General features: G+C 41.3%; 4 long non-coding RNA genes across 5 annotated transcripts; all 4 read right to left on the reverse strand.

Annotated features, from left to right (window-relative positions):
• Window positions 1-822: 822 nt before the first annotated feature.
• LOC143209397 (uncharacterized) lies at window positions 823-2,692 on the reverse strand. Its single transcript, XR_013009076.1, has 5 exons — window positions 2,171-2,692; window positions 1,720-1,819; window positions 1,436-1,591; window positions 1,210-1,317; window positions 823-1,068 (listed from the first exon to the last, which is right to left on the reverse strand). It is a non-coding gene; the product is annotated as an uncharacterized LOC143209397 (long non-coding RNA).
• Window positions 2,693-24,609: 21,917 nt separating this feature from the next.
• LOC143209707 (uncharacterized) lies at window positions 24,610-98,413 on the reverse strand. The gene is made up of 3 exons (XR_013009136.1): window positions 98,088-98,413; window positions 25,851-26,133; window positions 24,610-25,768 (listed from the first exon to the last, which is right to left on the reverse strand). It is a non-coding gene; the product is annotated as an uncharacterized LOC143209707 (long non-coding RNA).
• On the reverse strand, window positions 88,112-89,091 carry LOC143209503 (uncharacterized). The gene is made up of 2 exons (XR_013009098.1): window positions 88,473-89,091; window positions 88,112-88,398 (listed from the first exon to the last, which is right to left on the reverse strand). It is a non-coding gene; the product is annotated as an uncharacterized LOC143209503 (long non-coding RNA).
• Window positions 98,414-112,621: 14,208 nt separating the features above from the next.
• On the reverse strand, window positions 112,622-115,470 carry LOC143209706 (uncharacterized). Of its 2 annotated transcripts, none has more exons than XR_013009134.1 (3): window positions 114,581-115,470; window positions 113,010-113,068; window positions 112,622-112,811 (listed from the first exon to the last, which is right to left on the reverse strand). It is a non-coding gene; the product is annotated as an uncharacterized LOC143209706 (long non-coding RNA). The 2 variants fall into 2 exon arrangements; XR_013009135.1 differs by lacking the exons at window positions 112,622-112,811; window positions 113,010-113,068 and adding exons at window positions 113,449-114,125; window positions 114,324-114,382 and having other exon boundaries at window positions 114,581-114,807.
• Window positions 115,471-144,179: the final 28,709 nt, after the last annotated feature.

A 144,179-nucleotide genomic window follows, 5' to 3' on the forward strand; every position in this document is an offset into this window, starting at 1 on the left:
TTTTCTTCTATAAAAACATACGCTATTATTATTTAAAAAATTTCAAGAAACAAATTGCAAAAAAGGGCTCTTTACGGCGATCCGGAATAACACGGAGAACATTTCAACGCAAAGAGCATGCAAAAATATTGCTTCTTCGCTTCAGGAAATGGGAAAGAGTTCATCGTTATAATACTGAACAATTAGTATGCCATCATGGCTGCTTCGCTGTCGCGCTTCCCGACTTTCCGCCGCAGCGCTGTCGTCGTGTCTCCTGCTATTCTGGCACCGACGGTAGAAACCCATGGTATAAACCGTGCTCCTGCAGGGCTGCGACGGAGAAGGAGATATGTCGCTCGGAGGAGAGACAAAGACAGAGATATAACAATGCAGCTTGATTTTTCGATGAACTCTTTCCCATTTCCTGAAGCGAAAAAGCAATATCTTTGGATGCTCTTTGCGTTGACATGTTCTCCGTGTTATTCCGCATCGCCGTAAAAAGCCTTTTTTGGAAAAAATGTTCTGAAAAAATGTTCTTCCATCAAAACATACGCTGTTATTGTTTAAAAAATTTCAAGAAACAAATTGCAAAAAAGGGCTCTTTACGGCGTTCCGGAATAACGCGGAGAACATTTCAACGCAAAGGGCATGCAAAAATATTGCTTCTTCGCTTCAGAAAATGGGAAAGAGTTCATCGTTATAATACTGAACAATTTGTATTCCAAGATGGCTGGTTCGTTACGCGCTTTCCGACGTCCCGCCTGCGCGTCTCGCTCCCCGTAGCGGCCATAGTGCTGCGAGCACTGGTTAGGCAGCCACGGGGAGCGAGACGCGCGGGCGGGCATGTGGGGGGATCTCTCGAGAGTGTGCGCTGCTTGTGCGCTTGTGCCAGCTTGTGCCAGCCACAATCTATTTTTAGCACTTACCATGTTGCCATGTTGCGTTGCTTTACTTTACGGCAACGAGACTGAAATTCGGCTGTCGAGCCGTCGAGCGTATGAATCGCAATCTGGAGCTGGCCTTCGAGTCCCCGTGCAGCGATTTTTATTTCTTTTTTCATTACAAAAGTTTATTTGATCTTCTGTCTTCCTATAATAAAAAATACATTCAGAATTATAATTATAATACAATTTCATAAAATATTGAAAAAATTTCTTCCATAAAAACGTATGCTATTATTGTTTATAAAGTTTCAATAGACAAATTGCAAAAAAGGGCTCTGTACGTTACCCTGCAGAAAGATAGAGAATATTTCAATATCAAAATTATCCAAAAATATTGCTTTTTCGCAATATGTCTTGAGCTGGTTGGCACACGTCGCACAGTGGGGTATTTGGCCTGAAAAAGTGGAAAAAACTATTGTAGCGTTATTTATAGGCTCAAGGTTATAATATTATATAAGCTACAACATTATGAAATCCAAAATACATTTTAGTATTTAAAAAATCAAACTTACCTCAATTTTTTGAAAAAAAAAATTTTTTTTAACTTTTACATATTGAAATTTGTAGACGACTGAATACTGTTCCTCTTTTGTTCGAAACATTTTTTCCTCAGATTATCGAGAACCCATGAAAAACCGTGGCGATAGTAGAATATTTGCACCGAAAAGCTGAAAAGAAGTATTTTTGCACATAAATTATATTGAAATGATGTAAATTATTATTTTATGCAAAATATGTGAATCCCGAAACTTTTTAGTAAATAAATATACATTATAAGAAAATTTTAAATTATTACCATTCCTCAGATAATGTTTTTTCTTCGGTTGAATCTGCTGATGTAGTTTCATCAGTAAATAGAAAAAATAATATTGCAGCCTTATTCTTCAGACGTTTAACTACAGCAAACAACAAAAATTTTATGCCATACGCAAAAATTTAGAAATAGAATTTTTTCCACTTTTTCGGGCCAAATACCCCACTGTGCGTCGCACAGCCGGAAAAGCCGGACAGAGTTAATTTAAAATTGGCTCAATCTTCAAATTCGCATAACTTTGCCGAGAATAATCCAAAAGTGATGAAACATCCACGATTATAAAGCGTAAATCTTCTCTACTTTTTGATGCTGTAGGTAATTTTTATAAAAATCACTGCTAAAGCGGCAATACACATATAAAATCTGATTTATGAAATATGTTGATATGACAGGTTAACAATATTTTGTATGTATATACAATTACGATACTCACAATTAATTTTCGTTAAAAACGTTCTGCAAAAATGTTCTTCAAGTAATATTTCCCTATCACGATGATTGAATATGCTTGAATGCTTGACGCTCTTCTTCTGTGTAATTTTGTTGATTGAAAAATTGTTCCAGACATTTCCATTTCTGACTAATATTTTTCTCTTTGTGCTCCTGCATTATGTCGAATAATCTTTGTCGGGTGATTAGTTTGATTCCAGATGAGTCCAACCAATTTAATTAGTCTTACGAATAATAAACTTAACACAGCATAATTAACACGCACTAAACATAAACTACACAAAACAATACTTAAACTAAAAAAAAATACACTACACACAATATAATTTACACTAAAAAATTTAACTAAACGTTATACGCATATAAAATCGCCTTTGAATATTTCGCTCTGTAGTCTTCGATCGCACTGTTACAATGAATGCAGTCAAAAGCCAGCGAACGAGGACCAGAGGACTTACAATTAGTCGAAGGCTTATCTGCAGCATAGCAATAACATTTCAAATGGCTATAATCTAAACAGTTCTTTCGACGAGGTTCCGAGAATTCAAGAGGAGGCCCGTCGAACGCGAACGTACAGGCGTGCATGGAGCGCTACAATTCTCAATCACCTTCTAACTAAATTAGCTGTAAAACTTCGAGTCAGATCAAGTTAGATTCAATTCTTTTTGCACTTTGTTCGCCAATATATACTGAATAAAATGACATCAAATAGAACACGCGGACTCACACGGAAGTATAACAAAATCCTTGATGAAGTTCTAAAATCATAAGAAAAATTGCTGAATTATTGATTACTTTTAAATATTAATTAAGTGCACAAATATACGCAACATAGAAATAAATACTGTTTCAAATATACATATAAATATTAATGCTAAAAATAAATATTTATATTAATATTTACTTATTACAAAGTTTCGCGATCTACATATTTATATCAAATTAACAAATTACATTATTTCAACATAATTTACATTGAAAAATAATTTTCACCAGCTTTTCGGTGAAAGAACTGCAGTATCACGATTTTTCAAGGGTTTCCGATAATCTGACGATAAAATCTTTCCAACAAAAGTTGAACAGTATTTAAAATTTAAACATCTACAAACACCTATACAATATAAAATTTCAGAAACTATTTTTTTACAAGAATAGCAATACCGCTATGACGGAGAGCGCGGTAGCATACAAATCAACAGCAACAACAACAACAACAACAACCACCACCACCATCACAGAAGAAGCGGCCGCGACCGTAGTACCGAAAGAGACGACCGCGATTCCAAAAGAAAAGCAAAATTTATAATAATTATTATTAGGAATTAATTTTTTTACTTCAATATTATACTTATCTCAAAATATTTTATTTATTTATACAAATATATGAATATATTAGGTTGGGGAAGAAGAAATACATTATTTTTACGTTATCTCAAGCGGAGAAATGATGGATTTCTTTTTCCCAAACCTAATATGTATATATTACTATTATGTACAACTTTATTATTGGTTTCCCTTAGCGTTACAATCCTTATACAAGTTCTCCTTCTCCCTCTTTTCGCCGCTCTTAGTCTCTGTATTATTCTGGTGTCCCGTACACAGGCATTTTGTGCAATTTGTCTCTTGAAACTTTATAAACAATAACAGCGTTCGTTTTTATAGAAGAAAATTTTTTCAGTACACTTTTTCCAATAAAGGGCACTGTACGGAACACCTCAATAATACTCTCCGTATTAAAAAAAAAAAAATATTGCTTCTGCGCTTCAGAAAGTAGTGTAAGTTCATCGAAAAATCAAGCTGCTTGATTATATCACTCCGTCTTCGTCTCTCCTGCGAGCGACATATCTCCTTCTCCATCGCAGCCCTGCAGGAGAGACGAGGATCTCTCTATCCTTGTCCTACTTCATTCGTCGTAGGTCAGTTACGCTCGGAGAAAAAGCCCAGGCATGATCACTTCGTAGCTCGATCGGAGGCATTCTCAAGAGATCCCCCCACTTGCCCGCCCGCGCGTCTCGCTCCCCGTGGCTGCCTTACCAGTGCTCGCAGCACTTTGGCCGCTACGGGGAGCGAGACACGCGGGCGGGACGTCGGAAAGCGCGTAACGAACCAGCCATCTTGGAATACGAATTGTTCAGTATTATAACGATGAACTCTTTCACATTTCCTGAAGCGAAGAAACAATATTTTTGCATGCTCTTTGCGTTGAAATGTTCTCCGTGTTATTCCGGATCGCCGTAAAGAGCCCTTTTCTGCAATTTGTTTCTTGAAATTTTTTAAACAATAATAGCGTACGTTTTGATGGAAGAACATTTTTTCCAAAAAAGGCTTTTTACGGCGATGCGGAATAACACGGAGAACATGTCAATGCAAAGAGCATTCAAAGATATTGCTTTTTCGCTTCAGGAAATGGGAAAGAGTTCATCGAAAAATCAAGCTGCTTGGTTATATCTCTGTCTTTGTCTCTCCTCCGAGCGACATATCTCCCTCTCCGTCGCAGCCCTGCAGGAGCACGGTTTATACCATGGGTTTCTACCGTCGGTGCCAGAATAGCAGGAGACACGACGACAGCGCTGCGGCGGAAAGTCGGGAAGCGCGACAGCGAAGCAGCCATGATGGCATACTAATTGTTCAGTATTATAACGATGAACTCTTTCCCATTTCCTGAAGCGAAGAAGCAATATTTTTGCATGCTCTTTGCGTTGAAATGTTCTCCGTGTTATTCCGGATCGCCGTAAAGAGCCCTTTTTTGCAATTTGTTTCTTGAAATTTTTTAAACAATAATAGCGTACGTTTTTATAGAAGAACATTTTTTTAGAACATTTTTTCCAAAAAAGGGCTTTTTACTGCGATGCGGAATAACACGGAGAACATGTCAACGCAAAGAGCATCCAAAGATATTGCTTCTTCGATTCAGGAAATGGGAAAGAGTTCATCGAAAAATCAAGCTGCTTGGTTATATCTCTGTCTTTGTCTCTCCTGCGAGCGACGTGTCTCCTATCCTTGTCCTATTTCATCCGTAGTTCACCTCTACGCCGATAAACTGATAGAGGCGCCACTTTCCAGCACGTGTAGTTACAGCCTCTACACACGTAGTAAATGGTGGCGCTAGGTTGGGTCTCGCGCACCCATAAGCACCGTCCTGAACATTTCGTACCTCCGGACGGCAGATTCGATCACGTCCATTTGGACATAGTTGGTCCCCTGCCAACTTCGGAAGGTTTTTCCTACCTCTTAACGATGGTAGATCGTTTTACCCGTTGGGTGGAAGCTGTACCTATGAGAGACTGTGAAGCTATGTCTGTAGCTCGGGCGTTCTTAGAAACGTGGATATCTCGTTTCGGGGCCCCCAAAGTCGTGACCACCGATCAGGGTGCTCAATTCGAGTCCCGGCTGTTCTCAGCACTCCTGTCGCTGACTGGTTGTCACCGTGTGAGGACAACCGCCTACCATCCGCAGTCGAATGGTATGATTGAGCGTTGGCACCGCGTGCTCAAAGCGGCCATTATGTGCCACGCCCGCGAGGAGTGGACTCGTGTCCTTCCCATCGTGTTGATGGGATTGCGTTCTCACGTGCGGTCGGATATGGCGGCGTCGCCTGCTGAAATGTTGTTAGGAACGACGTTGCGTCTACCGGGAGAATTTTTCCTTCCCGACAATAACATGCCCGACAAGAACGTGTTTTTAGAAGAGTTCAAAAAGTTTATGCGGAAAGGACGCCCGGTGCCTGTAATACATAATTGTAGGGCGCGCGCGTTCATGTTCAAAGAACTGCGAGATTGTACGCATGTTTTTCTCCGCAATTCAGCGAAGAAATCGCTCGAGCGACCGTATACCGGTCCGCACAAAATCGTAAGAAGAATTACGGAACATTTGTACGAGATCGATGTAAATGGAGATCAGCGCACTGTCACCACGGATCTCGTGAAACCGGCATTTTTTGTTCCCGATCATCTGGGGGACGTGCCACCGGGTGCCCCTGGTCCTTCCGACCCTTCTGGCCGGAAGCGCGTTCCGATTCGGACTTACGCGAGAAAAAGGGTCACTTTTGCACCGGCAACGCGTGGGTAGGATGTCTATTCGCGTATTGTATGAATCGCTGCCCCTGTGGGTGTTTTGTGACACGCGTTGCATTTAAGTATTAAGTTGGAGTCAGATGGACGGCGGAGTATTCGCCCAGCTCTGGTGCAGAGCGTGTGCAAATTTTGCACTACGATGTTGTAAATATTGTATATAGAAACTTGTTAATAAAGTGTCGTTGCACTCGGGGGGGAGTATGTGGGGATCGTGGATTCCCCCTCCCCGGTTTCGGTCGAGTGGGGGTTAGGCGACGCGGTGAGTGCGCCTATAGCAGTCCGCAATGTTGACTCTCTCCCGTTTGGACCGCCGAGGCACGACAACGGAAATGTCAAGCTTATCGAGTTGTTCTTTGTTCCTGGCCTTTCGAACCAACGGTGATATATCCTTCCGGACCTCCGCGAGTAGGCGCGGTGTGCCTTTATTCCTTCAGTGGCAACCAAACCTACAGCACTGTTTCAATCCCTGTCGCTATTGGGCGGAGAATTTGGCGCTAATATTTGACTACTACCTACTACCGCCAAAATCAACTTTCAATTGTCAACCACGTGCCCCGTGCTGTGATTGTGTGGACTTTGCAAAAACGACGATTTCACAGGATTTTTTTATAATATTTTATATTTTATCATCACAAAACAACATTAATAACCTCGAAAAAAGAAGTTTGCTCAGTGTTAAATCAATTTTACAAATAATTTTGCAAAATTGAACGACACTCAGGAAACTTATTTTCGAGCTTATTTTTTTAATTTTGTGCATAAATTACAAAATTTTTAAAAGTTTTTTTTAGGACAGTGGACAGTGAGGTGCAAAGGAGTGCAGCAGTTAGAAGAAAAAGTGAAAAAAGTGCATGAAAAAATAATATTAGTGCAGAAGACACATCTGCAAAGTGAGAAGACGGAATATGCAGATGAAAATATAGTAGCAGAAGAATATCCAGCATCTGCTACACCGCTGAGAAATGAAGACACTAATCATGAAGAACTGATTACGCCAAGTATAGATATGGTTTACGAAGAAACAGCGTGGGATATTGATGGACACAACGAAGCTGGTCCAAGTACATCATCAGGACAGCTACAGCAGTGTTCAACCCCACAGAAGAGCCAAAATGTACTACTGCGGGGCATGAAAAAGTGCCAATTGACTCCAACTGCAGCCAGATTGTACAGCGTTGCGAAGAAATTACTGAAACGCAACCGTTATGCAAACAGGAAGAGAGAAGATTTAAAGACACGACTGGAACGAGCAAGAGCCTCATCAGAATCTAGTCTGATAAGAATGCTGTATTTTCATTGTGTTATTTAATTGTAACTTACTTATAACTTTATGAAATATGTTTTCAGGGAAGGCGCTACACGACGGATGAGAAGATATTGGCTTTAGCACTTCTGAAGCAGTCAGCAAAATCGTACAAGCTACTGAGGAAGCTGTGTAATTTACCCAGCGAAACAACACTGAAGAAGATACTAAGGAAAATTCCAGTCGAGACTGGAGTATCACAAGTTGTGATGGAGCATCTTCACCGTCAAGCGGATACCATGAGTGCTCAAGACAAATTATGTATATTTTATTATGTTTATTATTATTTTATTATGTATTATTATATTACATTAAAATAAAAAATTGTTAAATTAAACTATGTTTATACGAAATTATTGTATCTGTTTCGTTGGCGAATTGTCGCCGGGCTGATTCAAGTTTAGCTCGACTTGATCAACCTAAGGATAGCCGTTCTATCCTTGAAAAAGGACCGGAGTGAATGGGTGCCAGAAATGTGGTCGAATCCTTCGTTTGAAGGGCAGAACTCCTCTTTATTGTTCACCGCGCGCGTGGCGATCCTTGAATGATACAATTGTCGACGTGAAACTGCACGTGCGAGCGAAATTGTCTACAAGTGACCACGAGGTAGTCTTTCGACGGACCGTTGAGATAGAGAGCCGTTGGAACGTGACGGCGATCGAGTTAATTTCGAATGATGTTTTCGACTGGCTAAGGTGCCCCTGTCGACTTTGTTTTTATTGTCGCAGGGTATCGATTTGAGGATCGATAGCTCGCCGTCACGATTACGTAACAGCTGAGCGACGCATGCGTGACTTGGCAGCGCGTCGTTATTGGCCGACTCGTACCAAGCAGCATACGCGCCCGGGTATTTTGATTCCGAAACAGTATCCTTGTTAGAGTTTAAAGTAAGCGGTATACTAGGTATATCTATAGCTATGTATCTATAGCTATATATCTATATATAGCTATAGAATCGTATAGCTATATATATAGGTTTTAGTTGAGGGTAGTAGGATAGATGGCGGTGCTAAGGTCCATACATTATACATGGGAGATTTCCCTCCCTGGTCCTGATCCCACACTCGGCCATCCTGCAACGACATTCGCCCTCGAATGTCCGTCACAGCGTCGTCGTCTCATCGACTCTCTTTCGTGTTGTGGCCATACTCAGAGCCACCAAACACAACTCGCAATTTCTCGTCAACTCGCAACAACTCACAAACTCGCAGTTTCTCACAGCGCCATCGTGCGGTGATCGGTGTTCCCCCAATCCCACTTCTGACACCAATTGTAGGATCTCTCATTTTAGGGATGTTTAATTTTTTTTAAATTAAAAAAAATTTTTTACTTTAAAAAAAATTTTTTTTTTGTACCTTACGCTAATGTTTCCGCTTACAATAATCGAAAATTATCCCAATGCAAGAGTGAGTTAATCATCTCTACTCCCAAGAATACATTTTCAAAGAATATCGATGGAAGTACAAAAAAAATTTATATTACAATCTTTAAAAAAACAATCAGTTCAAAACGAATTATTAACTGAGATTAAATTGAAAATTACTATAAACTATATGATAATTATTAATAACATTGATGTTGAAAACGGATTGGTTAATGGAGCACACACATGCGGAATATTAAAATTTATTACTTTTCAAGAAAAAATACTCAAATTTCGTCTATATTGAGGTTAGATTTTCAATTGGCCAGAATAGGAGTGAAAGTAAGAACTCGTTATCGTGATTATATGAAAAATGCAAATATTCATCAAAATTTAACACCAATAATAAAAATCTCGAATCATGTAAATATGTCGAATGAGGAAAAATATCAAATCACACGTAGTCAATTTCCAGTGGTTCCAGCTGAAGCGATTACGATTCATAAAAGTCAGGGACAAACATACGAGAAAAGTATGTTTGAATTTTAAAACATCAGAAAAACAAACTTTACAAATGTTGTATGTAGCACTGAGCAGAGTTTCAAAATTGAGCGGTTTATATATTTTGGGACAATTTAAATTAACAGTATCGCAGAAAACCAAGATCAATACTGCAAACGCGGATAACACTGTCCAACAAATTTCAACTTTTTTTGTGATTTCAATATACTGTTGAGTCCTTCTTATAGAGTTTTTTGCGCTGATTCTGAATCGGGTTTTAATTTTTTTCCTATACGTCCAGTTTTTGAAAATCATGGCTTTGAAAAAAAAACATATTTTTCAACTTTAAACAAATATTGTGATGTTATTATAAAAGATATTGAATTGTTGTTTACAGCAAACGATTCTGTAGACTTTCCCGAATACAGTGATATCCAATATTAATACATTATGATTGTTTAAACATGTTTAAACAATGATTAAAGACGGAGATGCACCACTTTTGCACCAATTTTTGCGGATATTTTCGAATTTATCTCAAAAAATAAGGGTCCAGCGAAAAATTGAACTATACCACGCGAAAGAGCAGACTTTTATCTTGAGAAACCCCCCTGTGAAGTTTGCATGGTCGACGTTTTTACCGAACCAGAAAGCAAAATATCTTCGCCCGACATGCGTTGACGCCAGTGGTGCTCTTCCACTAGCGCGGTCGTTCGTCGGGATACGACGCGGCGCGCTGCGGTGAAACGGCGCGTGGCTATAAGCGCGCAATTATGTCAGCTTACTTAAATGTAATATTTTATTAAATGTTATATTATTGTTATTTATTAATTATTAGTATATTTATTCTGTATAAATTATTTTATGTATTTTTTAATGTTAGTCTCTCGTTTATAGTATATTTAATACAAAAAATACCTTTTGTAACAAAAAAATAATTTATTCAGACACTACACTATTACACTATTTACAATGCTAATATATATGTGTACACTATTCAGATATAATACACTACTAAAATACATATATTATATACACAACAACTAAAATACTATAAATAACTATAAATGTTTTTTATGAAGTTTTATACGTAGCAATGCAGATTTGAAATGCTTGACACGACTGATTTCAACAAACACAAAGCCGAAACTGAACTCTGGCATCAGTTTTCTTAAGAACCAACACGATATTTTGAAATAAATGACGGTCTACGGACAACGGAATACATACAATGTAAGGAAAGTCTGCAATGCGGTGACTGAAAAATTTTATTTTCAGTAATTGTCGTCTCATCTATGTATTGTAATTATAGTGCCAATGAACACTCGAGATTCTTCCGAGTAAAATAAGTCCAAACACAATATAAACGGGACTATTTTTATTGACTTAAATACATAATTAAAATAGTTTGCTCCATATTAAATCGATATAGTGTATTATATCTGAATAGTGTACACATATATATTAGCATTGTAAATAGTGTAATAGTGTAGTGTGTGAATAAATTATTTTTTTGTTACAAAAGGTATTTTTTGTATTAAATATACTATAAACGAGAGACTAACATTAAAAAATACATAAAATAATTTATACAGAATAAATATACTAATAAATAATAAATAACAATAATATAACATTTAATAAAATATTACATTTAAGTAAGCTGACATAATTGCGCGCTTATAGCCACGCGCCGTTTCACCGCAGCGCGCCGCGCCGTATCCCGACGAACGACCGCGCTAGTGGAAGAGCACCACTGGCGTCAACGCATGTCAGGCGAAGATATTTTGCTTTCTGGTTCGGTAAAAACGTCGACCATGCAAACTTCACAGGGGGGTTTCTCAAGATAAAAGTCTGCTCTTTCGCGTGGTATAGTTCAATTTTTCGCTGGACCCTTATTTTTTGAGATAAATTCGAAAATATCCGCAAAAATTGGTACAAAAGTGGTGAATCTCCGTCTTTAATCATTGTTTAAACATGTTTAAACAATCATAATGTATTAATATTGGATATCACTGTATTCGGGAAAGTCTACAGAATCGTTTGCTGTAAACAACAATTCAATATCTTTTATAATAACATCACAATATTTGTTTAAAGTTGAAAAATATGTTTTTTTCTCAAAGCCATGATTTTCAAAAACTGGACGTATAGGAAAAAAATTAAAACCAGATTCGGAATCAGCGCAAAAAACTCTATAAGAAGGACCCAACAGTATATTGAAATCACAAAAAAAGTTGAAATTTGTTGGACAGTGTAATATACTGCAACTAACGAATCGGGAAGTTCTTTGTGTGGCTCTTGGAGAGTCATAAATAAATAAAAAACATTAATAGCTGCAGGCCCTACTAGCCATGCGTACAACTAACCCTCTCGCAAGAGCAGTCCTACCCGCGAGCAACAATAATCCTCTAGTTTATAATTAGTATTCTGTGCTATTTCGTTTGTACGAGTTTGCTCGTAAACCATTATTATATATTCACAAATATCAATTTGTACTACCTTGTCATTCGAGCTCGCTCACATTATTATTGTATATTTACAAACATTATTCTGTGCTATATCTTTTGTTCGAGTTTGCTCGCATCTCTCTTGCGTTTTTACGTATATTGTTGTGTCATATATATTTCGTTCGAGCTTGCTCGCAAGCCGTCACCATATTCTGTCGCACGAGTTCTGGTCGAAAATTATTGTTATACATCCATTTTTTTTGGCAATTATACTCTGTTCTTCTGAACCTATTCTTTCCAACTTTATTTAGCATTCTCCTTGGTCCTTCATATCATCTATGCCACGTCGCGCCGATTGGAGTTACCGCTATCATTAAAAGTGCTGTTCCCAGTGACCGGTTGTAGTGATCGCGAAAGTGTGTGTGCGTGTGGTGTTTCATCGGGTTGTTCGAATTCGATCTATTCCTCAAATTCCTCAGACTCCCTATATTCGTTCCTCTAACCCTAAATTGGTGTTTCAATCGTGTACGTCTGAGCACAGAGGGTGCTCGGTACCGAGAGAACACTAATTTCCTTCTATCAAACTTCCAGTTACGAAGCAAGCAAACCCATCGCGTTCGGACGAGTTGCACCGTCACTACCACCGCGTCGTGTGTTATTTCTACGCGGTGTTCACGACGGACGATGTCTGTCGCGGTTCGCATTTATTCCTCTCTTCGCCTTTTCAACGACAGACACCGGTATCGGGTCCCTGATTAGACGTGGACGTTACGCGCCACGTGGATCTAATTGTAAGATCGTCTTAATAAATTACTCGGTTACGTCCCCGCCCGGCCCGCTTCATTCTGTCGGACCATTTTCGACCCGGGACGTAACAACAGTAATAATGTATAGTAATAGTAAGTAGTATAAGCAAAATAGTAAGTAGTAATATAAATAATGGTTTATTCAATATTATTTTGATATAAAAAATAATGAACTTTGGATGGTTTATTCAATACAAGTACGGGGTTGAAAGAGAGAGAGAGAGAGAGATTTGTAAAATCTGAAAAATTTTTTTAATTATCTGAAAACATGCGCGAGCTTGCCCGAAGGACCATCGCTGACTACAAAATATTTGCGAAATGCAAAGAAATTTTTTAAAATTTTGAAGAACATACGTTCAATCTTCGGTATACGATGTACATTTTTTTCTGTGGGGTAGAAGTTTGATTTCTAGGATTCCTGATAGTTTCGATAACCCTTTATATGGCTCAGTTCAATCAGATTGTCAGGGGATTATGTTACCGAACGTAACATTTTGATAACTTCTATGATGGGGAAAGCCCCATCCACTGCACTTGACAAACATTTTGATGCTTGGCATCGACGACACCCACTCTTTTAAACATGTATCCCTTCACTCTTCTTAGAAAAAAATATGACGCAATGCTTGAAAGAAGGGGGGGTACCGCGAAATACGTTTCAAGGTGAACCAAGTGCACGTGTCCCCTGAAAAATATGCTGACTTTGCCAAATCGGTCTAATTTCTTAGAAAAAAATATGATGCAATATATGCTTGTGCAATACCGCTCTTAGAAACGTGTTCGAGTTTCGAAATATGATACCCTTAAAGATAAGGGTGATGACTCAGCAACTATTTCGCTCTAAGGTATGCCCTTGACCTAGATGATGTAATGCTTGAAAGAAGGGGGAGTACCGCGAAACCAGTACCACGTTCGAACATGTTTCGAAATATGATACCCCTTAAAGACAAGGGGTATTATGACTCAGCAACTATTCCGCTCTAAGGTATGCCCTTGATCTAGATGACGCAAGAAAGAAGGGGGCAAAATGCGAGCGACGCGACGTGTGCAAAACTTTCGTGTCAGCGTTGAAGAAGGACGGTAGAGCCCCGAACAACTTGCAGACCGACTATTTAACATGTATAAGATAGACAGTACATTATAATCGACATTCGTCTTTACCGCGTGGTAGTGGCTGAATCGTTTCAGGGTCCACCCCAATCGGTACATTGCCACAGCTTTTTCCGCGAATGAATTGACATTTTCTCAACCATTTTTGATGTTCTATCACCGGATCATCTTCTGTTTCCCATTCATGCAGTTGTAAGTCCCACACTAAAAACACTTCACCCAATCCTCCAAATCTATGTAGAAAAATCCTGCTGCGGCAAGATCTTTAAGATTGACAATATCATTATATCCCCAGTTGTCAAAACTCTGAAGTCTCTCATATTCAAAACGATAATCATGCGGTTGGTCTGGTAGGGATATTTTGCGAGCGAAGGACATCATATAATAAATATAGTCTGTAATTCATATAATATGTTTATTGAGCCATTCGCGAAATGTTATAACTTCGCTTAAACTACAATGATTGTGCTTTGATGAGTAACAGTGAAGCTGACATATACAGGGTGTTTACCTACAGGTGGGAGAAAATTTAAGGGGTGGTTCTCGTCGATAATATAAAACGAAAATGAAGAATAAAAACATTGCGATTTCGGCTTCGTTATTTAATTATTAACAATTAAAAATCCGCCTAAAATGCTGCAACACTTCTAACAAAAGTATACGTTGCGTACGTCAGACAGGCGCGCGACAGTCTCGTATCAAGTGATAAACGCATGCATACCTTGGTTCTCATTTGGGGCCCCAGCGAGGTGAAAATGTTTACAAAATCGGTGGACGACATTGAACCTACCTACTCGTTAAAATCCACAAGGGCATTTCTAATATCCGCCCTATGGAATTATCGAGTAGAAGGGGTCAATGCCCTTTCACTTTTAAATTCTTCTCAAACATATCCACAAATCCTTATCCTGCACTATAATTGTTCATAACACCGTACTTAGTATACTGGAATATACGCTCTAGCACTATTTACAATATCATACAAACGCACTACGAGTTTACAGAGAGTACAAGTTTACTGATGGGAATGAGGAGAGTGTAAAGAACTGGTAATCCTTTAATATTGAAACACTGCACTTTATTGAACTTGATTTACGTCGCGAGACTCGCTCACAGACGGAACGGATATCTTTGAGGTCATGCGATTTCTGCGAACGGAAATCTTCGATGCGTGCGAGAAGAATCGTCCGTACAAGCTAGCATCCGTATGCACACCGATTCAAGACAGCTGATGAGGTCGATGCCAGATCGATAAAACAAATGAAGATCTACAGCAAACTACCGCCCAAACATCGCGCGTTGCTATACCAATACATTGTTTATCCTGTTTTCACGAATTTCGTGATTCTTTCTCATTCTGTCTGTGACCGCGAAATATCTCATGTGTGTGCATTGTGCATTGACCACATTAGCTGTCTTGAATCAGTGTGCATACGGATGCTAGCTTGAACGGACGATTCTTCTCGCACGCGTCGAAGATTTCCGTTCGCAGAAATCGCATCACCTCAAAGACATCCGTTCTGTCTGTGAGCGAGTCTCGCGACGTAAATAAAGTTCAATAAAGTGCAGTGTTTCAACATTAAAGGATTATCAGTTCTTTACATTCTCCTCATTCCCCTCAGTAAACTTGTACTCTAGTAAACTAGTACCACGATAAAACGATAAAACATTCCATCGTGTCCTTATTGAATAACTTTTTATCATGACAAACGCTTGCAACGATGGAACGTTTGCGAAGACTATAATTCACATTCCATCGTGTCCCATTTATTCATTGCTACATCCATAGATAAGGGTGATGACTCAGCAGTTTTGCCCTTGACCTAGATGATGTAAAAAAGAAGGGGGGTACCGCCCCTTAAAGATAAGGGTGATGACTCAGCAACTATTCCGCTCTAAGATATGCCCTTGGCCTAGATGACGCAAGAAAGAAGGGGGGTATGACTCAGCAGCTCTGCCCTTGGCCTAGATGACGTAAGAAAGAAGGGGGCGGTACCTAATGAAGTAGCAGCTCTGCCCTTGGCCTAGATGACGTAAGAAAGAAGGGGGGTATGACTCAGCAACTATTCCGCGGTAAACCCTTGGCCTAGATGACGTAATGCTTGTGCAATACCTGTCCTTGAAAAGGAGTATCATCTTTCAGAGGGATTGCCCCCCTCTCCGCGAAAAAATATGATGCAATCAAATATGACGTAATATATGCTTGCGCAATAGCGCTCTGCGGTACCACCCCTTAAGTGATGACTCAGCAGCTCTGCCCTTGGCCTAGATGACGGTCCCCTCCCCCTCCCCGCGAAAAAATATGACGTAATATATGCTTGTGCAATAGCGCTCTGCGGTACCGCTCTCCCGTGAATTGGAAAGTTCCTCAGAACCGCCTGAATTGGGAAGTGAATTAGAACCCCCCTATATTACCTACTCGCTCGCGTACCGACGTGAACGCGTTGTACAGTCCTTCCGACAACGCGAAACCTATTCTGGATCTGTACAAAATTCAATGGCGAATGCCACACGTTGCATTGGATGAAATACATAAGCTATCCATGTTACGTATTTTAGACAGCGACAGGTCGATCGGCATGATCTTTCGATCGTGGGATCTGTACGAATATCCTCTACTACAGACGACTACGAAGCATACATGGGCGATAAAAACAGCTCTGCAAATGGAAAAACCGCGATACGTGATATTCGCCTTGCAAACCGATCGAAAGAATAACTTAAAGAAAACAGCTACGCGATTCGATCATTGCGCATTGACAAATATTCGTCTTTACTTGAACTCGGAAACATATCCGTACGATGATTTAAATACCGATTTCGAGAAAGGTAAATACGCGTTGCTCTACGACATGTATGCAAAATTCCAAGAATCATACTATGGAAACGGTGAAGCGCTACTCAACGCCACGGATTTCCTGCGATACGGCCCACTCGTCGTTCTCGATTGTTCTCGACAAAATGAAGCGCTAAAAAATGCTACGATCGACGTGCGAATCGAATTCGAATGTCGAACCGATGTCCCTCCATCGACAACAGCCTACTGCTTAATGATACACGACCGCATCGTGGAGTACAATCCATTGACGAACATTGTTCGAAAAATTACTTAAACCGCTCTTATACCGATAAAAATATTTATCATTTCTCTACTTTAATTGTATTTTTATTCTATAGGAACTGTAAAAGAAGGAACTTGTAATAAAATAAAATACAAAAGAGATATTCTCGAATAACTTCATTTATAAAATACCTTCTCGAATAATTTTCACACACATACACATCCGCACATACATACACACACACACTATTAACCTAATAATATTAAACCCTCTCCATAGACATGTTTACATTAGCGGTATTATAAATTGCTCGCTGCAGTCGCCGTATGAAATAATATCATAAAAAACGTCGACAATCACGGTCGCTATACGCAGTTATATCGCGGGTGTGTTTTTATCATCCGACCAGTCAACTTCACGCATTCCCCCTCTTTTTCAACGGTAAGTACAATAAAAGTTAATAAAATGATGTAAAATCTAGTGAAAAACTTTCTTTATTTAGGTGGATCGGATCACTCAAATCATTGACATGGACGGTTTCATTGTGGAAAAAATATTTATATGCTATCACGTCGTCTATCGTTTCGTAGAGAAACGGCAGCGACTCCGGGTATTTACAAGCGATACCGCCGGGCCGCGTTCGGCCGCGCGAAACGTGGTCCACCCGGGACAAAAATTGTACGTAGGCTCGTCGTCTTTCTAGATCTTCTAAGCAAAGTTCGGGCGCCCCAGGTATCGAAGGTGCCACGCAAAATTCGCGAATACGATTGCTTCGAGAGACAGTCGCACGAGCCTACGACAATCGAAAGTAAACGGTGATGTTACGCTAATGGTCGCAGGGTACTACGCGGGTCGAGCACGAGGCGTTCCCCGCGGCGGGAATGTTTCTCACGTAATAAATACTCTCGTAAGATTTGGGCTAATTCAATTTATTCGTCCGATGGTATAACAACGTTGCCGGCACCGACCGACAGCGTTTTGAGGTTAGCCGGCGCGTGACAGGTGGTCGTCGAAGAAGGATCGTCGTACGCGCGATTTGACCTTCTCCGGTCCTTCTCTTTACGCTTCGAATCCGGCAGCAACGTGGTTTTAACGTCGGCGTACGCGAGCTTCGCGTTCCACGCCCGAATTCGGATGGAAAACGCGTTACAATAGTCTTCTCGTCGACAGAACGAATCGCGAAGATACGACGAGAGCACGTGGCGGCGTCGCACCGTGGGACGACTCGACGTTAGCGTGAATACGACAACGACGTGCGAATCTCACTAAAAGAATGGTGGCTCGTCTCCACTAACTCCGTCACCGCGCTTGTCGAGGTTCGGACAGCGCGGATCCCTACAACCGACCTTTATTGAGACTAACACCCGCTAAATGTATTTTCTTCGCACGTCCGTTGACCGACGGGTTCCTGCCGTTCGCGAATTGAATCTTGTACTTCGCAAATACCGGCAGCTACGAAGCCACGTCGGTGATTCGGCGACGCGATCGCGGACACGACACGCTTACCGAGCCAACGCGAGAAAGATCACTCTATCGAAAGGAGACTGACAGAAGCTTACCCAGGGCAACGATTGATGGTCTCACGTTCTCGTCCCTCTGTGTCCGGCAGCTCGCTTCGCAAATACCATAGTTCTTATGCAATGATTAAGGTTCGAAATTCGCAACTAGTTTTCGCTAAAGCCAACGGAGAAGTGATCTCCCACGGTGTGGCTCGGGAACGCGGAAGCGGAGCGTCCCCCCCCTTGCCGCTCTCGTCCCCCCGCACGCAGTTCGACCTATCGCTGACAGATTTTCGTACGGGGCCTAGCCCTGCGCGACGGCCGCTGGCGTCCGGCGTTCCGTTGGTTCTCCGACAGCGATGCTCGTTGATTCGCCGCTTCCCTCAGAGGCGATCGACGCGAGCCAATCCGGCAACTGGCCAGGTTTCTCTCCGGATGAGGCGACGGCGAGACAGCTGAGATCCCTGGTTATCATCGCATGTCCTCGTCGGCGCCTCCAGGTTGTCTATCCTGGGCCACGTTGATCCCTCGCTTCCTCGGGGTCGGAGTTTTCGCCAACGCCGATCCTTTTTCCGTTTCTCGGCGGGAGAGATGCTTCGGGTCCCCCCTTGGGGCCCGACTACGGTCCTGCAGACACGCGTCGCGCAATTGGCGTGACGCTCAAAAATATAAGCGATCGCCCATGGGTCTCGTTCGCGCCCAGGGCGAGCGCTCGCCACGGCGCATCTCGCCTATTTTGCTGCCAGAGGGTGACCCGGTCTTCCGATAATCGGTATCGGGTGACGTTGGCAAAACTGCCACGTCACAATGCAAAGAATTAGCTATGATCGATGTTTGTCACGACGGCTCGTTCGAACTCTCCGAATTTCGCTTGGGGAAGAACTTTCGCTGTTTATCCGACGCTGACAAAAAGTCTGCATGGTATGTCAGCAATTTCATACACGGGAATCCATTTAAAGATTTCGGCAATGAAAAATATCAACAGCACTGTGGAATCAGGAACCCCAGATCAAGTGTACTGTAGGAGATTGGGAAGAATGGGAGGGTTCCGTGGGTGAGCGCGTTAGTCGATCGGCTACCACCAGTGAGGCCGGGGTACGATTCCCGCGGCGGCGGTGCCCTCATTTTTCCTGAGATCCTACAGCACGATATATTCGAAGTAATTCAAAATTTTGTGCGCGATTGCGCGAATCCTGTCGTAGTGTACAAAGGCGGATGTTTCGAGAGAGACATCCTTCGAAAAATGGAGAGGTTTTTCAATGGCTCTTGAACCATTCGAAAGCTGACCAATAAAAACCCATCTGAGTAAAATTTCAGCCCTCTAGCTTGCTCGTGAGGGTAGTTATAGGGTAAATTAGATTTCGCGCTTTTCTGCTCATTTTCCGCTCTCGGATGTTTTCTAAAATTCTAAAAAAAATGTGGCACGTGTCGGGTCTTAAGACGCATTAATATAGAATTTTTTCAGATTTTTTGGTTGCAAACTATGGTCGTGAAAAATGAAAAACACTCAAAACGTCGGAAAAATGAATATTTCTCAAAAATATGAAAACATGCTATTTTACTGTTTAGTGCCCTAATAAGCTACCATGAAAAGCAGTGTCCTCGATTTTTTTCAGATTTTTTGTTGTGGGAGATCATTGTCAAAAACAATAAAAACCAAACTGCTTCGACGTTTTTGCTGCTAGAAGGAAAGCTAGACTTGCAGGTTCTACCGTGGGGGTACATTAAGCTCTAATTAGTGTTACTACATTGAATTGGGCAATTTTTTAACCTCAGAAATGCGATTTGAGAGAGTAAAAAAATCGTCTCCTGTGGAATATATACCAAAATGTTCGAAGCGCTCACAACATCACAGGTTGGCGCAATGGTTAAGGCGTCGGATTACGGAGTGGATATGCTAGGGTTCAAATCCTGCCCACCACGAAGTTTTTTTTCCATGCCTTATTTTTTATTTTCTCAATTTTTTATTATATGGTTTACATATATGATTTTAACAATATTTTTTCATATTTTAAAAATATTTAAATAACATTTTTTAGTAAAATACATACAAAAATAATTTTGGAGTATTTAGTATTTCCGGCTGATGTGTCGTGATTTTACTTGGAATTTAATAATATTATGTTGTTGAATTAAATAATGAATAATTGTATTATTCAGTTGCATTTTCTAAAACACCTTAATGTCATGTGCTGAAAACGGCTTTTTAAAAAATAGCTTCGCTTTCGTCTGCCTCATAAACCGTTTGAACTATACATATGCACGTCAAATGTTTTATTGTGCGTGCTGTTGGCCGTTGCCACGGTTTACCTGAGATGTGCAAATGTTTGGAGCTATGGGATGATGATCGTCCGAAGGCTTCGATTTCAGTTTTCTGTGTGCTACCATAGAGTGAATTTCAGAAAGACATTTTACTTATTGTTAGACTTCTGAAGGATTTGAATTTAGAATGTCTAAAGTAATTTTGCAAACTATGGATAGCGATCCAAAATGTGTAAAATGTAAACGATTTATACGTAAAGTGCGAGGCCAAAAAAAAGTGATCAGGACAGAAGTTCAGGCTAGAGAATATTCGGATATTTTGAAAAAAGTGGTGCAAGTTGGTGATATTTTATGTAAAAGTTGCCGTGTTTTCGTATTTTTTAGTAAAGAAAGTGTACATCAGAGAGCTTTCCGATCTCGATCTTCTGCCTCCACGTCCGCGGATATCTCCAATTCGTTTCAACCCCCTTCGATTGAGGCACCTTCAGCCTCCACATCCGCGGATATCGCTAATTCGTTCCAACCCCCCCCCCCTGTTGAGGCACTTTCAGCCTCCACGTCCATGGATTTATCAGATTTGTTTCCACCCGCCTCAGTTGAGGCACCTTCAGCCTCCACGTCCGCAGACATCGCCGATTCGTTTCAACCCCCTTCAATTGAGGCACCTTCAGCCTCCACATCCGCGGATATCGCGAATTCGTTCCAACCCCCCTCTGTTGAGGCACTTTCAGCCTCCACGTTCATGGACTTTTCAGATTTGTTTCAACCCCCCTCGATTGAGGCACCTTCAGCCTCCACGTCCATGGACATTTCGCATTCATTTCAACCCCCCTCGGTTCAAGCATTTTCAACTTCCTCGTTTATTAACGAATCGCATTCGTCATTAGTCGAAAGTACCTGTAGTACGCACTCAACGACAGGTGACCCTACATTTACAACTTGTAACCGTCCCGTTAGACCAGATCCTCAATATATTGAAATGCCATTTTCCAGAGTAGTTTCTACGCATGCCTATTGCTTTGTGTGTGGTTCGAAAACAAATATTTCCACGATTCCACCTGAAGCTAGAAAACAGGTGTTTATTTTTAGAAGATTATACATTCCCAAAGAAAATCGGTGCTGCCCCGAACATTTAATAAAAAAACGTTTCATTCAAGACGTAATTCCAACTCTAAGAATTTATTCAAACAGTAGTTTAGTTGACGCAGATGAACTTCGCGATTATTTTGAATATCTTTCAGTTACCAACGATTCCACTATTCATGATAAAGTTGGTGATTTTACATTATCTGAAGAGAGACTCAGAATATTCACGGGGTTCACATGGGAGAATCTCATCGAACTCCGTGAAATGATGACATCAATGAGAAGCTCTCAACAGCGTGATGTAACACAAGCAATAGTTGTATTTTTATTTAAATTGCGAACGGGTAATTCTAACAATCTTATAGCGGCAACGCTTGGGTTGGACCATGAACAAAAAGTATCTCAATATTGTAGTTCCGTCATAAATAGTTTTGAAAAAGATATACTTCCGTTTCATTTTGGAGTCGCAGCTTTCACCCGTGAATATCTCATAGAGAATGAAACCTCTAATATTGCAAAACGGTTACATAAAATCGGCAACCACCTAGCGTTGATTTTCGATGGGACGTATATTCGCCATCAGAAAAGTACAAACAACGAGTATCAACGTAAGTCATATTCAGGACAAAAAAAGGTACCGTTGTGTAAACCCTTTACCATCTGTACAACAAATGGTTATATTGTTGACATGGCCGGTCCATTCTATGCCAACCAGAATGATGCCGAGATCATGAGAATTCTTCTTCGAAATCCAAATGGATTTAAATCTCTCATGAAACGGGGAGACTTTTGTATAGTCGATAGAGGTTTTCGCGATGTTGTACCCGATTTAAAAGCTCTCGGTTTTAAAGTCCTCATGCCTGCTTTAAAAGGCAATCGTTCACAACTTTCGACTAAAGAGGCCAATTATTCTCGAAAAGTGACAAAAATTCGTTGGGTTGTAGAAGCAGATCACGGTATACTAGGTCAAAAGCATCAGCTTCTGCACAAAAATCTTGATAATAAAATCCTCCCAAAAATTGGCTCTTACTTCCGGATTGCGTGCTTTTTAAACAATAGATTTGGAAAACGGCTAAACTCTGATGTTACACTTTCAGAGGAAATAATAAGCAGGATATCGAGCCAAGATAAAGTAAAAAATACGTTAGCGATACAAGTTGAAGAAAATAATTGGAACCGTAAAAAATCTCAATTTCAAATAATATCCTCGGCAGATATTCAAGATTTTCCGGAAATGACGGAAGTAGATTTGAAAATTCTTTTCACGGGATCGTATCAATTTTCTCAAGCTATCTCATATTTAGCAGAAATAATGGATGAACAGAATAACATAAATATTTATTATTTTATTCAAGAACATAGTATTATTAAATTCTTAGTAAAATCGCGACATATTAACCGGAAAACATACAGATGTTACATCCATTATACACCCAATTCAATTGGATACTCAGGTATAAACCGCTATTGTTGCGAATGTGCCAACGGTAACCGTACTATTGGGTGTTGTTCACATATAGCAGCTATTATTTATTACTTATCTCATGCTCGATATCTCCATAGTATTGTACGACCAGCAGAAATACTGAGCACCATTTTTAATCAAAACGAAGTAACGCCAATTATTAACGAGAACAGTGATGAAGATTAAAAACCATCACGTATTTTTAGCATACTGCATCAACAAATACAACGGTAAGTATTTTTATACTAATCGTCATATATGTATACATTTAGAATACAAAATATAATTAATTCTGTAATTACTATTATAGAATACATGAAAACGGAAGCTGGAGGCAACAACAATAGGGAGAAGGCTGACCATCATTTGTGCAGCATCCTGCCCACAATTGAAAAAGATAAGTCTATTTCTATCAAATTCCATACACGTATTTATTGTTACTAGAAATAAATAATTCTGTATTTATAGGGCATGCAGAAAGGCTGACCATCATTTGTGCAGCATCCTGCCCACAATTGAAAAAGACAAGTCTATTTCTATCAAATTCCATACACATATTTATTGTTACTAGAAATAAATAATTCTGTATTTATAGGGCATGCAGAAACAAATGCTGCGGACTGACAATGATAACTCTGAAGAACCAGCTTCTACTTCTTCCTATTCCTACATTATCATCATTATTATTATAATTATTATAATTATTATTATTATTATTATTATTATTATTTAGAATCGAGGAAATATACTAAATACTCCAAAATTATTTTTGTATGTATTTTACTAAAAAATGTTATTTAAATATTTTTAAAACATGAAAAAATATTGTTAAAATCATATATGTAAACCATATAATAAAAAATTGAGAAAATAAAAAATAAGGCATGGAAAAAAAACTTCGTGGTGGGCAGGATTTGAACCCTAGCATATCCACTCCGTAATCCGACGCCTTAACCATTGCGCCAACCTGTGATGTTGTGAGCGCTTCGAATATTTTGGTATATATTCCACAGGAGACGATTTTTTTACTCTCTCAAATCGCATTTCTGAGGTTAAAAAATTGCCCAATTCAATGTAGTAACACTAATTAGAGCTTAATGTACCCCCACGGTAGAACCTGCAAGTCTAGCTTTCCTTCTAGCAGCAAAAACGTCGAAGCAGTTTGGTTTTTATTGTTTTTGACAATGATCTCCCACAACAAAAAATCTGAAAAAAATCGAGGACACTGCTTTTCATGGTAGCTTATTAGGGCACTAAACAGTAAAATAGCATGTTTTCATATTTTTGAGAAATATTCATTTTTCCGACGTTTTGAGTGTTTTTCATTTTTCACGACCATAGTTTGTAACCAAAAAATCTGAAAAAATTCTATAAAATGCGTCTTAAGACCCGACACGTGCCACATTTTTTTTAGAATTTTAGAAAACATCCCAGAGCGGAAAATGAGCAGAAAAGCGCGAAATCTAATTTACCCTATAACTACCCTCACGAGCAAGCTAGAGGGCTGAAATTTTACTCAGATGGGTTTTTATTGGTCAGCTTTCGAATGGTTCAAGAGCCATTGAAAAACCTCTAAGGGCAGTTTTGACCATCTTAATCGGCTATGCCCTTTGGAAGATTTCAACTGTCCGAAATACGATGTACTAGTTCGCGATCCCGTGTATGAAATTGCTGACGGCGAACCGTGTCGACTTCACTGTTGGCAACCGGCAAAAAACGTCACATACCATTGCAGTCTGCGCGAAGTGCAAACATTTCGAGCATGGGTTAACAATTATAAAAACAGGTAAAGTATCAGTTATAAAGACGCGACTTTGAATTTTTTCCACGTCAAAACCACAAACACGACACCTCTTTTTACTTTTCACACAGTGTTTCACAATGATTGCGAAATCGGAGATGGATCCCGCAGCCGTCGCAACAACCGATCACACAACACCACCCGATTATCGTCTCGAGCGTGACAGACTTCAAAGTTTCCGCAACTGGCGTTACTCGCACATCGTCCAACCGGAGAAACTCGCAGCCGCTGGATTTTTCCATGTGGACTACGAGGATAGCGTTGAATGTTTCGAGTGTCGCATACGGCTGGCTCTATGGGAAGAGGACGATGATCCCATGAAGGAGCATCGCGCCTGGTTGAGATTCTGCAGATACATCAGCGGATTGAACTGCGGCAACGTGCCGATCGGAGTCGATCCCGGCACAATCCCGCCAAACCCTCGTAGTGTGGATGTCTGTGGAATCGCGAAAGAATCGGCGCTCGAACGAAAATAAATTAAGAAATAAAAAACCTATATAATGAATAATGTAGAAAAAATTTTTATTTTTTAAAAATAAATCTAATTATGTATTATTTTAATAATTATATATTATTCTTCCTCTTCTGTCTGCAAAAAAAGAAAAAAATGTTATTAAGTATTAATTTTTTAATTAACAAATATATAAAATTATTTTAACTTTAGTCACCGGATTCTCGAACAGCACCCTCACTGTTGTAATATACTCCTCGTCCCAATCCTCAACCTCAATATGATATGTCCGCATCGCGTGTCTCCATCCGCATATAAACGCGGCCCTCTCTTCATCGGAATCGAACGTCTGTTGATAATATAAAAATTGTAATATAAAATAACTATATCAATAATATAGCATATTACTTATAATATTTCTTTGTACTTACCACCAACTCCATTGCACCAGTCAGGGGCACATTCTCCTCTACAATGATGTGGGTTGCTCTCTCCATCGTGATGAACATTTTTGAATAAGAGCATCGACTGCACCCATTCTTTTATACATGTATCCCCACTCGGAAAAAGAAGTAGGGAAATCTCCACCCCCACGTTCATCAAAATCTCCGCTCGTGAGAAACCGACGGGTCCAGCCGCACGTGAGAAAAACCGTTGGTCCTCAAGTTTGACAAATCGATGTCCAGAAAAATTTTTGGCTGGCTGTATGGTCCTCTTACATAAATCAGAAGATCTTTCAGAGGGGACCGTTGTATATATTTACGAAATTAAAGAAGACGCTCTTCGAACTCAGTTCAAATGAGTGTTTACGATAGCTGGATGGCGATGGCAGACGGAAACAGCGACACGGTCCTCTAAGAAGATCTTTAAGAGGGGACCGTGTCGCAGAAGATCTTTAAGAGGGGACCGTGTCAGTTTAGCGCTCCACGCTTTTATTTAATGTCGCTAATGTGTAAAAAAATTATTTTTGACACGGTCCTCTAGGAAGATCTTTAAGAGGGGACCGTTGTATATTTATGAAATTAAACAAGACGTTCATCGAGCTCAGTTCAAATGAGTGTTTACGATAACTGGATGGCGATGACAGACGGAAACAGCGACACGGTCCCCTCTTAAAGATCTTTCAGAGGAGACCGTTGTATACAGGGTGTCCCAGAACAAGTGTCGTTCCTTGAAATGGGAGGTTCCTGAGACCATTCTAAGAGACATTTTCCTTTGCACCAATGTCAACTGCGGCTTTGTTTAGGAGTTATTAACGAAAAACACGGACCAATCAGAGCGCGCCCTGGGCCGCCGCGCCGCGCCGGCAAGCGAGTGTCTGTGGTACGCCGTGACATCGCAACGAACAAGAGTTTCTCGATTATGTGAATGCTGAACAACATTTCTCTTTAGACTTTTTAGCGATCGGCGTTAGTTTACGAGATTATGGCGAGAAACTTTACTTGTAAATCCATGGGATCGATGTACTACTAGCTTCTATCCGATTTCAATGAGCTTTGGATATGTGGTCAAGACCATTATTCTGAACAACATTTCTCTTTAGACTATTTAGCAGTTGGCTTTAGTTTACGAGATAACCGTAAAAAAGAGAAGAAGCAGAAACTGATTGTATTAAAAACTCACTTATTCAGCCGTAAATCCATTTGCTACTTCGAAATGTGTGTCACTGGGTCACTCGGTGACGAACTGCACAAATGTCTTCAGGTATACCGAAAGGTAAGGAGCATACAGCCAGGTCGACGAATTGCACAGCCGGTGGTAGATAGTTGATATACTAAGGCCTAAGGAATGCGCGGTCAAGTCGACGATCCAGAATTTCACCTTCACTTTCGAATCGATAAATAATTCGTATGTTTATTTCACACAGATGCCTTGAAATTTTTCCACACTCACAATCACTGTTCACATTTGTCAACACATAGTTATGCACTAATAATAATTGCCATATCCCTTGTACTGCTGCACAAATCACAACAAACCAAACAAATAATGCAATCACTAGACCGCGGATTTCATGCATTTGTAGCAAACATTAGTAGGTGCATTTTAATACAGTAGAGAGATTAAAATAATTTCAAAACACCATAGTATTATTTTCAACTTCTTAAAATGATCACAGTGATAATCACATATCTGTCTGGCTCCTGTCCCTTGTAATAGCGGCAGCCAACACTAATTTTGCATAAAGATCCTCAGTCTAGTGATTAGTTTAAATATCACTATCAAAAACACAGCTAATAGCAACCGTTAGCTTTGAATTGACAAGTCTGGAGATGTTCTCTCTATCGCGGCTCGAACGACACTGATTTTCCGCAAGATTTTTCTAAAGAATTTAGGAAGGGTATTTAGTCGATGGGTAACCGCGCGTTCGAAAACGTCATCCGTCCTTTTACCCAGCAAGGGGTAAAAATGTGAGGTCAGCGTAGCATCCCTATTGCCCATAGGACCTTCCTTAAGAAACTTTCTAAAAGAAGGACAGACGACGTTTTCGAACGGTTACCCATCGACTCTGCGTACCAATCTACAGGAAAAACTAAACATGTGTTTGCCATAAATCTTACAGCGGTCCTTCTCGCGTCCTGTTTTTCGTCTAACCGTCCCGTCGTTTTCGTAAACGTGCTACAGCGTGCATTTCGAATTTCGACACTCTAAATACCCTTCCTACATTCTTTAGAAAAATCTTGCGGAAAATCAGTGTTGTTCGAGCCGCGGTAAAGAGAACATCTCCAGACTTGTCAATTCAAAGCTAACGGTTGCTATTAGCTGTGATGATTTTAAGAAGTTGAAAATAATACTATGGTGTTTTGAAATTATTTTAATCTCTCTACTGTATTAAAATGCACCTACTAATGTTTGCTACAAATGCATGAAATCCGCGGTCTAGTGATTGCATTACCTGATTGTTGTGATTTGTGCAGCAGTACGGGGATATGGCAATTATTATTAGTGCATAACTATGTGTTGACAAATGTGAACAGTGATTGTGAGTGTGGAGAAATTTCAAGGCATCTGTGTGAAATAAACATACGAATTATTTATCGATTCGAAAGTGAAGGTGAAATTCTGGATCGTCGACTTGACCGCGCATCCCTTATGCCAGGCCTGGGCGCGGTTGGCTCGGGGAACACATGTTGCAGCTTCTCCTCTTCGTTTGGTCGGCAAGTCAGTCCCCACCACGGTCACTCCGACTCTTCCCTTAGCCTTAGCACGAGCACCCCCACGAAATTAAATGAATTGGTAAATGCCGCTAGTTCCACAGATTCGGGCAAGGGTCTTATGTGCGTGTACATGTTTACATAGTAGTGGTGAGTAACCTGCCGGTGCAGCATCGTGGGGGTGCTCGTGCTAGGACTAAGGCTATGGCTAAGGCTAAGGGAAGAGTCTGAGTGGCCGTGGTGGGGACTGACTTGCCGACCAAACGAAGAGGAGAAGCTGCAACATGTGTTCCCCGAGCCAACCGCGCCCAGGCCTGCCTTATGCCTTCTACCACCGGCTGTGCAGTTCGTCGACCTGGCCGTACGTCCCTCGGCTTTCGGTACTGCCGTATACCTGAAGACATCTGTGCAGTTCGTCACCGAGTGACCCATTGACACACATTCCGAAGCAGCAAATGGATTTACGGCTGAATAAGTAAGTTTTTAAAACAATCAGTTTCTGCATCTTTCCTCGTTCGGGTAAAGTTGCCGTAAGTCGGGTAAGGATGATCCGGGTCTTCATCGATTTCAATGACCTTGAAATAATGTTATAAAACTCGACGTTTTAAATATCTTTTTCCTTTGAAATGGTTGACGGTCGGCTTTAGTTTCGGAGACATTAGCAGGCCGTGTCCGCTGTCATGAACACCCATAATGAATTTACAAGAAAAGTTTCTCGCGATAATCTCGTAAACTAAAGCCTACAGCCACAAATTCTAAAGAGAAATGTTGTTCAGAATAATGGTCTTGACCACATATCCAAAGCTCATTGAAATCGGATAGAAGCTAGTAGTACATCGATCCCATGGATTTACAAGTAAAGTTTCTCGCGATAATTTCGTAAACTAATGCCGATCGCCAAAAAGTCTAAAGAGAAATGTTGTTCAGAATAATGATCTTGACCACATATCCAAAGCTCATTGAAATCGGAGAGCATTCACATAATCGAGAAACTCTTGTTCGTTGCGATGTCACGGCGTACCACCGACACTCGCTTGCCGGCGTGGCGCGGCGCGGCGCGGCGGCTCAGGTCGCGCTCTGATTGGTTCGTGTTTTTCGTTAATAACTCCTAAACAAAGCCGCAGTTGACATTGGTGCAAAGGAAAATGTCTCTTAGAATGGTCTCAGGAACCTCCCATTTCAAGGAACGACACTTGTTCTGGGACACCCTGTATATTTACGAAATTAAATAAGACATTCGCTGAGAAAAATTATTGACTGGCTGTAGGGTCCTCTTACATAGATAAGAAAGACACGTGGATATTTCAGAGGGATCGCTGTATTGCCCCGCCCCTCCCCCTCCGCTTTCAAGATAAGAGAGCATGCTGTATTGCCCCCCCTCCCCCTCCCCCATAAATATGATGCAATAATTCCATTAAAAATATTACGTAATATATGCTTATGCAATACCGCTCGGCGGTATTTTTCGAGCCTTTTCAATTGATTTTCATGACGTTTTTTCTGGTAAATACCTAATCCTACACTATAAAGTTCAATAAATGCATGAACTGAAATTTTTTTAAGTTGTGACATGCGGCGTTTTTTTTGACAATTACAGATATATTTACATAGCTTCGCTCTGTGGTTACACGTTACACTCGCGAGTGCGGTCTGCGTTGCGGCATTTGTCTATTTGACTATTTATTAGATTGACTTGCTTGGATTATGTGATTACGTGGATTACTTGGATTATGTGCACTACGTGGAAGGAAGGAAGAACGGAAGGTATTTGTACATATTTATATTGGTTAATCGGTTTCATTTTGCTTAAATGTCTCCCAAAATCTTCGTGTGAAAAAGCGTGAGAAGGCTTGTCGGCACTGTCGGCACACTACGCGACAGTGCCATTTGCCATCACGTATGAGGTGTTACGGGGCGAGTATGTTCACTTCAATGTAGAGTCCAAAATAGTAAATTGTTTATTTCTTTATCACTTTATCACTCTTTTCATTATCATTATTATCATTTATCACTTTAGACGAATCCAACACAATTCAGCTTTGGCCCATTCAGATTAGAATTAGCTTAGCAATATTCTAAATCGGCAAAATGATGGCTTAAACCAATTCAGTAAGGCAAGTATTTAATCTGGGGCACGCAGTGGCTCAGTGGGTAGAGCGCGCAGTTCCCACTGAACCTTAGCAGGGGTAAGACGTGTGCTCGGTTTGCTGCCTACGTCTCAGGTACCAAAAATAACCCACCCCTAAGTTTTCGTTAAGTGCCGAAACGCGCGATAAACATCAGAGTGATTCTACAGTGTAAGACGCTAGTGATATCAAGAAAAATCAGAAATTCATATTTAGTGATTGTCAAATTCCGAAACAATTAAGCACGAAAGTGCCTCTAAAAGCGGGGTTGAAGCCCCCGTTTCATCGGAAATAGACAAGAGGCATCAACCAAAGATGATATAATCACATCGAACCCATTAATTACAACAACAGTAAGTGATAAACAAAAACAGTCCACTACAGTTCCCACAAAGTGTCTCATTTCAAAATGCATCGACATAGACAATAATTCTTTATAAATCCAAACCGCACAGCGGTTAACTCAGCTGATAAAAATCAACAAACAAGCTAAACGTATCAACCCTGCTCCGAACTTAATAAAAAGAGGAGTCGCGAATGTGAAATCACCCACAAATGCTCAAGAGATGGGTAAAATAAAAAAAAAACAATCAAACGACGCACAAACATCAGAGGAAGAAAAAAAAATGGAGAACGAGAAGAAATTAGATAAGCTCTTAGAAACAATTGATGAATTAAACAAAATAATATTAAAACTCACCCAAGAACTGGAAGAGGAAAGAAAAAAAACCGCACCACCACTCCAAGCATAATTGACACGAAAAACAGATTCGCAGTGCTGGACACGGACATGGAAGATCCAGCCCCTCAGCCAACGACATCACCATCAACAGCCAAAGACCGTAATAAACCAAAGGACTTCACAATAGCAGGTCAAAAGAGACCCTGTCCAAGCAAGGACAGTCAAACCCCAATAAAAAAGCAAGACACATCGGAAGCAAATACAGCTAAGACCAACCTCGAAAGACACCCGACACAGAACAATACAGCAAGCATCAACTCAAAGGACGAGCAAGGAAACCTCACACCCCAACACACAGCAGGACCCAGCAGCTCCCACGCATACCCACTGCTCCCTCAGAACAAGGGACCAATCCTCACCAACCGTTAGTCATAAATAAAGATACACAGAGTCTGCCTTCATCCGTGAAAAATTCAAAACCGCCCCCAATAACACTCCACACAAACACAACAAAAAAACATCGTAGCACAACTCTCTAAGTCAATAAGCGATTTCAACATTAAACGGATAAACACCAACAAACAGATACTACAAACACACTCTTTAGACGATTACAAGACAGCATATGACACACTAAAACACCTACAAGTCCAATTTTTCACCTACACACCTAAAACCGAAAAAAATATTACAGTAATTCTAAAAAACATAGAAGGTAACTATGAACCGGAAGAAATCATTGATGCTTTGAGGAAGTCAAATACAGAAGGTTTAACTTTCATGTCGGTAAAGAGATTCACGACGAAAAGATCAACGGATGAAGGCAGAATTCTACCTATATTTTTAGTTCAATTATCGGCGTGTAGTATTATTAAGAATCTGAGTCAGGTGTAACGTCCGAAGTCGGGCGTTGGAAGGATATGGGAACGATTCAATTTCGCGCTTTCGATTTTTCGCTCGCGGCTCGCGGTGACGTGGGAGTGTACCGCGCAGATCCCGGTCCGAGTGAAGTTTTATTGGTATTCTGATATTCGATCTCGAGACAGGTTTTGAATCGGGATTTAGGAGGGTGCCCGAACGGCTGGACCAAGTCTGCCTAATTCGAGGGAGAAAAGGATAGCGGGTTCTTATAGGTACGCGATTTTCACTTTCACTCGCACTTTGTCCTCGTCGCACGCGCACACGTCACTTTGATGAGTAGATCGTTGTGAGAACCGTACGTGAATCGTAAAGGAGAATTTGATGAAAGTAGGCGTTCTCTCAGATCACGGGTGTTAACTATAAATACTTTATAGCGTCCCGATTTGTTCATCAATGAGAACTGGTTTATGGAATTCGGATCGTTGTAAATGTAGATTAGGAATGCTACGCGAATATTGAACAGATATTCGATGTTATGTTCGTGACTCTTGATTAAACAATCTCGACCGACTGACTACTACTGACGATTTTGAAGTGCTCGAAATGATTTAATGAATTTGGAATACTGCTCTCACTCTGTGCGTGTAATAATAAACGTAAGTATGCGTAAGAGTGCCTGAACACTTTTATTAATGTCGAAATTCTAAGGTTCGTGATGAATCTAATAATCGTAACTAACACTGCCGAAATACTAGTGAAAGCTGTACTAGTTAAATAATTAATGAATTTGTGAATTTGTATCTGACACTGCTGCTCTGCTCTCCGGTCCTGGCTTTTATAGGCCTGTTGCCAGGTGGGTTTGTGGTGGGGAGACAATAGAAAGAATTTCATGGTTGAGAGAGCAGGCAGTGGATCAGTGGGGGAAACAATAAGATCTTATGCCTGAGTGAGCAGGCCTTGAAATTGTTATTCCCAAAATCATTGAGGCTTGACGAGATCACATTCCAAAGTGATAACGTCAGATGAAAGTCTTCTCAGACTTTAATATTAATTAATTATACGTTTGTTTGTGACGCAAATATAAGGAGGGAGTCCGGTGACGGACGTTAGGACGTTACACAGATAAAATCTATTTTACATACGATTGTGAAATGGGAAAAAATAACAAAGAGAGACCGCATCCAGTGTGTGAGATGTCAAAGAATAGGCCATGTAGCAGTAAACTGCAATTTAAAGTACAGGTGCGTCAAATGTGATAATGATCACAACACGGGCGAATGCCCGAGATCCACCGCGTGCCTAGGGCGTTGATCTTGACTTTTTTAAGTGGAATGAGGTATTTTTTAATACATCAATCGATGCAGCTGGACATTCGTTGTAAAAAAAGTACTAATCTATGTATGTCGAAAAGTTGGTAGTTCACGAGATATTTCAATTTAAATAACTCTAAAACACCAGTACTGTCGTACTAAGACGTTAGCGTTTACATACTTGTGTAACGTTTACAAAATATTAAAAAATGATGTTTTGTCAACTTTTTTATCTGGGCATGTAACGATAATTTAAAAAATGCGTTTTATAGATTTCGGTAACTTATATGCATACTGAAAATTTCATCGAAATCGGTCAACATGCAATGAGCTACAAACGTTTAAAGATGATCACGTAAGGGCGAAATGCCCTGGCAAGGCTGAAAATCTGCGACTTTCACCCTTAAGCTCTCATCTTTTAACGTATGTAGATCATCGCAATGTTGACCGATTTCGATGAAATTTTCAGTATGCATATAAGTTACAGAGATCTATAAAACGCATTTTTTAAATTGTCGTTACAGACCCACATAAAAAAGTTGTCAAAACATCATTTTTTAATATTTTGTATAATTCCTACCAATTGCAATCGTAAGAAATTTTTGTTTACTTATTCTCTAGCGAACTAGCCGGTCTAACATCTTAAAAAAATTCAGGTCCTTTTGACCAATTTCTAAAAAGTTGTGCGATTTTTAAGGGTGTCCACTTATTACTGCCGCTGACTGTACATAGGTTAGTACTCTTTTATAGCGAATGTCCAGCTGCATCGATTGATGTATTAAAAAATACCTCATTCCATTTAAAAAAGTCAAGATAACAGTGGTATCTCTAAAAAAATAACATAAAAACAAAATTTTTTTAGCATCGTGTCAGCCCCATTGTACCATTCAACTTTGTCGTTACCATATTTTACGTATATTTAGAAACAACAAAGATATGTGAGGTGCATACGTTAGGTGACTCACCCTGTAGATTTAGGTCCACGTAAAGATTGTAAATTTTTGTAATTTTCAATAATAAGGCATAGTATATAATAATAAAAAATTATAATATTTATTATATATTGTGACGTGGCAGGTTTTGCCGACGTCTTTCCTAACCCTTAAACAGAGACCGGGTCACTTTCGAGCCGATGCAGATCGAGGCGAGCGCAGCGATCGATCTCCCTGGAGACAACCGGTTTCTAGCGGCGGAAAATTTATCGCGTTTGAATGTCGCGCCGCTGGGTGCGACTCGAAGTTTCAGGGCCTGCTCCCTTGCAAGGGGAGCCGATACCTATCTTCAGCTGCTAATTGGCGAGAGTCACCACGAGAAGACGCCCGGCAGACCTATCGCGTAACGGCATTGGCGAAGAAGACAACGGGGATTGGACCGAGCTCGGATTCGTCAACCCGGAGATGCCGACGAGGAAGTTACTTCGTAGGGACGACCATCAGCCCAACCTTGCCGACTCTCATCCGGGAATTGCCATGAAAGCTCACCCGGAATGGCTCGGGTCTACCCCCATCGCCCTCGCAGCGTTATCGGACGCAGCCCCGAGGAATTAAACAATTATCGGAGGCCCGGGCCCGAATTCACTGAATTTGGCCCGGCAGCGAGGAGCCACGCGATAGGTCCGACCGTCGCGACAGCGAAGATAGATGAGGAAGTAGAGGGGACGCCCCGCTTCCGCGTTCCGAGTCCAACACGAAGTAGGTCACGAGGACGCAGGACTGCGACGTAATCGGGCCGCTAATTGTAACCGCGCTATCGATTGTAATAGTAGTGTGCATCGGCAGACGTTATCGTGCGAAAGCCATATCGATTGGTAAGTACCGGTCACATTATCGCTACCAAAGATCTGTGAATACTCGTGTTGGCTCGGGACGTAATTTGACAGGTTCTCGAACAGGGCGCCGAAGCAGTACATCGTAGCGATCCCGAGTGGTTTTGCGGGACGTACGATTTTCGGTTGCGGCCCTTAGATTCTCGATCCTCGGAAGTTCCACGGTGGGACGACGCGACGCGCCCGTTTCGATCTCGCCACGTGTTTGCCGTCCTCGCCTAGTCCGATTATTTAGCGACGCGTATTCTACCGGAGCTCGGCAGAAATCGTGCCTTCTAGGCTTGTATCTTTCACGCGAAGTCCTGTGACTGCCGAGCTCGACGCGAAATGGAATAGGTTACGCGCGACCGGCCGATCATCCGCCGAACATTACCGCCGTCGCGCCGGCAAATATTTTGACTGCCGCCGGTTCCTACCGGTGGCTTGTAATTGACCATCCCGTTCACAATAAACGGTTGTTGTTTGCCCAATTTATTTCGACTTATTTCGCCTGTGAGAAACGTTCCCGTCGCGGGGAATGCCCCGTCCTTTTCCCTACGTGGAATCCTGGGCCAGTTCAGGTTATCCATGGTTATCGCGCAATCCCCGTGGATTCGGAAGAATCGACACTTCTCGGTACAAGTTCGAGAGTTTTCGCGTGGCACGGTAACGTGCCTGGCGCCCGAGTTTCGATAATTCGATCTGCTAAGAAGTGTTCAATTCCGAGTCTGCGAGTGATTGTTTGTCCCGGGGGGACCACGTTTCGCGCGACCGAGCGTGGCCCGGCTTCCAAGCCATAATTTCCCGTGTCCGGTTACCGATTCGTTCGCGAAAAGGTAAACGGCGTGACAATATATATGTATATTCCTTGTGTCATTGTCCATGTGTCCTTACCAACTCCCTGCGGCGTATTAAAAAATAAAAAAATATAAATTACCTTTTCCCTTATACGACACTTTGTCTTTTTTTGCATGGGGACATTTTAATCATAGCTTCCATCTCTTGCAATCGATGCAGATAATTTTTATTTTGCACAAAGATTCGCAGTCTAGAATAATATAGATATAACAGAATAAATAAAATGGTTTATTTTCTTTTTCGTTTTCTCTCCTTGCATGTGACTGAATATTCATTCAAAAATCAGTATTGTCGGTAAAAAGGAAAACTGCTACATATTTGTACAATAGAAATTTACTTTATCGACAACTGCCACATTAGTGCGATCTGCCCTTACCGACGTCGCTGCGGGGGTGGCTCTATGGCGCACAAAACGATGGCGCACAGCTCTTTGGCGCACGCTCAATTGGACACAGCTCTTTGGCGCACACGGCTGTTTGGCGCACAGCGGGATTGCACACCACAGAATACGAATTGCGCACATGTAGAATTGGACACAAAATGGATTGCGCACAGAACGAGAATTCAGCTGTTGTTTACCATCGTGAGTTGTGCTGGGTGATTAGTTTATGGTTTATTTTCCTAGTTATATTTTCTATACAGGGTGTCTCAAAATTAGGTCCGGAGCCGAAAATGAGAGGTTCCTGAGATCATTTCAAGCGTCATTTTCCTTTGAAAAAATGTCGTCCGCGGCTTCGTTAACGAGTTATTAACGAAAAACACGGACCAATCAGAGCGCGAGCTAGACGCGTGCAGCCCGGCGCGCCGGCAGCCGAGTGTCGGTGGCACGCCGCGATGTCGTAACGAACAAAAGTTTCTCGATGATGTGAATCCTCACCAATTTCGATAAGCTTTGGATATGTTGTCAATACCATGATTCTGAACAACATTTCCCTTCACAGTTTCTGTCGATCGGCTTTAGTTTACGACATTATTGTAAAAATTTGTAATTGTAAATCGATCGATGTACTATTTCCTATCCGATTTCGATAATCTTTGGATATGTTGTCAATACCATGATTCTGAACAACATTTCCCTTTACAGTTTCTGTCGATCGGCTTTAGTTTACGACATTATTGTAAAAATTTGTAATTGTAAATCGATCGATGTACTATTTCCTATCCGATTTCGATAATCTTTGGATATGTTGTCAATACCATGATTCTGAACAACATTTCCCTTTACAGTTTCTGCCGATCGGCTTTAGTTTACGATATTATTGTAAAAATTTGTAATTGTAAATCGATCGATGTACATACTATTTCCTCGCCGATGTCGATGAGCTTCATTTCAAAGGAAAAAGATATTTAAAACATCGAATTTATAACATATTTCAAAGTCATCGAAATCGGTGAGGACCCACATCATCGGCAACTTTACCCGAACGATAGAAGAAGCACAAACTTCTTGAATTAAAAACTCACTTATTTAGCCGTAAATCCATTTGACTACCACATACAACCACCACACTTTTACATAATCTTCGAATCGGTGTTTTCGAGAATCATATGATTCTCTCCCAGCGTACAATGCAGTGATGCCAGAATCATGGGTCGTGGGTTTTTTCCCCTCCGCTCGCTCAGCCGACTCGACCCCCCACTCTGACGCACCGTCGTCGCCAGGTTGCTTCTACTGCGCACGCGCTACACGAACGTATCTCTACTCTGTCCGTGTGAGTGCCTGTTCGATTGCACGCGCGCTACACACACCAGCGTACCTCTACTCTGTCCGTGTGCGCTGCTTGTGCGCTTGCGCCAGCCACAATCTATTTTTAGCACTCTCCATCCACATCCACGCCTGCTTGACGGAAACGAAACTGATTCTGAAATTCGGCCGTCGAGCCGTCGAGCGTATCAATCGCAATCTGGAGCTAGCCTTCGAGTCCCCGCGTGCAGCGAGTTTTATTTTTATTTTTCATTACTTTTTTAATTACATTTTTTAACCTTCCAAAAAATTTAAATATATATTATATGTATATTCGTAAGTTTGAACCCTTTATCTCAACCAGGAGGGTAGTGAAAGGGTAAAAACTAATTATTGGTTTTTCCCACATTTTCCCTATTTAATGGTATACTTAAAAATTCTAGAAAAATTCTACAAAATTGTAGATATTATTCCTTATGATTGTGAATTTTTTCAGATTTTTTGCAAATAGTAAGTATGAAAAATCGTATAGCCGGATATAAGATGGTCAAAAGTGCTCATCCAAATTAATTTTTAATCACACCATGTTCAATAAAAAATTACGAAAAAATTCATGAACATTCTGCCTAATAGCATACACGCGGTTGAGACCAATTTCAAACTTTTTGGTTGTAAATAGCCAATGGGTATAGCCGGATATGATAGTCAAAAATGCCCTTGAAACGAATTTTATCGACGATGTCCCATTCGATAGAACACCAAGAAAAACATACTGTGCAAAATTTCAACCCTGTATCTCGATCGGGAGGGTAGTTATGGGGTAAAATCGAAAAATCAGTTTTTGGCCTATTTTCCCTAGTTAATGACGTTTAGAAATTCTGAAAAAAATCTGACACATGTCAAGAACCCAAATACATACTTTGCAATTAGTTTCAGATTTTTAAAAGGGAAATATCCTGCTTGTAAAAAATCAAAAACCTCAAAAAAATTGAAAAAATGCAGATTTCACATGGAAGTTCTAGAGTGTCCACATTTATATTTTTACAGTAGCAGTATATTGTTATAAGTATTGTTCATGAATTTTTCAGATTTTTCGGTTTGGTGCGCTGTTGTTAAAAAAAATAAAAACCGATTTTTTCGACGTTTTTTCCGCGAAGAACTAAGCTAACCTTAAAATTGTTACGTTCTATTTATTCTGTAAGTCTATCAGGCTCTGATAAACCTTGTGCATTCTACAGAAGTAATTAAAAAATGAAATCAACTTAATTAATATTTCTACAGTATAGACATTACATCTAGAAATATAAATCACGTTTCCAACAATTCAGTTGGCTCAGCGCGTTAGGCGTTCATACCTATGAAAGATCATCAAGATTTTCATCGACTAGATAAAAAAAAATGCTGGTGGCTCTCACCAAATGACACTCACATGCGAGAGCTACTCGAGCGGAAAATTATAGTGCCCAACATCACACTAGGGCCACTTAAATGACTTGAGAGATCTACATGTAAAACTCAACATCATCATATTGTACTGTGGCACGATAGCTACCTAATATTATATGTATACAATATGTATATATCGTTGTTAGTAATAAGTTAGTCACTAAGTAGTACTTAAGCAAACATCCTATACCAAAGACTGTTAAGGGGTTTTTTTTTAATAAAACTATTTCCCCATTCTCCCTTCCATTATCCCTTAAGGCGCCTCAGCTTACAAGCAATCCAACCGTTACACAGTTCCTATTTATTCTTCCACCGTCCAAAGATTTGTGAAGCACCGAGATTCGCACGCGAGCGAACAATCAGCTTAACATAGCAATACTGTGTATGTACCACTCAGGGTTGCTAATGAAATATTTCACAGTGAAAGCAGATGTTCCGATACTTGTCAATAAACTAACGGATCTATAAAAGCATATTTAGAATGACAAACTTTTGATGTTTCATTAACTTTTACCTTTGTTCACCTTTATACGTTTACCTTTTCTTTTCTTTACTCGCCTTACGACTCTGTTAGACACAACTACTATATTTGGTGTATTTTACCTTAAAATACTTTTTAAATTTCTGAATATTGCTTTTAAAAGAATTCTACAAAAATATCCTTGACTAGTGTGAAGTTAGATATAAAAAAAGAAGAGAATTGAGATGAAATAAAAAAAAATACAGCTACGACGGGCGCGAACCTAGCATAGGCCGGTCCACAATCGAACGCCTAACGCACTGAGCCAACTGAATTGTTGGAAACGTGATTTATATTTCTAGATGTAATGTCTATACTGTAGAAATATTAATTAAGTTGATTTCATTTTTTAATTACTTCTGTAGAATGCTCAAGGTTTATCAGAGCCTGATAGACTTACAGAATAAATAGAACGTAACAATTTTAAGGTTAGCTTAGTTCTTCGCGGAAAAAACGTCGAAAAAATCGGTTTTTATTTTTTTTAACAACAGCGCACCAAACCGAAAAATCTGAAAAATTCATGAACAATACTTATAACAATATACTGCTACTGTAAAAATATAAATGTGGACACTCTAGAACTTCCATGTGAAATCTGCATTTTTTCAATTTTTTTGAGGTTTTTGATTTTTTACAAGCAGGATATTTCCCTTTTAAAAATCTGAAACTAATTGTAAAGTATGTATTTGGGTTCTTGACATGTGTCAGATTTTTTTCAGAATTTCTAAACGTCATTAACTAGGGAAAATAGGCCAAAAACTGATTTTTCGATTTTACCCCATAACTACCCTCCCGATCGAGATACAGGGTTGAAATTTTGCACAGTATGTTTTTCTTGGTGTTCTATCGAATGGGACATCGTCGATAAAATTCGTTTCAAGGGCATTTTTGACTATCATATCCGGCTATACCCATTGGCTATTTACAACCAAAAAGTTTGAAATTGGTCTCAACCGCGTGTATGCTATTAGGCAGAATGTTCATGAATTTTTTCGTAATTTTTTATTGAACATGGTGTGATTAAAAATTAATTTGGATGAGCACTTTTGACCATCTTATATCCGGCTATACGATTTTTCATACTTACTATTTGCAAAAAATCTGAAAAAATTCACAATCATAAGGAATAATATCTACAATTTTGTAGAATTTTTCTAGAATTTTTAAGTATACCATTAAATAGGGAAAATGTGGGAAAAACCAATAATTAGTTTTTACCCTTTCACTACCCTCCTGGTTGAGATAAAGGGTTCAAACTTACGAATATACATATAATATATATTTAAATTTTTTGGAAGGTTAAAAAATGTAATTAAAAAAGTAATGAAAAATAAAAATAAAACTCGCTGCACGCGGGGACTCGAAGGCTAGCTCCAGATTGCGATTGATACGCTCGACGGCTCGACGGCCGAATTTCAGAATCAGTTTCGTTTCCGTCAAGCAGGCGTGGATGTGGATGGAGAGTGCTAAAAATAGATTGTGGCTGGCGCAAGCGCACAAGCAGCGCACACGGACAGAGTAGAGGTACGCTGGTGTGTGTAGCGCGCGTGCAATCGAACAGGCACTCACACGGACAGAGTAGAGATACGTTCGTGTAGCGCGTGCGCAGTAGAAGCAACCTGGCGACGACGGTGCGTCAGAGTGGGGGGTCGAGTCGGCTGAGCGAGCGGAGGGGAAAAAACCCACGACCCATGATTCTGGCATCACTGCATTGTACGCTGGGAGAGAATCATATGATTCTCGAAAACACCGATTCGAAGATTATGTAAAAGTGTGGTGGTTGTATGTGGTAGTCAAATGGATTTACGGCTAAATAAGTGAGTTTTTAATTCAAGAAGTTTGTGCTTCTTCTATCGTTCGGGTAAAGTTGCCGATGATGTGGGTCCTCACCGATTTCGATGACTTTGAAATATGTTATAAATTCGATGTTTTAAATATCTTTTTCCTTTGAAATGAAGCTCATCGACATCGGCGAGGAAATAGTATGTACATCGATCGATTTACAATTACAAATTTTTACAATAATATCGTAAACTAAAGCCGATCGGCAGAAACTGTAAAGGGAAATGTTGTTCAGAATCATGGTATTGACAACATATCCAAAGATTATCGAAATCGGATAGGAAATAGTACATCGATCGATTTACAATTACAAATTTTTACAATAATGTCGTAAACTAAAGCCGATCGACAGAAACTGTAAAGGGAAATGTTGTTCAGAATCATGGTATTGACAACATATCCAAAGATTATCGAAATCGGATAGGAAATAGTACATCGATCGATTTACAATTACAAATTTTTACAATAATGTCGTAAACTAAAGCCGATCGACAGAAACTGTGAAGGGAAATGTTGTTCAGAATCATGGTATTGACAACATATCCAAAGCTTATCGAAATTGTTGAGGATTCACATCATCGAGAAACTTTTGTTCGTTACGACATCGCGGCGTGCCACCGACACTCGGCTGCCGGCGCGCCGGGCTGCACGCGTCTAGCTCGCGCTCTAATTGGTCCGTGTTTTTCGTTAATAACTCGTTAACGAAGCCGCGGACGACATTTTTTCAAAGGAAAATGTCGCTTGAAATGATCTCAGGAACCTCCCATTTTCGGCTCCGGACCTAATTTTGAGACACCCTGTATACAGAATTTTTCAGTGATGTTAGTTTTACAGGTTATTGTGTAAGATGTTATAAATTATAATATTATAAATTAAAAGATATATACGGATAACTCCCTAAAAAAAAGTATGAGCGAAACAAATATTAAATTTTCAAATTTGGATATATTTTATGTGTTGCAGACATGATTTTTGACGCTACCTGTCATTATTGAAAAACTTGTAAGTACACAAGGTGTATTATCTAATTTATTTTAGAAATTCTTAAGTGATTTAATGTTATTTATACAACATTAAAAGTAAATAATGCTTTCTTGTTTCACGTATTACTTACCATTTTACTAATTTTTGGTTTTGGAACGAGTCCTGTGTATTTGAAATATATTTTTAAATAATTTGTAACGTTGCCTCTTTTCACTCGGCTTTCTGACCGGCGAAAGGGGTCAACCCCGAGAATTTACAGTCGCTGAGGACGGGCCGTGCGCTGCCGCGCGGACACGGTCCTCTCGGGACAAATGCGATTGACGAGAATACTCGAAGGGAACACTAACTGAACAATAGTTCGGGCGCCAGGTACTCGGAAGTACCGCACTAAAGAACACCGAAGTCTCGTGTTCGCGGAAGTCGAACACGAGCTTCGACTCTTCTCGCAATCGCCGACAGAATTCTACGACACGAACGGCCAGGAGTTCGGACACAGGGGATAACGGGGACAGCCCTCGCGGCAGGACGTTTCTCGCAGGTCGGAAATAAACTCGAAACGATTATGGCTCGAACTAATTTATTCGGTGTCAAATGATAAATTACAGGTGGGCGGCCACGTGGCCGCAACCCGGGAGCCCGTGCTCCTAATACACTTTTGCGATGGATCTTCGATCGCGGAGCGCGTTAGTCGAGATTTCGCGATTCTAGAAAGTACGGTACGACGGTACAATGCAAGTCTCGCGGGACGCAGACGTACGGCGCAGTTTCGACGGACTGTCGCGAGATTGACGAGCGCACTGAACGGTACTCTACCGAATTCGCTAATATCGAAACTATCCTTTTCCGACGCGGCTCCTTAAGGAAGACTTCCGACGAATCGAAGGGGAGACTGCTCGAAAAGGCTCACAGCGTTCTCCAAGAGAACGCGAGCACCAAGCACGAGGCCAAAGGCCTCGGCTATCACCAATTGTTCGAGGACGATACGCTCTCGCCTCGTCCTCGCACTAAATATCGAGCCAACACTAAAATACGACCGAGGATCACTTGTCGACTTACCGTGGTAGACGTAGGCTCGCCAGACCTCCTACTTCAGGCCGGTAATTCTGCCTTCGGTTCCTACGCTCGCTCGGAAATAACCACCCGCGTCGCGTGTCCGGTGTACTATGGAATTCGGACCTCGGAAGTTCGATGGATCTATGGAAACGACTCGTCTACTCGATAACCAGCGCGACAGTGATCCGCGGATTTGCCTTGACGGAGCGCTTCGATTCTCGATCTCCCCACTCCTTTCGCCCTACCGAAATTCCCTAGGGGCGCACCCGCAACGCGACTACGACTAGCCGCAGGATCGAACTATCCGAACAGGGCCCCCGACCTTCCCAACACCAACTACCGATCGTCTTATGACGACCGGGGAGGATTAATCCTCCGAGGCGCTCCTCCCCACCACCCTGCCGGAGCCGTCTGTAGCCAGGTGAGACGACGGCGGGACCACCAAATAGCTGCTGACCTGCAGTGGCGGCTCCTTTGTCCCAGATCGTCGCCTCCGAGTTTATTAGCTCGTGTGCAGCGGTGCCCCTTGCTACTTCTCCGGATCCGGAATGTTTTTGATTATGGCCAATCGTTCGTCGTCGGCTGATCCTATGATGCGGGGCGCATTGTCGGTATTTGTCGCTCCCTAGGCACGTTCCTGAAAGTGGCCACTCTCGGCGCGTGTAACAGATGGCATTAGGAGCGATCTTCGATCTTAATAACTTCCTTAAGGAGCGCTCAATCTTGCGGGTGGTTTCCGTAATCACTAACGGTCGGTCCGGTCCACTCCCGATACGGTTATTGACCGTTTCTCAAACGGAGAAGTGACGTCGCAGGCTTGCAACGTCACAAATTATATTGTTATATCCAACTATATTTATATACATAATATAATAATTACGTACATTAATTCTCTTGGAAAATTGTTTTAGGTCATCGTGTGGTCACTAAGATATGCTGCGACTTTTCTTCCGCCAAAAATGCTGGTCCGGTCTAGTCCAGGACATATTAGAACATATGTACCGGCAACATATGAGAGAAAATTTAACGGGCGATTCCTCAAGACAATATGAGATGAAAATCAAGAAAAAAATGGTGATATTTGTTTTCGATGGATGAAAATCATCAATTGAATGCCAAAATCTGATTCAAATATTTTAGATAAGTAAATTCTGTCTATGAAAAGTTAGTTCAAAAGTAATGGACACGATACTTTGTGATTTCTTTAATTATATTTTACAGACGATGCAATCTGTGCCAATTACAATTGTCTGATATTGGGGGGGATACTGGAAAAAATTAAAATTCGGAAAAATGGTGCAAACTTGTTGCATAAAGAATTGTAAGGAATCACAAAACCGTGATGACGATCCTCGTACGTTAAGAAATATCTCGTAAGTACAAGCAAAGTAAACACAATCTATCTTCCGTATTATTCAGCTTTAACCTTGCTGCTCCGCACCTATTCAGGCTACATTTAATATTTGCCTATAATATTATAATAAAGCGTTTATAAATAAACTTCATATAACATTTTTTTCGTATTTTCACTTGTAGATCATGCTCCTACAATCTTGCCGGAAAAGTACCCTATATATACAGGGTGTTCGACTACAGGTGGGAGAAAATTTAAGGGGTGGTTCTCGACGATAATATAAGACGAGAATGAAGTATAAAAAAATGCGGTTTCGGCTTTGTTATTTAGTTATTAACAATTAAAAATCCATCTAACATGCTGCAACGCGACCAACAGAGGTGTACATTACGAACGTCATAGTCATCATAGTGTGACAGTCATGTATCACAAGTGACAGATGCATGCATACCTTGTTCTCATTTGGTGTCCCAGCAGGATGAAAATGTTTAATAAATCGTTGGACGACATTGAACCTACCTACTCGTTAAAATCCACAAGGGCATTTCTAATATCCGCCCTATGGAATTATCGAGTAGAAGGGGTCAATGCCCTTTCACTTTTAAATTGTTCTCACACAAATCCTTATCCTGTACTATAATTGTTCATAACACCGTACTTAGTATACTGGAATATACGCTCTAGCACTATTTACAATATCATACAAACGCACTACGAGTTTACAGAGAGTACAAGTTTACTGATGGGAATGAGGAGAGTGTAAAGAACTGGTAATCCTTTAATATTGATACACTGCACTTTATTGAACTTGATTTACGTCGCGAGACTCGCTCACAGACGGAACGGATATCTTTGAGGTCATGCGATTTCTGCGAACGGAAATCTTCGACGCGTGCGAGACCGTACATAATACCATACATAACACCATACATAATACACTGGTACAAACCACTATACAATTGTATCCATTAGGACCATAAATGTTGAATAAATTCCTCACAAATGCAAGTATCCACAAAAATGCACATGCGTACCGGAATCGTTCACAACTATGTACTTCACGTTTGATGCACGTCAATTTGACTTTCACACAAGAAAAATAAAATATCAGTGAAATTAATGTGAAGTACATCCACTTAATTAACATCAAACGTGAATTACATAGTTGTGAACGATTCCGGTACGCATGTGCATTTTTGTGGATACTTGCATTTGTCAGGAATTTATTCAACATTTATGGACCTAATGGATACAATTGTATAGTGGTTTGTACCTGTGTATTATGTATGGTGTTACGAACAATTATAGTGCAGGATAAGGATTTGTGTGAGAACAATTTAAAAGTGAAAGGGCATTGACCCCTTCTACTAGATAATTCCATAGGGCGGATATTAGAAATGCCCTTGTGGATTTTAACGAGTAGGTAGGTTCAATGTCGTCCAACGATTTATTAAACATTTTCATCCTGCTGGGACCCCAAATGAGAACCAAGGTATGCATGCATCTGTCACTTGTGATACATGACTGTCACACTATGATGACTATGACGTTCGTAATGTACACCTCTGTTGGTCGCGTTGCAGCATGTTAGGTGAATTTTTAATTGTTAATAACTAAATAACAAAGCCGAAACCGCATTTTTTTATACTTCATTCTCGTCTTATATTATCGTCGAGAACCACCCCTTAAATTTTCTCCCACCTGTAGTCGAACACCCTGTATATATAGGGTACTTTTCCGGCAAGATTGTAGGAGCATGATCTACAAGTGAAAATACGAAAAAAATGTTATATGAAGTTTATTTATAAACGCTTTATTACAATATTATAGGCAAATATTAAATGTAGCCTGAATAGGTGCGGAGCAGCAGGTTTAAAGCTGAATAATACGGAAGATAGATTGTGTTTACTTTGCTTGTACTTACGAGATATTTCTTAACGTACGAGGATCGTCATCACGGTTTTGTGATTCCTTACAATTCTTTATGCAACAAGTTTGCACCATTTTTGCGAATTTTAATTTTTTCCAGTATCCCCCCCAATATCAGACAATTGTAATTGGCACAGATTGCATCGTCTGTAAAATATAATTAAAGAAATCACAAAGTATCGTGTCCATTACTTTTGAACTAACTTTTCATAGACGGAATTTACTTATCTAAAATATTTGAATCAGATTTTGGCATTCAATTGATGATTTTCATCCATCGAAAACAAATATCACCATTTTTTTCTTGATTTTCATCTCATATTGTCTTGAGGAATCGCCCGTTAAATTTTCTCTCATATGTTGCCGATACATATGTTCTAATATGTCCTGGACTAGACCGGACCAGCATTTTTGGCAGAAGAAAAGTCGCAGCATATCTTAGTGACCACACGATGACCTAAAACAATTTTCCAAGAGAATTAATGTACATAATTATTATATTATGTATATAAATATAGTTGGATATAACAATATAATTATTTAAAAATATATTACAAATACACAGGACTCGTTCCAAAACCAAAAATTAGTAAAATGGTAAGTAATACGTGAAACAAGAAAGCATTATTTACTTTTAATGTTGTATAAATAACATTAAATCACTTAAGAATTTCTAAAATAAATTAGATAATACACCTTGTGTACTTACAAGTTTTTCAATAATGACAGGTAGCGTCAAAAATCATTTCTGCAACACATAAAATATATCCAAATTTGAAAATTTAATATTTGTTTCGCTCATACTTTTTTTAGGGAGTTATCCGTATATATCTGTTAATTTATAATATTATAATTTATAATATCTTACACAATAACCTGTAAAACTAACATCACTGAAAAATTCTGTATACAGGGTGTCCCAAATGTGGTGTACTTAATTGAAATGGGAGGTTCCTGAGACCATTCTAAGAGACATTTTCCTTTGCACCAATGTCAACTGCGGCTTTGTTTAGGAGTTATTAACGAAAAACACGGACCAATCAGAGCGCGCCCTGGGCCGCCGCGCCGCGCCGTGTCGCGCCTTGCCGGCAAGCGAGTGTGGGTGGTACGCCGTGACATCGCAACGAACAAGAGTTTCTCGATTATGTGAATGCTCTCCGATTTCAATGAGCTTTGGATATGTGGTCAAGACCATTATTCTGAATAACATTTCTCTTTAGACTATTTGGCGGTTGGCTTTAGTTTACGAGATTATCGTAAAAAAAGAGAAGAAGCACAGAAACTGATTGTATTGAAAACTCACGTATTCAGCCGTAAATCCATTTGCTGCTTCGAAATGTGTGTCTTGAAATTTTTCCACACTCACAATCATTGTTCACATTTGTCAACACATAGTTATGCACTAATAATAATTGCCATATCCCTTGTACTGCTGCACAAATCACAACAATCAGGTAATGCAATCACTAGACCGCGGATTTCATGTATTTGTAGCAAACATGAGTAGGTGCATTTTAATACAGTAGAGAGATTAAAATAATTTCAAAACACCATAGTATTATTTTCAACTTCTTAAAATGATCACAGTGAGAATCAAATATCTGTCTGGCTCCTGTCCCTTGTAATAGCGGCAGCCAACATTAATGTTGCATAAAGATCCGCAGTCTAGTGATTAGTTTAAATATCACTATCAAAAACACAGCTAATAGCAACCGTTAGCTTTGAATTGACAAGTCTTTGGAGATGTTCTCTCTACCGCGGCTCGAACGACACTGATTTTCCGCAAGATTTTTCTAAAGAATTTAGGAAGGGCATTTAGAGTGTCGAAATTCGATATGCACGCTGTAGCACGTTTACAAAAACGACGGGACGGTTAAATGAAAAACAGGACGCGAGAAGGACCGCTGTAAGAGTTACGGCAAACACATGTTTCGTTTTTCCTGCAGATTGGTACGCAGAGTCGATGGGTAACCGCGCGTTCGAAAACGTCATCCGTCCTTTTACCCAGCAAGGGGTAAAAATGTCAGGTCAGCGTAGCATCCCTATTGTCGATTATCGAACGTCGAATGGTTGACGGTCGGCGTGAATGCCGACCGATTTCAATGAGCTTTGGATATGTGGTCAAGATCATTATTCTGAACAACATTTCTCTTTAAAATTTGTGGCTGTAGGCTTTAGTTTACGAGATTATCGCGAGAAACTTTACTTGTAAATTCATTATGGGTGTTCATGATAGCGGACACGGCCTGCTAATGTCTCCGAAACTAAAGCCGACCGTCAACCATTTCAAAGGAAAAAGATATTTAAAACGTCGGGTTTTATAACATTACTTCAAGGTCATATTGAAATCGATGAAGACCCGGATCATCCTTATCCGACTTACGGCAACTTTACCCAAACGAGAAAAGAGGCAGAAACTGATTGTTTTAAAAACTTACTTATTCAGCCGTAAATCCATTTGCTGCTTCGAAATGTGTGTCAATGGGTCAGTCGGTGACGAACTGCACAGGTGTCTTCAGGTATACGACGGTACCGCAATCCAAGGGGCGTACAGCCAAGTCAACGAACTGCACAGCTGGTTGTGGATAGCAGGTATACGACACCCTGACGGATACGCGGTCAACGATCTGGACTTTTCACTTTAACTTTCAAATCGATAAATAAATCACATGTCTTTTTCATACAGATGCACTAATAACAATTGCAATATCACTGGTGGTAGCTGTCAGGTACGCGATCGCAGTCAAACCCAAGGGCTGCAAATGGAGGGCAGCACGGCAAGTGCGTCCAGGTCAACGCACCTGTCACTTTAGCACGTACCAGGTAGTTCGTACGTTATTCCTGCGTTAAATATTTGGGGCCCTGAAAAGGGCCGATTACAATTGGACTCAACGCCTCAATTGTTCAAAATGTCCTCCATTTTGCTGAATGCATAATCTTGCTCGCCGGATCGTCTCCTGCATGACGCCGCGAAGGGTGGCCGACGTTATGTTCACGATGGCACCGTGAACTCGTGCCACCATCTCCTCAGGCGTGGTTAACGGGTGCTTGTAGATCTCATCCTGTGAAATGATATTTATAAAAGAAAAACAACACGTAAGTATACGATAATGATTAAAAAATACCTGAAGAAATAAATGAAAATTGAAATTACCTTCAAGTAGCCCCAGAGGAAAAAATCCAGCGGATTAAGATCAGGTGACCGTGGGGGCCACGCAACAGGACCACCGCGGCCGATCCACCTGTCCTGGAAGGCTTCATCCAAATGAGCGCGGACATTTGCGGCGTAATGCGCTGGCGCACCGTCCATTTGAAAATACATGTTCTGCCGGATCGCATAAGGAACATCGTCCATGAGATCCGGCAGAGCATGTTCTAAAAATGTCAGGAACGCCGAGCCGTCCAGTCTAGCAGGTAGCATGTACGGCCCGATAACATACTCGCCACAAATACCGGCCCATAAGTTGACCGACCAGCGGGTCTGTGATGCGCGTTGCCGAACTGCCCTCGGATTCTCGACGCTCCACATATGCAAATTGTGGCCGTTGAAGCACCCTTCTCTTGTGAAGAGTGATTCGTCGGTCCACAATATGCACGGGAGGAACGCCGGATTTCGTGACAGTTCATCCACCAGCCACCTGCAATACTCAAGCCGCCGGTTGAAATCCGCTGGTAGCAATTCTTGCACCCGCACAAATTTGAATGGGTGCATCGATTCGTCCCTCAAAATTCGGTGGACACTCGACCGACTGATACTGTGTAGAACAACAACATTATTTAAATAACATTTCTTTTCGCTTTAATGACATATCATAGCGGTGTACTTTGACTTACCCTGTTTGGCGACTAACGTCGCGCACGCTTACGGTTCCATCCTCGTCCACAATTTCTCGGACACGACCCACATTCCGCATGGATCTCGTTGTTCTTCCTCTTCCGTCTTCCGGTCTATGGCGATCGAAACACCCCGTCGAATATAAACGGTTCGCCAAACGCCGGATGTAATGCGGTGACGAGAGTCGTATGTGTGGCAGCTCTCGCCTGATACACCTGAACGTGGCATCAGCATTGCCCCCGCAGCGGCCGTAAGCGAGAATTATGTGAAAATTGTCTTGCGAACTAAGCATGATGCGACAGAGACTTAGACTTTAGACTGACTGCAGCTTCCCAAAAAAGCTGCGAACACCCCCGAATATCCCCACCACGAAGGAAAACTGAGGATAAAGGAACATTCTAAAAAATCACGTGTTTTGCAGGAGTTGAAAGTGCAGCAGTGTGACTCTTGCCTTTCCTCCACGATAGAAAACAGGCATCCTCGTCTCCGCGGAAGGGATCGAGTCATAAATCAGAACTGTGCAGTTACTCGGGAGTGTCCGCTGGATACCGGAACGGAAAAATTTTCTCCTGCACATGTCGAGTTTACGAATTCTTTTTCGACCGTGCAATTAAGTCCTCAAAGATTTCTGGTGTGCGCCGCTTGATCTTTACCCGCGACGTCTGAGGCACGATGCTGGACTTTCGAACGATAGAAAACAGGCATCCTCGTCCCCGCGGAAGGGATCGAGCCATAAATCAGAACTCTGCAGTGTCCGTGGGACACGGTAACGAAAAATTTACACCTCTTGAAGATGTCAATACATCAGTGCAATTCGACATACGCGGAAGAACATTTGCCAGTGATTGCGAATATTGAATAATGAAAATGAATAACGAGACTACCGCCTATTGAAGATGTCAATATGATTTCTCCTCTATTAAAACTTACGAAAGAATTTCCTCTGGGGCTACTTGAAGGTAATTTCAATTTTCATTTATTTCTTCAGGTATTTTTTAATCATTATCGTATACTTACGTGTTGTTTTTCTTTTATAAATATCATTTCACAGGATGAGGTCTACAAGCACCCGTTAACCACGCCTGAGGAGATGGTGGCACGAGTTCACGGTGCCATCGTGAACATAACGCCGGCCACCCTTCGCGGCGTCATGCAGGAGACGATCCGGCGAGCAAGATTATGCATTCAGCAAAATGGAGGACATTTTGAACAATTGAGGCGTTGAGTCCAATTGTAATCGGCCCTTTTCAGGGCCCCAAATATTTAACGCAGGAATAACGTACGAACTACCTGGTACGTGCTAAAGTGACAGGTGCGTTGACCTGGACGCACTTGCCGTGCTGCCCTCCATTTGCAGCCCTTGGGTTTGACTGCGATCGCGTACCTGACAGCTACCACCAGTGATATTGCAATTGTTATTAGTGCATCTGTATGAAAAAGACATGTGATTTATTTATCGATTTGAAAGTTAAAGTGAAAAGTCCAGATCGTTGACCGCGTATCCGTCAGGGTGTCGTATACCTGCTATCCACAACCAGCTGTGCAGTTCGTTGACTTGGCTGTACGCCCCTTGGATTGCGGTACCGTCGTATACCTGAAGACACCTGTGCAGTTCGTCACCGACTGACCCATTGACACACATTTCGAAGCAGCAAATGGATTTACGGCTGAATAAGTAAGTTTTTAAAACAATCAGTTTCTGCCTCTTTTCTCGTTTGGGTAAAGTTGCCGTAAGTCGGATAAGGATGATCCGGGTCTTCATCGATTTCAATATGACCTTGAAGTAATGTTATAAAACCCGACGTTTTAAATATCTTTTTCCTTTGAAATGGTTGACGGTCGGCTTTAGTTTCGGAGACATTAGCAGGCCGTGTCCGCTATCATGAACACCCATAATGAATTTACAAGTAAAGTTTCTCGCGATACTCTCGTAAACTAAAGCCTACAGCCACAAATTTTAAAGAGAAATGTTGTTCAGAATAATGATCTTGACCACATATCCAAAGCTCATTGAAATCGGTCGGCATTCACGCCGACCGTCAACCATTCGACGTTCGATAATCGACAATAGGGATGCTACGCTGACCTGACATTTTTACCCCTTGCTGGGTAAAAGGACGGATGACGTTTTCGAACGCGCGGTTACCCATCGACTCTGCGTACCAATCTGCAGGAAAAACGAAACATGTGTTTGCCGTAACTCTTACAGCGGTCCTTCTCGCGTCCTGTTTTTCATTTAACCGTCCCGTCGTTTTTGTAAACGTGCTACAGCGTGCATTTCGAATTTCGACACTCTAAATGCCCTTCCTAAATTCTTTAGAAAAATCTTGCGGAAAATCAGTGTCGTTCGAGCCGCGGTAGAGAGAACATCTCCAAAGACTTGTCAATTCAAAGCTAACGGTTGCTATTAGCTGTGTTTTTGATAGTGATATTTAAACTAATCACTAGACTGCGGATCTTTATGCAACATTAATGTTGGCTGCCGCTATTACAAGGGACAGGAGCCAGACAGATATTTGATTCTCACTGTGATCATTTTAAGAAGTTGAAAATAATACTATGGTGTTTTGAAATTATTTTAATCTCTCTACTGTATTAAAATGCACCTACTCATGTTTGCTACAAATACATGAAATCCGCGGTCTAGTGATTGCATTACCTGATTGTTGTGATTTGTGCAGCAGTACAAGGGATATGGCAATTATTATTAGTGCATAACTATGTGTTGACAAATGTGAACAATGATTGTGAGTGTGGAAAAATTTCAAGACACACATTTCGAAGCAGCAAATGGATTTACGGCTGAATACTTGAGTTTTGAATACAATCAGTTTCTGTGCTTCTTCTCTTTTTTTACGATAATCTCGTAAACTAAAGCCAACCGCCAAATAGTCTAAAGAGAAATGTTATTCAGAATAATGGTCTTGACCACATATCCAAAGCTCATTGAAATCGGATAGAAGCTAGTAGTACATCGATCCCATGGATTTACAAGTAAAGTTTATCGCGATAATCTCGTAAACTAAAGCCTACAGCCAAAAAGTCTAAAGAGAAATGTTGTTCAGAATAATGATCTTGACCACATATCCAAAGCTCATTGAAATCGGAGAGCATTCACATAATCGCGAAACTCTTGTTAGTTGCGATGTCACGGCGTACCACCGAGACTCGCTTGCCGGCAAGGCGCGACACGGCGGCCCAGGGCGCGCTCTGATTGGTCCGTGTTTTTCGTTAATAACTCCTAAACAAAGCCGCAGTTGACATTGGTGCAAAGGAAAATGTCTCTTAGAATGGTCTCAGGAACCTCCCATTTCAATTAAGTACACCACATTTGGGACACCCTGTATAGAAAATATAACTAGGAAATATAACCATAAACTAATCACCCAGCACAACTCACGATGGTAAACAACAGCTGAATTCTCGTTCTGTGCGCAATCCATTTTGTGTCCAATTCTACATGTGCGCAATTCGTATTCTGTGGTGTGCAATCCCGCTGTGCGCCAAACAGCCGTGTGCGCCAAAGAGCTGTGTCCAATTGAGCGTGCGCCAAAGAGCTGTGCGCCATCGTTTTGTACGCCATAGAGCCACCCTACCCTGATAGCACAACGGACTCCACGGGGAGTGACGAAAACGCGCATAGGTTGACTCCACCTGGAACAACCTGGAACCGTCTGGATGCAGTCCAGCTGGAACGCCACTCTATCCTGGATTCCGCTTCCCCGCAAGATGGCAGCACGGTCGCACTGATTAATGCGGCCACCGACGAGATACTGTTAAGGGTGTAGATCCGGCTCGAGCGAGAGTGTGGTGGCACACTCACACACCGCTAGACACTGTATACGTACACGAGATTGCATGGGTCCGGCTCTAGACGGTATCCGTCTCGCTAATGCACATTTGGAGCCCCTACGTAGTTACAATCGCTAGATAAAAGATCAATCTAGGGAGCGAGCTAATAAAAGTGGCCTACTTTTGCTTTTTCGAGGCGTAATTTGCATTATTCGGCAGCATGTAGCGGAGCCGCGAGAAGCATTGGGCGGCGCGATAGTGCTGCCACTGTCAAGAGACACACATTTTCTTAAATATCGAGAGAACTGGGATCCTTATAGAAACGGTGATAATCTCGCTCCCTGTCGGGGACACATACAATGTCGATGCAACGTTTATTATGTTAAAACAAACGTATTTAAACCGACCGTTCGTCTAGAGCCGAAGCACCGACGTCGGTGGCCGAAGCATACACTCAGAAGGGACGGTTCTCTGAAACTACAACTCCGGCATTTTTCCGCTACGAGCGCTGAAGTCTGGTTCTTGTCATTCGGTCACCAAGCAATTCAATCACTGTATCGATAAACCGGGGGTTGAGAAGTGTTGCCGGTAAGTCAGACTTCATACGCAAACGTGAAGTCACTATACGGCTGACGATGATGCTGCGTTGGTGTGCTCGAGTGAGAGTGTGTAGCACAGCTCACCGCTCGGGAAGCGTGTACGTGTGCCTAGGCGGATTGCAAGGGTTCAGTTCCAGACGTTATTCGTCTCGCTAATGCACATTTGAGACCCCTACGTAGTCACAATCGCTAGATAAAAGATCAATCTAGGGCGCGAGCTAATAAAACTGGCCTACTTTTGCTTTTTCGAGGCGTAATTTGCATTATTCGGCAGCATGATGTCTGCTCGGGAGGCTCTGTAAGCAGGCGTGAAAGCCGGACCGCGCGGCGCACTCACACACTCACCGCTCGGGCAGCGTGTACGTGTGCCTAGGCGGATTGCAAGGGTTCAGTTCCAGACGTTATTCGTCTCGCTAATGCACATTTGAGACCCCTACGTAGTCACAATCGCTAGATAAAAGATCAATCTAGGGCGCGAGCTAATAAAACTGGCCTACTTTTGCTTTTTCGAGGCGTAATTTGCATTATTCGGCAGCATGATGTCTGCTCGGGAGGCTCTGTAAGCAGGCGTGAAAGCCGGACCGCGCGGCGCACTCACACACTCACCGCTCGGGCAGCGTGTACGTGTGCCTAGGCGGATTGCAAGGGTTCAGTTTCAGACGTTATTCGTCTCGCTAATGCACATTTGAGACCCCTACGTAGTCACAATCGCTAGATAAAAGATCAATCTAGGGCGCGAGCTAATAAAACTGGCCTACTTTTGCTTTTTCGAGGCGTAATTTGCATTATTCGGCAGCATGATGTCTGCTCGGGAGGTTCTGTAAGCAGGCGTGAAAGCCGGACCGCGCGGCGCACTCACACACTCACCGCTCGGGCAGCGTGTACGTGTGCCTAGGCGGATTGCAAGGGTTCAGTTCCAGACGTTATTCGTCTCGCTAATGCACATTTGAGACCCCTACGTAGTCACAATCGCTAGATAAAAGATCAATCTAGGGCGCGAGCTAATAAAACTGGCCTACTTTTGCTTTTTCGAGGCGTAATTTGCATTATTCGGCAGCATGATGTCTGCTCGGGAGGCTCTGTAAGCAGGCGTGAAAGCCGGACCGCGCGGCGCACTCACACACTCACCGCTCGGGCAGCGTGTACGTGTGCCTAGGCGGATTGCAAGGGTTCAGTTCCAGACGTTATTCGTCTCGCTAATGCACATTTGAGACCCCTACGTAGTCACAATCGCTAGATAAAAGATCAATCTAGGGCGCGAGCTAATAAAACTGGCCTACTTTTGCTTTTTCGAGGCGTAATTTGCATTATTCGGCAGCATGATGTCTGCTCGGGAGGCTCTGTAAGCAGGCGTGAAAGCCGGACCGCGCGGCGCACTCACACACTCACCGCTCGGGCAGCGTGTACGTGTGCCTAGGCGGATTCATGCAAGGTTTCGGGATGCTTCAAACCATTTCCCGTCCTCCGCTGCATTCTGCACTAGAGATAGCATAGAGCACTATGACCGTCACGGAGAGCGAGACGCGCGGGAGGCGCAGTCCTCGAAAATGTGTTGAACGGTGCCGGGGTTGCCGACCACTGTTTCAAACAGTTTCTCGTGCTCCGTTGCATCCTCCGCCGTATCCCTTCTGCCGCATTATAAATTATTATTCTTATTTTCTATATGTTATAAAAATTGAAACAATTATTTTATCAAAAAATTCGTAGGTTGGAACGGAAGTTCGTAGCATTTATACAAATATATACTTCTAACGCGCGCAGGGGAAGAGCAGGGGAATGCAAAGGGTAGTGTGATTAATTAAAATGTACCCATCCTATATAATTTATTTATTTTTATTAATAATTAAAATACAAGAGAGAGAGCGAGAGAGAGTGTGAGAGGGAAGGAAACGGGATCACCTTGTAACCCGTAAGGGAACAAGAATAAACATACATACATAAATACATATATTTTATGATTTATTGATTAAAATAAAAACAATACGGCGGCACTTGGTCGCCGTGGGCCTGGCCGCCGCTCTGGCCGCCTCCACGGCCGCCTCCACGGCCGCCTCCACGGCCGCCTCCACGCCCGCCTCCACGACCGCCTCCACGGCCGCCTCCACGGCCGCCTCCACGGCCGCCTCCTCGGCCATACGGGTGTCCGCCGGTAGCTGCCCCGCGTTCACTTCTAAGCGTCCGGTAATACTCCCTCCTTGCCTTCTTATAATGAATATTCATTAAATATATCTGCAACATATAAAAAAATTAATGATAATATTGTAAAAGTAACATAGAAGACCTAGTTGGGTCCAGGGATTGAAAACTGTTATCATATCGGTTCTGGTTCTCGAAACAGTTATGAAAAACCGAAACGATGTTGTAAACTGTTACGAGAATGTCGGTTGTGGCTCATATACATGTATTGGTTATGGTAACGGTTCTGGAGAACCGATATTATTTCAGTTCTATAATTATTATTTTCCGCTTCTGCATTTCGGTTCCTCCGATTTCTGGTCTGTATTCTGTATTCTGTATTGTGTTCGTCCTTATACATTCATTATTCAAGTATTTCTTCATTGTTATTAACACTTTAAACAATTTTTTAATGAATAATTTTTTATTACCTGTCGTCTCTACATGCATCATTCACATTATCATCTCAATAATAATTCATTGGTGAAACAATTGTTTAAAGAAATCAATTTTCATATTGTACAGAAATCTGTTTCTATATTTATTGTTTGCATTATCATTTCCGTAATAATGTTTCAACAATAAATTGTGGATAACAACAACATATGAATCACATATTAATAACAACATGTGTGATTTCGGTGATAGCGCATAAGAAGTTGCACCTCGCCGATGTTGCTCAGAATGCTGAGTTTTCCAACATACAGTAAAGACGCGATTCTTGTCAAACAGCCTGTAGTCTGCACGGACAACATATCGATATTATTTTTTTATGACCGCGCCGAGAGTTTAAAAGAAAGCCGAACGTACAGAGGGACAGCATGTTGGTGGAGTGTGGGTAGGCATCTGACAACTTTTACCAACTCTTTACTGTATTTGAAATTCGGCAAGGTGCAACCTTTTATGCACAATTATCATCATTTCTGTTACTCACCCAAAGCGGGTCTCCTTCCGGGACGCCGCGGGGGGCGGGCGCAGGCAGTGCAGGTCTTTGTGACGGTCCAGCCACGAATGTTGAGGCGGGTGGCGGAACTGCCCTGTAACTTGATTGGGCCGGGGCTGCGACTGTGGCCGCGACCGGAGCCGCTGCCGTGGAAGCGACCGGGGCCGCTGCCGTGGCCACCGCGGCTTCTGCTGCCGCTCGCCGGGCCGCGAGCTCACGGGATTTCTTCTCCTTTCTAATTTGCTTCTGTAGCTTTTTCTGCAACGCATAACAAACAAAATTAATGATAATGAAAATAACATAGCAGGCCTAGTTGGGACCAGGGAATGAAAACTGTTGTCATATCGGTTCTGGTTTTCGAAACAGTTATAAAGAACCGAAACGATTTTGTAACTGTTACGAAAATATCGGTTCTGGCTTGCATATATCGGTTACGATAACGGTTCTGGAGAACCGATATTACTTCGGTGCTATAATTGTTATTTTTCGCTTCTGCATTTCGGTTACCCCGGTTTCGCTTCTGTATTCTGTATTGTTATTATTTTTTTTCGATTGTTTTTATTTTTTATCTTTATCGATATTATTTTTTTATGACCGCGCCGAGAATTTAAAAGAAAATCGAACGTACAGATGGACAGCATACGCGGTCGTCGACAAATATCGGGAGTTTACTGTATTAACATTTCATTGAAATTCGGCGAGGTGCAACGTGCTTTTATGCAAAATTATCATAATTTCTGTTACTCACCAGAAGCGTGTCTGCTGCCGAGGCGGGCGGTGGTCCCTGGGGTGGGCCTGAGCCTGCTGCGACGGGTGGCGTACCCCCCATAACTGTCACCGCGGTCGTCGCTACTTGTACGCCCCCTTGCCGGGACGCGAGCTCGCGGGCCTCCCGGTCTCGAGTCGCCAATCGCAGCGAATATTGACGGACCTCGTCTTGTCTTTGTACAAGACGGGCCGCGGATTCGCGGGCTTCGCTCAAGGCGGCCTCCATTGCCGCCCTTGCACGGCGCGACCCTTCCGCGTCCTCCTGCGCTGTCGGCGATAGCGGTGGGCTCACAATGTTCAACTTCGCAAAGTTTTCCATCTAAAGTGTGAAATAAAACAAATTAATCAAAAAAATTAATACACGCACAATGAATATCCAAAATATCTGACTAGCAACACAACAGGAATGAAGAAATAATAAAAAATAAACAAAAACTATAGGCCAGATATTCTGGATTGGAAGGAAGAGGTTTGATACTACTTACTTTGCTGACGGTCAAGATCAGAATGACGATCTGACGATGCAGCCACTGCTACGTTTCTCCGTCCCTCATGGTCAGTGGTGAGATTTGCACAGATTTGCAGTGGTGGGAGGTACGGTGTATGGTGGGGGAACTCTTACCGGCGCGGCGGGAAAATATCGGAATTTCAAGTACCTGCACTCTTATCGTTTTGTCGCGGAGTGTAAGGATTCTTTCATCTTTAACTGCCTGTCGTTTTTTCCCGCATCAACCGGTTTCTATGACACTTTCACAGTGTATATAATTGACACAGATCTACAAAACGTATTTTTTTAAATTTCAACATAGGCCTGCATAAAAAAGTTGTAAAATTCAACTGTTAGTATTTTCTTTACAATGCCGACCAAATGCAATTTTTGAAAAAATTTCTTTTGACATCGTGTAGTAAACTAATTGCTCTAGCTTCCCAAAGAAGTTCAAATCGCACACAGAGTCCAATATTAGAAAAAAATTATGGTGTTTATAATATTAGTGGGAGTCACTGTTCATCAGTGCGGCACACGGTGGGTAAAAGTGACTTGCCTTGCTTCAAAAAGGAATAACTTTCGATAGAAATGAGGTAGAGCGATGAATTTTTTTTAAAATTAAAGCTGAAACTTTGCAGAATATGGGAAAAATAGGGAGATTACGGTGCGAACGGTTTTTAACCTTGAGAAAGTTCGTTAAACTTTCGGCAGGCTCAAGCTCTCGAGCGGACCCGAGATCTCGAGTGACCTCGTGGTACATGTGGAGGCAGAGGGGAAAGGGGTTTGTGTGGGTCGAGTTCAGTCGAGTTATGTCGAGTGGTGTCGTTGTTTTCTAGTTTTCGGATGTATAGGGATGCGTTCGCACGTGAACGCTTTCCCGTGTTATTCGTAGATTTGAACAGCGCGATATTCGACGCGTATATGCAACGAGTGTTGAATATTGTTGACGCGATTGTGTGTGGTTTGTGTGATTGAAGTTGAGCGATTGTGTGTGATTTGTGTGATTGAAGTTGGTTGAGAGTAGTGTACAGTGTGTGAGAGAGAGAGAGACAATGAATTCTGCAAATTCAACGGAAACTGAGGGACGAATGGCGGCGTGGCGTAAATTGAAGAACAGCACAACGTCAAGGAAACTTCGCCTGTCGACGAAAAGACTTAGCAGGAGAAGACAGCATTTACGATTTAGGTAAGTGTATAATCGATACACACATTTATAATAATGTATAATAATTCCGCGCGTGGTATTGGATAGACCACAATTTTCCTCAAATTGTGCAAGTTTAATGAATTTTCTAAAGGTAGCAAAACATTTGTGCCATTATCTCTCTATTTTCCCCATTTTCTGCAATGTTTCAGCTTTAACGAAAAAAATCATCGCTCTATCTCATTTCGAAAGTTCTTGGATGTCGACACACAATAAAAATTTTTCCGAACGACTTTCTTCATGTCGTAAAAACTTTAGTCAAGGGATTACTGCAAAGGCCCGGTCTGTCCCGTTTTACTGGTAGTACGCCCTTTACCGTAATGGACTTTCGGTCATAAAACATCTGCGTGCCAAATGCTAACAGGCATCTACGGAAACATTCATCGCGGTCATTCTGCAGGTAGGAAGGAAATATTACTTTTCTTGCTACCTGAACATTGTTAGAGTTATTTTCGACGACAGTTTTGCAAAATGTATTGGCGTAAAACGTTACGGGTCATTCCATGCCACATCTATCACTTTTTGCAGGCACCGTCGGCGATTTGGTTATTGAAAGTAAAAGTATATACAGTGCATATACAATTATATGTACCGTGAAAGTGTCATCGGAATCGGTTGATGCGGGAAAAAACGACAGGCATTGAAATGTTTGTAGCTCATTGCAACATTGACCGATTTTGATGAAATCTTCAGAATATGTTCAATTGGCACAGATCTACAAAACATATTTGTTAAATTTTCAATATAGGTCCACATAAACAAGTTGTAAAATGCAACTTTCAGTATTTTTTCTACAATTACGATCAGTTGCTATTTTTGAAAATAATTTTTTTCTCATCCTGCAGTAAACTAATTGCTCTAGCTTCCCAAAAAAGTTCAAATTGTATAGTGCAATATTAAAAAGGTTCTCGTCTTTTTTAGAGCGTCCGAATATTTTTCCGAGTAACTGTATGTGAAGAAACCAAATCTTTTCCATAATTTCTTTTGAAATGTTGGACGCTTGTGTCCATTTATCCTACATTTTCACTCGGGTACAACTGGTACGCCAGATGTTTTTTTATTACTATTGCAGTCACGCCCGAGGTCCGTCTTTTTTCTAAACACGGGCTCCTCGAAGGTTGTTCTCGCTCAATAGCGATTGACACCACCAGATGAGGACCGCCAGGGACATTACGGGCCGCGGGACAAAACCCCGTTTTCCTAAGCCAAACTAGCAATCTTTTTATCTATTTCTAAAATTGTTTAAACGAGCTTTACTTGCTATTATTATAAGCCAAAACAGATATTTTTCAGCAAAATCAAACAGTTTTACGACAACCGGCAAACAAGCGGCCCCGATGAAATTTTGAAAAGAATACTTTTAAAGTAATTTCTTTCTATCATTCAATCAATGGCAAGTTTTGCAAAATGTATTGGCAATTGCGCGTAAAAGGTTACATCACATCGATTTTGATGAAATACAGTGCTGTATAAAAGACGATAGCTTTTCTAATATTGTACTATATGATTTGAACTGTGTTTGGAAGCTAGATCAATTAGTTTACTTCAGGATGAGAAAAAAATTGTTTTCAAATATAGAAACTGATCGGAATTGTAGGAAAAATATTAAAAGTTGCATTTTACAACTTCTTTATGTGGGCCTATATTGAAAATTTAACAAATACGTTTTGTAGATCTGCGTCAATTGAACATATTCTGAAAATTTCGTCAAAATTGGTCGACGTTGCAATGAGCTACACTCCGGGACGAAAATATAGCACAATTTGGAATTATTGTAATTTCTGTTTATTACACATTGCGGAGCTGCTTATACACCCCGCGACAAAACTCTAAGACTCTTTTTGAAAATAAATTAATAATTAGTGGGCTTTTCATTACAATATCCCATTTTCATTAAAATATATCTATTGAAATAGAAATTTCGAATAAAGTGGTTTTTTCGTAAAATTATTCGTGGAAAGTTCTCGAGTGAATCCTTCGAATGATTTTCTGCCAGGGCGACCAATGCCTCAGTCGCCGTGGCCAAGTGGTGCAATAAACGCGGCCGGGCAATCCGACGGCCGTTCAGGTATATCGGCGTGACACCACTAACAAGTGAATGCACCCCTTGTTTATTTTTCATAATTCTTTCACGAAAGTTCTGTTGTGTGTAGCCACCAAATTTTTTTGTTTTGTCCCAACACCGTTTTTTTGTATTCCGTTTGCAGAAAGCGGCAGTTAGCGAAGACTGAGGGAAATGGAGAGCCTGCGTCTTTCGTGGCAATGGCCCAAGATGACGAAGAAAGGAATGCAGCAGCGGCATCAAGTGCACTGGGAGAGCTGTCAACGGCTGCGGAAAATGGAGCGCCGGCGTCTTTCGTGGCAATGGCCGAAGATGAAGAAAGGAATGCAGCACCGGCATCAAGTGCACTGGAAAAGGAAATGGTGTGCGACACCATCTTCGTGGGAATGCCCGAAGAAGCCATCGAATTTGAAGAGATGGAAATCGAAGAAGTCGAAGAAGGAAATACAGCGCCGGCGTCTTTCGTGACAATGGCCCAAGATGACGAAGAAAGGAATGCAGCAGCGGCATCAAGTGCACTGGGAGAGCTGTCAACGGCTGCGGAAAATGGAGCGCCGGCGTCTTTCGTGGCAATGGCCGAAGATGAAGAAAGGAATGCAGCACCGGCATCAAGTGCACTGGAAAAGGAAATGGTGTGCGACACCATCTTCGTGGGAATGCCCGAAGAAGCCATCGAATTTGAAGAGATGGAAATCGAAGAAGTCGAAGAAGGAAATGCAGCGCCGGCATCTAGTGGACTCAACATGGCAGAAGATGCTGAAGAGAGGACAGATCGCGACATGCAGACATACACTGCCACCAACAGCATCGTTGATACAGACTACTTCTTCGATCAGATACAAGAGCAGATAGAAGAACATAAGTCGACATTCAAATGTACGAGGCGTCTCATCAAACGTACGACGAGATCGGGTCTGAAGACGACCCTGGTTTTAAAATGTGAGGTGTGCAAGTTCACAGGCGTAGTCCATAGCCAGCGTGTTAATACTATAGACATCAACCTAGGTGCAGTCGCCGGAACAATAACCACCGGAGGCGGATACGCACAAATGGAGGAATTTCTCGCAGCCATGAACGTCCTCTCTATGACGAAGCGCCAATACCGTAAAGCTCACGACAGGGTCGTGGTGAAATTGGAAGCTCTTGCGGAAGACGAAATGAAGGAAGCGGCTGCAGAAGAAATAATGCTAGCCATAGAAAGAGGCGATGTCCTACCAGATGGAAATGCATACACTGACGTCGTGGCTGACGGGACCTGGTTGAAGAGGTCGTACCGAACAGGAAAGTTCAACTCGAAGTCTGGTGTCGGCGTGATAATTGGCAAATATACCCAGAAGGTGATATTCTACGGAGTGAGGAATCGAGAGTGCCGCATTTGCTATATTGCGGCGAAACAGGAAAAAGAAGCGCCGCAACACAAATGCTATAAAAATTGGGGCAGAAACCAAACATCGACAAGAATGGAGTGCGACGCTATCGCAGAAGGTTTCAAGACCAGCGTGGAAAAACGCGGATTAGTGTACTCAAGACTGATTGCTGACGGCGACAGCAGTGTGCATAAGAAAATTTTGGACTGCGATCCATACAGATCTTCACGGATCACCGTAAAGAAGATCGAGTGCACAAACCATTTGTTGCGCAACTTATGTAACAAGCTGAAAGATGTTGCGAAGAAGACTGAGGCCGGCTACTGCAGGCAATTAGTAGAAAATAATATTACGCGGCTGCGCACGGGAGTTACGAAAGCTGCTGAATACAGGTCGAATGAGAATGTGCCAACAAACCAGAAAATCGAACGCTTGTTTAGAGACATCATGAATGTGCCCAACCACGTTTTCGGACAACACACACACTGCGACAGATATTTCTGCGATGGAACTCTGAAAGAAGGAGAAGTCAACGGTGTTCCCGAGTTAACAAGAATCGGAGTGTTTCAACGGATAATGGAAATCTTCCGGTCGCTGGCGTCGCACTCTGGGAGCCTTCTCTGTCAGAACAACAACAACATGGTGGAGAGTATCAATGCCATCATCGCCAAGGGCACTGGCGGAAAGAGACTCGATCTCGGCCAAAGAGGATCCTACAACGGAAGAGTTGCCGCTGCTGTGATCCAGTACAATACAAAAGAGGTATTGTCTCGCCTGCATAAATCGTTTGGAAGTGTGCCCTCACAAGTTTTGGAGAACATGGAGACACGACGAAAAAAGGAAGGATTGAAAAATGCCCAAACGAAGAGTGACAGAAAAAGGACATATCAGCAGTTCCGTGCAGTCCAGGATTCCGATTACGGACCGAATGCAACAAAGCCAGACATGGAACAACCGATATATGACCTTCACCTGAAAGAGCATATGGAACAGCTAACGGCTTGGCAGCAAAATAGAGAACAGATCCAGCAGGATACCACTAAACAGCGCGAGAGCCCCCTCTGGAAGGAGTTGAGGTCAAAACTTTTGACAGCGTCAAACTTTGGCGCAGTGTGCATCCGGCTAAAATCAACGCTGTGTGGGAAACTGGTAAAGACAGTGCTCTTCCCAAAGTGTCTAGACAATGTTGCTCCCGTAAGGTACGGACGGGACCACGAAGATATTGCTCGCATAGAATTAATGGCAAAGGAGGGTATAAACATCGAAAAATGCGGCATTTTCATCGATGCATCGATACCCTATTTGGGAGCATCACCGGATGGTGTGATCGATGATGATGGCATTGTTGAAATAAAGTGCCCGATAACTGCGGAAAATGTAACGCCAGAAGAGGCAATACATACAGTACAAGCCGTCAAGGAAATATTTACAGATAGTACGGGTAGCGCAATGCGCAAAACACACCGGTACTACTACCAAGTGCAAGGACAATTGCACATAACAGGCAGAAAATACTGCCTATTTGCTGTGTGGACAAGAAAAGGGATAAAGTCAATTCGAGTTGAAAGAGACGACGAATTTTGGCAACGTAAAATGGAGCCAAAATTGTCGGAGTTTTATTTAGATTGTATGCTGCCCGAAATTGTCGACAGCAGACACCAAAGAGAGTTGCAGCCTAGAGAGCCTCAGCGTATCCTAGACTACAGAGCAGAGTTAGCAAGAAAGAAAACAGAAAAAATTGCAAAAGTTGCAACTGTCCAACGTCGAGGTCCAACCGTCCGCCGTCGAGGTCCGCTTACAAGTGCAGTACCACTGATTCCATCAGCTGGCACTTCACAATTGTAAAGAAAAAAAAAGTTTAAACTGTCCGACGTCGAGGTCCGCTTACAAGTGCAGTACCACTGATTCCATCAGCTGGCACTGCACAATTGTAAAGAAAAAAAAGTTTAAACTGTCCGACGTCGAGGTCCGCTTACAAGTGCAGTACCACTGATTCCATCAGCTGGCACTGCACAATTGTAAAGAAAAAAAAGTTTAAACTGTCCGACGTCAAGGTCCGCTTACAAGTGCAGTACCACTGATTCCATCAGCTGGCACTGCACAATTGTAAAGAAAAAAAAGTTTAAACTGTCCGACGTCAAGGTCCGCTTACAAGTGCAGTACCACTGATTCCATCAGCTGGCACTGCACAATTGTAAAGAAAAAAAAAGTTTAAACTGTCCGACGTCAAGGTCCGCTTACAAGTGCAGTACCACTGATTCCATCAGCTGGCACTGCACAATTGTAAAGAAAAAAAAGTTTAAACTGTCCGACGTCGAGGTCCGCTTACAAGTGCAGTACCACTGATTCCATCAGCTGGCACTGCACAATTGTAAAGAAAAAAAAAGTTTAAACTGTCCGACGTCAAGGTCCGCTTACAAGTGCAGTACCACTGATTCCATCAGCTGGCACTGCACAATTGTAAAGAAAAAAAAGTTTAAACTGTCCGACGTCGAGGTCCGCTTACAAGTGCAGTACCACTGATTCCATCAGCTGGCACTGCACAATTGTAAAGAAAAAAAAGTTTAAACTGTCCGACGTCAAGGTCCGCTTACAAGTGCAGTACCACTGATTCCATCAGCTGGCACTGCACAATTGTAAAGAAAAAAAAGTTTAAACTGTCCGACGTCAAGGTCCGCTTACAAGTGCAGTACCACTGATTCCATCAGCTGGCACTGCACAATTGTAAAGAAAAAAAAGTTTAAACTGTCCGACGTCGAGGTCCGCTTACAAGTGCAGTACCACTGATTCCATCAGCTGGCACTGCACAATTGTAAAGAAAAAAAAGTTTAAACTGTCCGACGTCAAGGTCCGCTTACAAGTGCAGTACCACTGATTCCATCAGCTGGCACTGCACAATTGTAAAGAAAAAAAAGTTTAAACTGTCCGACGTCAAGGTCCGCTTACAAGTGCAGTACCACTGATTCCATCAGCTGGCACTGCGCAATTGTAAAGAAAAAAAAAGTTTAAACTGTCCGACGTCAAGGTCCGCTTACAAGTGCAGTACCACTGATTCCATCAGCTGGCACTGCACAATTGTAAAGTTATACAATAATATGGCTCTGGGATCGTATGTGATCCAGAAGCTTACCGACCTCGAGAAATGTTGCAGTGTGCGACACAGTGGAATAGGCCTAAAGGGGATACCACTGACAAAAAAAAACGCATCTACAATAGTACCTCATGGGTGATGTGGAAAACTATTGACACGCGTGTTGAGGAGGTGAAAACAGCCTCATTGTATATATGGTACCTCATTGTATATATGACCGCAATCCAGAAGCGAAAAATAAAAATTATAGAACCGAAATAATATCGGTTCTCCAGCCAGAACCAATATTCTCGTAACAGTTCGTAACATAATTTCGGTTGATAACAGTTTTCAATCCCTGGTCCCAACTAGGACTCCTATGTTATTTTTATATTATTATTAAAAACTAATGCAGAAGGCGAGGAAGGAGGTTTTCAAGAAGCTGCACAGACGCGGTGTAACGTGCGGCGGAGGCCGCGGACGCGGGACCGAGGAGGCGACAGCCACCATAGAATTTTTATTTTAATTATTAATAAAAAGAAATAAATTATATAGACTGGGTACATTTTAATTAACCACACTTCCCTTTCCCTGCTCTTCCCCTGCGCGCGTCAGAAATATATATTTAAATATTATATATTATCATTATATTATCTTTTAATCTTTGAAAAGAAAAGTAGTCTTTAAAAATCATCTTTGAATTTTGATTTCAAAACGCTACGAACTTCCGTTCCAACCTACGAATTTTTTGATAAAATAATTGTTTCAATTTTTATAACATATAGAAAATAAGAATAATAATTTATAATGCGGCAGAAGGGATACGGCGGAGGATGCAACGGAGCACGAGAAACTGTTTGAAACAGTGGTCGGCAACCCCGGCACCGTTCAACACATTTTCGAGGACTGCGCCTCCCGCGCGTCTCGCTCTCCGTGACGGCCATAGTGCTCTATGCTATCTCTAGTGCAGAATGCAGCGGAGGACGGGAAATGGTTTGAAGCATCCCGAAACCTTGCATGAATCCGCCTAGGCACACGTACACGCTGCCCGAGCGGTGAGTGTGTGAGTGCGCCGCGCGGTCCGGCTTTCACGCCTGGTTACAGAGCCTCCCGAGCAGACATCATGCTGCCGAATAATGCAAATTACGCCTCGAAAAAGCAAAAGTAGGCCAGTTTTATTAGCTCGCGCCCTAGATTGATCTTTTATCTAGCGATTGTGACTACGTAGGGGTCTCAAATGTGCATTAGCGAGACGAATAACGTCTGGAACTGAACCCTTGCAATCCGCCTAGCACACGTACACGCTGCCCGAGCGGTGAGTGTGTGAGTGCGCCGCGCGGTCCGGCTTTCACGCCTGGTTACAGAGCCTCCCGAGCAGACATCATGCTGCCGAATAATGCAAATTACGCCTCGAAAAAGCAAAAGTAGGCCAGTTTTATTAGCTCGCGCCCTAGATTGATCTTTTATCTAGCGATTGTGACTACGTAGGGGTCTCAAATGTGCATTAGCGAGACGAATAACGTCTGGAACTGAACCCTTGCAATCCGCCTAGGCACACGTACACGCTGCCCGAGCGGTGAGTGTGTGAGTGCGCCGCGCGGTCCGGCTTTCACGCCTGCTTACAGAACCTCCCGAGCAGACATCATGCTGCCGAATAATGCAAATTACGCCTCGAAAAAGCAAAAGTAGGCCAGTTTTATTAGCTCGCGCCCTAGATTGATCTTTTATCTAGCGATTGTGACTACGTAGGGGTCTCAAATGTGCATTAGCGAGACGAATAACGTCTGAAACTGAACCCTTGCAATCCGCCTAGGCACACGTACACGCTGCCCGAGCGGTGAGTGTGTGAGTGCGCCGCGCGGTCCGGCTTTCACGCCTGCTTACAGAGCCTCCCGAGCAGACATCATGCTGCCGAATAATGCAAATTACGCCTCGAAAAAGCAAAAGTAGGCCAGTTTTATTAGCTCGCGCCCTAGATTGATCTTTTATCTAGCGATTGTGACTACGTAGGGGTCTCAAATGTGCATTAGCGAGACGAATAACGTCTGGAACTGAACCCTTGCAATCCGCCTAGGCACACGTACACGCTGCCCGAGCGGTGAGTGTGTGAGTGCGCCGCGCGGTCCGGCTTTCACGCCTGGTTACAGAGCCTCCCGAGCAGACATCATGCTGCCGAATAATGCAAATTACGCCTCGAAAAAGCAAAAGTAGGCCAGTTTTATTAGCTCGCGCCCTAGATTGATCTTTTATCTAGCGATTGTGACTACGTAGGGGTCTCAAATGTGCATTAGCGAGACGAATAACGTCTGGAACTGAACCCTTGCAATCCGCCTAGGCACACGTACACGCTTCCCGAGCGGTGAGCTGTGCTACACACTCTCACTCGAGCACACCAACGCAGCATCATCGTCAGCCGTATAGTGACTTCACGTTTGCGTATGAAGCCTGACTTACCGGCAACATTTATTGATACAGTTACTGCTGTCTCCGCCGAGATGGTCTCTCGTTGGCGCTGCTGTGCCTCTCGACCACGGAGCACCGTGCTCTCGACAGTCTCGACGATTCAACGGTAGAACATGTACCCAGCTCCCCTACTGGACGGAGCTCAAACTAATTTCGAGGTCAAAAACGGATCTACACCCTTAAAGACTGCCAGCCTTACGGGAGTTGGCGGGACTCGAATTTTTCGGTGTTCTCTTACGCCCTCTAGGATATATTCTGACTGGAGTGAGAAACAGGAGGCCAACGACGGAATTTCGTCGGTGCAGAAGACACTGTATTGGTATCGTGTTAGCAACGCGCCCGCGCGCTACACTCACCAGCGTACCTTTACTATATCCGTGTGCGCTGCTTGTGCGAGCCACAATCTATTTTTAGAACTTGCCATGTTGCCATGCTTTACGGCTTACGGAAACGAAACTGAAATTCGACTGTCGAGCCGTCGAGCGTATGAATCGCAATCTGGAGCTAGCCTTCGGGTCCCTGTGCAGCGAGGATTTTTTTTTTATTTTTATTTTTCAATACTTTTTTAATTACATTTTTTAACCTTCCAAAAAATTAAAAATGTTAAAACTATGTTCAAAATATGTATTCATTTTAAATAGAAACGTTTTGTTACTGTCATAATTGCATTAATAAAAATTAGTATATGATCGAGAACAGGTTGATGGTATTTATTTGGACTGATTGGAGAATACGAAAATGCAGGAAGTATTTTTTAGTTTATGAAACAATTTGTAGATTTATTAGTTGTCAAACAAATAATAAAATAAATTGTATAATATATATAAATTGATTTTATACTAGCATACACAAGTTTATTTGATCTTCTGTCTTCCTATAATAAAAAAATACAGTCATAACTATAATTATAATAGAATTTCATAAAATATTGAGGTTATTGCAAACTCATCTTTTTTCGCGATGATGCTCTAATTTTATTGCTTCTCTCGAATGTCCATTTCCTTCCGAGACAGTGCGTTTCTAAGTGTAAATAAAAAATGTTGATATAAAATGTATCATAATTAAACTACAATTATTCTAATAACGTAGAATGTAGTACATATTAAGTTTTAATTACCAGGATTTTCTTCTTCGACGTTAAGCACCCTTTACTGCTTCTCGTAATTTACGTATATGGACATTAGGGTGGACCTTATTTTTCGACCATGAAATTTTTTTGTCCCGTAAACCAGAATTGTAACAAATGTTGAGAAAATGATCTGGAAAAATGTTGGTGCCGATTGGATCATGGTAAAATGAGGCGCAGCAAATTTGAAAATTTTGAATTTTTTAAATCTTTACATAAATAGACGTTATGATATATCGTTGAATTTGTCTTTTTTCTCTTTAAGAATCCGTATGTAGCATAAACAGTTGTTGATAGAAAAAACATCCGTGACTTTGAAAACTTGAAATAATTACTTTGAAAAAAAATTTTTTCTCTGATACTATATCCACCTCCTTATATACTACAACTTTTGTTTGAAGAGTTTTTTTATATATACATAACTGACAGAGATATTAAGGGGCGTAATTTGCATTATTCGGAAGCATACAACTGCGCATATAGCTATTTTCATAGCTACATGCTGCCGAATAATGAAAATTACGCCTCGTAATCGAAAAAATAGGACTTTTGAGGTAGATAGCGCCCTAGATCGATGTTTTATCTAGCGTTTTTGACTAGTGAAAAACCCCGTGTTTGTATTATCGAGAAATGAGTAAATGAATATCTTGCAATCCTGGAAGTCTCTCTACTACCTTAACTAAATTTATTAATACGCTCCAATCTACAAAAGAAAAACAGTTAAAATATCGGAAAAAGAAGTTATTATGAATAATAAGTAGACTGACTGAAACATAGACCGAAGGTGGTCAATGATACCGCTGAACGGGGCGTTAAACTAATGGAGGATCATATTAAAATTTTATATAGAAACAAAGTGGAGAAATAATATATACTATACAAACTGTGATGGAATATCGACAGCAGTATCCTGACGCCACAAAACAGATTTGTCAAAGGATTTTTAAATATTTTTTAATATAGAGAGAGAAACACCTGATCAATCCCTACATGCGATTAATTGCATTTTTAAGAGGCATTGAAGACAGCTTATTAACTGAGAGTTATTAAAGTTTTCATTTTCCTCAGAGTCAGTAAGTTCTTTATTTTTCTCGGAGTCATTAAGTTTTCCATTTTTCATGGAGTTATTCAATTTTTCATTTTCCTCAGTGTCGTCAAGCTTTTTCATATAGTCCAGTCGGCAGGTCGAAAAAAGGCGTCTACCTGGAAAGTATTCCGAACTTAATGAAATTTTGACACGTCATTTAGGGGTACTCTGGGGTGTCGAATCTCAGTTTTCGACCTCGAGGACCCTGTGCTAACTTGGGGAGGGGGAAAAAACCACTACTTTTATTACCTTGTTTTGGTTTTTCGCCTATCGGGCTCGAGTCGGGTACGCGATACATCAGACACATCGGGAAGCTTATGACTAGACTGCGGATTTTATGCATGTATGACAAAAATGTACACGTTCAATTTAAAGCAGTGGACATGTTAAAAATATTTAAGGACATCAACGTATTAGTTTCAGCTTAATAGGATAATTAAAAGAAGAATAAAATTTATATTTGGCTCATGTGCCGTGCAATCAATGCAAACATTTTTTATTTTGCATAAAGATCCACAGTGTACTCATGACTCACCTTTGTCGGGCGGCTTCTAAAACAATAGAACAAGATCGCGCGAACGAGTTATCGCGATACCCGAGAATCAACTGTGCGTTCTTATGAAATAGATAATAATAATAATGGTACGTATTTCTTTCATAACTTGTACATAATGTGATTTTTATATAAGTACATTAGGTATATTCGGCAGACATGTGCATGATCGTTATTTGTGTTAAAATTTGAAATAATGCACGTTTCACGTGAAAAAATTATAAGAAAATATTTACAACGTGGTATGTAATATGTTATGATAACTTTTCAGTGGGTGATGTTTTTATTAACTGTTAAGTAACCTACTTAACTATCATTAATCTTACACAAATTCTTAAAAGATAATATATAGTATACAATATCAAATAAAATAGAAATTAACTTAAAATAAAATCATATAAAATAAAAAACTAGAGGGTTATTGTTGCTCGCTCGCTTCGCTCGCTCGCGAGTAGGGTTGTTTTTGCTCGCTCGCTTTGCGAGCTCGCGGATAGGACTGCTCTTGCGAAAGGGTTAGTGGTACGCATGGCTAGTAGTACCTATAGCTATTAATGTTTTTTTTTTTATTTGGTGTGTGACTCTCCACGAGCCACACAAAGAACTTCCCGATTCGTTAGTTGCAGTATATTATTACCATTATTAAGTGTACGTTTTAAGAAGATTATACGTTTTCAGGGAAATTCAATAGTTTTCTACTTATCAAAATGTTTGCTATATGGCGTCACATTAAACCAACATCGTATGCTCGTTGCTCGCTTGGTTCCTTGTTATAGCATACTAATGTTGCAAAATAAATTGTCTTAATTAGTTTTTCGCAAACGATACAACTCCTCATTATCCGGGTTTACAGTAGTGATCTTGGTTTTCTTCGATACTGTTAATTTAAATTGTCCCAAAATATATAAACTGCGCTCAATTTTGAAACTCTGCTCAGTGCTACATACAATATTTGTAAAGTTCGCCTTTCTGATTTTTTAAAATCCAAACATACTTTCTCGTATGTTTGTCCCTGACTTTTATGAATCGTAATCGCTTCAGCAGGAACCACTGGAAATTGACTACGTGTGATTTGATATTTTTCCTCTCTCGACATATTTACTTGATTCAATATTTTTATTATTGGTGTTAAATTTTGATGAATATTTGCATTTTTCATATAATCACGATAACGAGTTCTTACTTTCACTCCTACTCTGGACAATTGAAAATCTAACCACAATATAGACGGAATTTTAGTATTTTCTTGAAAAGTAATCAATTTTAATATTCCGCATGTGTGCTCCATTAACCAATCCGTTTTCAACATTAATGTTATTAATAATTATCATATAGTTTATATTAATTTTCAATTTAATCTCAGTTAATAATTCGTTTTGAACTGATTGTTTTTTTAAAGATTGTAATATAAATTTTTTTTTGTACTTTCATCGATATTCTTTGAAAATGTATTCTCGCGAGTAGAGATGATTAACTCACTCTTGCATTGGGATAATTTTCGATTATTGTAAGCGGAAACATCATCGTAAGGTACAAAAAAAAATTTTAAAAAAATTTTCTTTTTAAATTTTAAAGAAATCGAAAAAAATTTTTTTGTGTAATTACGTTTGTTTCTTCGGTGGCAACTTTCCGTTCTCTCGTATAAATTGCATTGTTGAATGAACTTCTTTCGAAAAAACTAAAAAAACTAAAAAACTACTTGACCAAAATGGACCAAAATCTAATCAGCTCTAAGTTACAGCGGGGCATATCGATTGCATCATTCATCATCCTGATCGCGTTGTTACTTTTTCTGAAAACGTTAACGAAAAATTTGATTACATAGAAACGGCCATACGCGCGCGCGCGCGCACGCACACACACACACACACACACGAACATTTTGCTGAAAATAGTCTAAAATGACTGCAATGACCATGAAACGTGAAGATCTGCTAAAAAATCGATTTTCGATTTTCGGGGTCATTACAATAACTTCCCTATAAAATCGGGAAGTTAATTATATAGAGCCTATAGATAATACAGAATAAAATATAAACACGAAATATAATACGTATAATGTTTATATTTATATTTCGTTTTTAATTATTGCCATACTTTACCATATTGTAATCTTCTAGGTGTATTGTATAACTTCCGTAAAGACATTTTAATGATATTATCGATACATATCTAAGTTCATTCGGAGAAAATTCGTTAAAAAGCTAGAAATATTGTCTTTTAAGTTTTTCACATGAAACGTGCATTATTCAAGCTGTAATACAAATAAAGAGCAGGCACGCGTTTGGCGAATATACCTAATGTAGTTATAAAAAAACCAAGTATATTAAAAATCACGTTATAAGTAAAGAAAGAAAACCATTATTACCATTATCTATGTCATAAGAACGCAGAGTATTTGAATCTCGGATAACGCAATAACCCGTCCGCCCGAACTTGTTCGATTCTTTTCGTACCCGCCCGACGAATTCGAAGTCGAATCGAAGGGCCGCCGCCGGACTTTCTGCGACCCGACCCGACTCGAACCCGAACATCGAGCGGCCCGCACATCCCTAAATTATTTATAATTATAAATATATTATATTAAATGACCTATATTATAATAACCTATATTAGGTAATTATTATCACACTTTAAATAAGTAAATATGGCTCAAATTATGCCGTATTTAGGCTCATTTTAATTAGAAGGATCTCACAAATACGTTGGTAATTCCGTAAAAAAAGATTGAAAAATAAAAAACTTTCCTATGTGCATTGATGTAATCGGTACGCAGCCTTTTGAACTGTGTCGGCTGCCTCGTACCTCAGTCCCTCTTTGTCGTTTACGCGCTGTCGTAAAAAAAGTTCTGTATGTTGATAGTCTAAAAATATGATCAATGCTATTTGTCAATTTCTCTAAAAAACTTGCATTTGTCGAATTTTTGCGTGTTTTTCACTTTGTGTGTAATTAACATTTTCAACCAAAAAATCGGGAAAAAATCTCAAATATCAATTTCAATTAAGTGCAATTATATGATTAAATTAATGCAAGTTAATGGGGAAAATTGACCGAAAATTGAATGGCACAACGGCTGTTTAAATAATTCGAAGGACTATCTCGTCCGGCTAGGCCCTTCATTCCAAATTGTAATATTCCAATATTCCAATATCATTTTAAATATATTCAAGTACTATTTAAAACTATTAATGAGTTTTAACAACAAAATATTTTAAATAGAAAACTAAATTTTGACATATAAGATAAGATTATAGCAAGCTTGCTATAAATATCGAAAACTCGAGTCTGGCCAGAGACATTCAATTTTCAGGAAACACTATTCTATGATGACGAACGGAGAAAAGGGAAGTGAAGCTCGGGGGCTTCGGTCGCCGTGGAGTGGAGTGAAACATTGTAACATGATACGGGTCGGGTCGGGTATATCGGTGTGAGACTACTAATCAAACAACAAAGCTTAATTATTTATCATTATTTTTTTATAGGTTTTTCCTTAACATATTTGGTGAATTTTGTTTCTTTTTATGAAAATGATACCAAAATTATATAATTCCGATGATATTTGCTTATGCAATGAGCGACGCAAGTTTCGGACACAAAGAAGGACAGCGTCGGGAAAAAAAGAGACGCGAAGAGTCCTTATTCTTTTAAGATTTCGACTTCGACTTCGTCTGCTAGCTCTTCGTCTCGTCGCACAATGTACTCATAAATGAATCATGTTTCAGGAAGTGGTTCAGTTCAGAATGAAATAAAATAATGTTACACGCACTTTTTAAATAGCGTCATATATGGTGCAAGAAATATTCGTATAGAGTCAAATAGAATTATTTTTTTAGATATCTTCGTACGAAATACTGCCTCTAAATAACATTGTATGGATAGGAGCCGTCGAAAATTAGTTTAATTAGTTAATACTTTTATCTTGTTACTACCTCTACTTTAATAATTGCAGTCAATAATGCTGTCGAGCATTACAAGTATGGGATAAATAAGTAAAAAAATTAATTTTCTGTTTCCTACTAAGGATCTTAATAAGAACGATTGAATTTTGTCATTACACAACATAACAAAATATTTTTTAAGAATCATTATTTTATATATAACGCAATAATGTTCAAATTAATTTTAAATTCCAATACATTTGTAGAATATTACGTAGTAATTACTTCCATTTTTTCTACATCTATAAACTATCGATTATATTGTAAACAATTATTACAATGGTGATAATAAGGAAAATAAGAATGCAATAAGAGAATTATATATAGTATTATAAGGCAATTACAGAATAGGTAATGTCAGCATTCTACTATATCATTCTTCTTCAACTTGACGAATATCTCGTCGATTGTGGAACTTTTACCGCTGTGGTATATCAGATCACTGTAACTTTCCCGTTATCCCCGCGCCCACTCGCGCCCACTTACCGATCCCGCGGAATAACACAGGGGCTGGCAGCACCGACGAGATACTATTAAAGACTGCCAGCCCCTGTGCTATTCAGCGAGCCCGGTCACCGACGAGATACTATTAAAGACTGCCAGCCCCTGTGCTATTCAGCGAGCCCGGTAACCGGGCGCAACGGGCGCGGGGATAACGTGAAAGTTACAGTGATCTGATATACCACAGCGCTAAAAGTTCCACAATCGACGAGATATTCGTCAAGTTGAAGAAGAATGATATAGTAGAATGCTGACATTACCTATTCTGTAATTGCCTTATAATACTATATACAGGGTGTCCCAAAATTCGTGAAAATCCCGAAAGGGGGTGGTTCCTGAGACCATTCTAAGAGACATTTTCCTTTGCACCAATGTCAACTGCAGCTTTGTTTAGGAGTTATTAACGAAAAACACCGACCAATCAGAGCGCGCCCTGGCCCGGCGCGCCACGCCGCGCCGGCAAGCGAGTGTCGGTGGTACGCCGCGACATCGCAACGAACAAGAGTTTCTCGATAATGTGAACCCTCTCCGATTTTGATGAGCTTTGGATATGTTGTCAAGACCATGATTCTGAACAACATTTCTCTTTAGACTTTTTGGCGATCGGCTTTAGTTTACGAGATAAGTAACTTGTAATTGTAAATCGATCGATGTACTATCTGAACTATCTCCTCTCCGATTTCGATGCGCTTTGGATACGTTGTCAAGACCATGATTCTGAACAACATTTCTCTTTAGACTTTTTGGCAAACGGCTTTAGTTTACGAGATAATCGTAAAAAAAGAGAAGAAGCAGAAACTGATTGAATTAAAAACTCACGTATTCAGCCGTAAATTCATTTGCTGCTTCGAAATGTGTGTCACTGGGTCACTCGGTGACGAACTGCACAGATGTCTTCAGGTACACGGCAGTACCGAAAGCCAAGGGACGTACGGCCAGGTCGACGAACTGCACAGCCGGTGGTAGAAGGCCTAAGGGATGCGCGGTCAAGTCGACGATCCAGAATTTAACTTTCACTTTCGAATCGATAAATAATTCGTATGGTTATTTTACACAGATGCCTTGAAATTTTTCCACACTCACAATCACTGTTCACATTTGTCAACACATAGTTATGCACTAATAATAATTGCCATATCCCTTGTACTGCTGCACAAATCACAACAATCAGGTAATGCAATCACTAGACTGCGGATTTCATGCATTTGTAGCAAATATGAGTAGGTGCATTTTAATACAGTAGAGAGATTAAAATAATTTCAAAGCACCATAGTATTATTTTCAACTTCTTAAAATGATCACAGTAAGAATCAAATATCTGTCTGGCTCCCCTGTCCCTTGTAATAGCGGCAGCCAACATTCATTTTGCATAAAGATTCGCAGTCTAGTGATTAGTTTAAATATCACTATCAAAAACACAGCTAATAGCAACCGTTAGCTTTGAATTTACAAGTCTTTGGAGATGTTCTCTCTACCGCGGCTCGAACGACTCTGATTTTCCTCAAGATTTTACTAAAGAATTTAGGAAGGGCATTTAGAGTGTCGAAATTCGAAATGCACGCTGTAGCACGAGAACGACGGGACGGTTGGACGAAAAACAGAATGCGAGGAGGACCGCTGTAAGCTTTGTGGCAAACACATGTTCAGTTTTTCCTGCAGGTTGGTACGTAGAGTCGATGGGTAACTGTTCGAAAACGTCATCCGTCCTTTTACCCAGCAAGGGGTAAAAATGTCAGGTCAGCGTAGCATCCCTATTGTCCTATACCTTCCTTAAGAAACTTTCTAAAAGAAGGACAGACGACGTTTTCGAACGGTTACCCATCGACTCTGCGTACCAATCTACAGGAAAACCTAAACATGTGATTGCCATAAGTCTTAAAGCGGTCCTTCTCGTATCCTGTTTTTCGTCCAACCGTCCCGTCGTTCTCGTGCTACAGCGTGCATTTCGAATTTCGACACTCTAAATGCCCTTCCTAAATTCTTTAGAAAAATCTTGCGGAAAATCAGTGTCGTTCGAGCCGCGGTAGAGAGAACATCTCCAAAGACTTGTAAATTCAAAGCTAACGGTTGCTATTAGCTGTGTTTTTGACTGTGATATTTAAACTAATCACTAGACTGCGAATCTTTATGCAAAATGAATGTTGGCTGTCGCTATTACAAGGGACAGGAGCCAGACAGATATTTGATTCTTACTGTGATCATTTTAAGAATTTGAAAATAATACATTGGTGTTTTGAAATTATTTTAATCTCTCTACTGTATTAAAATGCACCTACTCATGTTTGCTACAAATGCATGAAATCCGCAGTCTAGTGATTGCATTACCTGATTGTTGTGATTTGTGCAGCAGTACAAGGGATATGGCAATTATTATTAGTGCATAACTATGTGTTGACAAATGTGAACAGTGATTGTGAGTGTGGAAAAATTTCAAGGCATCTGTGTAAAATAAACATACGAATTATTTATCGATTCGAAAGTGAAAGTTAAATTCTGGATCGTCGACTTGACCGCGCATCCCTTAGGCCTTCTACCACCGGCTGTGCAGTTCGTCGACCTGGCCGTACGTCCCTTGGCTTTCGGTACTGCCGTGTACCTGAAGACATCTGTGCAGTTCGTCACCGAGTGACCCAGTGACACACATTTCGAAGCAGCAAATGGATTTACGACTGAATACGTGAGTTTTTAATTCACTCAGTTTCTGCTTCTTCTCTTTTTTTACGATTATCTCGTACACTAAAACCGATCGCCAAAATGTCTAAAGAGAAATGTTGTTCAGAATCATGGTCTGGACAACGTATCCAAAGCTCATCGAAATCGGAGAGGATTCACATTATCGAGAAACTCTTGTTCGTTGCGATGTCACGGCGTACCACCGACACTCGCTTGCCGGCGCGGCGCGGCGCGGCGGGCCAGGACGCGCTCTGATTGGTCCGTGTTTTTCGTTAATAACTCCTAAACAAAGCCGCAGTTGACATTGGTGCAAAGGAAAATGTCTCTTAGAATGGTCTCAGGGACCACCCCCTTTCGGGATTTTCACGAATTTTGGGACACCCTGTATAATTCTCTTATTGCATTCTTATTTTTCTTATTATCAACATTGTAATAATTGTTTACAATATAATCAATAGTTTATAGATGAAGGAAAAATGAAAGTAATTACTATACGTAATATTCTACAAATGTATATTGGAATTTAAATAGTAATTTGAACATTATTGCGTTATATATAAAATAATGATTCTTAAAAAATATTCTGTTATGTTATGTAATGACAAAATTCAATCGTTCTTATTAAGATCCTTAGTAGGAAACAGAAAATTAATTTTTTTACTTATTTATCCCATACTTGTAATGCTCAACAGCATTATTGACTGCAATTGTTAAAGTAGAGGTAGTAACAAGATAAAAGTATTAACTAATTAAACTAATTTTCGACGGCTCCTATCCATACAATGTTATTTAGAGGCAGTATTTCGTACGAAGATATCTAAAAAAATAATTCTATTTGACTCTATACGAATATTTCTTGCACCATGACGCTATTTAAAAAGTGCGTGTAACATTATTTTATTTCATTCTGAACTGAACCGCTTCCTGAAACATGATTCATTTATGAGTACATTGTGCGACGAGGCGAAGAGCTAGCAGACGAAGTCGAAGTCGAAATCTTAAAAGAATAAGGACTTTCCGCGTCTCTTTTTTCCCCACGCTGTCCTTCATTGTGTCCGAAACTTGCGTCGCTCATTGCATAAGCAAATATCATCGGAATTATATAATTTTGGTATCATTTTCATAAAAAGAAACAAAATTCACCAAATATGTTAAGGAAAATCCTATAAAAAAGTAATGATAAATAATTAAGCTTTGTTATTTGATTTAGTAGTCTCACACCGATATACCCGACCCGACCCGTATCATGTTACAATGTTTCACTCCACTCCACGGCGACCGAAGCCCTCGAGCTTCACTTCCATTTTCTCCGTTCGTCATCATAGAATAGTGTTTCCTGAAAATTGAATGTCTCATACCTGGCCAGACTCGAGTTTTCGACATTTATAGCAAGCTTGCTATAATCTTATCTTATTTGTCAAAATTTAGTTTTCTATTTAAAATATTTTGTTGCTAAAACTCATTAATAGTTTTAAATAGTACTTGAAATATTGAAAATGATATTGGAATATTGGAATATTACAATTTGGAATGAAGGGCCTAGCCGGACGAGGTAGTCCTTCGAATTATTTAAACAGCCGTTGTGCCATTCAATTTTCGGTCAATTTTCCCCATTAACTTGCATTAATTTAATCATATAATTGCACTTAATTGAAATTGATATTTGAGATTTTTTCCCGATTTTTTGGTTGAAAATGTTAATTACACACAAAGTGAAAAACACGCAAAAATTCGACAAATGCAAGTTTTTTAGAGAAATTGACAAATAGCATTGATCATATTTTTAGACTATTGTTACGAGCCAGGGCCGCGAGTAGCACGAGTGGCCGGCGAAGGGTTATTACCCTAGGAATATGATATAAATTTGCTAGTTAAGGAACGCGGACGAACCCAATGCGAAATTGGGGAGCCGCTAGGATTATTGACAGCGAGGACGAACCTGACGCGAAGTCAGGGAGCCTCTAGGAATGGAGTCAAACGCAGACGAACCCGATGCAAAACCGGGGAGCTGCTAGGAGGTTGTATAATAGCACAGACGAACCCGATGCGAAATCAGGGAGCTGTTAGGATGCGGACGAACCCAATGCAAAACTGGGGAGCCGCCAGGTTGGACAAATCTCCGTTCGGACAATTGGAATGTCGCGAAAGAACCTGATGGTTAATCAGGGAATTGCTAGGATAATTAGTAAGCCTCGTAACTAGTATAATTTAATTCATACAATCCGAGCGGTAAGATTGTATCATGTGGGGACGTTCAATTACTTGGTTAGGATATTGGACGATAATTATGGGTTTAATGAATTTGAGTTAATTATCAAAGAAGACAAATATATTCTTACTATAGAGTTTCGTTCTACAAGTGTATTTGTGTCGCGAATGAACTGAATTTAGAATAGGAAAGAAATTGAAAGGTGATATTACCTAAGCTAAGACGCACGGTGTTGACGCACTGGCAATGCGGGGGACTCGGAGCAACCTTGTCACTGCCTAACAGATTTTAGGCCGAACTCGCGGAATCTGTACGGTTAAACTTTGATTCAAAAGGAACGAACGTCCGATCTCACTGGTAGTTGACTTCCGAGATGCAGCACGATGCGACACTATTCGTGATTACGACAGTACTAGCCCACGAGAGTAGAAATGTAAGGGCTTATATAGCCCTGCAATGACGGGTGGTACTTGTCAGTACCCTTCAAGTGAACATTCGTATTTTGTCAACGACCAGTTGGTCGTGCGTACGTTTGGGCCCTAAACTAACCTAAACAATTATGTAGATTTATCTAGGGAAAAACTCTGTTCGTTTATCTAGGACGGTTCCTGCCAGAGATGATATTGAACACCTGTTCGTCATCCGTAACACTATCAACATACAGAACTTTTTTTACGACAGCGCGTAAACGACAAAGAGGGACTGAGGTACGAGGCAGCCGACACAGTTCAAAAGGCTGCGTACCGATTACATCAATGCACATAGGAAAGTTTTTTATTTTTCAATCTTTTTTTACGGAATTACCAACGTATTTGTGAGATTCTTCTAATTAAAATGAGCCTAAATACGGCACAATTTGAGCCATATTTACTTATTTAAAGTGTGATCATAATTACCTAATATAGGTTATTATAATAGGTCATTTAATATAATATATTTATAATTATAAATAATTTAGGGATGTGCGGGCCGCTCGATGTTCGGGTTCGGGTCGGGTCGGGTCGCAGAAAGTCCGGCGGCCCGTCGATTCGACTTCGAATTCGTCGGGTGGGTACGAAAAGAATCGAATAAGTTCGGGCGGACGAGTTATTGCGTTATCCGAGATTCAAATACTCTGCGTTCTTATGACATAGATAATGGTAATAATGGTTTTCTTTCTTAACTTATAACGTGATTTTTAATATACTTGGTTTTTTTAGAACTACATTAGGTATATTCGCCAAACACGTGCCTGCTCTTTATATGTATTAAAGCTTGAATAATGCACGTTTAATGTGAAAAACTTAAAAGACAATATTTCTAGCTTTTTAACGAATTTTCTCCGAATGAACTTAGATATGTATCGATAATATCATTAAAATATCCTTACGGAAGTTATACAATACACCTAGAAGATTACAATATGGTAAAGTATGGCAATAATTCAATGACTCCAAGAAAAATGGAAAACTTAATGACTCCGAGAAAAATAAAGAACTTAATGACACTGAGGAAAATGAAAAATTGAATAACTCCAAGAAAAATGGAAAACTTAATGACTCCGAGAAAAATAAAGAACTTACTGACTCTGAGGAAAATGAAAAATTTAATAACTCTCAGTTAATAAGCTGTCTTCAATACCTCTTAAAAATGCAATTAATCGCATGTAGGGATTGATCAGGTGTTTCTCTCTATATTAAAAAATATTTAAAAATCCTTTGACAAATCTGTTTTGTGGCGTCAGGATACTGCTGTCGATATTCCATCACAGTTTGTATAGTATATATTATTTCTCCTCTTTGTTTCTATATAAAATTTTATTATGATCCTCCATTAGTTTAACGCCCCGTTCAGCGGTATCATTGACCACCTTCAGTCTATGTTTCAGTCAGACTACTTATTATTCATAATAGCTTCTTTTTCCGATATTATAACTGTTTTTCTTTTGTAGATTGGAGCATATTAATGAATTTATTTATAAGGGAGTAGAGAGACTTCCAGGATTGCAAAATATTCATTTACTCATTTCTCGATAATACAAACACGGGGTTTTTCACTAGTCAAAAACGCTAGATAAAACATCGATCTAGGGCGCTATCTGCCTCAAAAGTCCTATTTTTTCGTTTACGAGGCGTAATTTGCATTATTCGGCAGCATGTAGCTATGAAAATAGCTATACATATGCGCAGTTGTATGCTTCCGAATAATGCAAATTACGCCCCTTAATATCTCTGTCAGTTATGTATGTATGAAAAATCTCTTCAAACAAAAGTTGTAGTATATAAGGAGGTGGATATAGTATCAGAGAAAAAAAATTTTTTCAAAGTCATTATTTCAAGTTTTCAAGGTCACGGATGTTTTTCTATCAACAACTGTTTATGCTATATATGGATTCTTAAAGAGAAAAAAGACAAATTCAACGATATATCATAACGTCTATTTATGTCAAGATTTAAAAAATTCAAAATTTTCAAATTTGCTGCGCCTCATTTTCCCATGATCCAATCGGCACCAACATTTTTCCAGATCATTTTCTCAACATTTGTTACAATTCTGGTTTACGGGACCAAAAAATTTCATGGTCGAAAAATAAAGTCCAGCCTAATGTACATATACGTAAATTACGAGAAGCAGTAAAGGGTGCTTAACGTCGAAGAAGAAAATCCTGGTAATTAAAACTTAATATGTAGTACATTCTACGTTATTAGGATAATTGTAGTTTAATTATGATACATTTTATAAGCAATGAAATTAGAGCATCATTGCGAAAAAAGATGAGTTTACAATAACCTCAATATTTTATGAAATTCTATTATAATTATAGTTATGACTGTATTTTTTTATTATAGGAAGACAGAAGATCAAATAAACTTGTGTATGCTAGTATAAAATCAATTTATATATATTATACAATTTATTTTATTATTTGTTTGACAACTAATAAATCTACAAATTGTTTCATAAACTAAAAAATACTTCCTGCATTTTCGTATTCTCCAATCAGTCCAAATAAATACCATCAACCTGTTCTCGATCATATACCTATAGGTATAATGAGGTATTAATGTATTTTTATTAATGCAATTATGACAGTAACAAAACGTTTCTATTTTAAATGAATACATATTTTGAACATAGTTTTTATATTTTTAATTTTTTGGAAGGTTAAAAAATGTAATTAAAAAAGTAATGAAAATTAAAAATAAAAAAAAATCCCCGCTGCACGGGGACTCGAATGCTAGCTCCAGATTGCCATTCATACGCTCGACGGCTCGACAGCCGAATTTCAGTTTCGTTTCCGCCGTAAAGCAATGCAACATGGCAACATGGCAAGTGCTAAAAATAGATTGTGGCTGGCATAAGCGCACAAGCAGCGCACACGGATATAGTAAAGGTACGCTGGTGAGTGTAGCGCGCGGGCGCGTTGCTAACACGATAAATACAGTGTCTTCTGCACCGACGAAATGCCGTCGGCGTCCTCCTGTTTCTCACTCCAGTCAGAATATATCCTAGAGGGCGTAAGAGAACACCGAAAAATTTTAGGCTCGCCAACTCCCGTAAGGCTGGCAGTCTTTAATAGTATCTCGTCGGTGGCCCGGTAACCGGGCGCAACGGGCGCGGGGATAACGCGAAAGTTACAGTGATCTGATATACCACGTCGCTAAAAATTCGAAATAGTGCCACAATAATGCCAAAACATCGTCTGAAATATGGCGGAGAATGTAATGTAACAGACCTACAGAAGGTAGGCCTGTTACGAACAAACCCCTAGCAAACCTCCACCGGTTAGACACGACGACGCGATCTAGTAACGTACCACCGGCCTCCTGTCACAACAACAACACCGCCTGTACCGCACGTACCCCGCACCCAGGCCCGTATTCCAACGGGAATCCAAATCAAATTTCCAAAATACTGTTCGAAAGACGGTATACGTCACCAGCAAAATACCGCACCGCACCACCATCCCTTACCTCCAAACCATCCCTATAAAAGCCGGCACGAACAGACTAGAATCACCTGAGTCTGCCAGCAGTTATCCAGGAACAACCACGTGCGATATTCCAGTGCTGTGAGTATCCTACCTGTAACCGTTGTCCACGTCTCCGCCGTTATCGGCATCCTGGTTCCGCTGGTACGAGCCGTGCTCTACCTCGAACACTCGGTGTGTCACCGGTCTCTTTCGCTAGGCGCGTCGCCCCCGAGAGTCGACGATTAAGAAGCGGTGTGTCACCCTTCGACCTCGTCGAAACCCTGTCGTCCTGCCAGTCCGCTGGTGCGAGCCGTGCTCCACCTCGAACACCCGGTGCGTCACCGGTCACTTTCGCTAGGCGCGTCGCCTCCGAGAGCCGACGAACAAGAAGCGGTGCGTCACCCTTTGACTTCGTCGGAGAACCTCCTGTCCAGTTATCCCGTCGCCCCGCTGGTGCGAGTTGTACTCCACCTCGAACATACCCGGTGCGTCACCGGTAGATTTCGTGATACGCGTCGTCCACGAAATCGGCCGAACTAGAAGCGGTGCGTCACCCTTCGACGTCGCCTAAGAACCGCCTAGAAAGTCACCCTCGTGAGGCGAGTCGCCCACGAGGCCAGTCGAGCCAGACAAGGTGCGTCACCTTGATCGAACTCCCTGAACGACTGTCCGGAGGGACTTCGATGACCCGTGCGTCACGGCCATCGAAGGACCACGACAACCCGGCCTAGGTAGGGAGATCACGACGACAGTCGTGATCTAACTCTACTCCTGTCCATCCTGCCCGCGTCCTACGCCACATACAGGTTCAGGTAGCTCTCGCACGGTCACACATTCTAAAGTCACGGGCACCGTAGTATTTCCACCGCGCACTGTATCCTGAGGCACCGTAACATACGCGACCGAAAGGCAGCGAGTATAATTTGTTTAACCGCAACCGAATCGTCTCAGTTATTTCACCCGCATCGACTCCGTTCCTCGCGTCGACACTCCACTTGTCGTTTAGAACCCTGGGTCGGCGAGCTGTTCAACACCAAAGGAAGCCGAACGACGACGAAACACACCTGTTACAGTAACATTTAATAGTAATCGATATAGTTTCGTGATAATTCGCATTCTCGCCGATGCATCGCGACGAGAATCTCCTCAGTGGTCTTCTTCACCGACAAAATGCCGTCGTTGGCCTTCTGTTTCTCTGGATGGAGCCAGAATATATCCTAGAGGGCGTAAGAAACACCGAAAAATTCGGACTCGCCAACTCCCATAAGGCTGGCAGTCTTTAAGGGGGCCGTCTCCTAGCAGATGACGGTCGCGCGTGAACACTCACACACCGCTAGACCACGTATACGTACGCGAGAATTGCTAGGATCAGGGAAATGCGTTCTGATTTCTCGATAATGCAAAGACGGGGGTTTTTATTAGTCAAAATCGCTAGATAAAAGATCAATCTAGAGCGCTGTTTGCTTCAAAAGTCGTTCTTTTACGTTTCCGAGCAATGATTTTGCAATATTTGGCTGCATGTTGCCCGTCGGAGAGGCTAGTACGCCGGCGTGACTGCAACGCCATCTGACGGGCAACATGCGACGGGCAACATGCAGCCGAATATTGCAAAATCATTGCTCGGAAACGTAAAAGAACGACTTTTGAAGCAAACAGCGCGCTAGATTGATCTTTTATCTAGCGATTTTGACTAATAAAAACCCCCGTCTTTGCATTATCGAGAAATCAGAACGCATTTCCGTGATCCTAGCAATTCTCGCGTACGTATACGTGGTCTAGCGGTGTGTGAGTGTACTCTAGCGGTGTGTGAGTGTTCACGCGCGACCGTCATCTGCTAGGAGACGGCCCCCTTAATAGTATCTCGTCGGTGCTGGCAGTCTTTAATAGTATCTCGTCGGTGATGCGGCGAATGCCGTTATACAGGGCAGCGCCGTCGGTAAGGGCAGATCGCACTAATGTGGCAGATGTCGATAAAGTAGATTTCTATTGTACAAATATGTAGCAGTTTCCCTTTTTACCGACAATACTGATTTTTGAATGAATATTCAGTCACATGCAAGGAGAGAAAACGAAAAAAAAATCTGTGCAAAATAAAAATTCTCTGCATCGATTGCAAGAGATGGAAGCTAAGATTAAAATGTCACCATGCAAAAAAAGACAAAGTGTCGTATAAGGGAAAAGAAAATTTACTTTTTCTTATTTTTTAATACACCGCAGGGAGTTGGTAAAGACACATGGACAATGACACAAGGAATATATATATATATATAATAAATATTATAATTTTTTATTATTACTATGCTTTATTATTGGACGAACACCTAAATATCTCTTCAGGTTATTGTGATGCAAAAAATATTTGTTACGTAATGTGCACGGTGTGCCAGATATTTGGTCCATTGACACCATGCACATTACGTAACAAATATTTTTTGCATCACAATAACCTGAAGAGATATTTAGGTGTTCGTATTTAAACGGAACACCCTGTATATTGTGATTATTACACGTTGTTGCCTCTGCTTCCCAAAACTTGTGGCCCGTAGCACGTTCTGGCATAGGTGGGATACCTAAAAAATACAAAGAAAATCAGTAATGTACAATATATGCATGTGTGTTGAATGGCATAATTAGATATACGTACCACGTGAAAAATTAGAGGTCTTCCTCTTCCCCGGTTGCCGCAGCTTCCTTCTCCTCCTTCCCTGGATAGCACATTATATTTATCCTCCGTTCTGTAAATTAGATTTTCAATTACACAGTGAGTAAAGGTGAGTATTTAATCTTCTTCGCTTATTGCTCATCTCAACGAATTTTCTAATTTCTGGTGCTACAATTACAAAAGGTCTTCTGACGTTTTTCATCAACTAATATACCTAACTGATTCAAACATTGCAATGATATTTATAAAAAATCGATTAAAGTTGAACTACAAACAAAAGAATGTACTACCAGAAATAAAAAAATTCGATGATGAGAAGCAAGTGAAGAAGATTAAATATTAGCAGAGAGTATATGAGAGTGCTCACGCCCGGGTTTTGGCCGTGCCCATATAGTGCTGCCCCCTAGTCTAGTACTTATTGTTAGCCTGGATCAGCTCCTACATCATCTTTAGCATGGACATAGGGCTGCAGGCGAGCCGAGCTAAGCTCGAGCTCGACTGGTCGAGTCGAGTCGAGACTCGATTGGTCGAGCCGAGTCGAGTACTCGCACGAAGCGGGCGGCTCGCACGATGCGAGTAGCTCGCATCGATGCAAGCTACCCGCATCGAAGCGAGCTACTCGCGTCGACGTCATCGGCTCGCATCGGTGCGAGTTACTTGCATCGATGCGAGTCCAGTCGAGCTTACCGCGGCTCGTAGCGAGCGTGTGATTCGTACGAAATGAACGGCTTGCATGAAGGAATCGACTCGAAATAAATTCAAACGTAATACGACATTGAAGTTCTCGCAGTGCCACGTTTAAATTATTATGTTGGATGTGTCTTATCATGATTATTAATGTATATTTTTTCAGATTTTACAGACTTTGCGAACAGGTTTTAAAAAATTGGAAATTACCAAAAATTCGGAAAAATGCATATTTCCTATTAAAGTTTGGGAAATATCAGGTATATAAAAATTCAATAATGAGATATTGTTAAAACAACCGTTTTTAATTTTTTCCAGAATTTTTTATGTAGTGCATCGTACTTAAAAAAAATAAAAATAATCTTTTCCGATATTTCTTTACCTTTTGTAGGTGTATTATGTAATAGTGAACATTCTTGTATTCAGAAAAATAAAGTACAAATTTTAAAAAATGCAATGCTCTTAAAAAAATAATTTTAAAAATATTTTATTTGCCTATATTTCAATTAATATGAACAATACTTCCAGCAGATACAATTAGTGCAGACGGCAAGGTCTCCCGCTGCGAATCGAATCCCGCTTTTTTTCTTTTTTGTTAACCATATAATTGTTGTAGAGATATATTAAATATATTTTTCAAAGCACCGACCTCACCGATGCGAGAAGATAGCTTACTCGCACCGAAGCGAACGGCTTACACGAAACGAACAATGTATACAATGTATCTGATGTGTAGCCGTGAAATGAGTTTTATTTTAAAGTTTCCAGAGTACATAACTCGTTTATTTATATTAATATGTTAGTTGTGTCCCATCGTGATTATTAATGCATATGCTTTTCAGATTTTCGAATTATGCGAACGTCTTTAAAAAATTGCATATTTTAAAACATTCGAAAAAAATGCATATTTCCTATTGAAGTATGGGAGATAACAGTTTTATAAAAATTCAGTAATGGGATATTGTCGAAATCATTTTTCTTAATGTTTTTCAGAATTTTATATATACCATATATATATATATAGTGCAATGTACTTAAAAAAAATAAAAATCAACTTTTTCGATATTTCTTTACCTTTTGTATGTGTATTATGTAATTTTGAACAATTTTAACAAACGTGAAAATGCAATATAAATATTGCTTTGACAATATATTTGAGAAATATCACTACAACAATTATATGGTTAAGAAAGAAGAAAAAAAAGTGTTTAACGAAAAAGAAAATCATTCGGTGTGGGATTCTAATCGTATCTGCTGGAAGTATTGTTCATATATTGAAATATAGACAAATAAAATATTTTAAAAATTATTTTTTTAAGACTATTGCGTTTTTTAAAGTTTGTACAATATAATAATTTAAACGTGGCACGGCGAGAACTTCAATGTCGTATTACGCTTGAATTTATTTGGAATCAATTCCTTCATGCATGCCGTTCGTTTCGTACGAATCGCACGCTCGCCACAGTGCGCTGAACCATTGACAAAAATCGAAAAAGTCACTGCTTCATATCGATTTAAAACAATGTTCATACTATGTCAAAATAAATCAGTTTTTGAGAAAAAGATTTAAAAAATTCAGTAGGAAATTAGTTACAAGCGAATCTGTACGCGAATTTTAGGAAGATCAAATAGTAGACGTTTGTTGTTCAATTAACACAGATCTACAAAGCGTATTTGTTAAATTTTCAATATAGGTCCACATGAAGAAGTTGTATAATGCAACTTTTAGTATTTCTTCCACAATTCCGATCAGTTGCTATTTATGAAAAAAATTTAATTTAAAACGAAGTTTCAGTTTCGGAAGAACTGAACTGCGAATTCATATATCTACTGAAAACCACCAATAAAACAAAATGTTGTTTATAAATATCGTTTTTTAATGTTTAAATAAATACTATATTTATAATATCATATTGTGATTGCTCTCAATATAAATAAAAAACCACTTTGTTTCATGTCTCTATCATAAACAGAACAAAAGTTATTGAATTTTGTCCAAGAAACAGGCATTCCGGCGCACTGTGGATCGGTGCGAGCTGAGCTAAGCTCGACTGGATTGATCGAGCCGGTCGAGTACTCGCATCGATGCAAGTAACTCGCACCGATGCGAGCCGATGACGTCGGCGCGAGTAGCTCGCTTCGATGCGGGTAGCTTGCACCGATGCGAGCTACTCGCATCGTGCGAGCCGCTCGCTTCGTGCGAGTACTCGACTCGACTCGACCAATCGAGTCGAGCTTAGCTCGGCTCGCATTTTGCGAGTACTCGAACAGCTCTACATGGACAAGATCCTACATCATCTTTAGCTTGGATCAGATCCTACATCATCTTTAGCCTGGATCAGATCCTACATCATCTTTAGCCTGGATCAGATCCTACATCATCTTTAGCCTAGATCAGATCCTACATCATCTTTAGCCTAGATCAGATCCTACATCATCTTTAGACTGGATCAGATCCTACATCATCATTGGCCAGGATTATGACATACAATTCATATTGTTTTATATAAAATATGTAACTAATATATAAATCTCTAATAATATAAATTATATTCATAGAAGTATTTTAATTTTTCCCGAGCTTTTGTTGCAAACTCTAGTTGTAAAAAATAAAAAAGCCGGAAGATTTCGAAGAAACACAGATTTTATATCGAAGCTTAAAAGCGACCATCTTGGAAATTAATTTAATGTGATGAAGTACTTACTGTCATCAATACTGTCTCCAATTTTTTCATATTTTTAGGCACAGTTATTATTAATTAAACCAAAGTGAAAACCAATTTTTTCTACGAAAATTTAGAAGAATAACTTTAGGGTTACCCTGAAATTTTCAGAATATGTTTTAATTGACACAAATCTATAAAACGTATTTTTTAAATTTTAAGTATAGATAGACCCACATTAAAAAGTTGTAAAACGCAACTTTTAGTATTTTTTCTATAATTCTGATCAATTGCAATTTTTTAATAAACTTCTTTTCACATCCTGCAGTAAACTAATTGCTCTAGTTTCCAAAAAAAGTTCAAATCGTATAGTATATTAAAATAGTGGTAAATCTACGCTACAGACAGGGATTGGAACGGTTATGAAAATAACTGTTTAAACTGTTATTTTTCGGTTCTGATTGAAATAGTTATTAAGAACCGAAATGATGTTATGTTATAACACTTATGACTGTTACGAGAATATCGGTACTGGCTGGCAGTTCTGGCTTATATCGGTTACGGTTACGATTTTGGAGAACCGATATTATGTATTTCGGTTCAGGATTTCGGTTCCGGATTTCGGTTCTCTGTCATTCTGTATTCTATATTGTGTTCGACCTAATATTTATTATTTAAACAATTTATAAATAAATAAATTTTTATAATTTGTTTCTATATTAATTATTTGAATTGTTATTTCTCAATAATAATTTATTGTTAAAATAATTGTTTAAATAAATAAATTTTTATAATTTGTTTCCATATTCATTATTTGAATTGTTATTTCAATAATTTATTGTTAAAATAAATAGATTTTTATCATCTATACAAATTTGTTATTTGTTTTTATTTATTTAAATAATTATTTTCACAATAAATTATTAGAATAATATAATTCACAAATAGAAAAATATATAAATTTATTTATTTAAACCAGTGAGATGAGCACCCCCGCGGACTGCAGTGGGCCAAAAGTGAAAACATAAGAATACGCGCGGGTCGCAACCGGCAACGGACGCAATTGTTGGAAGTAACAATTGAAAATCGGCGACGAAGGCCGCCTCGCCGCGCCACTGGTGGCTCATGTCGGGCGAAGTTATTTTGTTTTGTGGTTCGAAAAAAACGTCGACGTTACAAACTTGAAAGGGTGGTTTCTCAAGATAAAAGTCTGCTCTATCGCGTGGTATAGTTCGATTTTCCGCTGGACCCTAATTTTTTGAGATAAATTGAAAAATATCCTCAAAAATTGGTGCAAAAGTAGTGTCTCTTCGTCTTTAATCATTGTTTAAACATGTTTAAACAATCATAATGTATTAATATTGGATATCACTGTATTCGGGAAAGTCTACAGAATCTTTTGCTGTAAAGAACAATTCAATATCTTTTATAATAACCACAATATTTGTTTAAAGTTGAAAAATATGTTTTTTTTTAAAAGCCATGTTTTTCAAAAACTGTGCGTATAGGAGAAAAATTAAGGACAGATTCGGAATCAGCGCAAAAAACTCTATAACAAGGACCCAACAGTATATTGAAAACAAATTTGGTGTTGGACAGTGTAATCGGTTCTCCAGAACCGTTAGGCCTGTTGCACAGTCGAGCGCAATTTTCCGGTCTCAAATACGTTCTAAAATTCTAAAAAAAATGTTACATATTTTGGATCCTAAGACGCATTTTATAGAATTTTTTCAGATTTTTTGGTTGCAAACTGTGGTCGTAAACAATGAAAAACCCCCCAAAAATCGGAAAAATGCAGATTTCTAGAAAATATGAAAACATGCTTTTTACTGTTTGGTTCCTTGATAAAAGTACTACAGCAGGCAGTGTCGTCAATTTTTTTCAGATTTTTTTATTGTGGGACATCATTGTCAAACTTTTCTCGACGTTTCTGCTGTGAGGAGGAAAGTTATACTTATTGATTTTACCGCGGGTGTATATTAAGTAATTTTTAACGTTATTACATTTTACTTTATTATTACATGTTATTATACATTACAAAACGCAATTGTTTGACCTAAGAAATGCGATTTAATAGAAAGAAGAATTGTGTTCTGTGCGCGATATATGTACATACTGTGACTCGCAAAAATTTTCGGACGCTCTAAAAATGATAACTTTTTTAATATTGTACTATACGATTTGAACTTTTTGGGAAGCTAGAACAATTAGTTTAGTACAGGATGTGAAAATAATTTTTTCAAAAATAGCAACTGATCGGAATTGTAGAAAAAATGAGAGACACTTGGGGAAACTAAAACACCTGGCAGAAGACTGTGAAGGGGTAGAAAGAATTAACATAGGTATAGAAAAGATAGTACAGGAGAAAAGAGTGGGAGAAATTGTAGAATGGGTTAGGAGTATAGAGAAAAAAAGGAAAGAATTATAATCCAAGTCCAATTTCTGGGCCACGAGGCTGAAATAAATAAATAAATACGTATTTACTTACTTACTAAAAATTGCATTTTACAACATCTTTATATGGGCCGACATTGAAAATTTAAAAAATACGTTTTGTAAATCTGTGTCAATTAAACATATTCTGAAAATTTCGTCAAAATCGGTCGACGTTGCAATGAGCTACAAACGTTTTAATATAAAATAATAATTCTTAAAAAATATTCTGTTATTTTACACCGATATACCCGACCCGACCCGTATCATGTTACAAAGTTTCTCTCCACTCCACGGCGACCGAAACCCTCGAGCTTCACTTACCTTTTCTCCGTTCGTCATCATAGAATAGTGTTTCCTGAAAATTGAATGTCTCTGGCCAGACTCGAGTTTTCGACATTTATAGCAAGCTTGCTATAATCGTATCTTATTTGTCAAAATTTAGTTTTCCATTTAAAATATTTTGTTGTTAAAACTTATTAATAGTTTTAAATAGTACTTGAACAATATTAAAAATGATACTGAAATATTGGAATATTACAATTTGGAATGAATTATTTTATAAAAAAAACATTTAAAAATTGTTCTGAATCGATTAACGAGGATTAGGCACCGATTCTATCTCTCAGCCACTTGTACTCGCTTTTCACCGCACCCCTCCCCCGTGACACGCGTCGTCACTGTCGTCAGTCCGTCGGAAGCTCTCGAATGACGCCGTCGTCGGATGTTTCTATGTAGGTTTTAATTCGCTTTCGACGCAAGACAATTTGGCGTCTTCACCAGTGCTTTGGCTGTGACGTACAGTTTGTTGTTTCAAGTAAAAGAGTTACAAGCGAATTATCTTCTCAAAGTTATGTATGTATCATACATATATACAATATACATATATATTATCTAATTTGTTGTGAAAAACACTACTTATATATGAATAAATAGATATTTTTTCTTATGAATAAATAGATTAGTTTTTTTTTATCAAAAAACTTTATTTATGCGAGTACTATTTATTGTTGGCAAGAAAAAATTTTGTGGCTCTTTAAAAACTTTGAAATTTCGTAAATTGTAATTTTTGACTCTTCCGACTCAAAAGCTTGCCGACCCCTGGTATAGTATACATATATTATTTCTCCTCTTTGTTTCTAGATAAAATTTTATTATGATCCTCCATTAGTTTAACGCCCCGTTCAGCGGTATCATTGACCACCTTCAGTCCATGTTTCAGCCAGACTACTTATTATTCATAATAACTTCTTTTTCCGATATTAGAACTATTTTTACCACGTTTTTATTAATGCGTATTAATGAATTTATTTATATATAATATCTCTGTCAGTTATGTATACATATATGAAAAAACTCTTCAAACAAAATTTTTAGTATATATATAAGGAGGTGGATATATAGTATCAAAGAAAAAAAAATTTTTCAAAGTCATTATTTAAAGTTTTCAAGGTCACGGATGTTTTTTCTATCAACAACTGTTTATGCTATATATGGATTCTTAAAGAGAAAAAAGACAAATTCAACGATATATCATAACGTCTATTTATGTCATGATTTAAAAAATTCTCATTTTCCATTAAAAACTCATTTTCCCATGATCCAAACGGCCCCAAAATTTTTCCAGACCATTTTCTCAACATTTGTCACAATTCTGGTTTACGGGACCAAAAAAATTTCATGGTCGAAAAATAAGGTCCACCCTAATGTTGCATATACGTAAATTACGAGAAGCAGTAAAGAGTGCTTAACGTCGAAGAAGAAAATCCGGGTAACTAAAACTTAATATGTACTACATTCCACGTTATTAGAATAATTGTAGTTTAATTATGATATATTTTAAAATTGATATAATTATATCAACATTTTTTATTTACACCTAAAAACGCCACTGTCTCGGAAGGAAATGGACATTCGAGAGAAGCAATGAAATTAGAGCATCATTGCGAAAAAAGATGAGTTTGCAATAACCTCAATATACATTTTATGAAATTCTATTATAATTATAGTCATGACTGTATTTTTTAATAAATAAACTTGTGTATGCTAGTATAAAATCAATTTATATATATTATACAATTTATTTTATTATTTGTTTGACAACTAATAAATCTACAAATTGATTCATAAACTAAAAAATACTTCCTGCATTTTCGTATTCTCCAATCAGTCCAAATAAATACCATCAACCTGTTCTCGATCATATACCAATTTTTATTAATGCAATTATGACAGTAACAAAACGTTTCTATTTAAAATGAATACATATTTTGAACATAGTTTTTACATTTTTAATTTTTTGGAAGGTTAAAAAATGTAATTAAAAAAGTAATGAAAAATAAAAATTAAAAAAAAATCCCCGCTGCACGGGGACTCGAATGCTACCTCCAGATTGCGATTCATACGCTCGACGGCTCGACGGCTCGACAGCCGAATTTCAGTTTCGCTTCCGCCGTAAAGCAATACAACATGGCAACATGGCAAGTGCTAAAAATAGATTGTGGCTGGCATAAGCGCACAAGCAGCGCACACGGATATAGTAAAGGTACGTTGGCGAGTGTAGCGCGCGGGCGCGTTGCTAACACGATACAGTGTCTTCTGTGGTGGCCTCTGGTGGCCTCCTGTTTCTCACTCCAGTCAGAATATATCCTAGAGGGCGTAAGAGAAATATTCGAGCGACACAGATGTCGTCAGATGTGCTAACAGTAAAGTGGGTTCTGTTTCTTGCTAAAGATGATGTAGGTTCTGTTCCATGCTAAAGATGATGTAGGAGCTGTTCCAGGCTAAACATGATGTGGAGACAAAAGCGGCACGGCCAAAACCCGGGCGTGAGCACTCTCATATACTCTCTGATATTAGGTTGTCCTGGGTTGTCCCAAAAGTTCCTTCCGCAATGCCTTTCTTTAATATTGCTAAATAAATATTAGGTTGTCCCAAAAGTTGTTTTTCGATGCATGCACATAATGCAAATTCATATTAAGAAGTACTAAAATATTAACATAAAGATTATCGTATTGTTTGTATTTATTTAGCTACATTAAAGGAACACAATGCGGAAGAAACTTTTGGGACAACCTAATACTTGCCTTACTGAATTGGTTTAAGCCATCATTTTGCCGATTTAGAATATTGCTAAGCTAATTCTAATCTGAATGGGCCAAAGCTGAATTGTGTTGGATTTGTTTAAAGTGATAAATGATAATAATGATAATGAAAAGAGAGTGATAAAGTGATAAAGAAACAAACAATTTACTATTTTGGACTCTACATTGAAGTGAACATACTCGCCCCGTAGCACCTCATACGTGATGGCAAATGGCACTGTCGCGTGGTGTGCCGACAAGCGTTCTCACGCTTTTTCACGCGAAGATTCGGGGAGACATTTGAGCAAAATGAAACCGATCAACCAATATAAATATGTACAAATACCTTCCGTTCTTCCTTCCTTCCACGTAATGCACGTAATCCAAGTAATCCACGTAATCACATAATCCAAGCAAGTCAATCTAATAAATAGTCAAATAGTCAAATGCCGCAACGCAGACCGCACTCGCGAGTGTAACGTGTAACCACAGAGCGAAGCTATGTAAATATATCTGTGATTGTGTCAAGAAAAACGCTGCATGTCACAATTTCAAAAAATTTCAGTTTATGCATTTATTGAACTTTATAGTGTAGGATTAGGTATTTACCAGAAAAAACGTCACGAAAATCAATTCAAAAGGCTCGAAAAAATAATACAATTTAACCAATGTCCTTGTCAAAGCATTAGTGATCAAAACTTTAAACGACAATATCTCGAATGTGAAAGTACAATGTGACATGCGGCGGCGTCCTCCTGACAACCACAGATATTACGACCGAGCTAAGCGAACGAGAACTTGCGAACTGTTGAGAGTTGAGAGAATAACTGAAAACTGCTGAAAACTGAACGGCAGTTTCCCCTTCCCTGACGTATCGTCGTATCCGTGAGCGGTGTCGACCGCGCTTGCCCGTGTTAGTGCATGTTCGATTGCACGCGCGCTACACACAAACGTACCTCTACCATGTCCGTGTGACTACCTGCTCGACTGATCGACGCCGACGCGTTCCTTCGATTTTCACGTTGCCGAAGTTTCGGAAGCATGAGGCGAAAAGTCGGAATCTGGAGACGGCGCGCATTTGAATCTCGGGCACAGCACACGGCGCGACGCACATTTTGCTATAACTTTTGATCTAAAAGAGATATCGAAGAGAAATTAGGCCTAATTTTTTTTGAAAAATCGGTTTTAACGATGTAAAAAGAAATATATTTTGTATTTTTTAAATAATGTTTTCGTTGATTCCACTGTCCAACACCAAATTTGATTTCAATATACTGTTGGGTCCTTCTTATAGAGTTTTTTGCGCTGATTCCGAATCTGGTTTTAATTTTTTTCCTATACGTCCAGTTTTTGAGAAAATGGAGTTTTAAAAAAAGACATATTTTTCAACTTTAAACAAATATTGTGATGTTATAATAAAAGATATTGAATTGTTGTTTACAGCAAACGATTCTGTAGACTTTCCTGAATACAGTGATATCCAATATTAATACATTATGATTGTTTAAACATGTTTAAACAATGATTAAAGACGGAGATGCACCACTTTTGCACCAATTTTTGCGGATATTTTCGAATTTATCTCAAAAAATAAGGGTCCAGCGAAAAATTGAACTATACCACGCGAAAGAGCAGACTTTTATCTTGAGAAACCCCCCTGTGAAGTTTGCATGGTCGACGTTTTTACCGAACCAGAAAGCAAAATATCTTCGCCCGACATGCGTTGACGCCAGTGGTGCTCTTCCACTAGCGCAGTCGTTCGTCGGGATACGGCGCGGCGCGCTGCGGTGAAACGGCGCGTGGCTATAAGCGCGCAATTATGTCAGCTTACTTAAATGTAATATTTTATTAAATGTTATATTATTGTTATTTATTATTTATTAGTATATTTATTCTGTATAAATTATTTTATGTATTTTTAATGTTAGTCTCTCGTTTATAGTATATTTAATACAAAAAATACCTTTTGTAACAAAAAAATAATTTATTCACACACTACACTATTACACTATTTACAATGCTAATATATATGTGTACACTATTCAGATATAATACACTACTAAAATACATATATTATATACACAACAACTAAAATACTATAAATAACTATAAATGTTTTTTATGAAATTTTATACGTAGCAATGCAGATTTGAAATGCTTGACACGACTGATTTCAACAAACACAAAGCCGAAACTGAACTCTGGCATCAGTTTTCTTAAGAACCAACACGATACATATTTTGAAATAAATGACGGTCTACGGACAACGGAATACATACAATGTAAGTCTGCAATGCGGTGACTGAAAAATTCTATTTTCAGTAATTGTCGTCTTATCTATGTATTGTAATTATAGTGCCAATGAACACTCGAGATTCTTCCGAGTAAAATAAGTCCAAACACAATATAAACGGGACTATTTTTATTGACTAAAATACATAATTAAAATAGTTTGCTCCATATTAAATCGATATAGTGTATTATATCTGAATAGTGTACACATATATATTAGCATTGTAAATAGTGTAATAGTGTAGTGTGTGAATAAATTATTTTTTTGTTACAAAAGGTATTTTTTGTATTAAATATACTATAAACGAGAGACTAACATTAAAAAATACATAAAATAATTTATACAGAATAAATATACTAATAAATAATAAATAACAATAATATAACATTTAATAAAGTATTACATTTAAGTAAGCTGACATAATTGCGCGCTTATAGCCACGCGCCGTTTCACCGCAGCGCGCCACGCCGTATCCCGACGAACGACCGCGCTAGTGGAAGAGCACCACTGGCGTCAACGCATGTCGGGCGAAGATATTTTGCTTTCTGGTTCGGTAAAAACGTCGACCATGCAAACTTCACAGGGGGGTTTCTCAAGATAAAAGTCTGCTCTTTCGCGTGGTATAGTTCAATTTTTCGCTGGACCCTTATTTTTTGAGATAAATTCGAAAATATCCGCAAAGATTGGTGCAAAAGTGGTGCATCTCCGTCTTTAATCATTGTTTAGACATGTTTAAACAATCATAATGTATTAATATTGGATATCACTGTATTCAGGAAAGTCTACAGAATCGTTTGCTGTAAACAACAATTCAATATCTTTTATAATAACATCACAATATTTGTTTAAAGTTGAAAAATATGTTTTTTTTTCAAAGCCATGATTTTCAAAAACTGGACGTATAGGAAAAAAATTAAAACCAGATTCGGAATCAGCGCAAAAAACTCTATAAGAAGGACCCAACAGTATATTGAAATCACAAAAAAAGTTGAAATTTGTTGGACAGTGTTCTTAAGGTATAGCCGGAAAAGATGGTCAGAAGTATCCAACCAAATTTGTTTTTAGTCACGTCATGTTCAACAGAAAATTATGAAAAAATTCATGAATATTCTACCGAATAGCATACACTACTGAGATTTTTTTCAAAATTTTTGGTTGCAAAATCGATTTTTAAACAAATCGGAAAACATAAAATTGCCGATTTTATGTATATACATACATCAAAGTCTTCAGTTGACCACATTTATATTATTACGTTAGTTGTGTCTCATCCTGATTATTAATGTGTATTTTTTCAGATTTTTCGGATTACGGAAACATGTTTTAAAAAATTGAAAACCTCCAAAAATTCCAAGAAAATGCATGTTTTGTATTGAAGTGTTAGAGACTCCAGTTTTATAAGAATTCAGTACTTGGATATTATTGAAGCAACCGTTCTTAATTTTTTTATAATTTTTTAGAGGTTGGGTAGTCGTTAACAAAACAAGTACATATATACGGCTGGGAATCTTCTGGCCCCGAATCGAATCCCGCATCTATAATCATTTTGTTCGGTAAATACTTATTGCTTCGAGTTTTAATGAAAAGTTTAACCAAAAACATTTTTTAATTGTCTACATTTATTTTCAACTTAAAGAATTGATGCAGTTCGCGCTGTCGACTTTCGCTGTCCACTTTCTGTAATTGAAAAAAAAGAAACACAGTTTAAGTTATGATTGCGAAGTGCAGAATGGTTTCGAGGTATTCGAAAATACCGCTACAGGTGGTCCCCTGTGTATCTATATCTTCGAGTAACTAATTACAAATTTTGTATCTATTATTCGTGATCCGAAATTTGTATCTAGGAGAAAAATTAAGGGCAGATTCGGAATCAGCGCAAAAAACTCTATAAGAATCATCCAACAGTAATTGTTGAAGAAATTTGGTGTTGCGGAGACTGTAAATCAAATGGGAAACTTTCTTCCAGCAGATCTATTAATGGGTCTATTAACTTTTTTCCGTGTAACATTTTGTTTATTTTCTCGTTTCTTTGTTATAATAAATGGAAGCTTATGTTGATTTGTTGTTCTTCATTCTTTAATAAGCGCCTTTTAATTTCCCATCAGTTTCAACTCCATAAAGTAATAGTTTTCTGTAAAATCGGATCGGAAACTTTCTGCCAGGGGTTGTATTAATTCGAGTAACTGTAACTTTTTTAATGTTGGACTATATGGATTTGGACTTTTCGTGAGAAGTTGGAGAAATTAGTTTACTGCCCGATGTGAAAAGATATGTAGTGGACATGGCGCGTTGGAAAGAGGGACTTTCCGGACGCGGAAATTTCATCCTTCTCAAGTGCGCGCTGTGGACGGTTGCGTTGAGGGTTCGGTCGTAAAAGTGACGATTACCAGAACCCTGACTCAACCGTTGCAATGTCCTTGGCACCGACGACTTTGAATTGTTTTGGGGAAGGAAACTTTCTCCTTACTCTTGAGTAACGGAGAATTCCTCCCCTTATTTTAACGGTCTTTCTCACGTTGCTAATCCTCCCACCAAAAAGGATTTTTACCAGTGGAAAAAAGCTTGTGGCACTCATTGAGAACGCATCGCTCTAGAGTTGCCCGCGCTACGTTAATTTATATCTCTGTACTTTGTTAGTACTCGATAGTCATTAACGTTTATAATCTAGTTTTCTCGTTATTGTTATTATTATTACATCTTGTTTTGTTTTGTTATTGTTACGTGTTATTGTTTTAATAAATATCTATATCGTTGTCTGTTAACCACGCGAAACATCATAGACACTGAATTACCCGTCACCCTAAAGATATTTTTCCAGAAATTGCAGTTGGCCGGAATTCTAGAGAAAATAGGTACTAAATGTTGCATTTCACAACTTTTTTATGTGGGGCCTATATTGAAAATTTAAAAGATAGTTATAATAATTAACCATTTGCAGCTGTTTTAATTTCGGAGCTGTTTTAACTCGAAAATGAAACATCTCGTTCTAGGTAGAATAATTTCGTTCTATACGATTCTTTTCATTTGATGGATATGAAATTGATTGTAATACCTCATACAATAATTAAAGGTTTAGTAATTGATTAGCTACCAACATGTTTAACAATGTAAACAATATTTTGCATAATGGGACAGCAATTTTTAGTGGTGATTTCGAGTCACCACTGGAGTGCTAAGGGTTAAAGATGGTAGAAATTGCAGGATATTACAACAATGACAAATATTATAAAGCAGATACGCTAACGTTACCGTTATCGCGTCAGAAGGAATAGCTGCAAGCTGCAAGTACAATTGTATAGAGTATAGAATTTCGGGGAAAACTGGGAAGAGAGGGAGGGTTGCCGGAGGATTAATTATGGCGTGGAAGAACCGACGCGACGGTGCCCGTAAGGATAATCACGGTCGCTTAGAGTGGCCGGACTATGGCAGGGTAAGACGTGGTTTCCCTCGGGTCTCAATTATCCATCGGGCCTTAATTTGTCCGGGCTGTTTGTCTCTCGATCAAGCCGGTTCGTCGAGGTCCTGGTACTGTACTTTGGAAATGAAATGGATGATTATGTGAAAATTTGCTTGTCAAATGAACATTCTGGGAAAAGGTTCAGGTAATTTCGTGCAGAAAATCCAGAGTTGTTTTGGTAACTACCCAGGCCCTCGCGACGGTCAAAGTAATTGCCCAGTTTTATCGACGTTTTATTACTTCGTCGCGTACCCTGGTATAAAGCAGCGAAAGCAATTTAGATATCGTGAAACGGTACGAATTTCTTTTCTTGCTGTTCTTGGAAATTCTGAAATTGTCAACTCAGTGGTCGGCACGGATGAGACTTTTCAGGCCGCCTCCTTTCACCGGCCGCACGTCTCGTTCTCCGTAACGGCCTTTATCCTCGAGGCAGCTCAGGCCCGTATCTATCCCAGACCGTGCGAACTGCGTACAAAATTTCTGTTTATGAAACATTAGAAATTCCATTTCTTTATACACATATTTTTAGCGTGTCTTTCTTAACATGTATGAATTAAATGAAACGAGGCTTCATTAACTGATCTATTTTTATTGAATGGAGTAGAATTACACTGTCCAACAAATTTCAACTCTTTTTATGTTCCCCAATTACTTCTTATAGAAGTCCAAGGTCCTTCTTATAGAGTTTTTCGCGCTGATTCCGAATCTATTTTCCTATACGCACACTTTTTCAGGAACAAGGCTTTGAAAAAAAACATATTTTTCAACTTCAAACAAATATTGTGATGTTATTATAAAAGATATTGAATTGTTCTTTCTGGCAAAAGATTCTGTAGACATTCCCGAATACAGTGATATCCAATATTAATACATTATGATTGATTAAACATGTTTAAACAATGATTAAATACGGAGAGATTTCGTCGCGTCGGCGCACAGTGGAAAATTTAGACCAGACTCGATTCAAAATCAAAGAACTTTCGATAGAAATGAGGTAGAGCGATGAAATTTTTTTTTAATGAAAGCTGAAACTTTGCAGAATATGGGAAAAATAGGGAAGTTATGGTACGAACGTTTTTTAACCGAGAAAATTCGTTAAACATGTAGAATTTAAAGAAATCGATTTTGCAATATCCTGAGGTCGTAGACAAATTTTGAGACCAGATTTGAAATCGGCGTGAAAAAATCTACGGGAAATGATATATAGCAAAAATTTTAAAAAAATTTTCCGCGCGTGGTATTGGAAAAACCACAATTTTCTCGAAATTGTGCAAGTTTAACGAATTTTCTCAAAGTTAAAAAACGTTCTTACCATAATCTCCCTATTTTTCCCATATTCTGTAATGTTTCAGCTTTAATTTTTAAAAAATTTCATCGCTCTACCTTATTTCTATCAAAAGTTCTTCGATTTTGTCTCCGATTTGGACGAAAGGTCACACTGTGCGCCGTCTCCAGATTCTGACTTTTCGCCTCATGCTTTCGAAACTTCGGTAACGTGAAAACTCAGCCCGTCTGAGTGCCTGTTCAATTGCTTGCGCGCTACACACAAGCGTACCTCTACTCTGTCTGTGTGAACTACCTGCTCGACTGATCGACGCCGACGCGTTCCTTCGATTTTCACGTTGCCGAAGTTTCGGAAGCATGAGGCGAAAAGTCGGAATCTGGAGGCGGCGCGCATTTGAATCCCGGCACAGCGAGCGACGCGGCGATAACAGAACATACGGACAATAGGACGTCCTTATATTAGGGTATGTATTCGGATAATGGGGGTACGGATACGGGAGTCTCTACTGTATTCAAAGAACAAGTAGACATAATTGAAATCGTAATTCTAATTGCAATATTTTGTAGGACTCAATATAAATAGTACCGTATACTCATCTTTTTTTATCGATGAATATGATCACTAACTAAAATAAATTCCTAATAAGAAAAAAAAATGTTAACAACCCATTAAAAAGTGTTAAAAACGCGACTGAACATGTTGGTGAAAGTCCCATTTGGGGGTGAACGGAACTTTTAAGCTAGTGCTTGAAGCGGACTCTGGGATTCGGCAAGACCGCAGATGTGGCAACCAAACCTTGGGGTTTTCCAGCCATCTGGAAACTATCGAAACGGTGTAGCTTCGAATAATTTTCTGCCAGGGCGGCGAAGACTTCGGTCGCCGTGGCCAAGTGGTGCAATAAACACGGTCAGGTAACCCGACGCGCGACGGCCAGCCAGGCATATCGGCATGAAACCACTAACAAGTTAATTGCAGACCTTGTTTATTTTTCGTGATTGTTTCATGTAAATGACGCTAGCTGCTTCGTGTGGCGTTCTTCCGATTAAAAAAAGACTAATCTCAAGATAGAATTTGGACTGTGGATAGTGGATTTATTCAAAGTCTTCGAATAACGGCACAATCAATTTTCTACCGAAACCGAAATAATACCGGTATTCTTTCGGTTTTTCCAATGCTTAGGTTGTTCCAAATGAAAAAGGAAAACCCTCCGCGCGAAGGAACAAGCGCGAGTCCGAATTCACAGGCGAGGCCGTCATAAAACATTCAGCTAAAGACCTTCCAGATGTACCTCCCAACAAAGTGATTTTTAGCCAGCCGAAAGAAGCACAGCCGATGTAGCCAGATGTATTTGGACCTTTTATACCGTTAAGGTACTAAACTTTATACCGTAGCTACCTGCAACCGAACATACTCCTTGGTTTCAAATCCTTGCTTTAGTTTATTAAAAGGAAGTAGACTCGTTTTCAGGATTGCAAGGGTGCGGGATTCGCCTCTTATTCTCATCTCTCGATAATAATACAAACACGGGGTTTTTCACTAGTCAAAAACGCTAGATAAAAGATCGATCTAGGACACTATCTGCCTCAAAAGTTCTATTTTTTCGTTTACGAGGCGTAATTGGCATTATTCGGCAGCATGTAGCTATGAAAATAGCTTGTATGCTTCCGAATAATGCAAATTACGGTGACGCCTAATGCAAATTTCGCCTCGTAAACGGAAAATAGGACCTTTGAGGGAGATGGGGCCCTAGATCGATCTTTTATCTAGCGTTTCTAACTAGTGAGAAACCCCGTGTTTGTATTATTATCGAGAGATGAGAAGAGGCGAATCCCGCACCCTTGCAATCCTGGAAAAAGGCTATACTGGAACTGCAATTACTCGAATTAATATTCGGACGTTCTAAAAAAGACGAGAACTTTTTTAATATTGTACTAAACGATTTGAACTTTTTTGGGGAGCTAGAGCAATTAGTTTACTACAGGATGTGAAAAGAAATTTTTTCAAAAATTGCAATTGATCGGAATTGTATGAAAAAGTACTAAGAGTTGCATTTTACAACTTTTTTATGTGGGCCCATATTGAAAAATTGAAAAATACGCTTTGTAGATCTGTGTCGACTAAACATATTTTGAAAATTTCGTCAAAATCGGTTGACGTTGCAATGAGCTACAAACGTTTAAAGATGGTAAAAATCGCAGATTTTCAGCCTACATCGAAAAATTCTTACATCTTTCAAGCCCTTTCGTTTTTTTCCGCATCAACCGATTTCGATGAAACTTTCACAGTGCACATTATTTACGCAGGCCTACAAAACGTACTTTTTAAATTTTCAATATAGTCCCGCGCGAAAAAGTTGTAAAATGTAACTTTTAGTATTTTCTCTGCAATTCCGACCAAATGCAATTTTTGAAAAAATTTCTTTTCACATGATGTAGTAAACTAATTGCTCTAGCTCCCCAAAAAGTTCGAATCGTATAGTACAATATTAAAAAAGTTATCATCTTTTTTAGATCGTCCCAATATTAATTCGTGTAACTGTACGTATTAGGGGATAATTAATGTATTACTAGTTTATTGATTTATGTGTAGGTTTACTCTTAATGTAACTGTAAAGAAAATTACGGCAAGGGGGGAAGAACGTAACATTCAATTTGTACATATAGTTTCCATCTCTCTTGCGATCGATGCAGACAATTTTTATTTTGCACAAAGATCCGCAGTCTAGGAAAAATAATATAGATATAATAGAAATAAATAAAATTTAATATTTTTTTATATCGGGTTTATTATTTCGTTTTCATTCAGAATCGGTATTTGGAATTGTCGGTAAAAAGGAAGACTGCTACATATTTGTACAATATGTAGAAATTCATTTCACCGACATTACCAACATTACTGACATAACCTCACCGACGGTGCTGCCCTGTATAACGGCATCCGCCGCTCCACACAGACTCCACGAGCTGCCTTCCATCTGGACGGAAGAAGCTGCCCTCTAGATGCTGTGACGGCGGACTTTGTTACATCTATGCGTATTTCTGGAAGCCCGCTGGCATGAACTCCACACTCTTTCCAGATGTACTCCAACCGTTGCTCCGAGCAGCCAATAAGCGGCGTCTGGAACGATACTGCCCTCCACATTCACTCCACGCTCTGGACTTTTCCTGGCAGTTCCAAACTGTGCTATCAGGGTAAGAATTGGCCCGTTCCGAGCTGCGCTATTGTTCGAGTTGCTCAAGGTGGGATTAACTCGATTTTTGCCTGGGATTCTCCGCGCGTATTAGTAGCTATTTTTGCCGTCTAATAGCGGAGGGCAATAGCAGAAGGCAAATTGAAGGCAAATTGAAGGCAAATTGAAGGCAAATTGAAGGCAGCCAGCCGGCCGAAACTGAATTTGTTTAAGAGGGTAGTACCGTCGAGTCGTACTGATGTGATGATGTGATTGGCGAATATAATAACAGATCTGGGCGACGCTGGCTCGAAAAACACATGTTGCTGCAAGTTGCAGCCATTTGCAGCCTGTTGCAGCCTGCAACTCCTTTGTCGGAGTGGATGACGTGGGGACTGGAACTGTCTTACTGAGTGTAATTGAGTGTTACTGAGCAAGAGAAGGTGAGAAGCAAAGAGGTTTAGTGAGAATTAGTCCTCTTCAGTCCTCTTTGGTGAGAAGCAGCAACAGCAACATGTATTTTTCGAGCCAGCGTCGCCCAGGTCTGTGCAGGTCTGTATAATAAGACAATCCTCTTTTCAACCATTTTCAACCAAGAAGAAATGCGGTGAGAGCAGCACTGTACTCGAGCGATTCACGGGAGGAGTTACGAAGAAAAGCTGATCTTCCAGAACCTGTTTATCAGATTTGTCCTGCAAATCATCTTCTGTGTTCGCGCAAGTCAAGGTTTGTAAAAATTTGACTAATAGTTGACTAATAAAGAAAAATAATCAAACTAAATGAAAAATATAATATTTATTATTTCCTACTTCATTCATTTATTATCCCTTCTGATATTGAGTAGTCTGAATTTAAAATTATTAATATTTAAACATTAAAATAAGTGTATAGTAGTCATACAAAAAATATAAATTTTCTTTTCCGTCGAACGACACTTTTTTTCCATAAACACATTTCAATAAATTTCGAAATGTAATGAATTGAAATTGAACTGTAGAGAAAATGGTATGGCAATGCAATTTTTATAGTTTCCATCTCTTGCAATCTATGCAGACAATTTTTATTTCGCATAAAGATCCGCAGTCTAAGAAAAATAACATAAATATGAGAATAAGTAAAATTTGCATGTGCACAAAATGTGCATCTGTGCGTAGTAGGGAGCTGCCGCGCCTGCGCACGACCGTATGCGTTATTCCGAACGACACGCTGATCGTATCGATTGGTGTCGATCGATCTTCTTCCTCGTGCGCTCGATTACTTCGCTGCTGACATCTGCCACATCAGTGCGAACTACCCTCACCGACGATGCGGCCCTGTAAAACGATATTAGCCAATCAGATCAGTAGACGCGACGGTACTGCCCTCTTAAACAAATTCAGCTTCGGCCGGCTGGCTGCCTTCAATTTGCCTTCTGCTATTGCCCTCCGCTATTAGACGGCAAAAATAGCTACTAATACGCGCGGAGAATCCCAGGCAAAAATCGAGAATTTGGTTATCAGGGTAAATAGTAATTAGTCGATAGTTGAATTTAGTCGATAATGCCCATCACTAAGCCACCCCCCGCCTGCTTGACGGAAACGGAACTGATTCTGAAATTCGGCCGTCGAGCCGTCGAGCGTATCAATCGCAATCTGGAGCTAGCCTTCGATTCCCCGCGGGCAGCGATTTTTATTTTTATTTTTCATTACATTTTTAATTACATTTTTTAACCTTCCAAAAAGTTTAAATATATATTATATGTATATTCGTAAGTTTGAACCCTTTATCTCAACCAGGAGGGTAGTGAAAGGGTAAAAACTAATTATTGGTTTTTCCCACATTTTCCCTGTTTATTCTAGAAAAATTCTACAAAATTGTAGATATTATTCCTTATGATCGTGAATTTTTTCAGATTTTTTGCAAATAGTAAGTATGAAAAATCGTATAGCCGGATAAGACCCTAGTAGCATTTACGGTTGGCGTTTCGTTGGGCCTACGTTGGGGGTTTGCGTTGGGCAACCGTTAGAAATGTCGCTCTTTTTTGCAGTTGGGCCAACAGTCAGGGCCAACGTTGGGCCAACGTTCAGCCAACGTTGCGCCAGCGTCGGGCCAACGGTAATACCCAACGTAGGGCCAACGATCACGTCCAATGTCGGGCCAACGGTATTACCCAACGTAGGGCCAACGATCACGTCCAATGTCGGGCCAACGGTAATACCCAACGTAGGGCCAACGATCACGTCCAATGTCGGGCCAACGGTAATACCCAACGTAGGGCCTACATTACTATAATACGATAAGCCAACAAAAGGATTCTTTCTGTAGGGTCAATTAATTATAGACATATATATATGTGTATTATAAAAATATTTTATTTTTATATCTCACAATCAGTCATTTTGTGAGGTAACAATTTTTGCCTCACATGCGTACTCTGCGTACCAATCTGCAGGAAAAACTAAACATGTGTCTGCCGTAAATCTTACAGCGGTCCTTCTCGCGTTCTGTTTTTCGTCTAACCGTCCCGTCGTTTTCGTAAACGTGCTACTGCGTGCATTTCGAATTTCGACACTCTAAATGCCCTTCCTAAATTCTTTAGAAAAATCTTGCGGAAAATCAGTGTCGTTCGAGCCGCGGTAGAGAGAACATCTCCAAAGACTTGTTAATTCACAGCTAACGGTTGCTATTAGCTGTGTTTTTGATAGTGATATTTAAACTAATCACTAGACTGCGGATCTTTATGCAAAATTAATGTTGACAGCCGCTATTACAAGGGACAGGAGCCAGACAGATATTTGATTCTCACTGTGATCAGTTTAAGAAGTTGAAAATAATACTATGGTGTTTTGAAATTATTTTAATCTCTCTACTGTATTAAAATGCACCTACTCATGTTTGCTACAAATGCATGAAATCCGCGGTCTAGTGATTGCATTACCTGATTGTTGTGATTTGTGCAGCAGTACAAGGGATATGGCAATTATTATTAGTGCATAACTATGTGTTGACAAATGTGAACAGTGATTGTGAGTGTGGAGAAATTTCAAGACACACATTTCGAAGCAGCAAATTGATTTACGGCTGAATACGTGAGTTTTTAATACAATCAGTTTCTGCTTCTTCTCTTTTTTTACGATAACCTCGTAAACTAAAGCCAACCGCCAAATAGTCTAAAGAGAAATGTTGTTCAGAATAATGATCTTGACCACATATCCAAAGTTCATCTAAATCGGATAGAAGCTAGTAGTACATCGATCCCATGGATTTACAAGTAAAGTTTCTCGCGATAATCTCGGAAACTAAAGCCGATCGCCAAAAAGTCTAAACAGAAATGTTGTTCAGAATAATGATCTTGACCACATATCCAAAGCTCATTGAAATCGGAGAGCATTCACATAATCGAGAAACTCTTGTTCGTTGCGATGTCACGGCGTACCACCGACACTCGCTTGCCGGCAAGGCGCGACACGGCGCGGCGCGGCGGCCCAGGGCGCGCTCTGATTGGTCCGTGTTTTTCGTTAATAACTCCTAAACAAAGCCGAAGTTGACATTGGTGCAAAGGAAAATGTCTCTTAGAATGGTCTCAGGAACCTCCCATTTCCGGGACTTACACTTAGTTAGGGACACCCTGTATATGTACGAAATGTATACATATATTACATATTATAAAAGTAAGATTCCTTACATTACATATTATATTACGTACATAACACACATTGCACATTAGTAATATGACATTACATTCATATTACATACATAACACGTTGCACATTAGTAATATGATATTACATTCATATTACACCTCTTCAATAGTTCTGATAATTACAACAGTTCCGCTTAAGATGGTGAAACAAGAATCGGATAAAGACGTACTTAAAATACAACTGTTTTTCGCAGTTATAGATATTGGCGTAGCTGCATGGCTGATGATCAATCTAACACTTGTGCCTCAGTAAAATCTGAAAGATGACATAGAAATTAATCTTACAACAAGAAAAGCAAAAGGAAACAAAATTGTTAATTGCAATTGAATGCATGCATAAATTACACACATTCTTTAGAAAGTATCTACAATACGTGGTAACACGTATAATTAAGTATAGGTATAAATAATTGTTAAACTAAACCACTCATTACTAATTTAACAATATACTTACAAATATTTGGCGTAGCTGCATGGCTGATGATCCATCGAACACTTGTGCCTCAGTAAAATCTGAAAAATGACATAGAAATTAATCTTACAACAAGAAAAGCAAAAGGAAACAAAATTGTTAATTGCAATTGAATGCATGCATAAATTACACACAGTCTTTAGAAAGTATCTACAATACGTGGTAACACATATAATTAAGTATAGGTATAAATAATTGTTAAACTAAACCACTCCCCTAGTAGCATTTACGGTTGGCGTTTCGTTGGGCCTACGTTGGGGGTTTGCGTTGGCAACCGTTAGAAATGTCGCTCTTTTTTGCAGTTGGGCCAACAGTCAGGGCCAACGTTGGGCCAACGTTCAGCCAACGTCGCGCCAGCGTCGGGCCAACGGTAATACCCAACGTAGGGCCAACGATCACGTTCAATGTCGGGCCAACGGTAATACCCAACGTAGGGCCAACGATCACGTCCAATGTCGGGCCAACGGTAATACCCAACGTAGGGCCAACGATCACGTCCAATGTCGGGCCAACGGTAATACCCAACGTAGGGCCAACGGTAATACCCAACGTAGGGCCTACATTACTATAATACGAAAAGCCAACAAAAGGATTCTTTCTGTAGGGTCAATTAATTATATACATATATATATGTGTATTATAAAAATATTTTATTTTTATATCTCACAATCAGTCATTTTGTGAGGTAACAATTTTTGCCTCACATATTATATTAATATATAAGTACTAACTTATTATGCACGCTAGCATATAACGGATTTCTTACATATATATGTACGAAATGTATACATATATTACATATTATAAAAGTAAGATTCCTTACATTACATATTATATTACGTACATAACACACATTGCACATTAGTAATATGACATTACATTCATATTACATTATTAACACGTTGCACATTAGTAATATGATATTACATTCATATTACACCTCTTCAATAGTTCTGATAATTACAACAGTTCCGCTTAAGATGGTGAAACAAGAATCGGATAAAGACGTACTTAAAATACAACTGTTTTTCGCAGTTATAGATATTGGCGTAGCTGCATGGCTGATGATCAATCGAACACTTGTGCCTCAGTAAAATCTGAAAAATGACATAGAAATTAATCGTACAACAAGAAAAGCAAAAGGAAACAAAATTGTTAATTGCAATTGAATGCATGCATAAATTACACACATTCTTTAGAAAGTATCTACAATACGTGGTAACACGTATAATTAAGTATAGGTATAAATAATTGTTAAACTAAACCACTCATTACTAATTTAACAATATACTTACAAATATTTGGCGTAGCTGCATGGCTGATGATCCATCGAACACTTGTGCCTCAGTAAAATCTGAAAAATGACATAGAAATTAATCTTACAACAAGAAAAGCAAAAGGAAACAAAATTGTTAATTGCAATTGAATGCATGCATAAATTACACACAGTCTTTAGAAAGTATCTACAATACGTGGTAACACATATAATTAAGTATAGGTATAAATAATTGTTAAACTAAACCACTCCCCTAGTAGCATTTACGGTTGGCGTTTCGTTGGGCCTACGTTGGGGGTTTACGTTGGGCAACCGTTAGAAATGTCGCTCTTTTTTGCAGTTGGGCCAACAGTCAGGGCCAACGTTGGGCCAACGTTCAGCCAACGTTGCGCCAGCGTCGGGCCAACGGTAATACCCAACGTAGGGCCAACGATCACGTTCAATGTCGGGCCAACGGTAATACCCAACGTAGGGCCAACGATCACGTCCAATGTCGGGCCAACGGTAATACCCAACGTAGGGCCAACGATCACGTCCAATGTCGGGCCAACGGTAATACCCAACGTAGGGCCAACGGTAATACCCAACGTAGGGCCTACATTACTATAATACGAAAAGCCAACAAAAGGATTCTTTCTGTAGGGTCAATTAATTATATACATATATATATGTGTATTATAAAAATATTTTATTTTTATATCTCACAATCAGTCATTTTGTGAGGTAACAATTTTTGCCTCACATATTATATTAATATATAAGTACTAACTTATTATGCACGCTAGCATATAACGGATTTCTTACATATATATGTACGAAATGTATACATATATTACATATTATAAAAGTAAGATTCCTTACATTACATATTATATTACGTACATAACACACATTGCACATTAGTAATATGACATTACATTCATATTACATACATAACACGTTGCACATTAGTAATATGATATTACATTCATATTACACCTCTTCAATAGTTCTGATAATTACAACAGTTCCGCTTAAGATGGTGAAACAAGAATCGGATAACGACGTACTTAAAATACAACTGTTTTTCGCAGTTATAGATATTGGCGTAGCTGCATGGCTGATGATCAATCTAACACTTGTGCCTCAGTAAAATCTGAAAGATGACATAGAAATTAATCTTACAACAAGAAAAGCAAAAGGAAACAAAATTGTTAATTGCAATTGAATGCATGCATAAATTACACACATTCTTTAGAAAGTATCTACAATACGTGGTAACACGTATAATTAAGTATAGGTATAAATAATTGTTAAACTAAACCACTCATTACTAATTTAACAATATACTTACAAATATTTGGCGTAGCTGCATGGCTGATGATCCATCGAACACTTGTGCCTCAGTAAAATCTGAAAAATGACATAGAAATTAATCTTACAACAAGAAAAGCAAAAGGAAACAAAATTGTTAATTGCAATTGAATGCATGCATAAATTACACACATTCTTTAGAAAGTATCTACAATACGTGGTAACACGTATAATTAAGTATAGGTATAAATAATTGTTAAACTAAACCACTCATTACTAATTTAACAATATACTTACAAATATTTGGCGTAGCTGCATCCATATGGCTGCTGTTCTACCGAACGATGATGCTGAATTGAATTAAATTAATGGTGTTGAATTAAATTCCACCACTTTGTACATTATCAAAATTTTTTGTTAATGAAATGAAGTAAAACACGCGACACAAAGAACGACTACTTCGACAGTTCGACACAGCACAGAAGAATGAAATAGTGAAAATCGACAAATACCAAATGACGATCGACGCTCCATATATATCGTGAACGACGGGTATTCGTCGTTGGTCCTATGTTGGGTATTCATCGTTGACCCAACGTTGGGTATTCGTCGGCAAACTGACGTAATTTTTCTTCGTTGGCCTTATGTTGGTTATTCGTCGTTGGCCCAACGTTGGGTATTCGTCGGCAAACTGACGTAATTTTTCTTCGTTGGCCTTATGTTGGGTATTCGTCGTTGGCCCTATGTTGGTTATTCGTCGTTGGCCCAACGTTGGGTATTCGTCGGCAAACTGACGGTAATTTTTCTTCGTTGGCCTTATGTTGGGTATTCGTCGTTGGCCCTATGTTGGTTATTCGTCGTTGGCCCAACGTTGGGTATTCGTCGGCAAACTGACGTAATTTTTCTTCGTTGGTCCTATGTTGGGTATTCGTCGTTGGCCCTATGTTGGGTATTCGTCGTTGGCCCAACGTTGGGCATTCGTCGGCAAACTGACGGTAATTTTTCTTCGTTGGCCTTATGTTGGGTATTCGTCGTTGGCCCTATGTTGGTTATTCGTCGTTGGCCCAACGTTGGGTATTCGTCGGCAAACTGACGGTAATTTTTCTTCGTTGGCCTTATGTTGGGTATTCGTCGTTGGCCCTATGTTGGTTATTCGTCGTTGGCCCAACGTTGGGTATTCGAAGGCAAACTGACGTAATTTTTCTTCGTTGGCCCTAGGTTGGGGATTTGTCGGCAAAACCACTAACCATGCCCCACCATTCCCCAACAAACTCCCAACCGTTGGCCACCGTTGGCCAACCGTAAATGCTACTAGGGTCATTACTAATTTAACAATATACTTACAAATATTTGGCGTAGCTGCATCCATATGGCTGCTGTTCTACCGAACGATGATGCTGAATTGAATTAAATTAATGGTGTTGAATTAAATTCCATCACTTTGTACATTATCAAAATTTTTTGTTAATGAAATGAAGTAAAACACGCGACACAAAGAACGACCACTTCGACAGTTCGACACAGCACAGAAGAATGAAATAGTGAAAATCGGCAAATACCAAATGACGATCGACGCTACATATATCTTGAACGACGGGTATTCGTCGTTGGTCCTATGTTGGGTATTCGTCGTTGACCCAATGTTGGGTATTCGTCGGCAAACTGACGTAATTTTTCTTCGTTGGCTTTATGTTGGGTATTCGTCGTTGGCCCTATGTTGGGTATTCGTCGTTGGACCAACGTTGGGTATTCGTCGGCAAACTGACGTAATTTTTCTTCGTTGGCCTTATGTTGGGTATTCGTCGTTGGCCCTATGTTGGGTATTCGTCGTTGGCCCAACGTTAGGTATTCGTCGGCAAACTGACGGTAATTTTTCTTCGTTGGCCTTATGTTGGGTATTCGTCGTTGGCCCAACGTTGGGTATTCGTCGGCAAACTGACGTAATTTTTCTTCGTTGGTCCTATGTTGGGTATTCGTCGTTGGCCCAACGTTGGGTATTCGTCGGCAAACTGACGGTAATTTTTCTTCGTTGGCCTTATGTTGGGTATTCGTCGTTGGCCCTATGTTGGTTATTCGTCGTTGGCCCAACGTTGGGTATTCGTCGGCAAACTGACGTAATTTTTCTTCGTTGGCCCTAGGTTGGGGATTTGTCGGCAAAACCACTAACCATGCCCCACCATTCCCCAACAAACTCCCAACCGTTGGCCACCGTTGGCCAACCGTAAATGCTACTAGGGGATGGTCAAAAGTGCTCATCCAAATTAATTTTTAATCACACCATGTACAATAAAAAACTACGAAAAAATTCATGAACATTCTGCCTAATAGCATACACGCGATTGAGACCATTTTCAAACTTTTTGGTTGTAAATAGCCAATTTTATATCGAAGTTTTCAGTTGATCACGTTTATATTATGATGTTAGTGTTTTTCAGATTTTTCGGATTATGCAAACATATGCAAAAAAATTGAAAATCTCCAAACATTCGAAGGAAATGCATACTTCGTATTGAATTTGTAGCCCTAGTAGCATTTACGGTTGGCCAACGGTGGCCAACGGTTGGGAGTTTGTTGGGGAATGGTGGGGCATGGTTAGTGGTTTTGCCGACAAATCCCCAACCTAGGGCCATCGAAGAAAAATTACGTCAGTTTGCCGACGAATACCCAACGTTGGGCCAACGACGAATACCCAACATAAGGCCAACGACGAATACCCAACGTATAACGACGAAAAATTATGACAGTTTGCCGACCAATACCCAACGTTGGGCCAACGACGAATAACCAACATAGGGCCAACGACGAATACCCAACATAAGGCCAACGACGAATACCCAACGTATAACGACGAAAAATTATGACAGTTTGCCGACCAATACCCAACGTTGGGCCAACGACGACTAACCAACATAGGGCCAACGACCAATACCCAACATAAGGCCAACGACGAATACCCAACGTATAACGACGAAAAATTATGACAGTTTGCCGACCAATACCCAACGTTGGACCAACGACGAATAACCAACATAGGGCCAACGACGAATACCCAACATAGGACCAACGAAGAAAAATTACGTCAGTTTGCCGACGAATACCCAACGTTGGGCCAACGACGAATAACCAACATAGGGCCAACGACGAATACCCAACATAGGACCAACGATGAAAAATTACGTCAGTTTGCCGACGAATACCCAACGTTGGGCCAACGACGAATACCCAACATAGGGCCAACGACGAATACCCAACATAGGACAAACGATGAAAAATTACGTCAGTTTGCCGACGAATACCCAACGTTGGGCCAACGACGAATACTCAACATAGGGCCAACGACGAATACCCAACATAGGACCAACGAAGAAAAATTACGTCAGTTTGCTGACGAATACCCAACGTTGGGTCAACGACGAATACCCAGGACCAACGACGAATACCCGTCGTTCAAGATATATGTAGCGTCGATCGTCATTTGGCATTTGTCAATTTTCACTATTTCATTCTTCTGTGCTGTGTCGAACTGTCGAAGTGGTCGTTCTTTGTGTCGCGTGTTTTACTTCATTTCATTAACAAAAAATTTTGATAATGTACAAAGTGGTGGAATTTAATTCAACACCATTAATTTAATTCAATTCAGCACCATCGTTCGGTAGAACAGCAGCCATATGGATGCAGCTACGCCAAATATTTGTAAGTATATTGTTAAATTAGTAATGAGTAGTTTAGTTTAACAATTATTTATACCAATACTTAATTATACGTGTTACCACGTATTGTAGATACTTTCTAAAGAATGTGTGTAATTTATGCATGCATTCAATTGCAATTAACAATTTTGTTTCCTTTTGCTTTTCTTGTTGTAAGATTAGTTTCTATGTCATGTTTCAGATTTTACTGATGCACAAGTGTTCGATGGATCATCAGCCATGGATGCAGCTACGCCAAATATTGGTAAGTATACTGTTAAATTAGTAATGAGTGGTTTAGTTTAACAATTATTTATACCTATACTTAATTATACGTGTTACCACGTATTGTAGATACTTTCTAAAGAATATGTGTAATTTATGCATGCATTCAATTGCAATTAACAATTTTGTTTCATTTTGCTTTTCTTGTTGTAAGATTAATTTCTATGTCATTTTTCAGATTTTACCGATGCACAAGTGTTCGATGGATCATTAGCCATGCAGCTACGCCGATATCTATAACTGCGAAAAACAGTTGTATTTTAAGTACGTCGTTATCCGATTCTTGTTTCACCATCTTAAGCGGAGCTGTTGTAATTATCAGAACTATTGAAGAGGTGTAATATGAATGTAATATCATATTACTAATGTGCAACGTGTTATGTATGTAATATAATATGTAATGTGAGAGAGAGAGAGAGAAATCGTGCTATTGTAATATGTAATATGAATGTAATATCATATTACTAATGTGCAATGTGTGTTATGTATGTAATATGAATGTAATATCATATTACTAATGTGCAATGTGTGTCATGTATGTAATATGAATGTAATATCATATTACTAATGTGCAATGTGTGTTATGTATGTAATATGAATGTAATATCATATTACTAATGTGCAATGTGTGTTATGTACGTAATATAATATGTAATGTAAGGAATCTTACTTTTATAATATGTAATATATGTATACATTTCGTACATATATATGTAAGAAATCCGTTATATGCTAGCGTGCATAATAAGGTAGTACTTATATATTAATATAATATGTGAGGTAAAAATTGTTACCTCACAAAATGACTGATTGTGAGATATAAAAATAAAATATTTTTATAATACACATATATATATGTATATAATTAATTGACCCTACAGAAAGAATCCTTTTGTTGGCTTTTCGTATTATAGTAATGTAGGCCCTACGTTGGGTATTACCGTTGGCCCGACATTGGACGTGATCGTTGGCCCTACGTTGGCTATTGCCGTTGGCCCGACATTGGACGTGATCGTTGGCCCTACGTTGGGTATTACCGTTGTCCCGACGCTGGCGCAACGTTGGCTGAACGTTGGCCCAACGTTGGCCCTGACTGTTGGGCCAACTGCAAAAAAGAGCGACATCTCTAACGGTTGCCCAACGCAAACCCCCAACGTAGGCCCAACGAAACGCCAACCGTAAATGCTACTAGGGAGAGATACCAGTTTTATAAAAATTCAGTAGTCGGATATTATTGAAATAATTGTCCTTAAATTTTTTTCAGAATTGTTTATAAATTGTATCGATTATAAAAATGTATTTATTTGGAAATTATTTAAATTATAAATGACAATAAATAACTACTTAAATAATAAATATATAAGGCCGAACACAATACGGAATACAGAATGACAGAACCGTAACCGATATAATCCAGGACCGATATTCTCGTAACAGTTATAACATCATTTCGGTTCTTCTTAACTGTTTCATTCTCTGTCCTTGGAACATTACAGCATGATGATGCAAGCTTCTAACCATACTCACGACACGACTCCTCACACTCACGAATGTTTCGTGTGCAATCCTTTTATGCCAGGGTCGCCAGAAAGTGACCGAACCGTCACTCGAGGGGAATACAATGCAAGGTACCCCCTCTCTGATGACCAGAGTAATATGTGAAACGTTGCGCGTGCGCGACGGAGACGCAACAACGACTGAAATTTCGCAGGTTTTAGGTTATTGCTGCGTATCAAATCGTACCTATTATGTACATGTACCTACTTAATGAAATGAATCATGTGGGTCGTTCTAAATAGAGACTGTAAACATTCTTTATTATAAATAAAATTAATTGTAACATGTGGGTGTTTCAGTCGTGAAGCGAAGTATGAATGCTTATTAAGTATATGTACAATTGAAAAAATCTTTAAATCTGTATGTATGTAGTACTGAGTTACATTCCAGTAAAATCAATAAATCATAATATATTTTAACACTGTTAATCCTCATACGCTCCTCAAAAATAGTTGCATAAAAGAGACTGGGATAATAAATTCACTCATTTTTCTTCTACACGATAAATTGACAAATTATGTTTTATTTGTAACGTTACATTTTAAAGAAATACAACGCACAACATAAAGGGATCAATAATTACATAGTATGTGATATAAGTAAATGGGTGAATTTTACGCAGCAATAACCTAAAACCTGCGAAATGTCATGTCATTGTTGCGTCCCCATCGCGCACGCGCAACGTGTCACATATTACTCTGGTCATCAGAGAGGGGGTACATCATTTCACCATCATTTCACAGGCTCTATCACAGCCTACTCTAGTACTAGCCGTGCTGAACAACGTGGCAACACCGCTTTGTTTACAGATCGGGAGTCCGATTTCCAATACTGGGAGTCTTGTGCTTGGGATTATAATTAACGCTTTTTTCATAGAAAATTATGTTAAAATACATAGTTCGTTGTTGATTATGTTTAAACAATGTGTAAATATTCTAACTATGGTAAGTAGAAGTGATATTAAAGCATATTAGTATTTATAAATGCGGTATACATTTTGTGGACTCTCGGAATAGTTTGGTGTTGTGATACATAATATGTGAAATATTTCCAGTGGTTTTAAGAAAATAGAAGCATGAAGCAATGGGAAATCATCTTTGAACTAAAATGCAACATTTGAAAATGAATGAAGGAATATATAAGTCAATAGAAGCCTGAAATAGACGAAATTATTGTGACGAAGTCGAAGAGGTTAAGTGACTGCGTGTATACTGGTGTATACGTCAAAAAGGTTGGGTAAACCGTTACTGAAGAGAAAAGTTGTGCAGGTAATATATTATATTTATTATAATATCGTCTTATAAAGGATAATTTTATAATTGTTGTATATTTCCTCACCACCCTAGGGGTATTACTGTGTGTTGTGACGTGGCAGCTTTGCCGACGTCTGTCCGAACCCTTTTAACCGAGACCGGGTCACTCGCGAGCCGATACGAATCGAAGCGAGCGTAGCGATCGATCTCCCTGGAGACAACCGGCCTCCAGCGGCGGAAAATTTATCGCATTTGAATGTCGCGCCGCTGGGCGCGACACGGAGTTTCAGGACCTGCTCCCTTGCAAGGGGAGCCGACACCTATCCGCAGCTGCTAATTGGCGAAAGCCATTACGGGAAGACGCCCGGCCGACCTATCACGCAACGGCGCGAACGAGGAAGACAACGGGGATTGGACCGAGCTCGGATTTACCAACCCGGAGATGCCGACGAGGAAATGACTTCGTAGGGACGCTCATCTGCCCAACCTTGCCGACTCTCACCCGGGAACAGCCACGAGAGCTCACCTGGAATAGCTCGGATCCATCCCCTCGCCCTCGCAGCGTTATCGGACGCGGCCCCGAGAAAATGAACAATTGTCGGAGGCCCGGGTCCGAATTCCCTGAATTCGGCCCTGTAGCGAGGAGCCACGCGATAGGTCCGGCCGTCGTAGCAGCGAGGATAGATGAGGAAGTAGTGGGGGACGTCCCGTTTCCGCGTTCCGAGCCGACGCGAAGTGTGTCACTAGGACGTAGGACACAGTGACACGCGCACGTGTTTTGAAACCGCGTTGTTGTAAAGAAGTACTGTGCTACGACCGCCATTGTCGGGCTTGAGCCGTGCCGTTTGGTAAGTACCGGTCATATTGTTGCGAATAAAGTTCTGTGATTGCTCGTGTTGGCTCGGGACGTCTTTCGGAAGGTTCTGTAACCTATTTGCGCGGGCTAAGTGCTTCGGCGCGTCCGGGGTCCGAGACGAGTGTTCTCGCGCCGGCGCCGAAGCAGTGTGTCGTAGCGATCCCGAGTGGTTTTGCGGGACGTACGAATTTCGATTGCGGCCCTTTAGATTCACGATCCTCGGAAGTTCCACGGTGGGACGACGCGACGCGCCCGCTTCGATCTCGCTACGTGTTTGCCGTCCTCGCCTAGTCTCTTCGCACTGCGACGCGTATTCTATCGGGGCTCGGCGGAAATCGTGCCTTTCCAGGCTTGTATCATTCACGCGGAATCCTGTGACCGCCGAGTCCGACGCGAACCGAGAATATTACGCGCGAACGACCGAACACCCGTCGAAATCGATCGAGATCGCGCCGGCGGCCATCTTGTTTGCCACCGGCTCTCGCCGGTGGCCTGTCAACGTTAATTCCCGAGATAATAAACGATCTTTGTCTGCCGTAAATGTCTCGGTTCATTCTTTCCCTGTGAGAAACGTTCCCGTCGCGGGAAATGCCCCGTCCTTCATCCCACGTGTAACCTTGGACCCTTCTACCGCTATCCCAGGTCGCGCAATCCTCGTGTGTTCGGAAAAGTGATCCCTCGGGTTTGAACCCCGATTGTTTTCGTGCGGCACGAGTGCGTGCCTGGCGCCCGTAGGTTCCTTTTCGAGCGCTCGAGGGAGAACAATTTCGAATACGCGAGTGATTGTTTGTCCCGGGAGGACCACGTTTCGCGCGACCGAGCGTGGCCCGGCCGTCAGGCCATAATTTCCCGAGTCCGGCCACCGATTCTGTCGAGAACCGGTGAACGGCGTGACAAATTGGCGCCCGAACAGTTCAAATCTCTCGCAGAGGAAGCGATTTGAGAAAAGGCTTGTTCGTACCGACACGGGGAGAGGCGCGGGGCTCTCACAGGAGAAAATATATTATCGGCGAGGAAAGACGAGTCACAGAGACGAAGCAAGCCGCGGCGTAATAGAGACACGCGACCCGTGTAAACATTTTTTTTTCTCTCTCTCGTTCATTCAGTCGGGAGAATCGAGCCAGCACGGAATTGTATTACAATCTGATATTTACTGTCTGCAAGGTTCACCTTGTAAGAGTTTCGTGTGCCATTCCAGCGGCTGAGCGTAAATACCGGGTGACCAAAATTATAGGGATTAAATATTTGATTATTTAATAGATTACTATCTTGGAGATTTAATAGTCTATGGATCGCAGGATTTATTTATTTAATGGTTGAATAAGTTATTTATTTATTTATTAATTTATTTATTTATTGTAGAAGCTCTAGTCAGTTAATTTATTCAAATTATTTATTTATTAATTTATTTAATAATTTATTTATTGTGGACGGATTTTATTATTTATTAATTTTTTTTTTACGTCTCCGAAGGGGTTTAGGGAAGCAACCTTCGTAGTTTGTGGGGTCTCGCGGTCGGTTGCGTGGTACGGGCGACTATCGCACTTGCTGGTACGGGACGCGCCAACGAGTGCGACCCACCAGCAAGTCGAGGGTGCCCCTCGCAAACCGGCACGCGGGATATAGCACGCGGAGGTTGTACCGCTAAATCTCGCCCGAGGAGACACAAATTAATCAAACAATTATTTTGTTTTGACGGGGTCACCCGCCAAAAAGAAAATTACCGATATAATTTATGCAAAATTGATTGAAATTTGCTGTGTATTTTCCCCAAAAGAAAATTCTTGTCGCCCACCCACATGTTTTTTTATAATGTTTTTTTTTATGTGTAGTGTTGGGGGAGAATATGGTTTGAGGTGTCAATGTTGTAGCCTAGACGAGTGCCGTCTTAACCTCGATTAAATTAGTTCGGGTGTATTTGTGATTTTCGAGTTAAATTGGCAAAATATCGTACACCCCTCAAGTATGGATTACGACGGCTAGCGCGGGCCGAGAAAAGGAGGAGGGGGTACGACGGTTAGTTACGGTAAACGCGTATTAACACTGTCGACGGGCAGTAGAACGCGATTAGGGTACTCAATAGGATACTTACTCTTTCCTGCCGCGAAAAGTAGAAGGAGGAATTGCCGGGGGAAGGCCATGTAAGAAAAATCGGATTTTTCGTTTGCTCGCGGGTACAAAATAGATACGCGTTCTCTCTCTCTCGAATAATTTCCGCAATTAGCGGGGCCATCATTCGTGTAGCGCGGCCGGCGAACCCGATCCCTATCCATCATATCGTACAACCGCAACCAGAGTAGTCAGGTACCGAAACCCCGGACAAATGAGAAGCCTACTTAATATACCGAAAAGGGAACGATCCAACTCGGAAGAGCGATCGGTTTACGGAGACGCGATGGAACAGGAATGGGTATCCGAAGCGGGCCCCTCGGGGTACGTAAGGGGCAACAGAGAGAGGTCACCCCCTCACGAAGTAATCCTCCCAGTCCCCACATCCCGAGTACCGAGCGGAGCGAGACCTCGAGACCTTTATTACCAGGGAACACCCATCGTCGACATAATGCGACGATGGAAATTAAAATTCACCGGAGAACCGGAAGAGGACCCTGAGGAGTTTCTAGAAGATCTAGAGCTACAACGGGAGTATTGTAATATCGCAAGAAGCGACTTGTTACGTTGTTTAGCGGTATGTCTCGGGGGAACCGCAAAGCATTGGTACAAGGAGGAGGGGGCGGAGTGTACAACATGGGAGGAATTCGCGGAGGCTTTTAGGGAATTTTTCGGGGAAACGGACTACCAGGACACTCTGGTACGCAGAATAAAAGATAATTATCAGGAGAAGGATGAACCGGTACGCGAATACATTATGAAAATGTCGGTCTTATTTAAGAGATTACAGCCACCGTGGTCGGAACAGAAAAAGGCGAAGCGGTTATATTGGGGCGCAAGGCCATCCCTGCAGCGTTCCATAGCGATCGGTTCGATAGCTACGGTGAGAGAACTGCGTAAACAGTTAATTGAAGCTGAACGGGAGATAGAGCAAAGGAACAAGAATGGGCCGAAATCCTCGCGGGAGGACCGCCCCGGTTCCGCTTCAGATTCCCCCCGATACTCGCGCTCTAGATCGGAAACGCGGAATAGATCAGTCCGTTTCGAGTATGCGAACGCGGTAGCAACCACCAGCGGGGACGAGACGGGAGATTCGGACGCGAGTTCATTTAAATCTGCCGGGGGGAGCTCGAGATCTGGGTCGGGAACTCGCGAACCCAAGGCGGCGCTAAGGAAGAGTGTTCCACAAGCCACGCCGAAGGGAAGCGAAAAATCCCGATCCGGAAAAACATCACGGGACCCCTCGCGTGAGCCCCGCCCTCGCGCGGCGGAGATGACCGCAGCCGTAACAACAGGCCAATGGGACTCGCACGATAAACAGCGTGCGAACGGAGGGATTCGGCTGCAATGTTGGAATTGCCGTAAGACCGGTCACCTCTCACGCCATTGCCGAGAAGAACGTCGGTTACATTGTTACGGTTGCGGGGCGGGAGGTGTCACGATGAAACGTTGCCAAAGGTGTCGACCGCGATCGGGAAACGACAGGGGGAGTCAATCGGAGCGGCCGGAGAGACTCCACCCGAATTGATATCGGCCCGCGTAGTAACTGTCGGGGACAAATACCGCCCTCCTTTGCTAACCGTAAACGCATTTATCGGCAAAATGGCCACGCGCGCCCTAATCGATTCGGGGTCGTCCCTGACATTTGTTAGTCGGGACGTCCTCGGTAAAGTTAAGGGCACTAGTATCGAGCTCATTAAAGCGGAAAAACCGTGCTATTTCCTTCTTGCTACGGGGGCTTTAGATCGTGCCGAAGACGAGGCACAGTTTCAGTTAAGAATAGGCGAAGAGAGACGCGTCATAGCCGCGAAGGTCCTAGACAGTCTCGTGACCCCCCTACTGCTAGGTACGGATTCGATAGCGAAGTTCGGCATAGTAGCGGAATACCATAACGCTGTCTGGTATTTCGCGTCGCAGCCCGGTGATAGGTTCCGTTTCGAAGACACCCCCCTTAGCGCGGTATGTTGTGGTCTGCAGATTTTAACGGACAGTGAAAAGAGTCGCTTAGACGCCTTCCTCGAGTCCACGTTGCCGGAATTCGGCAAAATGACGGGCATAACGGACTTGATCAGCCACAGAATCGATGTGGGTGACCATCAACCTATTAAACAGCGATATTATGCCGTCTCTCCGAAAGTACAGGAGGCCATATACCTGGAAGTAGATAAACTACTGGCCGACGGCATAATAGAGCCGTCGCAGAGTGCCTGGTCAAGTCCGATAGTGATGGTCAAGAAGGCCAATGGTACGTACCGCTTCTGTCTCTATTTTCGGAAAGTTAACGAGGTCTCGAGGAAAGACGCGTACCCGCTGCCGCTCATGACACAGATTCTCGACAAATTATGTTCGGCGAAATACATTTCGACAATCGACCTCAGTCAGGCGTATTTTCAAATTCCCCTGGAAGAGAAAAGCCGGGAAATAACAGCTTTCACGGTCCCGGGGAAGGGCCTATTCCATTTCCGCCGCATGCCGTACGGACTGTCAGGCGCTCCCGCAACTTTTCAGAGATTATTAGACCGATTAATAGGGCCGGAAATGGAGCCGCACGCGTTTTCGTATTTAGACGATATTATTATCGTCACCAAGACGTTCACGGAACATCTCGTGTGGCTCGATAGAGTGTTGAATAAGATCAAAAAGGCCGGTCTAATAACACTGTCCAACACCAAATTTGATTTCAATATACTGTTGGGTCCTTCTTATAGAGTTTTTTGCGCTGATTCCGAATCTGGTTTTAATTTTTTTCCTATACGTCCAGTTTTTGAGAAAATGGAGTTTTAAAAAAAGACATATTTTTCAACTTTAAACAAATATTGTGATGTTATAATAAAAGATATTGAATTGTTGTTTACAGTAAAAGATTCTGTAGACTTTCCTGAATACAGTGATATCCAATATTAATACATTATGATTGTTTAAACATGTTTAAACAATGATTAAAGACGGAGATGCACCACTTTTGCACCAATTTTTGCGGATATTTTCGAATTTATCTCAAAAAATAAGGGTTCAGCGAAAAATTGAACTATACCACGCGAAAGAGCAGACTTTTATCTTGAGAAACCCCCCTGTGAAGTTTGCATGGTCGACGTTTTTACCGAACCAGAAAGCAAAATATCTTCGCCCGACATGCGTTGACGCCAGTGGTGCTCTTCCACTAGCGCGGTCGTTCGTCGGGATACGGCGCGGCGCGCTGCGGTGAAACGGCGCGTGGCTATAAGCGCGCAATTATGTCAGCTTACTTAAATGTAATATTTTATTAAATGTTATATTATTGTTATTTATTATTTATTAGTATATTTATTCTGTATAAATTATTTTATGTATTTTTTAATGTTAGTCTCTCGTTTATAGTATATTTAATACAAAAAATACCTTTTGTAACAAAAAAATAATTTATTCACACACTACACTATTACACTATTTACAATGCTAGTATATATGTGTACACTATTCAGATATAATACACTATATCGATTTAATATGGAGCAAACTATTTTAATTATGTATTTAAGTCAATAAAAATAGTCCCGTTTATATTGTGTTTGGACTTATTTTACTCGGAAGAATCTCGAGTGTTCATTGGCACTATAATTACAATACATAGATAAGACGACAATTACTGAAAATAAAATTTTTCAGTCACCGCATTGCAGACTTTCCTTACATTGTATGTATTCCGTTGTCCGTAGACCGTCATTTATTTCAAAATATGTATCGTGTTGGTTCTTAAGAAAACTGATGCCAGAGTTCAGTTTCGGCTTTGTGTTTGTTGAAATCAGTCGTGTCAAGCATTTCAAATCTGCATTGCTACGTATAAAACTTCATAAAAAACATTTATAGTTATTTATAGTATTTTAGTTGTTGTGTATATAATATATGTATTTTAGTAGTGTATTATATCTGAATAGTGTACACATATATATTAGCATTGTAAATAGTGTAATAGTGTAGTGTGTGAATAAATTATTTTTTTGTTACAAAAGGTATTTTTTGTATTAAATATACTATAAACGAGAGACTAACATTAAAAAATACATAAAATAATTTATACAGAATAAATATACTAATAAATAATAAATAACAATAATATAACATTTAATAAAATATTACATTTAAGTAAGCTGACATAATTGCGCGCTTATAGCCACGCGCCGTTTCACCGCAGCGCGCCGCGCCGTATCCCGACGAACGACCGCGCTAGTGGAAGAGCACCACTGGCGTCAACGCATGTCGGGCGAAGATATTTTGCTTTCTGGTTCGGTAAAAACGTCGACCATGCAAACTTCACAGGGGGGTTTCTCAAGATAAAAGTCTGCTCTTTCGCGTGGTATAGTTCAATTTTTCGCTGGACCCTTATTTTTTGAGATAAATTTGAAAATATCCGCAAAAATTGGTGCAAAAGTGGTGCATCTCCGTCTTTAATCATTGTTTAAACATGTTTAAACAATCATAATGTATTAATATTGGATATCACTGTATTCGGGAAAGTCTACAGTATTGTTTGCTGTAAACAACAATTCAATATCTTTTATAATAACATCACAATATTTGTTTAAAGTTGAAAAATATTTTTTTTTTTCAAAGCCATGATTTTCAAAAACTGGACGTATAGGAAAAAAAATAAAACCAGATTCGGAATCAGCGCAAAAAACTCTATAAGAAGGACCCAACAGTATATTGAAATCACAAAAAAAGTTGAAATTTGTTGGACAGTGTAATCAATGCGAAAAAGTGCGAGTTTTGCCGACAGGAAGTCCGGTACTTGGGCTTCGTGGTGAGCCGAGAGGGGCTAAAGGTGGATGCGGAGAAAGTGCAACCCGTATTATCGTTCCCTCCGCCGAAAACGGTGAAGCAGGTGCGACGTTTCCTTGGAATGGCTTCTTGGTATAGAAGATTCATCCCGGGATTCGCCACACTTGCCGAACCATTAAATGGCCTTTTACGGAAAGATCGCGCATGGGAATGGAAGGACGATCAACAAACCGCCTTCGAATCCCTTCGAGACGCGATAGCCTCAGCACCTACCCTCTCGTGCCCAAATTTCGAAGTCCCCTTCACAGTACAGACGGACGCAAGTACGGTGGGACTAGGCGCCGTATTAACGCAGGAGGTCGATGAAGTCGATAGAGTTATCGCATTCGCGAGTAGATCTCTATCGGTACCGGAGAGAAAATATTCCGCCACGGAATTGGAATGCCTCGCGATCGTCTGGGCGGTGGAGAAGTTTCGACCCTACTTGGAGGGGTACGCGTTCACGGTGGTGACGGACCACAACAGCCTGCGCTGGCTTAGAACGTTGAAGAACCCAACGGGTAGGTTAGCACGGTGGGCCCTGCAGCTAATGGAATACGATTTTAAAGTGGTATATCGGCAGGGAGCCCTGAATAAAGTGCCGGATGCACTATCGCGAGCATTCGAGGGGGAGGGGGTCGAAGAAAACGGGACACACGTTGTGGCAACAATTCGAGCGAATTGGTACGAGGGGAAGTTCGCGGAAGTAGAGCGGAACCCGAATAAAAATAAGGACTGGTCCATTCGGGACGGGGAACTATTTTGCCGCCGTACCGATCCCCTCATCGCGGAAACACTAGGGTCAGATGGGTGTGAATGGAAACTGGTGATACCGGAGGAGCGCAGAACCGAGATCCTGCAGGAGGCGCATGACAATCCGCAGGCAGGGCATCTGGGCGTCGAAAAGACGTACCAGCGTATCGCGTCCCGCTATTACTGGCCTGGCATGTACAGGACAGTGGTCGAATACGTGAGACGCTGTAATACCTGTCAACTCACGAAGGTGGAGCAAGCACTTCCACCGGGGTTGATGGGTCGGCGCCGTGTTGACACGCCATGGTCAGTGGTAGCAGCGGACATAATGGGCCCGTTTCCGCCTAGCAGGACCGGCAATGTTTACCCCCTGGTGATCCAGGATCTATTCACGAAATGGATTGAGTGTGCCCCGCTCCGAAAAGCGACCGGCCAAAAGATTGCCGAGGCACTCGAGGCGTTAATCTTCTCGCGTTGGGGGACTCCGGACGTCCTATTAACGGATAACGGTACGGAGTTCGCCAACAAAAGTATTCGGGAGCTCGCGGAAGAGTACGGGATCCGACTCACTACGACCCCCCCGTACCATCCGCAGGCCAATCCGATAGAGCGCGTTAATCGAATTCTGAAGACAATGATTGTAGCTTACATCGGTAGGGATCACCGAGATTGGGACCTCAATTTACCGCAATTTAGATTCGCGTATAATACCGCGTACCATTCCGTACTACAGGCCTCTCCCGCGTTTCTGAATTTCGGGCGAGAGCCACGACCGGCGAAGTGCGTAAGGGCAAGCGTAGACCCTCCTGTCGACCTCGAGGTGACCTCCAACGAGACGTGGAAGAAGAGAGTTTCGCAGTTGCCGTCGTTAAGGCACTGGATGTTGGAGAACCTCGAGGACGCGTATAAGAGACAGGCGCACTATTATAATTTACGGCGTAGGGATAAGGAATTTAACGTCGGGGATAGGGTGATGAAGCGACAGAGAGTTCTTTCCTCGGCGGCAAATTATGTAGCGACAAAGTTAGTGCCGAAATTTATCGGCCCCGTCACGGTCACACAGAAGTTATCGCCGGGGGTGTACGTCCTAACCGCGGAGGACGGACGCACCCTCGGCAAAGCTCACATTGAGGATCTCAAGCCATACTTCCCCCCACAGCCACCATCGAACACCAATTAATACCGTAGGATCTTCTCGCTCCACAGATTACCGTCCTTACCGTCAAGAAAAAAAAAAAGATAGTAATATGGACGAACAAAGTTGGGTGGACGCTTGGATGCAGGCCCTACTGGGCCCTCAGAACATCGTAACGGAGGCTACAGCCGAAGTAAATGTGCCGGAGGAAACCTCCCGCGACGAAGGAGAGCCCACCGAACAGCAGGAAGAAAAGCCCAGCGAATCGCCGAACGAGGAAAGTGAGGAGGAGGCGGACACGGTGCAGTCGGAAGTAGTGATCCGGCGAGGCCTCCTGGCAGCCCTAAGGGCTTTGTATCCGTTTGCCATATCCGCAGGGGCCGAGGACTCCGCCAAGTACGTGGAGGAGATACCGGGGGGGGGGGGAGGCCGGAAAACCTCACCCCGATAAAAACCCCAATCCGGCGATCGCAACTCCGGGAGGAAGAGAGCGGGCTCATATTGGCTTGGGCCAAGGCCTTCGGCAGGGGAGGACCCCGGGGACAGGAGAGGTCAGCCCGGATGGCGAACCCGGTCCCGGGAAAGATGCCGGCCCCAGCAACCCAGACCAAGCCGCGACCGAGCCCGGCCGCGGTATTTATGGCCATCGTACCGCAAGCACCGGGAGGGAACAACACCCACCAGCGCGAAAGCATGGAGGCCAGGATGCAACGCATCCAGCAGGAGCACCTCCACGCGCTCGAGATGCCAGTCCCGGAGAGAAGGGAAGTAGCCCAGGGGCCGAACAGGGGAGAGGAGTGGGCGAGGGGGATGCCACTGAGCGGACCCAAGTGGAGGGGAGCCGCCAAGAAGAAGAGGGGCTGCGAGGTAGAGTTCGGGTGTTGGCGGCGCCACAGTATGGAGCACACCCACCACGAATGCCGCAAGCCACAGAAATGGGACTATTGTTTCCGGTGCGGGCGGCCGTTCTATACCGTCAAGACGTGCCCGGAGTGTAAACACTCCTGGAGGACGGGAGGGCCACGACACGACCGGGGGCCCAGATGTTAGGCGGGCGCCCAGCACCGAAGGAGAGAACGGCAGCACCGTCAACGCCCGACATAGAGAGTATAAGAAGACTGACGAAGGGAATCAGGGGAATACCAAAGAGGGTTTATTTATTTTAGTTTTGTGTGTGGGAGACCTTGCCGCGCCAACAGGCACGCAAAGGTTAGATTGTTTTTTTTATTTTTGAGGTCTCACACAAATTTGGCCGCACTTAAAGGTGCTACCATGTTCGTCCTTGCCGCGCCACGGCGCAGAATAAAAATGTTTGATAATAAAAGAGGGTAGTCGCTTCATTCACCTCTGCCCCGTCGTCGTCAAGCATCCGGGCCAAGCGGGGCCCGGCAGGAGCGTTAGTTTCGTTTCAGATGCAGGCCAGCAAAGTCAACAGGCCTCGTCACCAGGAAAGAAGTAAGAAGGTTAAGATTGCAGGTACTTGTCTGGGACTGGTGTTGTCGGGTTCGTACATGTCTCTATGTTGGTTTTGGGGTACACCACGGAACTCTGAGGATGATCGATCGTCACCGAGCCCACGAATGAAATGACCGGTAACTGCCAAGCGGTGTGCCCCGGTCTCCTTTAGGGGGGGAGGAGTTGTGACGTGGCAGCTTTGCCGACGTCTGTCCGAACCCTTTTAACCGAGACCGGGTCACTCGCGAGCCGATACGAATCGAAGCGAGCGTAGCGATCGATCTCCCTGGAGACAACCGGCCTCCAGCGGCGGAAAATTTATCGCATTTGAATGTCGCGCCGCTGGGCGCGACACGGAGTTTCAGGACCTGCTCCCTTGCAAGGGGAGCCGACACCTATCCGCAGCTGCTAATTGGCGAAAGCCATTACGGGAAGACGCCCGGCCGACCTATCACGCAACGGCGCGAACGAGGAAGACAACGGGGATTGGACCGAGCTCGGATTTACCAACCCGGAGATGCCGACGAGGAAATGACTTCGTAGGGACGCTCATCTGCCCAACCTTGCCGACTCTCACCCGGGAACAGCCACGAGAGCTCACCTGGAATAGCTCGGGTCCATCCCCTCGCCCTCGCAGCGTTATCGGACGCGGCCCCGAGAAAATGAACAATTGTCGGAGGCCCGGGTCCGAATTCCCTGAATTCGGCCCTGTAGCGAGGAGCCACGCGATAGGTCCGGCCGTCGTAGCAGCGAGGATAGATGAGGAAGTAGTGGGGGACGTCCCGTTTCCGCGTTCCGAGCCGACGCGAAGTGTGTCACTAGGACGTAGGACACAGTGACACGCGCACGTGTTTTGAAACCGCGTTGTTGTAAAGAAGTACTGTGCTACGACCGCCATTGTCGGGCTTGAGCCGTGCCGTTTGGTAAGTACGGGTCATATTGTTGCGAATAAAGTTCTGTGATTGCTCGTGTTGGCTCGGGACGTCTTTCGGAAGGTTCTGTAACCTATTTGCGCGGGCTAAGTGCTTCGGCGCGTCCGGGGTCCGAGACGAGTGTTCTCGCGCCGGCGCCGAAGCAGTGTGTCGTAGCGATCCCGAGTGGTTTTGCGGGACGTACGAATTTCGATTGCGGCCCTTTAGATTCACGATCCTCGGAAGTTCCACGGTGGGACGACGCGACGCGCCCGCTTCGATCTCGCTACGTGTTTGCCGTCCTCGCCTAGTCTCTTCGCACTGCGACGCGTATTCTATCGGGGCTCGGCGGAAATCGTGCCTTTCCAGGCTTGTATCATTCACGCGGAATCCTGTGACCGCCGAGTCCGACGCGAACCGAGAATATTACGCGCGAACGACCGAACACCCGTCGAAATCGATCGAGATCGCGCCGGCGGCCATCTTGTTTGCCACCGGCTCTCGCCGGTGGCCTGTCAACGTTAATTCCCGAGATAATAAACGATCTTTGTCTGCCGTAAATGTCTCGGTTCATTCTTTCCCTGTGAGAAACGTTCCCGTCGCGGGAAATGCCCCGTCCTTCATCCCACGTGTAACCTTGGACCCTTCTACCGCTATCCCAGGTCGCGCAATCCTCGTGTGTTCGGAAAAGTGATCCCTCGGGTTTGAACCCCGATTGTTTTCGTGCGGCACGAGTGCGTGCCTGGCGCCCGTAGGTTCCTTTTCGAGCGCTCGAGGGAGAACAATTTCGAATACGCGAGTGATTGTTTGTCCCGGGAGGACCACGTTTCGCGCGACCGAGCGTGGCCCGGCCGTCAGGCCATAATTTCCCGAGTCCGGCCACCGATTCTGTCGAGAACCGGTGAACGGCGTGACAAATTGGCGCCCGAACAGTTCAAATCTCTCGCAGAGGAAGCGATTTGAGAAAAGGCTTGTTCGTACCGACACGGGGAGAGGCGCGGGGCTCTCACAGGAGAAAATATATTATCGGCGAGGAAAGACGAGTCACAGAGACGAAGCAAGCCGCGGCGTAATAGAGACACGCGACCCGTGTAAACATTTTTTTTTCTCTCTCTCGTTCATTCAGTCGGGAGAATCGAGCCAGCACGGAATTGTATTACAATCTGATATTTACTGTCTGCAAGGTTCACCTTGTAAGAGTTTCGTGTGCCATTCCAGCGGCTGAGCGTAAATACCGGGTGACCAAAATTATAGGGATTAAATATTTGATTATTTAATAGATTACTATCTTGGAGATTTAATAGTCTATGGATCGCAGGATTTATTTATTTAATGGTTGAATAAGTTATTTATTTATTTATTAATTTATTTATTTATTGTAGAAGCTCTAGTCAGTTAATTTATTCAAATTATTTATTTATTAATTTATTTAATAATTTATTTATTGTGGACGGATTTTATTATTTATTAATTTTTTTTTTACGTCTCCGAAGGGGTTTAGGGAAGCAACCTTCGTAGTTTGTGGGGTCTCGCGGTCGGTTGCGTGGTACGGGCGACTATCGCACTTGCTGGTACGGGACGCGCCAACGAGTGCGACCCACCAGCAAGTCGAGGGTGCCCCTCGCAAACCGGCACGCGGGATATAGCACGCGGAGGTTGTACCGCTAAATCTCGCCCGAGGAGACACAAATTAATCAAACAATTATTTTGTTTTGACGGGGTCACCCGCCAAAAAGAAAATTACCGATATAATTTATGCAAAATTGATTGAAATTTGCTGTGTATTTTCCCCAAAAGAAAATTCTTGTCGCCCACCCACATGTTTTTTTATAATGTTTTTTTTTATGTGTAGTGTTGGGGGAGAATATGGTTTGAGGTGTCAATGTTGTAGCCTAGACGAGTGCCGTCTTAACCTCGATTAAATTAGTTCGGGTGTATTTGTGATTTTCGAGTTAAATTGGCAAAATATCGTACACCCCTCAAGTATGGATTACGACGGCTAGCGCGGGCCGAGAAAAGGAGGAGGGGGTACGACGGTTAGTTACGGTAAACGCGTATTAACACTGTCGACGGGCAGTAGAACGCGATTAGGGTACTCAATAGGATACTTACTCTTTCCTGCCGCGAAAAGTAGAAGGAGGAATTGCCGGGGGAAGGCCATGTAAGAAAAATCGGATTTTTCGTTTGCTCGCGGGTACAAAATAGATACGCGTTCTCTCTCTCTCGAATAATTTCCGCAATTAGCGGGGCCATCATTCGTGTAGCGCGGCCGGCGAACCCGATCCCTATCCATCATATCGTACAACCGCAACCAGAGTAGTCAGGTACCGAAACCCCGGACAAATGAGAAGCCTACTTAATATACCGAAAAGGGAACGATCCAACTCGGAAGAGCGATCGGTTTACGGAGACGCGATGGAACAGGAATGGGTATCCGAAGCGGGCCCCTCGGGGTACGTAAGGGGCAACAGAGAGAGGTCACCCCCTCACGAAGTAATCCTCCCAGTCCCCACATCCCGAGTACCGAGCGGAGCGAGACCTCGAGACCTTTATTACCAGGGAACACCCATCGTCGACATAATGCGACGATGGAAATTAAAATTCACCGGAGAACCGGAAGAGGACCCTGAGGAGTTTCTAGAAGATCTAGAGCTACAACGGGAGTATTGTAATATCGCAAGAAGCGACTTGTTACGTTGTTTAGCGGTATGTCTCGGGGGAACCGCAAAGCATTGGTACAAGGAGGAGGGGGCGGAGTGTACAACATGGGAGGAATTCGCGGAGGCTTTTAGGGAATTTTTCGGGGAAACGGACTACCAGGACACTCTGGTACGCAGAATAAAAGATAATTATCAGGAGAAGGATGAACCGGTACGCGAATACATTATGAAAATGTCGGTCTTATTTAAGAGATTACAGCCACCGTGGTCGGAACAGAAAAAGGCGAAGCGGTTATATTGGGGCGCAAGGCCATCCCTGCAGCGTTCCATAGCGATCGGTTCGATAGCTACGGTGAGAGAACTGCGTAAACAGTTAATTGAAGCTGAACGGGAGATAGAGCAAAGGAACAAGAATGGGCCGAAATCCTCGCGGGAGGACCGCCCCGGTTCCGCTTCAGATTCCCCCCGATACTCGCGCTCTAGATCGGAAACGCGGAATAGATCAGTCCGTTTCGAGTATGCGAACGCGGTAGCAACCACCAGCGGGGACGAGACGGGAGATTCGGACGCGAGTTCATTTAAATCTGCCGGGGGGAGCTCGAGATCTGGGTCGGGAACTCGCGAACCCAAGGCGGCGCTAAGGAAGAGTGTTCCACAAGCCACGCCGAAGGGAAGCGAAAAATCCCGATCCGGAAAAACATCACGGGACCCCTCGCGTGAGCCCCGCCCTCGCGCGGCGGAGATGACCGCAGCCGTAACAACAGGCCAATGGGACTCGCACGATAAACAGCGTGCGAACGGAGGGATTCGGCTGCAATGTTGGAATTGCCGTAAGACCGGTCACCTCTCACGCCATTGCCGAGAAGAACGTCGGTTACATTGTTACGGTTGCGGGGCGGGAGGTGTCACGATGAAACGTTGCCAAAGGTGTCGACCGCGATCGGGAAACGACAGGGGGAGTCAATCGGAGCGGCCGGAGAGACTCCACCCGAATTGATATCGGCCCGCGTAGTAACTGTCGGGGACAAATACCGCCCTCCTTTGCTAACCGTAAACGCATTTATCGGCAAAATGGCCACGCGCGCCCTAATCGATTCGGGGTCGTCCCTGACATTTGTTAGTCGGGACGTCCTCGGTAAAGTTAAGGGCACTAGTATCGAGCTCATTAAAGCGGAAAAACCGTGCTATTTCCTTCTTGCTACGGGGGCTTTAGATCGTGCCGAAGACGAGGCACAGTTTCAGTTAAGAATAGGCGAAGAGAGACGCGTCATAGCCGCGAAGGTCCTAGACAGTCTCGTGACCCCCCTACTGCTAGGTACGGATTCGATAGCGAAGTTCGGCATAGTAGCGGAATACCATAACGCTGTCTGGTATTTCGCGTCGCAGCCCGGTGATAGGTTCCGTTTCGAAGACACCCCCCTTAGCGCGGTATGTTGTGGTCTGCAGATTTTAACGGACAGTGAAAAGAGTCGCTTAGACGCCTTCCTCGAGTCCACGTTGCCGGAATTCGGCAAAATGACGGGCATAACGGACTTGATCAGCCACAGAATCGATGTGGGTGACCATCAACCTATTAAACAGCGATATTATGCCGTCTCTCCGAAAGTACAGGAGGCCATATACCTGGAAGTAGATAAACTACTGGCCGACGGCATAATAGAGCCGTCGCAGAGTGCCTGGTCAAGTCCGATAGTGATGGTCAAGAAGGCCAATGGTACGTACCGCTTCTGTCTCTATTTTCGGAAAGTTAACGAGGTCTCGAGGAAAGACGCGTACCCGCTGCCGCTCATGACACAGATTCTCGACAAATTATGTTCGGCGAAATACATTTCGACAATCGACCTCAGTCAGGCGTATTTTCAAATTCCCCTGGAAGAGAAAAGCCGGGAAATAACAGCTTTCACGGTCCCGGGGAAGGGCCTATTCCATTTCCGCCGCATGCCGTACGGACTGTCAGGCGCTCCCGCAACTTTTCAGAGATTATTAGACCGATTAATAGGGCCGGAAATGGAGCCGCACGCGTTTTCGTATTTAGACGATATTATTATCGTCACCAAGACGTTCACGGAACATCTCGTGTGGCTCGATAGAGTGTTGAATAAGATCAAAAAGGCCGGTCTAATAACACTGTCCAACACCAAATTTGATTTCAATATACTGTTGGGTCCTTCTTATAGAGTTTTTTGCGCTGATTCCGAATCTGGTTTTAATTTTTTTCCTATACGTCCAGTTTTTGAGAAAATGGAGTTTTAAAAAAAGACATATTTTTCAACTTTAAACAAATATTGTGATGTTATAATAAAAGATATTGAATTGTTGTTTACAGTAAAAGATTCTGTAGACTTTCCTGAATACAGTGATATCCAATATTAATACATTATGATTGTTTAAACATGTTTAAACAATGATTAAAGACGGAGATGCACCACTTTTGCACCAATTTTTGCGGATATTTTCGAATTTATCTCAAAAAATAAGGGTTCAGCGAAAAATTGAACTATACCACGCGAAAGAGCAGACTTTTATCTTGAGAAACCCCCCTGTGAAGTTTGCATGGTCGACGTTTTTACCGAACCAGAAAGCAAAATATCTTCGCCCGACATGCGTTGACGCCAGTGGTGCTCTTCCACTAGCGCGGTCGTTCGTCGGGATACGGCGCGGCGCGCTGCGGTGAAACGGCGCGTGGCTATAAGCGCGCAATTATGTCAGCTTACTTAAATGTAATATTTTATTAAATGTTATATTATTGTTATTTATTATTTATTAGTATATTTATTCTGTATAAATTATTTTATGTATTTTTTAATGTTAGTCTCTCGTTTATAGTATATTTAATACAAAAAATACCTTTTGTAACAAAAAAATAATTTATTCACACACTACACTATTACACTATTTACAATGCTAATATATATGTGTACACTATTCAGATATAATACACTATATCGATTTAATATGGAGCAAACTATTTTAATTATGTATTTAAGTCAATAAAAATAGTCCCGTTTATATTGTGTTTGGACTTATTTTACTCGGAAGAATCTCGAGTGTTCATTGGCACTATAATTACAATACATAGATAAGACGACAATTACTGAAAATAAAATTTTTCAGTCACCGCATTGCAGACTTTCCTTACATTGTATGTATTCCGTTGTCCGTAGACCGTCATTTATTTCAAAATATGTATCGTGTTGGTTCTTAAGAAAACTGATGCCAGAGTTCAGTTTCGGCTTTGTGTTTGTTGAAATCAGTCGTGTCAAGCATTTCAAATCTGCATTGCTACGTATAAAACTTCATAAAAAACATTTATAGTTATTTATAGTATTTTAGTTGTTGTGTATATAATATATGTATTTTAGTAGTGTATTATATCTGAATAGTGTACACATATATATTAGCATTGTAAATAGTGTAATAGTGTAGTGTGTGAATAAATTATTTTTTTGTTACAAAAGGTATTTTTTGTATTAAATATACTATAAACGAGAGACTAACATTAAAAAATACATAAAATAATTTATACAGAATAAATATACTAATAAATAATAAATAACAATAATATAACATTTAATAAAATATTACATTTAAGTAAGCTGACATAATTGCGCGCTTATAGCCACGCGCCGTTTCACCGCAGCGCGCCGCGCCGTATCCCGACGAACGACCGCGCTAGTGGAAGAGCACCACTGGCGTCAACGCATGTCGGGCGAAGATATTTTGCTTTCTGGTTCGGTAAAAACGTCGACCATGCAAACTTCACAGGGGGGTTTCTCAAGATAAAAGTCTGCTCTTTCGCGTGGTATAGTTCAATTTTTCGCTGGACCCTTATTTTTTGAGATAAATTTGAAAATATCCGCAAAAATTGGTGCAAAAGTGGTGCATCTCCGTCTTTAATCATTGTTTAAACATGTTTAAACAATCATAATGTATTAATATTGGATATCACTGTATTCGGGAAAGTCTACAGTATTGTTTGCTGTAAACAACAATTCAATATCTTTTATAATAACATCACAATATTTGTTTAAAGTTGAAAAATATTTTTTTTTTTCAAAGCCATGATTTTCAAAAACTGGACGTATAGGAAAAAAAATAAAACCAGATTCGGAATCAGCGCAAAAAACTCTATAAGAAGGACCCAACAGTATATTGAAATCACAAAAAAAGTTGAAATTTGTTGGACAGTGTAATCAATGCGAAAAAGTGCGAGTTTTGCCGACAGGAAGTCCGGTACTTGGGCTTCGTGGTGAGCCGAGAGGGGCTAAAGGTGGATGCGGAGAAAGTGCAACCCGTATTATCGTTCCCTCCGCCGAAAACGGTGAAGCAGGTGCGACGTTTCCTTGGAATGGCTTCTTGGTATAGAAGATTCATCCCGGGATTCGCCACACTTGCCGAACCATTAAATGGCCTTTTACGGAAAGATCGCGCATGGGAATGGAAGGACGATCAACAAACCGCCTTCGAATCCCTTCGAGACGCGATAGCCTCAGCACCTACCCTCTCGTGCCCAAATTTCGAAGTCCCCTTCACAGTACAGACGGACGCAAGTACGGTGGGACTAGGCGCCGTATTAACGCAGGAGGTCGATGAAGTCGATAGAGTTATCGCATTCGCGAGTAGATCTCTATCGGTACCGGAGAGAAAATATTCCGCCACGGAATTGGAATGCCTCGCGATCGTCTGGGCGGTGGAGAAGTTTCGACCCTACTTGGAGGGGTACGCGTTCACGGTGGTGACGGACCACAACAGCCTGCGCTGGCTTAGAACGTTGAAGAACCCAACGGGTAGGTTAGCACGGTGGGCCCTGCAGCTAATGGAATACGATTTTAAAGTGGTATATCGGCAGGGAGCCCTGAATAAAGTGCCGGATGCACTATCGCGAGCATTCGAGGGGGAGGGGGTCGAAGAAAACGGGACACACGTTGTGGCAACAATTCGAGCGAATTGGTACGAGGGGAAGTTCGCGGAAGTAGAGCGGAACCCGAATAAAAATAAGGACTGGTCCATTCGGGACGGGGAACTATTTTGCCGCCGTACCGATCCCCTCATCGCGGAAACACTAGGGTCAGATGGGTGTGAATGGAAACTGGTGATACCGGAGGAGCGCAGAACCGAGATCCTGCAGGAGGCGCATGACAATCCGCAGGCAGGGCATCTGGGCGTCGAAAAGACGTACCAGCGTATCGCGTCCCGCTATTACTGGCCTGGCATGTACAGGACAGTGGTCGAATACGTGAGACGCTGTAATACCTGTCAACTCACGAAGGTGGAGCAAGCACTTCCACCGGGGTTGATGGGTCGGCGCCGTGTTGACACGCCATGGTCAGTGGTAGCAGCGGACATAATGGGCCCGTTTCCGCCTAGCAGGACCGGCAATGTTTACCTCCTGGTGATCCAGGATCTATTCACGAAATGGATTGAGTGTGCCCCGCTCCGAAAAGCGACCGGCCAAAAGATTGCCGAGGCACTCGAGGCGTTAATCTTCTCGCGTTGGGGGACTCCGGACGTCCTATTAACGGATAACGGTACGGAGTTCGCCAACAAAAGTATTCGGGAGCTCGCGGAAGAGTACGGGATCCGACTCACTACGACCCCCCCGTACCATCCGCAGGCCAATCCGATAGAGCGCGTTAATCGAATTCTGAAGACAATGATTGTAGCTTACATCGGTAGGGATCACCGAGATTGGGACCTCAATTTACCGCAATTTAGATTCGCGTATAATACCGCGTACCATTCCGTACTACAGGCCTCTCCCGCGTTTCTGAATTTCGGGCGAGAGCCACGACCGGCGAAGTGCGTAAGGGCAAGCGTAGACCCTCCTGTCGACCTCGAGGTGACCTCCAACGAGACGTGGAAGAAGAGAGTTTCGCAGTTGCCGTCGTTAAGGCACTGGATGTTGGAGAACCTCGAGGACGCGTATAAGAGACAGGCGCACTATTATAATTTACGGCGTAGGGATAAGGAATTTAACGTCGGGGATAGGGTGATGAAGCGACAGAGAGTTCTTTCCTCGGCGGCAAATTATGTAGCGACAAAGTTAGTGCCGAAATTTATCGGCCCCGTCACGGTCACACAGAAGTTATCGCCGGGGGTGTACGTCCTAACCGCGGAGGACGGACGCACCCTCGGCAAAGCTCACATTGAGGATCTCAAGCCATACTTCCCCCCACAGCCACCATCGAACACCAATTAATACCGTAGGATCTTCTCGCTCCACAGATTACCGTCCTTACCGTCAAGAAAAAAAAAAAGATAGTAATATGGACGAACAAAGTTGGGTGGACGCTTGGATGCAGGCCCTACTGGGCCCTCAGAACATCGTAACGGAGGCTACAGCCGAAGTAAATGTGCCGGAGGAAACCTCCCGCGACGAAGGAGAGCCCACCGAACAGCAGGAAGAAAAGCCCAGCGAATCGCCGAACGAGGAAAGTGAGGAGGAGGCGGACACGGTGCAGTCGGAAGTAGTGATCCGGCGAGGCCTCCTGGCAGCCCTAAGGGCTTTGTATCCGTTTGCCATATCCGCAGGGGCCGAGGACTCCGCCAAGTACGTGGAGGAGATACCGGGGGGGGGGGAGGCCGGAAAACCTCACCCCGATAAAAACCCCAATCCGGCGATCGCAACTCCGGGAGGAAGAGAGCGGGCTCATATTGGCTTGGGCCAAGGCCTTCGGCAGGGGAGGACCCCGGGGACAGGAGAGGTCAGCCCGGATGGCGAACCCGGTCCCGGGAAAGATGCCGGCCCCAGCAACCCAGACCAAGCCGCGACCGAGCCCGGCCGCGGTATTTATGGCCATCGTACCGCAAGCACCGGGAGGGAACAACACCCACCAGCGCGAAAGCATGGAGGCCAGGATGCAACGCATCCAGCAGGAGCACCTCCACGCGCTCGAGATGCCAGTCCCGGAGAGAAGGGAAGTAGCCCAGGGGCCGAACAGGGGAGAGGAGTGGGCGAGGGGGATGCCACTGAGCGGACCCAAGTGGAGGGGAGCCGCCAAGAAGAAGAGGGGCTGCGAGGTAGAGTTCGGGTGTTGGCGGCGCCACAGTATGGAGCACACCCACCACGAATGCCGCAAGCCACAGAAATGGGACTATTGTTTCCGGTGCGGGCGGCCGTTCTATACCGTCAAGACGTGCCCGGAGTGTAAACACTCCTGGAGGACGGGAGGGCCACGACACGACCGGGGGCCCAGATGTTAGGCGGGCGCCCAGCACCGAAGGAGAGAACGGCAGCACCGTCAACGCCCGACATAGAGAGTATAAGAAGACTGACGAAGGGAATCAGGGGAATACCAAAGAGGGTTTATTTATTTTAGTTTTGTGTGTGGGAGACCTTGCCGCGCCAACAGGCACGCAAAGGTTAGATTGTTTTTTTTATTTTTGAGGTCTCACACAAATTTGGCCGCACTTAAAGGTGCTACCATGTTCGTCCTTGCCGCGCCACGGCGCAGAATAAAAATGTTTGATAATAAAAGAGGGTAGTCGCTTCATTCACCTCTGCCCCGTCGTCGTCAAGCATCCGGGCCAAGCGGGGCCCGGCAGGAGCGTTAGTTTCGTTTCAGATGCAGGCCAGCAAAGTCAACAGGCCTCGTCACCAGGAAAGAAGTAAGAAGGTTAAGATTGCAGGTACTTGTCTGGGACTGGTGTTGTCGGGTTCGTACATGTCTCTATGTTGGTTTTGGGGTACACCACGGAACTCTGAGGATGATCGATCGTCACCGAGCCCACGAATGAAATGACCGGTAACTGCCAAGCGGTGTGCCCCGGTCTCCTTTAGGGGGGGAGGAGTTGTGACGTGGCAGCTTTGCCGACGTCTGTCCGAACCCTTTTAACCGAGACCGGGTCACTCGCGAGCCGATACGAATCGAAGCGAGCGTAGCGATCGATCTCCCTGGAGACAACCGGCCTCCAGCGGCGGAAAATTTATCGCATTTGAATGTCGCGCCGCTGGGCGCGACACGGAGTTTCAGGACCTGCTCCCTTGCAAGGGGAGCCGACACCTATCCGCAGCTGCTAATTGGCGAAAGCCATTACGGGAAGACGCCCGGCCGACCTATCACGCAACGGCGCGAACGAGGAAGACAACGGGGATTGGACCGAGCTCGGATTTACCAACCCGGAGATGCCGACGAGGAAATGACTTCGTAGGGACGCTCATCTGCCCAACCTTGCCGACTCTCACCCGGGAACAGCCACGAGAGCTCACCTGGAATAGCTCGGGTCCATCCCCTCGCCCTCGCAGCGTTATCGGACGCGGCCCCGAGAAAATGAACAATTGTCGGAGGCCCGGGTCCGAATTCCCTGAATTCGGCCCTGTAGCGAGGAGCCACGCGATAGGTCCGGCCGTCGTAGCAGCGAGGATAGATGAGGAAGTAGTGGGGGACGTCCCGTTTCCGCGTTCCGAGCCGACGCGAAGTGTGTCACTAGGACGTA

This window comes from Lasioglossum baleicum, chromosome 6 (assembly GCF_051020765.1).
Source record: "Lasioglossum baleicum chromosome 6, iyLasBale1, whole genome shotgun sequence".
NCBI lineage: Eukaryota > Metazoa > Arthropoda > Insecta > Hymenoptera > Halictidae > Lasioglossum > Lasioglossum baleicum.